Below are 144,179 nucleotides of genomic sequence, written 5' to 3'. Positions count from 1 at the left end.
GGGTGCTCAACCACTAAGCCATATTCCTAGCCCTTTTTATTTTTCATTTTGAGACAGGGCCTTGCTAAGGTACTGAGGCTGGACTCCAACTTGTTATCTTCCTACCTCAGCCTCCTGAGCTCCTGGGTTTACAGAAATGTGCCACCATATCATGCCAGCCCTCTTTTCATATTAAACTTCCTCATAAAAATTTATTTTCATACTTATAACCTTTTCTCTCTCTCCTTTGTTTCTGCTTTCTTTTTTTCCTTTACATTTTGAAGGAATCCTTACAAAATTTCTGAATTTAGACAAAATTACTTTTTTTCTCAATGAAATAATACATTTTATATTTTCTTATAGTTTTCTCATCAAAACACAGCTCATTTCTTCTTGTATTCTTTGTATATAGAATTATACATGTGTTTTAGTCAGCTTTTTTTTGTTGCTGTGACTAAAAGACATGACAAGAACAATTTTAGAGGATAAAAAGTTTATTTGGGGGCTCACAGTTTTAGAGGTCTCAGTCCATAGGCAGCTGGCTCCATTCCTCCATGCTTGAGGTGAGGCAGAACATCACAATGGAAGAGTGTGTGGTGGGAAGCAGCTCACATGATGATCAGACAGCAAAGAGAGACTCTGCTCATCAGATACAAAATATATACTCCAAAGGCACTCACCCAGAGACCCAGTCCTCCAACCACACCCCGCCCACCTACAGCTTCCACTCACTTAATCACATGGGGGGATCAATTCACTGATTGGGTTAAGACTCTAATAATCCAGTCATTTCTCTCCAAACCTTGCATTGTCTTACATGTGAGCTTTTGGGGGACACCTCTCATCCAAACCATAGCAACATGTAAACTTTTTTTACATACCAACAATTTATGAAAACACATTTATTAATAGACACGAATATATATTGTTTTTCCAAGAGTACTTGAGTTTATATTAAACAATTGATTTGTTTCAGTATTCTAATTTACTTAGAAATGACTCACAGGTTTTAACTCTAAAGTATAATTACAAACCCTTTATCCCATTTATATTTATCTAATGTGTTTTTATTATTTTCTTAAAATTTTTAGTTGTTGATTGACTTTTATTTATTTACTTATATGTGGTGCTGAGAATTGAACCCAGTGCCTCACACACACTAAGAACTCCACCAACTGAGCCACAACCCCAGCCCTAATATGTTAATTTTTAATGTTTATTCCTAGATAACTTATGAAAACTGAGATAGCAGACAAGTATAAGTCATTATTCCTTTGTTAAAGAACACCTCTAAAAGTTGCTATATTTGAAATACAAAGAAGTGGCAATTGTATTGTACTTTCTTTTATTTATTTTACTATTTTTAGTTGTAGATGGACATAATTCTTTTGTTTATTTATTTATTCTTATGTGGTGCTGAGGATCGAACCCAGTGCCTCAAGTGTGCTAGGCAAGCGTTTTACCACTGAGCCACAACCCCAGCCCCTGTACTTTCTTTCATATATTTGTTCTTAGCTCTTTAACATCTAACAGATAAAAATATGGTCTCAAAAGCCTGTAACCCTAGCAACTTGGGAAACTGAGGCAGGAAGAACACAAATTGGAGGCCAGCCTCAGCAATTTACTGAGGCCCTAAGCAACTGAATAAGACTCTTTCTCAAAAAAAAAAAAAAAAAAAAAAAAAAAGGTGTGTGTGTGGGGCTGGCTCAGTGGTTAAGCGTCCTTTGGTTTGTTCTGGTACTAACACCAACCTCCTAAACCCTCTCCCTGCCAATATAATCCTGACTGGCTAGAAACCCAGGCAAAAATGTATAATAATTCTAAGACACTTATTTTTATTTTGTCAATAAATTTAAATTAGCTCATTTGTGAATGAAAGACATCTGAGTTAATATAACAGTATTAATTTATATAGCCAATTTATAAAAAAGATTAGTTGAATCCAAATTATGTTTAAGGCTGCGGACCAAAAAATTTCAAGTGACGCAGTTAAATACTTTGATTTTTAAAAAGCCTGTTTTACTTCCCCATCCCCACCCTTCACTTTTCTGTCTCAAGTTGTAACAGTGATCCACTTCACCTTTTGAATATAGCCCTCACTGTTTATTTTAAAAGGGACATGTTTTTTTTTTTTTCTCTTCCTCTTCTCTTTCTCCTCCTCCCTAACTTGGAGGTGGGAAATAAGATTACCCTTTTCCATCCTAGACCAAGCTATCTGTTCTTTCCCACACACCCACCAGTGGAAGGAGATGTCACCAGAAGATCTAGGAGGTGACTATCTCCCAAATTAACCACATCAGGGCACACCTGGGACCCTACCCCCAGCCCCACCAAGGCAAAGCCCTTTGTTTTCCCTAATGGGCAGAAGCACACAGCCCCTGGAACTGGAGTCCCCTGTGCTTCTCCTTTACTAGCAAAGCAATAAACCTTTTTTTCCCTTTTTCTCAAAACCTTGTCCTCATTATTGGATTGGCATCGGGGATAAGGAAAGAGATTTTAGTAAGAAAATTGGTGACCCACAAAGGGACCCAAGAGTAGCCCCCCTCCAGCTTTCTTGGGCAGGCCTGGCTCTCCAAGCAACCCCACTTCCACGCTGAGGATATAAGTTGAACTTGTTGAAAGCTGACTGCTGGAGAGTTAGGAGACTGTGAATTTGCCTCAGGAGGGACTGAGGGATTGTCCCTGCAGCTGACGGAAGCCCCTTTTGCTTTGGGGAATTCCTGCCTTTCTTCTCTGAACTGTATCACTCTATCTTGATCTACTTCGAGAAAAAGGAAACTGAAGGCAGCAGAGTTGCGACACCCTGACCATTAGATAAGCTTATCCTGAGGCCCTTGATTTTACACAACTGGTTACCTTTGTGGGAACTTCTGGTTTGCCTTCATGGGGACCTCTGTGATGCTGCAGGCGTAGAAGTCATGGTTAAGCAGGAGTTGGAAACTTGGGATGAATTTCCCCCCATCTGGTCTATTTTAAAGCCTCTGTAATGCCAGATTCGTGGGACCCCAATAGACCTCCAGGAGCTGAATCTGATGCAATCACATAAGATTCTTTATTGCAAGCTCGAGCCTGGACTCACAACCGTTTTCAACGCAGTGGTCCAGAGGAATGAGTAGGGATGCGTCACAACATCACACAGTAAATCATTTCATACTGCGGGAAAATCAAACAACTCTTAACATTCATTAGCACATTCACTGGCAGGAACAGTGATTGGTTAGTTCAAGTGGTGGATACATTTGAACTGATTGGTTTAGGCTTTGAGGGGTTGCAAGAATGTATACGTTAAACTGCAGGGTGGCCTAATTATGTAATCACTGAAACTACTGTGAGAGTCACCTGGCATTTCAGATATTTTCCCTGTCTCACGCTGATTGGTGGTTGCTAGGAGTTTGCTATGGATCCTCACCTAGCAGTAACTGAGTCAGGGACTAGGAGCGGAACTGTGGGTTTTTCCAAGGACAAGGGTCACTCCCCCCTCCCTCTGGACAGGGCTTGAGGTAGAAGCTGGTTTCTCAAAAAATGGAGTCTCATCAGTTTCTCACCTCCTGTCCATCAGCAGTGGTTTTGGGGATCCTCTCTGTTTGTTTTTTTGTTTGTATCCATACTGGCCCTTTAAGTCATGGACAATACTGTGTCGATCCTATAGATTATTTCTTGGGAAAGATCTTGATTGTATGGGCCACCAAGAAAAGATGATGTTTTACTGTAACAATCCAGCCTTGGAATGTTTTTCTGAATTGTACAATCTTGCAGTTGGAGTTGGACTATCAGAGATAAAATAAGTGAAAGAAATTTTGTATGTATAGGCACATATGCAATTGCATAATAAGGAGTCTGAACAGACAAAAATGAATTTGAGGGTATAAAAGCATGCTGCCTCTAATGTGTGAGGATAGCAGGACACCAGAAGAAAGGGTTATTTTTTTAATCCTTTCAACTGAGTGCTGAGTGCTGATAGTCCCAGTATTGCCTCTCATCCTGGCCCCAGGCACCTGGAAATCATCCTGCTTTGGGTCTGGGACACCAGCCCTGGGCTAAAGGAAAAGAAAAAAAAATCCCAGAAAAGCTGTCTGGCTTTCCTGGCCGGGTAGGCCTGGCCTCTACCCTTCCTTCCAGCCACTCTTTGCCCATGGGAATAAAGTCAGAGTTTGAGAACTGGGCTTAGTTTGCTTCTTCTGCTGACAAATGAAATCTATGTGGGCTATAGGCCTCACTGATTTCTTTCTGGGTTCTTGTCTTATGGGTTCAAAGAATGAAATCCTTGGATGGTGGCAGAAGACAAAAATGAAGAAATAAAGTTTGTTTTGAGTGAGAGGAAAAAAAGATGAAATTCCCCGTGATGTGAGGGGGAAACAGGTGGAAAACTTTTCTACTTGAGTGTACCAGTCTGGGGATTTATGGCTTCTGGATAAAGGCACTGATCAGAGTTCATGCTGAACAAGCATTAAAAAACGTTGGGGCTAATTGTTGAGATCTATACTATAGAGGTGTTGTGAGGGTACCATGGCTATTGGCTTGGCCCACGACTTTCTAATTGGCTGTGTGCTTTTGGTCCTTAAATCTGAATTTTCCACTTCCATTTCCATTTTCCTGCCACTCTGGGACAAAGGAGTGGACTAAAATGCTGAACTTCACAGGATGGCCTTTACATTTGAAAAAAGAAAACAACACTTTAATTGGGGCCCATTATCCTCATTGTCTGTCTGATGATTAACTAGCCTATCTTATGGGGATAAGGGATAAAAGCTGCCAGTCACAAAGAACACGGCAATGGGTTCCAGTAATATTAAATTATAACCTGGGGACAAAACAGGTCCCCAGGACACTATAGATCTGATAGGATGCCCCATTTGGCGGGAGACACTTCTGGGTGCAGCCCTGCCTGTTGCCCTTAGAACTAACATACAGGGACCTCCCAGAGTCCCCATGTAAGTAGGCGAAGAGAGAATATATCTATATCTATATTTATCTACCTATCTATCTATCTAACTATATAGACAGAGACAATCTCTGGGTATAATTGGGAACAGTATTAACGATCTCTGGGTACAATTGACAGTGGGGAACTCCCTTAAAGTTTAATGCTTAAAGTTGATGGCATTGTGATGATAATAAGGGAGATTTGTCAAACAACAATATCCTGTGCTCCAACCCTTTGAATGCAAACTGGGGGTGGGGAGATTAGATCACAGTTTTTGTATATGCCAGACTGAAGATCCCTCTCCTGAGATAAAAGTTGTTATGTAAATTAAACATACAGATAACATTCTCCTCCCCAAAGCAACAACTTTATTTGCAAGTGCCTCTCAAGAAAAGAAAGCAGCCTGCTTTGCTGGAGATCTACTAAAAGTGAGTAAGGTCATTTCGGCCAAAGGGACCCTAAGAAATGTGATCAATGTTATCTTAACCATGATTTTGTTTAAGGAGGAAATGACTTGCCCTTGGGGGGAAAATAACCCTTAAGAGAGAGGCATTAATGAGGATCTGTTCTCTTCTGGACAAATGTTTAAAGCATGAATTGAATCAGCTTTGCCAGATACCCTACAATATGCCTATTCTGCCTGTTAAAAATAAACCCTCACACTGATAGAGTGCCAATTTGTGCAAGACTTGAGAGCTATTTATTTATTTATTAAAGTGTGATGTCCATTGTTTTAGGATTTTTCTTTGCCAGAGAACAGATGACTTAAATGTTGACCAGGCTTGGTTTTTCATGAGTAACCTAAATATATTTGTATACATCTGAAACTAAATACATTTGTTTGAGCCTTATCTAAATGTTCTGTAAAAGTTTATAAAATGAAAGTTCATATAGGTTTATCCAATAAGTGCTCTCTTTTATATATTGCATCTGGCATAAAAGGGCCACCCTGCCATTTGAAAAATGGGCTTATATTTGTTTGCTTTGACAAAGTCTATTTCTGCTCATGATACTGTTCCCTAAATGTGTAAGAGATTTAAGGCTATCCTTGATTTTTGCTAGTATTGCTAGACTCTGCAAACCTATAATTATCTGTGGATTCTGAATTTTATGTGAAAGTCAAACCTAGTTAATATAAGGACATCTGTATAACTGTGATGCTGTTAGTGGCTTCTTTGTTTAGTAAATATATTCACGTTCTTCTAGTATACAAGTTTTAAAATATAAAGCTTAGGAGAGCACTTTACCAAGCTGGTGTTCTCCAAATGCAAGTTGTCTGTAATGGTTATCTCTTTTAGACTTATTTAGAAAAAGCAAATTTAATTGGGGATTTGTTTATGTACTTAATGTTCTGTAACTGGTCAAAGGTAACTTGTTGTCATTAAAATATATATAACATTTTGTGTTACTTTTTACATTGGGGTGGAAATTTAAATGTATTTTTGAAAGTTAATGAGTCTGATCTGTTTAAAGGTTAACATTGTGAAACATGAAAACATTTTGCCATTTTCCCACAAAAAGGGGTTAGGAGCTCTCTTAGCTTTTGTTTGATTTGTGTTTCAGATGTAATGTTGTATTGTGATAACTGATATTCATATAGACTCAGAAAACAATATATGAGAACTTTGTAAAAGAGGAAAAGATCAGCTTCAGAAATAAAACACCACCTAAGAGTGATCAAGAGCCCCACCTTACCTGAGTTGACTCTGCCTCTCATCTTCATGTCAGAATGATTCCAAAGAGGCTAAACTTAAGCTCATTTAAAGTTAAGTTCAAAGGATAAATTTTTGTTGTAAAGATTACTGTGATCTCAAAATAACCAGGGGATATAATATAATTAAGTAAGATTTGGAATTATGAAAATTATGTTTTTGGATCATAGCTATTATAACTGAATGTGTTTTTGCTATTGTTAATTTTATTTTGTATTTTCCTTGTAAACTTTATAACTGTTGTCTGTTAGTGTTGGCCCTTGCCCTCTAGAATTAGCCAGCATCCAAGTAACTATAAGACCCCTTTCTGGACCCTGCAATTCTGGCGAGTCACCTGATCTGATCTACTGATCAGGGAGATCAAGGGTACCCTAGAGAACAGGAAGCTAATCTGCACATTTTGCAAAGAGGAGAGTCATTGGAGAGGGAAATGTCCTAATGCTTCCAAGGGAAGCCACCGGTAGTAGCAAGACCCTGACCAATTCTAGCAGATGGTACAATTGGTAGAGGAAGCCAAAATAAGTCAAATGGCTTCACACGTATTCCTAAGAGTGATCTCCAAGGGATTTCAGCTGACTCTTTTTTTTTTTTTTTAAGAGAGAGAGAGAGAGAGAGAGAGAGAGAGAATTTTTTAATATATATATATATATTTTTAGTTTTTGGCGGACACAACATCTTTGTTTGTATGTGGTGCTGAGGATCGAACCCGGGCCGCACGCATGCCAGGCGAGCGCGCTACCTCTTGAGCCACATCCCCAGCCCCTCAGCTGACTCTTAACAGCAGATAAGAACAAGGTCAATTTTGACCAAGTTGGTATTAAACACTTGGCAGGATATAGCCAAAGCACAACCATACATGGACATTTGAAATAAATATTTTTAAAAATGTAACTTAAGATGTACACTTGTGTCAGCCCTACAGAATAGCGGAAGACTGTAAAGAAAAGGTTATTATATGGGAGTGCCTAATATTTAAGTATCACAAAGGACTCTAGAGTCAAAAATTTGTCCTGCATTTCAGAGACTGACTGATATACTAATATACTAATTGCTATTGTATAATTGTTTACAAAAAAGTAATACTTTGTTGTCTTGTTTATTGTTATTTTAGCATGATCCATGCCTTATGTATGCCTTATTTAGTCACCTGTCAACTGCCACCATGGACCTCTGGATTCTCCTGATGCTGAATACCATTAACTGTCCATGTCCCAACTGATAGAGAACAAGGACTTCGGGTTACTTCCTCCAACTTCATCCTCTCTCAGTAGGAAGCAGCTTGGAGATGACATTGCCCATTTTTCCTTAGAAATAAAATTTTGAAATTGACAGTGAGGAAATGTAACAGTGGTCCATTTCACCTTTTGGATATAGCCCTCACTGCTTATTTTAAAAAGGACATGTTTTTTTCTTTTCCTCTTCTCCCTCTCCCCGTCCATAACCTGGGGGTGGGGAACAAGATTACCTTTTCCCATCCTAAACCAAGTTATCTGTCTTTGAGCACACATCCACCACAGGAAGGCAGTATCACCAGAAGATCTAGAGAGTGACTATCTTCCAAATTAACTGTGAACTTCAATACCTGGAATTAGATTCTGCCCAATCTCCCCACCACATGCACCCCCAGTTTAAACCTGGAAATGCAGCCTTTGAAGAGTTAATGGTCAGAACTACCATGGGCCTCTGAGACAGACTGGAGTCTCCTTTGCTTGCTTCTCCTTTGCTAGCAAAGCAATAACCTTTTCTTTTTTCTCAAAACCTTGTCCTTGTTATTGGATTGGCACTGGGGAGAAGGACAGAGATTTCAGTAACAAAATGAAGCTAAAAGCCTCTGCATGTTTTTAAATTAAGCATGCTGATTGAAAAATAAACTAAGCATGCAGAACCAAAAGTGAATTCACCAGGAAAAGTCCATAAGCTCCAAGGCCTCAATAAGGTTAAAAAGTGCAGGAGAAATCCCTGTTAAAAGAACAAAACCTAACCCCGTGCAGTGGCGTACTCCTGTAATCTCAGTGACTGGGGAGACTGAGGCAGGAAGATGGGAGAGTTCAAAGCTGGCCTCAGCAAAAGTGAGGTGCTAAGCAACTCGGTGAGACCCTGTCTCTCAATAAAATTCAGGGCTAAGGACATGGCTCAGTGGTCGAGTGCCTCTGAGTTCAATACCTGGTACCAAAACCAAAACAAAACAAAATAAAACAAAACAAAAAAAAAACCCCAAAACCAAAACCTAAATAACATAGAGAGGTCATAGGCAGCCCTGCCAAAGCTATTCCTGAGAGTTCTGGGACATTTTACCTGGGTGAGTTTGAATTAGATTCTGCCCAATCTTGTTTCCTGGATTCACTTAATCAACAGAAAATCATCTCTTTCTTAGACACAGAGGGTAACAAACTCAGACCATTTATCCAGAATGTGCCCAAGTGAGTTATTGGCCAGAACATGGAACAAACATGGAGTTTTCCTTCTGTGCTTTATGTACAAAGCACATGAAAACACATAACCTAAGGAACAGACACAAAACTGGGCACAAAGTCTAGCAACTATTGCATCTGTTTAACAGCATCAAGTTTCAAATGGCAAAAGCCTCAAATGGTGCAGAGAGGGATTTTGCTCATCATCCTTTCCAATTCCTGTGAAATGGGGACCTCCGGAATTTTTTTTTTTTTTTTAAGAGAGAGAGAGAAATTTTTAATATTTATTTTTTAGTTTTCGGCGGACACAACATCTTTGTTTGTATGTGGTGCTGAGGATCGAACACGCATGCCAGGCGAGCGTGCTACCACTTGAGCCACATCCCGAGCCCACCTCCGGATTCTTGTTATGAGGAAGTATAGAAATTGCAGGGGCAGACGCCTGGAGCAGGGAGGCAGGGCCGTCTACAGGGGGTACCAAATAATCTAGAGGGTCGGGAGTATGCTAGGAGAGCAGAAGATTCTCATCCCAGCTGAGCTAGGAAGGTTGTTTCTAGACCCCCACCCCCACCTTGTTCTTTATACGCTGGGGCTCTGAGAGAAGGAACTTGCCCACAATCAAACTGATGGGGCCCAAGTTAGATGCGGGGTGGGCAACCATAGGCCTCCTTGCAACCCTACCAAGTTATAATGGCCAGGCTTTTTCCCTTTGGAGGATGCCAGGGTGTAGGACAAATGTAGGCTCAATTTGGTGGCCTCATACTTTGAGGCTCCCAATATATCAGACTCTGCCACTTGCTCATTGTGAGTGTGATCTGGGATGGGGCCTGGTGCCTCAGTTTTTCTAGTTGTACAGGGAAGTTAACAGATTCTTGTTAGGCCCATGTTCTTTTGCTTCCCAGAACCACAGTGCACCAAAGTAGAGGGGGTGGTCCACAGCTCCATTCACAGATGAGAAAATGAGACCCAGAGGTGGGACACGAGTGCCTGGGGCCCAGGTCACTCCCAGCCTGATAATGTGGCCATGCAGCCAGAGAGGAGGCTTCAGAGGGTCACTGCCTGGGGAAAGGCCAGAACTTTTACATCTTCAGTTTTCTTTAACCTATCCTCCTGTCCTTCTTTGCCTTGGAGTCAGAACTCACCCCAGCTGAGGCAAGACCCCCTTCCCCCAACCCCCAATTATGGTTGGTCACAAAAGCTGGACCATGACCAGACAAAGGGACAGAGATGAAAGTGCTGGTTGTCATAGAAACCTGGCAGGGTTGCTGGGACTCAGGGGAGGGGCCTGGCTGTGTGCCTGAGCCCAGGCATCCTGATGACATCTGAGCATGAGCCAGGGTGGCCCAGGGCCCACAGGAATACTCCTCCTGCCCTAGGCCTATGAGACTGGGCATACAATGACAACCTACCCCCTCCATGAGCAGCACCTGCTCCTTGGGCCTTGCCTGGTGGCCCCATTATCCTGCACCTGCTGTCCCACCACCTGCTCCCTATTCTAGGAACCCTCCCCATTGGCTCTCCCTGTCTATTCCCAGGTCCAGCTGCCTGTCTGAGGGCCAACCAGGAAGGACTGTGGAACCAGGAGGGGTAACAGAAGGCCCCAGGCAGGGACAGAGTGTCCAGCTGCTAAGCCAGCTCTGTCTGACCAGCAGGGTGTGTGCTCACAGCAAATCTCTTGATCTGTGAAATGGGAGCAATCACTCTTGCCTTCAGGACCTCCACATATTCCTCTGATTGGAAGGAGATCTGAGGCCAGCATGTCTCCAGAGTTGGGTCATGGTGGACAGCCCAGTTAGGAAGAGAAGAGGAAGGGGGCAAGTCTTGGGTGACATTCTTGAGGGCCACCTTTGATAGGCTACAAGGAAATCTGAACCCCTTCCTATGCACTGAATGGTCACTGCTGGGTATAATGTTTCTCAGAGTCCCCTGAAGGATACAGGTGAACTGGAATTATAGGTATATGTTATAGAGAAATGGCAGCTCTGTTTCAGGACCTCTGTTGCAGGACTTTGTTTTATTTATTTTTTGGTACTGGGGATTGAACTCAGGGGCACTTTTCTTTTTTTTTTTTATATTTATTTTTTAGGTGTAGATGGACACAACACAATGCCTTTATTTTTTTTATGTGGTGCTGAGGATCGAACCCGGGTCCTGCCCTGCTAGGTGAGCGCTCTACCGCTGAGCCATAATCCCAGCCCCTCAGGGGCACTTTTCTACTAAGCTATGTTCCCAGCCATATATTATGTGTGTGTGTGTGTGTGTGTGTGTGTGTGTGTGTGTGTGTGTGTATTTAGTATGTATTTATATGTGTGTATATGTATATATGTGTGTGTGTGTGTGTGTGTGTATATATATATATATGTAATTTTTTTTTTTTTTGGTACTGGGGATTGAATCCAGGGCTGTGTGCATGCAAGGCAAACACTCTACCAACAGAGCTATATCCCCAGCTCCCTTTTTATATTTTGATGTAGGGTCTTGCTAAGTTGTTTAGGGTCTTGCTAAGTTCCCCAGGTTGGCTTCCAGTTTGCGCTCCTCCTGCCGAAGCCTCCTGAGTTGCTGGGATTGTTAGGCATGCACCATTATGCTTGGCTCTGTTGCAGAATTTTTCTTGGGGGGGAATATGGGGGATTGTACTCAGGGCACTTGATCACTGAGTCACATCCCTAGCCCTATTTTGAATTTTATTTAGAGGCGGGGTCTCACTGAGTTGCTTAGAGCATAGCTCATCATTTTGCTGAGTCTGGCTTTGAATTCTTGGTCCTCCTGCCTCAGCCTCCTGAGCTACTGGGATTACAGGTATGCACCACTGTGCCTGGATGTTGCAGGATTTTAATTAGCCAAATATTTTGATTAATATTGGAAGTAGCTGGGAAAATTTCACACTAGTTCATATTTATATTTTTCTGAGGCAGACATAGTGAAACATGTCTAGTATTTTTTCTAGCTAAAAAGAAAGAGCAATTCTGTCCAGTGACATACTGGAGTGAGATAATGGTGGTGTATAGGTGATGATAGTAATGATGCAAGTAACTGGTGGAGGTGGTGGTGATAATGATGAAGGTGGTGATGATAGTAGAGGTGGTGATAGAGGTGGTGAGAGTAATGGAGGTGGTGACATAGAGGAGATGGTGGTTATAGAGCTGGGGATTGTGGAGGAGGTGATGGTGGTGAAGGTGGTTGTGATGGAGATGGTGGTAGCAGTGGTGGAGGAGTAGGGGGTGGAGGTGGTAGTGATGGAGGAAGTGATGGTGGTAGAGGAGGTAAGGATGTTGGTAAAAGTGATGGTGATGGAGGAGATGGTGATGGTGATGGAGATGTTGTTGAAGGAGGTGGTGATGGAGTAGATGGGAATGGTGGTGATAGTGGAGGAGGAGATGGTGGTGGTGGTGGTGGTGGTGGTGGTGGAGGTGAGGATGGTGGAGGTAGGGATGGTAAAGTCAGTAGTGGAAGTGGTCATTGTAGTTGTGGGTGAGGTGTCAGGTTGTTTTGACAGCTGGTATGGATGGTGGTTATAATATTGTGAATATGGGAGTGGAGTTAGGGGAAGTGATAATGCTTGTCATGGTGGTGAGAATGAAGATGATAGTAGTTGTGAATGGGTATGGTCATGGTAATGATTATGGTGAAGGTGGTGCGGAATGTGGTATTGTTGATGGTCTTGGTGGTGGTAGTGGTGATGATGATGATGATGGCATTTGTGTGGAGGTGATGGTGGTGGTGGTGGTCGTAATGATAGTGCTGAATCTGATTCTGGTGATAATGGGTCAGCTTAATAAAGAAATGGTTCCCACCAGATAGCAAAGAGCCCAGAAAAGGGGGATCCTGTTATGCATCAGGTGCTGTTAAAGGTGATTTTTATACAATGGTTCACTTAATTTTTATAATATCAGTGGGAGGAACATACTGCAGCTGAAAAAACTAAGGCTCACCTAGGATGAGTGAATAATGCCCAAGGTCATACTTTGTCTTAGCCTGCATCTCTGAGAAACTAGAGCATGACACAAAGGCTTGGGTACAGTCATTTACTTTGGCAAGTGATCTCAGGGAACACAAAAGGAGAGAGGAAAAACCAATTCCTGGCTGGATTATTTGAACTGGATTATTGTGAGCAACAGGGCTTCCCACTTCTTTGTCCTGGAGTCTTCTGAGGAGCTGGGTAGAATGTTCCTCAGAATTGTTTGTCTGAGATACCAGGTTACACATTTGTTATGGGCTCTGGGTCCCTGTGGTTTACATTACTACAGGGGAGTGAATAGTTGGGTGTGAAGGAATAGTAGGTTCTCCCAGTAGTTTCAAGTTATCTCTGTCTTAGAGAGTCCTGGGGTCAGAAACCAGCAGGTACACAGGGAACTGAGGTGTGTTGCTGTCACTTCACAACTGCATGAAGCAGGAGAGGCAAGAGGTGTCCTATACACATGTCTTTTAGGTAACAAAGAAAGAATTTAAACCACATCTGACAAATTCCTAACTCTTTTTTTATTCTCTCAAGCAGTCAGGGAAGGCTATACAGAGAGTCTCATTTTTTTATTTATGACTTAAAAGAAAAACAAAACAAAAACAAACCCAAGTCAATAACTATTCCCAAAGTTCAGTTTCTTGCTGCAATCACTGCTTCTGTCTGGCCTCCCATGCACTCTGGATTCTTTTGCTTTGCACCCAATGTGTGCTCACGATGATGGCCTCTAGGTGGCACTAGCACACCTTCAGCTGCTCTGAGATTGCAAACGTGTGGACTGATAAATCAGAATGGAGGCTGCATTTTGGCAACCATCAAGCTCTTTATTAAAATAGCAAGTAATATTTACGAATCCGTAATACATAGAATTCTAAAATAATCTTTAGAACATCATGCTGAAGTAAATAGCATATTTTTATTCCCCATTGCTGTCTTTCTATAAAGATGCTCTCTGTCGATTTTTCAATTTAAATAACCTATAGTCATTTTGCAGCTTTTGCAGGTAGGGTAGATTTGGGAGTTTTTCTGCTGTGCAGGCCTCTAGAGAATGCTTTTTTGAAGTGTGCATCAGGGTCCACCTGCATGAGAGTCTCTGTATTTGATTGGGATGCAGATTCCTGTGCTTCTTCCCAAACCTGCTGTGTCAGCCTCTCTGGGAACCTGTGTTATTGATATTTTTTGTTTGTGTTTTGAGGGATACCAGGGATTGATCAGGGACACTCAACCACTGAGCCAATCCCCAGCCCAATTTTGTATTTTGAAAGGGTGTCACTGAGTTGCTTAGTGCCTCGCTGTTGCTGAGGCTGGCTTTGAACTTGCGATCCTTCTGTCTCAGCCTCCCGAGCTGCTGGGATTACAGGCGTGCGCCACTGCTTCACCAGGGTGTTTTTATGCAGTTTTACTTCTAACTCTAAATTTCCATTCTAGATTATATTCCTTATCATGCTCTAAAGGATTAGCTCATCAGGAATCTATCCTTAAATGGTTTACATTTAATTGGTTCAAAAATCCTCTGAATCAAGTTATATATGCCAACATTTACAAGGCTGGCATTTGAGCCCTGTTCCTCTTCTCCTTATTATCTGTTCTCACAGTTATCAGTAGCCAGGGTTGACCACCATATTGTCTCCCTGATTCTCATCCTTACAATCTCCCTGAGCTAGATGGAGTGAGAAAGATCACTTGCTCTCACGACAGTCCTGACTAAAGGCCACTCAGCTGGCTTGGTATTATAATTTATATTGAGTCAACTCATCCAAGTTGGGAGTACATTCTTCAGAATTCCCTTGCCTGTGTTGTCTAGTGTGGGCTTCATGAGACATTTTGTGTGACAACCAGAAGCCAGAAATAAGCTAGCATCTTTACACTTTGGAGGCGAATGTGGGGCACCAGTGGCTGTGGCTCATACTCATTGCTCATTGCTGGCTCATCTGGGAGAAGTGGGCAGCAGCAGAGTCCACCATCCCTTTGTTTCTGTTGAATCTGTCTCTGGCTTCTCTAACTCCTGGCCTTAGTGTGTGTTTGCCTCTACAACAAGGGGTACCAGCTTCACCCGTAGGTCACTTGCATCATGGAAGCCTGGGAGGTGGTGGGAGATGGATCCCATGCCATCTTCCCTCATGGATTCTGGCTCAGTCTCATATGGTCCAGCTTGTCCCTCTCTTTCCCCCTTCACATCCATCTTTCCTCCTCCATGGCCAGCCCCTGCTGATTTGTCCCTAGCACCAGATTCAGAGACTGTAGCTTTATATTAATGGTTTAATCAGTTCTCACAATCGTGAAAGTTCAAATCCCTTTAATAAAGCCTCTATTTTTATATTTCTCCTGGCAGCCCCTCTTCTCTGATCAAACCCTGAGTGACAGAGGTGTGGGAAAAAGCAACAAATTCAGGCAAATCTGATTTCTTCTGCCTAAAACAGCTTTCTGAGTCAACCATGGCCATCATAGTTTGCACGAGTTGTCAACAGTTACTTGTTAAATGACTTGCTTAATCCAATTAAGATTTCTTGAGTGCCTTTCATGCCCCAGGCACTGCATATGAGATGCTAAGTCTACCAAAAGGCATGTGACCTGGGTCTGAGTTGGCAGAAGAAACAGTGGGGTGAGGGCTTTGGAAGACATAATAGACTTTCCGGTTTTGGTTTTGCTCCTTCAGCTCCAGTATTTGTTTTTTGGTTCTAAAAGGAGATCCCAAGAAAAGCCCAAGCCCCAAACTGTAGCTGCTGAAACAGTGTGTTAGCCAAACATTGGTTCTGTGCAACCAGAGGATGCCCATATTTTTGAGCATGCTAGGGATAGTAAGGGAGAGTCTGACCAAACTGGGTACCAATTCCTCTGCACTACCTGCTTCCCTCTTCTCCTTCCTCCTTTTTGTGGTGGAAGGGATTGAACACATGGTCTCTCTATCACAAGTTACATGCCCATCCCTTTTATTTTGTATTTTGAGACAGGGTCTGGATAAGTTGCTCAGGTTGGCCTCGAACTTGAGATCCTTCCATTTCAGTCTCCTAAATCACTGGGATTATAGGTGTGTGCCACTGCATCTAGCACCCTTTTAATTTCTATTAATTTTTAATTTTTCAGTACAGTCAACTGAAACCAGGGGCACTTTGCCACTGAGCTATAATGCCAGGTCTTTATTTATTTATTTAAATTTTGAGACAGGGTCTCACTAAGTTCCTGAGGCTGGCTTTGAACTTATGATCCTCCTGCCTCAGCCTCTCCAGTTACTAGGATTTACAGACCTGTAGAAACAATGCCCGGCTCTGCTTCCCTTTTTCTGATGGGAGTAGTCTGCATTGAATTTGATTCCATTAACTCTTTCTCCTTTCCATATATTCTTGCCAACAAAAATAGGTAACACTGGTTTTGCTATTGTTAATTATTCCCTAAGGTTTTCTTAAGATTTTTTTTACCTGCTCCCCACTTTTATTTCCCTGTGAAGAGCTAAGTTAAGAAAATTTTGCCTTTCATCACAGTTATTAGAACTTACAATAAAGTAAAAGTAATATTTCTACAGAATCTCCAGTTGTAAATTTAGCTATCCTGAATTGAAAGTTGAATCAGTTATAGCTGGTTAGCATTGGAAGGTGTCTTCTAAGCATGGGAAACATTGCCCTCATTTGCCCTTCCCAGATTAAGGCTTAAATAAGTGGTGAGTAAAGTTTCGAATAGCTTTCTCCCTGGCAAAAGATATGTCAGTCCTGCTAATAAGCCTACAGTCCAGATTTTGTGAAGCCATAGGTCTTGGTGTTACCTTTATAATATAAGTGACCCCCCTAAATTTTGTCTTTCTTCTTCTAGGAATAATAGCTAACATAATTCAAACATCTATGATGTAGTAGGAACTTTACTAAAGTTTAAAATACATTATTCCAGCTCTTCAGTAAATAGTTCTTGGCAACAATCTTACAGATGAAGAAACTGAGACACAAAAAATGCTAAGTAACTGACCTACATTCAAATAGCTTGCACACAGTATGCTCTGTCCTCTGCCGTATCCTTTTCATACCATCAGCATCAGCATCACCTGTAACTTGTTAGAAATGCAGCTTCTAGGCCTCATCTTGAATGTACTGAATCAGAAACTCAGAATGGATACAAGCAATCTGTTTAAAGCCCTCCAGGGGATCCTGATGCACACTAATATTGTAGAACTTCTAGTCCTAGGCAATCAAATATTAAGTTGGACTATGACGCTCCTAAATACCATAGGCCTTTGAGGAAAAGAGAAGTATAACATGCAGGAACACTGCAGGAGGATTGCTATCATTTGGATAAGTGTCCCCCAAAGGCCCATGTGTCAAAGGCTTGGTCCTCAGCCATGGGAGGTGGTGGAACCCTTAGGAATAGGACTAGCAGAAGGAAGTTAGGTCACTGGAGTAATGCCCTTGTAGGGCAGGCCCTAGAAGGCTATAGTTAGGCTCCATTGCTGATGCTTCTGGAAGGCTATGTTTTAATATGTAGCCAAGGTCATGAACACTCTGATTCCATGATACTCAAGGTCATAAACATTTGCTTGTGAGCACATGCTCACTTATGTAACCTGTTAGCCATGTGCCTTCTTTGTCTGGCCTGCACATTAAAAAGGCCTATGGGAATGGCTCATGCTTCTGCCTCTGAATAAAGCATGTAAACTATCCCAGCTCTGCCTTGCATCATCTTCTTTCAACTACTGGAGCCCTGAACCCTGTTTCGTGGGCCTAAGCCTCTGCACAGCAGCCCTTGAATGGGACACGGAGAGACACCAGCCTTCTTTTTCCTGCTTTTTCTTTTTCTTTGGTACAGGGATTGAACTCGGCAGCACTTGACTACTGAGCCACATCCCTAGCCCTATTTTGTATTTTATTTAGAGACAGGTTCTCACTGAGTTGCTTAGCACCTCACTTTCACTGAGGCTGGTTTTGAACTCCTGATTCTCTTGCCTTAGCCTTCTGAACCTCTGGGATTACAGGTGAGCACCACTGCACCTGGCCTTCCTGCTCTTTTGCGTTTCAGTCTCAGTGAGATGAACAGGTTTGCTTCACCACATGCTGTCTGCCAGGATATACTGTCTTGCCAAAGGCCCAGGAGCCACAGGCCATAGAATGAAACTTCTGAAAATGGTAAGCTAAAATAAACCCTTTCTCCTTAAAAGTTGATTATCTCAGGTAGATCAGGGTATAGAATCAGAAAAGCGAACTAACATAAGGGTTCTTGGAAGAGCTGGAATTGGCCCAGAAGGAGTGGTAGAATTCAGAAACATGAAGAAGAGTGAAGAAAACATAATGTAGAAGAATAACACCCAAAAAGCATGGTAAGGAGATTGGTTTATGAAGAACCACCAGAGATTGGACTAAGTAAAGCAGAGAGGGAAAAAAAAGTTGAGAAAGTGAATGATATTTCATAATACTTTTCTTGTTAGTACTTGGTCATTTATTCATGGAATGTGTTTGACTCAGCGAACAGAGTGGAGCCAAAATAAATGAGCAGGTGAGAGATTCATTTAGCTTAAGAAACAAGGAAAGACTTTGCTAATATGGAACATTTATATTTCAGTAAAAAAAGTAGGGGTAAATTTCAGATGAAAATCATGTGGATATGCACATGTGTGTATGTGTGTGCATAAGTGTGTATAGTACTGGTGTATTGCCCTTAAAGAAAAGGGGGACAGTTAATCATCATGTTCCTGAATGCCCCCTTTCTTATCTCCCAAAACTAGCCAAGGGAACAATGAGAGAAAGCCTGGGCTGGAAGGTCCATGTATATATATATGTATGTATATATATGTATATGTATATATATATGTATATGTATATATATGTATATGTGTATGTATATATATGTATATATATATATTATCTTGAAAGTCTCTGTTTTTCTCTTAAATGTGCTGTGAACTAGAGAAAGCAAATATTATCTGTAGAAAGTTGCTTTTTTGCATGTATAACAGGATAGTTCCTTCTTGGAATGCTGTTTATACAAACTAAGCCAGCTAATGCTGATGATGTCACTGCTCCTGCAGTCCTGCATATAAAACCCCTCTTTTAGTGGCAACTGGAGCAGAACTGAGGGCACTGTGGAAAGGATATGTGTCACTTGTCTAGCCAGCTGCCAAAACCTATGAGAGAGGAGGCTGTGCTGGGCATCACCACCTGAACTCCCCTGTAAGCATTTCTCAGTTAAACCCCATGATTCCCACACCATCTCTGGGTATTTTCTTTGGTATCTCAGCAACCTATTCCCCTGACCTGGGAACTGGGTTGTGGACACAACAACTGGGTCAGGGCAGCCCTTCCATGGACAACTTATGAAGAATCAGGGAGTGGCTAAGCTATTAGCTGACTTTCTAAGATAAAACATTTTTTGCTTATCTCTGCTTGCCTGCATTTTTGGAACTGAAAGAGCCATTCCCGATTAGCATTAACTTTCATTCTTCTCAGCAATTCCAGCTGTCCTTTAACAATGGTGACAAGGGTAGAGATGAGAAAGAACTGTGCTGAGATTCAATTTCTGAGAATTTCTTAACAAGATACGCCAACTGATGCTTGTTCTATTCAGAGACTTCGAGTGTAATTTCCACTTCTAAGGAAATGTTCAGTGCAAATGTTAATCTCATAGTTTCTCTCCTTCAAAGACTTGTAAGGAATCATCTTTACATGTTACTTCTGACAGGAAACAACTATAATAAAATCTTGTGTTAGACAGTGGTTTGGAAATGCAGAGAGACTAGAGATTGCCAAATGAAAGCATGGAATTTTTTTTTTTAATTTTTAAGTTCTAATTTGTTATGTATAACAGCAGAATACATTACAATTCATATTACACATATAGAGCACAATTTTTCATATCTCTGGTTTTACTCAAAGTAGAGTCACACCATTCACATCTTTATACATGTACTTAGGGTAATGATGTCCATCTAATTTCACCAGCTTTCCTACCCCTATGATCCCTCCCTTGCCCTCCCTCCCCTTTGCTCTATCTAGAGTTCTTCTAATCCTCCCATGCTCCCCACCCCCACCCCACAACCCTTATGAATCAGCATTCTTTTTTTTTTTTTAATTGTAGTTGGAATCAATATCTTTATTTATTTTTATGTGGTGCTGATGATCGACCCAGGGCCTCACACGTGCAAGGCGAGCGCTCTACCGCTGAGCCACAACCTCAGTCCATGAATCAGCATTCTTATATCAGAGAAAACATTTGGCATTTGGTTTTTTGGGACTGACTAACTTCATTTAACATTATATTATCCAATTCCATCCATTTACCTGCAAATGCCATGATTTTATTCTCTTTTAATGCCGAGTAGTATTCCATTGTGTAATATTCCACATTTTCTTTTTCCATTCATCCACTGAAGGGCATCTAAGTGGGTTCCACAGTTTAGCTATTGTGAATTGTGCTGCTATAAACATTGATGTGGCTGTGTCCCTATAAAAAGCATGGAGTTTTTAAAATATAGTTTTGCTGCTATGAGCTAAAGATCAGGGTATAGAATCAGACAGGACTGACTTAGCTGCGTGGCCTTAGGAAGTCATATTTATCCAAACCTCCAGAGAAATAGAAACCATTAACCTTAGAAGATTGTAGAAAGAATTAGAAATAATGAGTGCAAAGCAGAGAGCATGCTGGGCACAGTGGAAAGCAGGTGATAACAGTTAGGGCTATCTAATATACTTAATATGTTTTTAGTCTTCTTAAATTGAGAAGATGCCCCTATCTTTTCTTAGTGGAAATTCTGGCCCTGCATCTGTATAACAATCCCAGAGGGTAGAAGATGATTGCAGTGATGGGTTGACCATATTTGTAGGATCAATTCCAAGAAGTAGAATTGCTCAGTCTAATAATAGTATGTGCATTTGAAATTTTGAGGAATATTTTCAGTTGGCCTCCATGGTACATTTTACTTTTTTGACAGCTGGGCATGAGTCAGACAGATGCTTTATGAAAAAGGGCAAATGACAGCTTCTTTGTGGAAGGTTTTATAACATGTCTGCAAATTCTTTGACACATCTTTCATTGAGAGGTGGGATCTGTGTTCCTTCCTTGGGAATCTGAGGATGTTGGCACATAATAGCTTTGAGTGATACAATATGATTACTTTCTTTTATTATTTTTGTGTATTTTTTGGTACTGGGGATTGAACCCAGGGGCACTCAGCCACCAAGCCACATCCCCAGCCCTTTTAAATATTTTATTTAAAGACAAGATCTTGTGAAGTTGCTGAGGCTGGCTTCGAACTCAAAATCCTCCTGCCTCAGCCTCCTGACTGCTGGGATTACAGGTGAGTGCCACCACGCCTGGCTGCTATATGATTTCTGAGGCAGAGCCAGAGGAGGCCATTAGCTTCCACCTGGTTCCTACGGGGTGGAAAGCAGCCACTACAAAAGAAGTCCCACTAGAGACCACCAACCTGGAAAGCTCACTGTGTGCTCTAGTCAGCAACACAGCTGAGCTCCCAGCCACAGAAAGGATTAACTGTACTCACCTTTCCTTTGCCTGGAACTCTCCCTTCACAATGCCTGACTTTAGGCAAGTCCTCAAATGCTACCTTATCAGAGAAATCTTCCCTGCCCCCAATGGAAATGGCAACCCCTACCTTGCTGGGCTGTTTTTCTCCACATCATTAATTGCCATCGGATGTGCTGAGTTTATTTGTCTTTGCTCTTCCTGATCTGGAATAGAAGTGTAGCTAATTGTAAATTGACAATTTATAATTGTATAAATGTATGAGCCACAGAATGATGTTAGAATTTATGAATACAATGTGGAATAATTAAGTCAAGCTAGTTAACATATCCATCATCTCAAATACTTAATGTTTTTTGTTATGAGAACATTTGAAACTTATTCTCTTAGAAATTTTGAAATGCACAATAGTCTGTTATTACCACATTGTGCAATAGAACTAAAAAACAATAGAACAGCAACAACAAAAAATATGGGCTGGGGACATAGCTTAGTTGGTAGAGTGCTTGCCTCACATGCACAAGGCCCTAGATTCAATAATCAGCACCAAAAAACAAAAAAAGAAAATCTCTTCCTAATTGAGACTCTGTACCAGTTGACCATTATCTCCCCCATTCCTACCATAACCACATTCTACCCTCTGCTTCCATGAGTTTGAATGTTTTAGATTCCACATATAAGTGAGAACAAGTTTTTGTCTTTCTATTTTACTTATTGTCCTCCAATTCTATACACATTGTCACAAATGACAGGATTGTCTTCTTTTTGAAGGGGGGCTGAAAAGTATTCTATTGTGTGTATATTCAATATTTTCTTCATTTGTAGATAATGATTCTTGAAGTGTGGCCCTTGGACCAGTAGCATCAATATCACCTGGGAACTTGATAGAAATCCCACTCCAGACCTAAGGAATGAGAAGCCCTGAAGATGGGATCCATTAACCTAAGATTTTTTAAAAACATATTTTTTTAGTTGTCAATGGACCTTTATTTTACTCATTTTTATGTGGTGCTGAGAATCAAACCCAGTGCCTTACACATGCTAGGCAAGCGCTGAACCATTGAGCCACAACCTCGGCCTCATTAAGTTTGAATAAGGCCTAAAGGTAATTCTGATGCACACTCAGGCTGGAGAAATGCTGGTCTAGGAAAAAGAAAGAGCTTTTTTTATTTGCTGCTGCATGCTCAGAACTTAGATGCCTAATACAAAACAGGAACTCAATAAATATTTGTTGAATGGGTTCTAAATGAATTTATTGTGTGCTTTCCAAGTACAGGGCAACCTTCTAAGGGCTTAACAAGTATTAACTCATTTACTCTTCAATCAGTGCTGTGAATTAATTATCTCATTTTACAGTTGAAGAACCTCAGTCAGAGAAACTAGGTGATGAGCTCAAGGTCACACACTTAGGAAATGATGGAACCAGGAACCAGGAGCTCATGTACTTACCCCACAGGTCATAAGCACTACCCCTGAACATGACTTCGGTTCCGATGGAAAATAAGGCTGCCCTAGGCTGCTAGGTAGGGGGGGAGTTTTTTTCCTCTTTGTACTGGAGATTGAACCCAGGGATGCTTTATCACTGAGTTATGCCCCCAGTGCTTATGATTTTTAATTTTGAGACAGAATCTCACTAAGTTTCCCAGATTGGCTAGAAATTGTGATCTTTCTGCTCCAGAAGTGCTCTACACTGAGCCACAACCTCATCCCCATTAAATGAAGTTTGAATAAGTTCTAAAGGTAATTCTGATGCACACTCAGGCTGGGGAAATGCTGGTCTAGGAAAAAGAAAGGGTTTTATTTATTTGCTGCTGCATGCTCAGAACTTAGATGTCTAATACAAACAGGAACTCAATAAACATTTGTTGAATGGGTTCTAATCCCATGTAGCTGGATTAGAGGTGTGCACCATTGTGTCTGGCAGGGGGAACTTTTTTTTTTTAAAAATTTTTATTTATTTATTTATTTTAGTCCTACATGACAGTAGAATGCATTTTAATATATAATACATACATGGAATGTATATACATCAATCATATTGTCTATTTTTTAATGTTGCATAATTATTGCAGTCTTTTTAAAATTTATTTTATTTTTTATTTTTTTATTTTTATTAGTTATACATGACAGCAGAATGTATTTGACATATAATTCATACATGGAATGTACATACATCAATCATATTGTCTTTTCTATTCTGCTGCCCTTCCTATCCCCACTACTCCTCCCCTCCTCGCTCATCCTTTCTCTCTATCCAATCTAATGTGACACACTTTTTTTTTTCTTTTTTCTCATTACAACATCATATATGTATTCGGTATAACAATTAGGTTCTCCTTCCATCTTCCGTGCAACTCCCCTGGGAATTTTTTAAAAAGATAAGAACAGAGCTCAGTGTACTTCTGTCATGAGTGAGGTTGGGGGGTTGAAGCAATATTGTACCAGGCCAGACAGGAGGAGATACAGGTTTAGTCTTTTTTTTTTTCCTACTTCTGTGGTGTAAGATTGGTAAGGCACTCAAACTCTGAGACTCAATTGCCCTGTCTGTGAAATGGGCCTGAAGCTGGGAATCTGGAAATTTGGAACAGGACAGGTCTTCAATCAGCTCATACTGGCAGAAGCAGGCAAGGTTGGTGTCTTACACTATATCTCCTGAGTCACTTCCACCAGCAGAGCCCAGACAACCTCATCCTGACAACCTGCCACAATTTAAGTTTGTGTCCTGTGCTTTTCTTTTGCTTACCTAGAGCTTTCCATGAGGTTAGGGGAATCCCCTGGGTCTTCTAATAAGCCTGATCTGAAATTGATGTCTTTAGGTGCAATCCACCATTGATGGGAACAGGAATCAGCAGATAGCTGTCTCAGCCTCCGGATCATTCTAGGAGGCATTCCATATGCTGCTTTGGAGGTTGTCATGGGATCAAGCTCTCTTTGCTCACAGCAGCAGCGATCTCAGTGCCACAGCTTCATGGCAACATTTCTTCCCTCCTGTCTCATACTCCCTGCTTTATGCTGGCTTCCTGGGATCATCTTCCAAATATATCACCTGCCTCCACATCCCTGTGTCTAAGTCTTTGCTTTAAAAAATTAACTGGGCTTTTCACAAAAAAGCCATCATCATCATCTTCATCATCATCATCATCACCATCATCATTATCAACAACAACAAAATTGCTCCGTGAGGATGCAGCGCCAGGAGTGCCCAGCGGACCGGCAGAGGGCGCGCCGAGTCTGTGTCCTTGGGCTGTAACCATGCCCAGCAGAATGAATTCTCGTTCAAGCGCTAATCAGAGAGACAAACAGCTTTTTGCTCTTTCCTCTGGTGATCAACTCTTCTACTCCAACTTTTGAATGAGCTCTGCAAAGGGGCTGACATCTTTTGTGTTCAGAGGCCTCAGCCAGAGGCTAGAATTTGCTGGAATTCAGCCTTTATCCTTTGGATTAAAAAAAGACCTGCCAAGAAAACCTTGCCTGTGGCCTGCACCATGTAGATCAGAGAGATGAGCTTAGTTGCTGATGGGTCACGTGGCCAACTCATCTCCTCATCTCTGCCCACTGGGCAGGAGTTCTTTCTCTCAGCGGCACCCAGCTCATCTTACCCTCCTCCCAAACACACAAGAAACAAAACAGCCTTCAAAGAACAAAGCGAGGAACACTTTCCATTTTAAAAGGGTTATTTCTGGGCCGTGGGGTTGTGGGTGATATTTCTCTTTTAGGCTTATCTGAATTGTTCAGATTTTCTATTAATATGAAATGTTTATTTTTTTGTGCAATGTAAAAGGTTAAAAATAAATCTAACTGCACAGATAATTTGTGAAATAAATGAATCATCAAAGCAGCTGAATATGGAGATAACTGAATATATATGTAACATAGGATTATATATAATCATATTCTTATTTTATTCCTCAGTTCTTTGTCAAATTCCTAGAACACTGCCTAGTTATTCAAATTCCTCTCCCAATACTGCCATTCCCCAATCACATAGCAACTTTACAAAAATGAGTTTTAATCTTAAAAACTCAACCCTCTGCCAAAGAACAAAGTCAGAAACCGAGGTGAAATGCCTTTGCCAATGGGGTAAAACTGCTTGTGAGGAAGTATTTCCTCAGTGAGACCTCTGAATGTAGCAGGTGTGATTTCCACTCCAGAGCATTTGAGTTTCAGAATCACAACAACAGAAAACACCTATGTAGCTGTTGACAAGTGCCAGGACTTGTCCTAATGCTTTGCCTTGGTCAACTCATCAAACTCCACAGTGACCTTATAAGATCGGGGCTATTACTCTTCTTATTTTAGAGATGAGAAAACTGAGCTACAGATTAAGTAACTGGCCCAAGGTCACAAGGTTAACAAAAGGCAGGGTTAGTATTTCAACCCAGAACAGTCTAGCCCCAGAGTCTCTGCTCTCAATAACTATTCTGGTTTTCTCTTGGTACTTTTTTTTTTTTTTTTCCCTTACCATGTGATAACTTCTTCTTAAATTCCCTCTACCTGGTTGACAGGGCATTTAGCCCCAGTGGATTGGGATTCTCTCCTCATCTCTTCATGATTAAGTAAGTCTTCTCAGCTAGAGCAAGGAGGGGGTCCTGGGCTGTGGCTCCATGGTTCCATAATGGTGGCCATGCTCAGAGGTGGTTTGTTCTACCGGGTTTCCAGCAAACTGGAGAAATGGTCCTCTGGCTGGATTGTACTGTGGAGTTGCCCTCCAAAGGCCCGGATCTACCAGGGCTTAGTATACACAGAGTGTAGGGTTATGTCCGCTCTAGGGATATTTGTTTCCTTTTTCAACCCCACATAATGAATGGCCTTTGTCACATTTTTTTTTTTTTTTATGAACAGCCAACTGAATTCTCCTCAATTGTTCTGAAACAGAATTTTTATTTAATTATTTTATTGACTAGAAGTGTGTGTGGGGGGATTTTAATGCTCCTGTCAGGGTGGGGGTTAGAGAAGGACATACTGAACTAACAACATGAATATGTTTGTAAATTCCTTATCCCATTGTAAATTCTCATGAACCAACCTGTGAAGGAAACGAATCATTTCCAGTCTAGAAGTTAGAAAAGGTAAGACCTAGAAGCACTTAGGGATGGTTGTTAAAAAAATACCCAAACTCCACTTCGAGGTCAGGGAATCCCAATTCCCGGGAGGATTCGATGCATGCTTGAGTTTGAGATTGGTTTACAGAGTTCAAAAATTTTTGCTTTAACTACAGACTGGCATTCTAGTATTGAAAACTAAAAAAAAAAAAAAAAACAAACAAACAAAAAACCAGCTAGACAATTTATGAAGTCCATCAGTCCATCAGGCTAGCCAGGAAAAACCTTGTGGATATTCCTCAGTGGCAAGGATATGGGATGTTTCTGGGTTTACCCAAGCAGTATCCTCTGAGAAAAAAGCAGAGGTTTGAGGTTTGGGGAAAAAAAAAAAAAGCTGTTAAGCCAAATTATGTAAAATTTGGGAGTGAAGTAAAAAGGTGATTGCCTGACATTTTAATGCCATGCTAGAGTGCTTTCTAATAAGCCTGCCTTAGGGCATTCTGACTCTTAGGGAATGTAATTTTCTGTGACTTACTATTCACAATTGATTAGAGCTCATTTGTTTTACAGCTCTGAAAAGTTAAGATTAAGTTGCATTAAACTGAAAAAGGAACTTTTTTTTTTTTTTTTTTTTTGTCCAGTAGAGAAGATAACCCCAAAGATTAAGGTATTGTTGCCTTGTAGGAAATTAATCAGTTTCGTACCTGGCTTAGCATTTTAACTTTGGTCAGATTCTTCTGCTGACCATATAAACCAGGTTTCTCATATTCTCATAGAGATGCTCTTCCCTGCATTGGGTTAAATCAAACTTTGACATGTGTTTATTATCTATTCATATGAGAATTATGATTGTTAATAATCTGAAAAGGATGCTTTCACAAAGTATAGGTCCAAGGAGAAAGCTGAGGCAAAAACTGGGGAACCCTTCAAGGGAACCAGAGTTAAACTGTCTAGGAACAGCTTGAGAGGTGGAGTTCTAGAAAAGTTGAGTGAGCAGTTCTTCATAAAGGTCACAAACACAATGGGGCTGTCAAGTCTCACTCTGGTGGGTATGGTCCCACTGAGGTGGACCAGGATGGTCCTGGTACCATCCTCACCTGGGGAGAGGAAGGAAATGCTTATCCCTTTTCTTCATGGTAACCTGCTGGTAACCTATTTCCCAAAGACCCTAAAGAGAGATTCTGAATCACAAACTATATTTATTGCATCATTCCTTATTTTGTCTTTTACACCCATGAAGGACTTGTGAGATGTGGCGGCTTGCCTCTGAGATTGTGTCACAGTCTGGTTTTGACACGGTTTTGATTAAACACATGCAGTTACAAACGTTTGACTAGTATTGCCTAATTCATTCTATTAGGTATGACTTTAATAGATCTTTAAGTCATAGAGTATTATAACTGTAACCAAATCTTAGGAACTCTTGAGTTTAGTACCAATGAGTTTAGTACCAAACCTTCTCTTTCTAGCCTTAATAATCGTTTCCCCTTTTGAAACATCTGAACTCGTGTATAAACTTCCAGGCTTTGATAGGTTGAATCATATTAATTCCTTGGTTAAATCACATTATCTCTGCCCATTTATTTCCTTTCTTCCTTCCCCAAGATCATCATTTCTTCATCTGCTATTCTCAGCCCTCCCATCAGTGAAGATGAGAATGAAGATGCTCTTATTCAAGGCAGTTTTCAGATAAAAGAAGAGAGAGAATATAAAGGGATAAAAGTGAGTAGATGTGACCAGTTAACCAAGAAAATGGCCAATTGTTTAATGTATTCCTTGGGCAAATCGCATCACCATTTGGAGAATAAGAGGGTTTGACTAGATATAATCTCTAAGGTTCCTTCCAGAGCTAAATTCTGTGAATATACAAATATTTTTGCAGCTGGGTATTGTTTTTGGCTTTAGGATTCCTGGCAGTAAAAGGAAATAGGAAAAGCTGTTTAATTACATGGTGTCTCTGGTCTGACAAAAGAAGTGCAGGCTTGCATCTTTAAAGATGGAATAAACATCAAGTAAAAAGCAAAATGTGGGACTCCGGAGAGACTGTGAAATTGTACCTATGCAAAAGTCATAGTGATGATTCTGGATTATGAGTGACCAAAATTTAAGTTGAATTAGTTTAAGCAGATGAGGTAATGTATCCACTCTCACAAATAACACTCCTCCAACAAAAACAGAAACAAAATAACACAAAGTGAAATTAAAAAAAAAAAAGTGGAAAGGGCAGGATTCAAGTAATTAAATGTCTTCAGGATGTCATCTCTGCTTTCTTCTGTATTTTGGGTTAGGCTGTCCCAATGAAACCATTTAAATACGAAACTTCAGCACACATCTATAAAGTTTCATAACCAGAAATGTTGTGGGGGGGGGAACCCTAAGGCAAGACTCTGATTGGCTGAGCTTGGGTCACATGACAAATCTTGGGTCAATTGTGATGTGTAGATGAATTCTGTGAAGCAGCTCTCAGTGGAGCCTAGGGTGGAGGTTTCCATTCAAGTAGAGTTGCCACTCAAGGCAGGCAAAGAGTAAATGACTTATCTGGTCATGGTTGCTCCCTTATTTTCTACTGTTTGTTCAGGTCTGCTACATAAATTTGCTCTTCTCAAAAGCTCATTATTTCTTAAAAGCCACCAGTTTTTTGTTTTGTTTTTAATTCTGACTTAGCTCCTTCCTGAAGTTTACCTGCCCAGCCTTTGGTGTCTATCTTTAAGTGCTTTTCATGGCAATGCCTAGCAACCTTCCTATAAATAATCTGTGCTGCACACAATTTGGCTAGAGGTGATAAAGTCCATTTGATTAAGACCATCAAGGATGGTTGCCATTCAACAAAGTTAGATTAACTTGTTGACTGAAGGGGACCTCACACTAGAGAGAGACTGTGGGCACCTCGCCAGACAAAGGAAGATGCAGGCTTGACATATTTAGTGAAGAGTGAGGTTTAGATAAAATTTGTGTGCCAAACAAAACCTCAAGACTCATAGACTCTTTTAAAAGCAGTGTGTGCCAGCTCAAAGCAGGGCTGTGTACAAAGGGATTGATATCAGGCCTGAGCTGAGATGAGAACACAGGGTCCTGTTTCCTTGGAAACTACAAGGTTAAGATAAATGTGGAATGCCATGTGCAAAACCCTTATCTGAAGTTCTCCACCTGGGGTGGAAATTGAGGCTGTTTCTATGTGTTAAAATGACTTGGATCCTCCAGGCAAGAATGAGGTGTTTCATTCTCACTAAATATGATTTCTAACAGTTGAAGTTTCTGATGGTATATGATTTTAGAAAACAAGTTTTCTCATGTCCTTTTGTTAATTAACGAAAGTTTTTCTTTTCTTTCTTTCTTTTCTTTTTCTTTCTTTCTAAAACAGCTTCAGAAGAGAAAAAAACAGAAGAAGAGAAAATTCATCTTCTACTCCTCGGATGTGCACTCCATCACCGTCTTCCCTGTTACAATGCATGGCTGTTTTAGTCTAATATCAATAAGTGATGTAAGGTGTAAATCTGTGCTGCACACAATTTGGCTAGAGGTGATAAAGTCTATTTGGTAAGACCATGAAGGTCACACTTGCCATTTAACAAAGTTAGATTAACTTGTTGACTGAAGTGGACCTCACACTAGAGAGACTGTGGAGTTGGAGGTCTTCTGGAGGTGATTCTTTGTTCATTTAGTCACTGTACAAACATTGGTTGAGATCCCACCATGTGCCAATCATCAGAAAGGAGATATCACTTCTAGAGCATTTCACACCCTATTAAGGGAAGCCTCTCTGAATGAAATAAGGCCAGTATACCTTAATGAGGCCACTAATGAATTTTGACGTAAATGTTTGCAAGAACGAAGGAGAAGGAGTCATAGACTCTGATCTGAGAAGTTTGGTTCCACACTCAGTAGCACAGGTTATGGGAGGTTGTGAGAAGAGCATGAGTGGGTACGTTTTTGAGCATGCACACAGGACCCCCCAAGTTCACCCCCCCACCCCTCCACCCCCACGCGCCAGTTCCAGTGCTTGCCCACAGCCTCACTTCCCCAGAGTCCAATCATCCAGCCTCTCAGCCTGAGATCTTTCCTTACTGAAAAGGAACTTACTTAACGGGCTCACAGGGCAGTTTAGAAGTGCCAGGGATTTATCCCCACCTGAGAGGCAATCCTCGACCACTAAGGGGTAGCAGTGTCTCTCAATGGGATGATTCTGAGGGTCTTTCTACAGTTTCTCAGATGATTCCTAGCAGGATTTCAGATACACCACTGACGCCCAAGTTCTTGTCTCAGGGTCAGCATTTGGAGGAAACAAAACTTTTAGACTTTACAGAAAATGGCAGGCTTCTCCCTGAGAGAATAGCATGCAGAGACTGGAAACGTGGTTGGAAGAGCAGGAGGGGAGACAGAGAAAAGTGGTGAATGCTCTGAAGAACTTGTGGAAGTGAGGACTCCGCTATTTAACCAGGGTCAGTGCTGGAGAGATCAAGACCTTGATCGTGAAGTCACCTGGGGATCCACACTGCTCCTGAGAGCCCTGGAAGAATAAAAGGGAGACTAGAGGAAGGGAATATTGTTGGGGAGTGAAATAGAGGGGAGAACGTGGCTCCCTGAGCAGAACTTTTTTGCTGAAGAATTTTGTGCATGATAACTTATTTCCCAGAAGGAATCAGAACATTTGGTAAGCAGTTATGTTTTTTGACTCTATGCTGAGTGACTCTACTTCCAAGCAGCATAAAAATTTTGCCCCTGTTATCTCCACATGCATGTAGGACAGAAAAGGTTGGACAACTGAGGAATTTTCAGGAAGTAGGTTTATTGACTGCAGGGTTCAGAGGACTACTACCTAAAATATTCTCTGGACCAAGAATCTGGAAATTCTTTGAACTTTATACCCAGTGGTAGTGGTGGTAGTGGTGTTTTACATTTTTTTTTAGACTTTACATAAGTCTACATAAAAGTAAATTTTTTTTTTTTCACGGAAAACTTGGCATTTACAGACGAAGAGGAAGCTACAAACCACAATGCCCTCTGCACACAATTTTGCTGGTAGCTGATATCCTGTGTAAAAAGCTTTCTGACAAGAAGAGGAACTTATATGTTACAAATATGGTGGGGGGTTTTTGCTTAGTTATGGTAAGGGTCTTCTGGGTGGGGGTCTCTAGGCTGCTTTAACATCATCAATAATTAAGGAACAATTGATAAAGAATGAACTAGCTTTTATCTATATCTATATCTACATATCTCATGGTGCTGGGGATTGAACCCAGGGCTTTGTGTATGTGAGGCAAGCACTCTACCAACTGAGCTACATCTCCAGCCCTACCCTATCATTTTGGGGTTATCGTCTGTGTAGGAGGCTCCTTAGATTTTTCTGTCAAATTTAACAAGTCTGGAAAATATGGGAAGCATGAATCCAACTCTGTTAATAATAGAATGTCTTTCTAGTGATAATTTATTTTGGGAAACTTTATTTGACCTCATTTCCTCAAGTATTTATGCCAGAAATGAAACAACACTGCATTCCAAATATGAACCCTCCAACCCTGAAGTAATAAACATGTATGCAAAATGAGGTGGTGATGGTAGCTGGAGTGGCAGAAATCCCATAGAGCACAGCAACTCAAGATGGCCACACAGAGAAGGGAACGAAGCACCTTGCCCCTACCACCGCATCTCCCCAAGTCAAGGTCAGTTTGGAACCAGGGCAGACCTCTCCAAAGGGAAAAAGTAAACAGGAGGCCCCAGTGGTCCCAATCACTGCACAGACACAGTCTTTTTCTGGAGAATCCTGCACTCCATACAGGCCTTGAACGCAGCCTGGGGGGCCACCTGGAGTTCCTGAGGTTGCACTACTCCAGGGAAAGAGTCTAAATTGCCTCCCACTGTGCATGAACCAAGCTCCTACTATGGTAACAGAAATGAGCTGAGCATATGACTGACTAGCTGGAAACCTAATCTCAAGTGCTCCTTGCAGCTGGTATGGCTAGTGACCAAACTCTGATTAACAGAACGTGAGCAGAAGTGACGTGACAACTTCAGCCCTTCCTTGCTTAGGAGGTTGTCGCTGGGCTTAACTTTCCACTGGCTGCCCTGTTGATAGTTGTAGGAATCTTATGCCGCAGTCTGGCTGGGCACAATTCAGGAGCCACTTGTCAAAAGAAACTAACTTTATTTTTAGAACCACAAACGCCAAACAAAACCGCTCCTCAGGAAAAACCCTCAGAGCCCAACTGCCACCACCGGTTTCCCACAAGCCACTCTCCCAACCACCAGCCTCTCCACCTCCCACAATCCTCCTGCTCTTGAGGCCGATTGGCTGGGTTGTGTGGGCGGAGCCAGAAAAGTCCCCCAATGAGCAGCTCCGTGGCCTGAAAGGGCAGGGAAACAGCCCAATGAGCATCACCACAGAGGAGCCAATCAGCTAGATGTTGCTGGGGCAGCTGTGAGCCAATCATCATGCTGGGGCCCCTTCGGCTGTGGCTCTCAACAATCTTAGATGCCCTGGGTTGGGTATGCATGTCTACATTAGCGGGTCCCTGAATGACTGTGCTAAGGAAAGCCTCCAGGTGACTGGGAATACCCACCTTAAATTGAATGATGTGAGAGAGAAACAATTCTCTTTTTCTAAACAAAATTATTGTTAGGTTTCTTGTTATCTTAACTCATGCATACACACATGTTAATACTAATATATTTCTTTTGAACTACATCCTGATTGCTAATCTGATGCATATGGTCCAGTTTAGAGCATCCAAGATGAATACTGACTTTTGCCTAAGTAAATGTTATGCACACAGGGATTGTTTGCCCTTGTGTAATTCATTTTATCTCTTATTTTGGTGGTGGTAGGGGTACCACCAGGGGCACTCAACCACTGAGCCATATCCCCAGCCCTATTTTTTATTTCATGTGATCCTCCTGCCTCAGCCTCACAAGCCACTGGGATTACAGGTGTGCACCACTGAGCCCAGCATTAATTTATCTCTGTAGGCATCCATCCATCCACCCATTGTGCATGTTGTGTTGAAACCCAATATATATAAGTCTCTTTGCTATTGGATATCTGGGGGACTCGAGTGACTAGAAGATGAATGATACCCAGTACCTGCTCTGGAGAAAATACAGTTTAGAAACTGTATGAAATGAAAAACAAAATATTGAGGGGCTAGGGTTGTGGCTCAATGGTAGAGCGCTCACCTAGCACATGCAAGGCCCTGGGTTCGATCCTCAGCACCACATTTTTAAAAAAAATAAATAAAACAAAGGAAAACAAAACTACAACAACAACAACCAAATATCCCCACAAAATATTGAAATAGGGATAGGGATAATTGTGATGAACTTTAATTCTTGGGAATTTTAATTAAAATTGAAAAGGTTGGTTTCATTTATGTTACTTCATTATTATGATTTTTTTAAGAATGTTCTTCCTGGTTTATGTTTTTGTATTCGTTTTTAAGACCGGTGTTTACAGAGTGAATGAGCATTTTTATTTAATGGCAATAAAGCATGGACGAGTGCAAGCAATGTTGTCAGTCACCATAAACACATCCTTTTCTCCTCCCCTTGCCCCCCTTCAGTGGCCCCAAGAGAGTATTAAATGCTAGAAAAGCTGATTTGTCATGGTGCCCTTGAGCCTTCCTGTACTCTAGGGAATTCCCAAAGCTCAAACAGCTTCTTAAGTGATGAAGACCAGAAGGAAAAATTGAAAGGACCAACCTCGAAGGTTTTGCCAGGTAGGAGGAATTTTCTTTTCTTAGGGATAGTTTTATGGATGGGCACTCTTTAGTTTGTTTCTATTTATTTTTACAAATGTATTTCATATTTTTCATTAACCTAATGAGAGAAACTGAGACAGGGATAAAGACACAGAGAAAAGAACCTAAAAGAATGTCTGTTAGATACACAAGAGAAAGAGTGTGACTTTTTACCCCTAAAATGAAAATTGTGGTAAAAAGGGATCTGAAACTCTCTGAACTTCTGCTGAACAAGAAGAAATGAAATATTTTGAGATGAACTCAGAATTTACCATTAAGGTGGAAAGGGGAACTCAATTTATGGGGATTCAATCATGTTTCATGAATTATTTCATTGAAACAAAGCTTTGGGAGATTCAAAAAATTGGAGATGAGTGTTAGAATGGTAAGGCCAAGGGAAGAAAAATGCGTTGAAAACTTAATGAATGAACAGGCTTAGTGGAGACATAAGACCCAGATAAAAAAATGACTCTCCTTTTCAGAGCATTCCCAAGAGTAATGGGGGCAATTTGAGTTAAAAGTAGAAGTGTTTTTCTTCTGTTGAGCTTACAAGGATTTGTGTGATTTGCCTATAGCTTCCCTTTCTACTTCACAGCTGTGTACATTTTTGATAAATAAGTTAAATGATAATTTAAGTTTTGTATGAAAAGTTCAAGTGTCACTTGGCTGAAATCTCAGCTATTTGGAAGGTAGAGGAGGAAGTTTGAGGTTGGATTGAGCAACTTAATGAGATCCTTTCTCAAAAAGAGTTGGGGGGTAGCCCAGTGGTAGAATGCTTGCCTAATATGTACAAGGGCCTAGGTTCAATCCCCAGCACTAAAAAAAAAAAAAAAAAAAAAAAAAAAAAAAAAAAAAAAAAAATTCAAATGTGCAGCAAAAGAGTTCATAGAGAATATTCACCATTCAGATTCTAACATTAGCACTTTCATGGAGGTGTTTTATCAGCACTCTATCTATGTACAATCCATTTTATTTTTCAATGCATTTTTCTCTTGAGATGGAGTCTCACTATGTTGCCTGGGTTGGTCTTGAATTCATTGGCTCAAATTAGCCTTTCTGTCTCAGCCTCCCATGCCTGACTTTTAATGGTTTTAAAATAAATGATACACACTAGTATATTTCTCTCTCAACATTTCAGCATATTTATAATTTACTAGCATTGAAGAAAATTTTACATGTGTGTGTGTTGTGTGTGTGTGTGTGTGTGTGTATATGTATATATATATATATATATATATATATATATATATATATATATATATATTTATTTTTTTGGTGATGGTACTGGGACTTGAACCCAGAGCCTGGGCATGTGAGGCAAACACTCTACCAACTGAGCTATATCCCCAGCCCCCAGAAAATGATATTTTTATAAAGAACTTTAAGAAAAGTTAATGTGAGGACTGGGATTGTGGCTCAGTGGTAGAGTGCTTGCCTAGCATGCATGAGACACTGGATTCCATCCCTAGCACCACATAAAAAAACTAAATAAGCATAATAAAGGTATTGTATCCATCTACAAATAAAAATATGTATTTGAAAAAAGAAAAAAGTTAATGTGAAATTGATCAGAATTGGATTTGTTTTTGGTGTGGCACCAGAGATTGAACTCAGGGGTGCTCTACTACTGAGCTACCTCCTCACTCCTTTTTTTTTTTTTTTTTTTTTTAATATTTTGAGACAAGGTCTTGCTAAGTTGTCCAGGCTGGCCTTGAACTTGTGCTCCTCCTGCCTCAGCCTCTTGAGTTGCTGAGATTGCATGTGTGTATCACTGTGCCTGGCTAGACTTAGATTTTATGTATAATTTTTAGGTGGTCAGCGCAGATTTGTTTACATTTAAATTCATTGAACAAACAGAGGCGGGGCAAAAGAATAAAATATTGGATGTTACTTATCTATAGACTCCATAGGAGAAAAAGTTATTACTCTTTTCTTCTATTTTGTATTGATCTTTAGAGGCTAAGAAATAAGCCCAAACTACAGAAAGGCCCTTTTAAAAATTTCAGGCTCTGAATATGTAGCCCAGTGACCTTTGGAAGCAGTTTGCCCTCATAGAGTTCTATCTGGTAATTTTGGACTCTCAGGAATGAATTTTCTGGAAAACCCTATGGAAGTATTTATTTTACTACTGGCCAAGAGTAATTGAGCCCTGTCAACATTTTGCAGAAACAGCAAATACAGCACATTACAGGGACATGAGAAGTGAAATGATGAAATCAGTCTGATATTTTGACTTAAATATTCAGAGCCCCAAATTGTAACTTCCTCTGAAAAGATCACACAGGAAATTGTTTTCCCAGACATTCCAAGTTAATCTTGTGGCTTATATTTGAACAACAACTCACTACCTAAATGAATATTTATGAATGTTTTAAAAGATTCATCATTACAGCCACATCTTGCCTCTTTGGACATGGGTTACAGTCACAGACTGAATCCACTTTAGATTTCTTTGTAGTCTTAAACCAAGTCCCCTTAAAATACTCTGCCTGTACTCTAGCTTACTAGTTTCACAGATCTACCAAGTGTTTTGTGCTATTTGTTCTGATTATATGTGTGTGTGTGTGTGTGTATATATTTTGTTTTTTTATTTGTAGGCAGACACAATACCTTTATTTTTATTTATTTATTTTTACGTGGTGCTGAGGATTGAACCCAGATCTCATATGTGCTAGGAAGTGCTCTACCACTGAGCTACAACTCAGGGGCACTCCACCACTAAGCTTTAGCTGAGGCTGGCTTTGAGCTTGTGATCCTCCTGCCTCAGCCTCCTGAGCAGATGGAATTACAAGCATGTGCCACTGTGCCCAGCCTTCTGATTATATTTTTAATACATAAATTAAAAATATAATTATAATTAAAGTGTAAAAGAGAACTCAATAGGATTTGATTGCTCTGCTTACCCAAAATAATGGTCTAGGGTAAACTGATCCTCCCCAAAGAACCTCTAAACCTTTGCTTAGAATATTTTATCTTACTGGGTTGGGGCTCAGTGGTAGAGCACTTATGGCATGTGTGAGGCACTGAGTTTGATTCTTAGCACCATGTATAAATAAGTAAAATTAAGGTCTACCAACAACTAAAAAAAATAAAAAAGAATATTTTATCTTAAGAAAAGGAAGTCTTTCTATTTTTCTCCAACAAACAAATTTATTCAACAGCTATTTGTTGAGCACCTATTATGTGCTAATCCCTGGAGATACTTTGTGGAAAACAAAAGGATTCATTTTGATACGTGTATTCTAGCTAGAGGTGAGGGCATGAGCATGGATTATTAATAATAATCATGATGAATATTATAGAGTACATTAGAAGGTGGTAGGGAGAAAGGAAGAGCAGAGCAGAGTAAGCGGGTGAGGTATATTGGGAGAATGAAGGTGGGTAGCAATTTTGGACAGAGTGGTCAGGGTGAACCTTACTATAAGGGTGCCATTTGAACAAAGACCTGAAAGGAGGAGAGGGAGTTGGTTGTGGAGTTATGGGGAGGAGATTCCAGGTAGAGGAAACAGCAAGTGCAAAGACCCCAATATAGGAGGTGTGTCCAGCTTGTTTGAACAATAGCCAATAGGCCAAAGTGATCAGTGAGAGACAAGTCAGAGAGAAAACTGAGGGCCAAGTCGCTTAGCATCTTGTAGGCTAAGTTGTCTTTTCCTCTGAGTAAAACAGGAATCCATCGGAAGTCTTTGAGTGGAGTGACTCAGATTTTAAAAGCATTTCCCAGGATGTATGCTGAGAATAGACTTCAAGGACAGAAGGTGGAACAGGAGATCCATGGAGATTTTGCAGTCATTAGGCAAGAAGGATCATGGTAGCTTGGCTGGGATGTTTGCAATAGAAGTGATAAGGGATTGTTAGTTTCTGGGTAAGTCTCTTTGAAGGTAGAGCCCACAAGATTCCTGACATGTGGATATTGGGTGTGTATGAGAAAGAAGTAATGTGAAGAATGAAGAGAGAACTGTTTCAGGCACTGCGTACATACCAGTTACTCATGGAAATAAGTGTGTACGATTCAGAGGAAGAACACAACAGGGAGTGATTTGCCATCAGGCTTGCATAAGGGAGGTGATGTGTGAGTGGGATTTCTAAAGATGAACAGAGGTGCCGTGTGTGTGTGTGTGTGTGTGTGTGTGTGTGAGACAGAGTATGCACATGTGCACAAGTATTGGAGCTGAGGAGTGATGTGCTGCATCTAGGGAGAAGGAGAGAATAGTGATGTTTTCAGAATCTGTAAGATCTGAATGAACTTGGCAGAACCTATCTTCTAACAATGGGACCTTCTCAAAATTTTGTAGCTTAGCCAATCCATTTTGCAATCTATAAAGAAATATTTAAAAAAAAATCTTCTTTAGGGGCAAAAAGGCTTGTGTTGTTGTATTTAGTGTTTTTTTTTAATTTGTCTTTTAAGAAATTATTGAATTATTTGCATACACATTTTATATGAATATGTATTTTAATTTATCTTGGGTGTGGAGAATTGCTAGGCTATATGGTAACTTAAGCTTAATATTTTAAGAAACTTTCAAACTTTTCTGAAGTGGCTACACTATTTTGCATTCCTACCAGCAATGTTTGCAAGACCCAGCTTCTCCACATCCTAACCAGTACTAATTAGTAACCATATTTTTAATTATAACCATCCTACTGGTTGTAGACTCATGTATCATTATTATTTTGGTTTATTTGCATTTTCCAAAATGCTAATGATGTTGAACATCTGGTTTTATTGATCTATGTGTCTTCTCTCCATCAAATAACATACTGTTTGGATTATGTAACTCCTTTGGAAGAAAGATTTCTCTATGTTATATGTTTTTGCTAAGATTGCTTTAGTTATATAGTCTGTGCTTTTTCACACATCCTGTTAAATAAACTTTTTCTATGTCTATAAAAAAAAGAAATTATTGAACATTATATAAGACACTAAAAAATGATGTAAAGAGTAGGTCAATGGTGCTTTATGCTGAGATTCTGGAGATAAAATGAAAGGTTCATTTCAACAATCACAGCTAATTTAAAGACCTTATTTCACTCGAGTGACTACACTGCCCACCAGCTTGGTGTCCCACCTGGCACCTGGATCCTTCGACATAGGGAAGCTCTCTCACTGCTGTCAAAAGTCTGCTGTAACTCAGAATCTCACTTTCACCTTAGTCTAGTTATTTCCTAGATGTACTGGAGCAAAAATGTGGTTGCTCTTTGATCAAGCAAAACATTTCTCTTGGAATTAAAAAAAGCTGAGGAAGGGGCTGGAGTTGTGGCTCAGTGGCTGAACTCTTGCCTAGCATTTGTGAGGCACTGGGTTCAATTTTCAGCACTACAATAAATAAATAAATAAATGAAGTAAAAAATTTCATCAACAACTAATAAAAATAGTTTACAAAAAGCTGAGGTTTTGTTCTGTCAGTGAGAAAGGACTACATTTTTGGGGTTTTTGTTTTGTAGATTTTACTTGACAAAGGCAGTGGTGACACCTCCAATTATGTGGCTTTTTAAAAAATCCTTCCTCCTCCATTAGCTCATGCTGTGCTCACAGTAACTCTGCCCTGTGTTGCTGGCCAAGTATTATTACCTCTGTTTTGTGGCAGGCAGAGCTGAGGCTTAGAGAGTTCAAGAAACTCTCTAAGAAACCACATAATAGAAATGTAGCAGGGCTGACACTGAGCCAGAAAATTTAAAAACAAGTTCTTTGTTATTTTCATTGTACCACACTGTAATCTCACTCCAGTTTCCTGAAAAATCTTCGCCTTTAAAAATTTTTTTTAATTCTTTTTTAAAATTATTTATTTTTTAGTTGTAGTTGGACACAATACCTTTATTTTATTTATTTATTCATTTGTGGTGCTGAGGATCAAACCCAGGGCTTCACATGTGTTAGGTAAGCACTCTACTGCTGAGCCACAACCCCAGCCCTTCTTTTTAAATTTTTATTTAGAGCATTATATTTATATACATAGTATCTGGGCTCCTTTTGACATAATTATACATATACATAATTTGATTTCAATCTCCATTCTCCTCCCTCTCTTTTCTCTTTTACTGGTCTTCCTTTCACACCTTTATTTATTTATTTTTTGGGTACTTGGGATTGAACCCAGTGGTGTTTTACCCAGCTATATCCTCAGCCCTACTTATTATTATTATTATTTTTTTGAAACAGACTCTTGCTAAGTTGCTGAGGGCCTTGCTAAATTGCTGAGGCCGGTCTCAAACTTACAATCTTCCTGCCTCAGCCTTCCAAATCACTGGGATTACAGGTGTGCATCTCTGCGCCTGGCTATTTATTATTTATTTCTATTTCTATGTACCAGGGATTGAACTCAGGGGCACTTGACCACTAAGTCACATCCCTAGCCCTATTTTGTATTTTTATTTAGAGACAGGGTCTCACTGAATTGCTTAGTGCCTCGCTTTTGCTGAGGCTGGCTTTGAACTTGTGATCCTCCTGCCTCCACCTCAAAGAGATGTTCCCTTTGGTACATTTATATATGTATACAACATGACTCTGTTATATTCATTCCATAGTTCTTTCCTTATCCCTTCCTTCTTCCCTTTCTTTCCTTCTCTTACTTCTACCCCACTGATCTTCTCTTTATCTTTATGATATCAGATTCCTTCCCTCACTGCCTTCTTTCCCTTAATTTTGCTTTAGATCCCACATATGAGAGAAAACATTTGACCCTTGATTTTCTGGGACTGAATTATTTCACTTAGCATGTTTTTCCATTTTCATCATTTTACTGACAAGTGCCTTACTTCATTCCTTTTTTGACTAAGTAAAACTCCATTGTGCATATATACCATATTTTCTTGATCCATTTATCTGTTGATGGGCATGTGAGTTGATTTCATTGTTTGGCTCTTGTGAATTGAGCTACTATAAACATGGAGGTGACTATCTTGCTGTAGCATGCTGATTTTAGATCTTTTGTGAAAATATTAAGGAGTGGGATAGCTGGGTCACATGGTGGTTCCATCCCTAGTTTTTTGAGGGCTCTCTACACTGCTTTTTAAAGTGGTTATACTAATTTGCTTTCCAAAGTGATTGTACAAATTTGATTTCCTGAGTCTGGATAGCATAGCCTTTATTATTATTCATATTCCTGATAATTGCCATTCTGACTGGAGTGAGATGAAATCTTAATGTAGTTTTGATTTACATTTGGAGAAATCTTCTTGAAGAATATACAGGAAATAAAGGATGGTGGACATTACCACACATTACACAACCTGGCTTTATCCTTCCTCATCCTATGACCTGCACTTTCTAAGATTTCTGGTGACAGAAAGTAGAGGGGGTGACAAGAGTGACCTGGCCTGCCCAAGGTTATTGGAGAAGGCTGATCTTCTTAGTGTTCATTCCTGAATGAACATGCCCTAGAAAGGTAGCCAGGCTCATGAAATGTGATGATGGAGTTTATAAACCATACAGAAATTGAGTTTGAGTATTCTTTTTTCCTTGGATTAAATCATTCAGTAGCTTATTCAATCATTTATATTTCCATCATAAAAAAGAGATAATGTACTGCCGTGTAGGTGTGTGAGCCTTCTGCAGGGTTGGCAGAGCCTTAGCGATGAGGGATGCAGTGGCTCTTAGACCCTGGAACAGGACACATTCTAGCACTGGCTCCAGTTACAAGATGGCGCCCAGCATAGTAGGAGCTTGGGTCATGCACGGTGGGGGGCAATTTAGACTCTTTCCCTGGAGTAGTGCACAAGGGAAGTGCAGGTGGCCCCCCAAGCTGGGTTCAAGGCCAGTATGGAGTGCAGGATTCTCCAGAAGTAAAGACTGTGTCTGTGCAGTGATTGGGGCCTCTGGGGCCTCCTGTTTACCTTTTCCCTTCAGAGAGGTCTGTCCTGGTTCCAAACTTGGGACCAGGATCTTGACTTGGGGAGATGGGTGGCAGAGGCAAGTTGCTTCGTTCCCTTCCCTGTGTGGTCATCTTGAGTTTCTGTGCTCTATGGGATTTCTGCCACTCCTGCTATACTCCAGCACTGTCTTTTAGTCACCCTTGCATAAATATAGTTGTTTATTCATTGTTTGGGTCCTTTCTGTGTGTGTGGGGGGGGGCTGAGCATTGGGCACCTCTAGTTGGCCAGCTTGCCGATGTTACTTTCAGCAAATGGCATAATTGATGGATGAGTCAGGCAATATGAGGAACCAGAGAAGTCAGGATATAAAGAGAGCCTTGGATAATTACAAACCGTGATTCTTTTTTGTTCCAAAATTTTAGACTTCTCACAAATTAATTGTGTGCCAATATTTTAATTACCACGACTGATTAGAATATCGTGGCCATTAGCACCATTTTATTGCTTTGCAAACAGCTATGCTAAACTCTGGCATTGCAATCCTTGTCCCTTGCTGGAGGAAAGCTCCAAGATCTGTGTGTCTTTTTCTTCTTCTTCTTTTTTTTTTTTTTAGCCTAATGAGACATTAATTGTCATTGAAATGTTTGACATAGCTTCCCTCAAATATTTTACAACAAAATTGTATATATATCCAAACCATCATAAGATTTATGAATGGGCACAGAAAACAAATGGTAATGTTTATAAAATAGGTTAAAGCTAAACTTTAGCCTTGTTCTTACTTTCAAGCATGCTGTTTGGATTTTGACATGATGTGTACAGAAAAGTCTGTTCATGTCCCCCGACTGTTTGCCTTCTGGAGCTTCCTGTCCAGATGTGGTACACTGCAAGTCTTTCTTATAAGAAATCTCAAAGTCCAGAGGAAAAAACCCTCAAAACACAAAAACTAAACAAACTTACAGATAATGAAATATGAATGGAAAGAAAATTGAAAAAAATCTATTAGAATTATTTTTTCACATTTTTGCATTGTTTATTTCATCCAAATATTTTGAAGCTTCTGATTACCTCAGCTGTGTATATCCAAAAAAAAAAAAAATTTAAAAATTAAGTTTTTCTTTCCTTTCTCCACTTACTTGATAATAGAACACTTCCCTTTCTCTGTGTGGAACTAGAGATGCCTTTGAAGGCACGTGCATAGAAGAATGTTTTAATAATATGGTCCCTTGGATCAGCTCATCATGAAAATTCTTGGGCTCCAACATAGACTTACTGAATCAGAAACTCTGGGTTCTGATTGCTTTTTTTTTCTTTTTCTTTTTTTCTTTTTTTTTTTTTTAATCTCTTTCCTCTGGTAATGGGGATTTAACCCAGAGGAACTTTACCTTTGAGCCATATCCCCAACTCTTTCATGACAGGGCCTCACTAAAGTTACTGAGGTTGGTCTTGGACTTGGTCTTCCCGCCTCCGCTTCCTGAGTCATTGGGATTACAGGTTTGCACCACCATGCCTGGTGAAACACTCAAGTTTAAAAGCCACTGACACAGAACATTAGAAGTGGAGGATTTTCATTGTATAGCTGAGTTCACAGACAGAGAACAAAAACCTTGAAGGTGTGTGGCATAAAAAAAACACAGTGCTGATTTAAATGAATGAAGTTAAGGTTTATGGTCGAAGACTGAAAAATTCTGCCTGGATTCCCTCTTCTAGGCTTAGGAATTATAGAAAACCAAAGGTCTCTTAGAGACTTACAATGCCCTAAGAGTTTAGATAGTACAGATGTGGGAGTGCTGATGATGGCATCACGAAGGTCCCACCTCTTCACAGCCTTAGGTACTGAGGCTGTAATTAAGCAGGCTCTCTCAGGGCCATCTAGTGTCTCTCTAGTGTCCTTGCACATGCTCTTCTTTGTCTGGAACTTCCTTTCTCTGCCTGCTCTCCAGCAAATTCCTTTTCTTTTTGTAGTGGTGCAGGGGATTGATCCCAGTGCTTCAGGCATGCTAGGCAAGCACTCTACCACATCCTTAGTTCTCACCTGCAAATTTCTGCTCATCCTTCAAATCTTACCTTCAGCATCATCTGCTCTGCGAATTCATCACTCAGGTGAAGAGAGACGCTCACACACCTTGTTTCTCTGCACCTTGCAAAGATTTCTCTATCATTCTGCTCCTCCCACAATATTGCAATTTATCTCTTTCTCCATTGGACTCTGAATTTGCTGAGGTTAAAAACATGGTTTCTTTTAATCGGTGCCTGACATATTGTGTGGCAAACAATAAACACTGAGTAAAAAAGTTGCAAGAATATTTCAATGCTGTATTTTTCTCTATGAATTATTATAAATTTTTCTATACATTTAGGAGTACATGGCTGGCATTGAAGCCCTTTGTCACGTAATGTACCAGAGTATCTCTCTCCCTCTTTTTTCTTTTTTTTTTTTTTTTTTGGTACCAGGGATTGAACCCAGGGGTGCTTAACCACTGAGCTATATCCTCAGTTCTTTTTAATTTTTTTTTTTTTAATTTTGAGATAGGCTCTTACTAAGTTGCCCAGGCTGGCCTTGAACTTGTGATCCTCCTGTTTCAGCCTCCTGAGTTGCTGGGATTATACGAGTGCACCTGGTTTATTTAACTTTATTATCCTGAGTTTTTCAAAAATTTATTACAATAAAAAAATAATGATGGTGCATGAATTTGTTTTGGATCACTTTTCTCGGCACTTTCAAACTACCAAGATCAGTACCCTCATACAGTCCTTAATTCACTAGAAAGTTTGTTATTCAAGAGACATATAATAATTTATTTACCATGAGGTGAAAATTTATTGGGGATTGAATATTTATTTATATTTGGTGCTGAACTATACCCCGAGTCCTTTTGATTCGTTTATTTTGAGACAAGGTTTCATTAAGTTGCTTAGGGCCTCATTAAATTGTCCAGGCTGGCCTTGAATTTGTGATCCTCCTTCCTCAGCATTCTGAGTTCCTGGGATCACATGTGTGTGCCACCATGTCAGGAGAGGACTGGATTTTTTTTTTTTTTTGGGGGGGGTACTGGGGATTGAACTCAGGGGCGCTCAACCACTGAGCCATATCCCCAGCCTTATTTTGTATTTTATTAAGAGACATGGTTTCACTGAATTGCTTAGAACTTCACTGTTGCTGAGGCTAGCTTTGAACTCCTGATCCTCCTGCCTCAGCCTCCTGAACTGCTGGAATTACAGGTGTGTGCCACTGCGCCTGGCCCAGGATTGAATATTTAAAGTTTTAAAATATCTTCCCTTAAATTACTTATCTGCCTTCCAGAGAAGGTATTAAGGGGAGGATTATGTCAAAAATGAGGAGCAGAAGCTGAGCACAGTGTCTACTTGCTTGTAATCCAGTTATTCAAGAGGTTGAGCTAGGATTGCAAATTTGAAGCTAGCTTGGTCAAATTTAGTGAGATCCTGTCTCAGAATTAAACAAAAACAAAATAAAACAAAACAAAACAACACAGATACACACACACACACACACAAAAAAAAAAAAAACAAAAAAACCCAAAAAAACAAAAAAACCACCAAAAGGACTGGGGATGTAGCTCAGAGGCAGAGTACTTGCCTTGAAAGTGGGAGGCCTTGGGTTCAATCTCCAAATACCTCAAACAAACACACACACAGACAAAACATTGAGGAACAGAGAAGTCTAACTGTATCATATTTGTTCATTGGAAAATCCCTGGACCAGCCCTTTGGGGGAATGTTTATAACATAGTAGTCAATAGAGTTGGTTGCTCAAATCAACTGTAAGACTTCAAGAGCCATCACATAAACCCTGAAAGATGAAATGGCTTGTTCAGATTTACAGAGCAAATGGCCAAGCTGAAACCAGAGCCAAAGCCTAAGGGCTGTCTTTGAAGTCAAATCTTTTCACTCTGTTTTTTTTTTTTTTTTTTTGGTGAGTGCTATAAAGCTATAAACAATGAAAAAGATGTGGTTGCCTCATCTCTTTGAATCATTCTTAAGGAGTAAATTGAGCATGAACAGTAGATCCGGGTCTTTAGGGAAGCAGGGCAGCCATACCACTTTGTGGAAAGTGGAACTCAGTTGTTGGATATCTGGTATTTCTGGGCACAGTGATGGTTATTTCCATATAATATTCCATCTGAAGAGCCCAAGACTGAAATGGATGTGAATACTATAGAGATTCTTGCTTAAACTCTTTGATATGTTTAAAGAAATGTTCTTTAACATTTACCAATTTTTAAAATTGTTTCTGGTATAGTAAAATTTTTCTCCCCAAATATATCATTCAGTGCTCTAAGCATAAACGAGCCATTTAGAATTCTATTCCCTGCAGTACCTAACACAGAGTTTGGATAAAAATGTTGCTCCTTTTAGATCTAACTGATAAAGGAACTTGGGTCTTCAGTTTACATTTTTACTCCAGGCTAAATTTCTCCCAGGTCTTTTTTTTTTTTAATATTTATTTTTTAGTTATCGGCGGACACAACATCTTTGTATGTGGTGCTGAGGATCGAATCCAGGCCACACACATGCCAGGCGAGCGCGCTACCGCTTGAGCCACATCTCCAGCCCTCTCCCAGGTCTTTATTTGACGTAAAGTAGACTCCAAAGTTGAATGACAAGTCTTGACTTGAAGATTTTCACTGAAGGGTCTGAAGCAGATGTTTGATGTCCATTCAGGCACTGGACCTGTAATCGAGTCACCTGGGGTGTGTGGGCAGGTCTTGACAGCCCATAGCTGTATAGTTCTGGTATGATCCTTAACCTTTCTTGCACCCAATTTCTTCTATTTCCATCAACAAAATGAGCACAGTAATGCCTGATCTGCTGGCTTCTTCCAGGTTTGAGGTGAGAAATATGAAGATATTAGCAGAGTAACTTACAAAACAGCAAACAACTGAGAGCAAAAAATTAAGTGAATGAATTAAATCAAATCATACAAATTATGCAAAAATTATTTCATTAATACTTAGGCAAATATCAGTTCCTCTATTTCTACAGACTCTTGAGTTTCAAGTTAGGGAAAATTCTTTTTAAATTTTATATCATGAAGTTCCAAGAAGATTATTATATTATTTAACAAACAAAAGAGTTCTTCCTCTTTTGTTTGTTAAACAAACAGGCCTGGGTTAAGTATTAATGAGCTCACTGAATCCTGATGATACTACGAGGTAGGTGTATTTGGGGAAACCGAGGCACAGAGAAGTGAAGCAATTTGCCCAAGAACCATTATTGAGTAGTGGACCTGAGGTTCAAATTCAGGTAGTTTCTCTCCAAGAGTTCTGTCTGTGCAACTGGATGGATAAGAATGAAAAGATGAAGTATCCCCTGCCCACTTGGACCCCTCGTTCAATGTGACTACTGTGTTTTTTTTTTTTTAAACAAAGGTACTTTTGTAGAGTGAAAAAGTAGAAATGGAATCGAGAACAGATGATTTTAATGTGTGCTTTGGATATGAATTCACTTAGGGGAAAGGGTGGTCATGTTCTGCTTCTGCTGGGAGTTTATAAAATGTTTTTGGGCTGTGCTAATTTAATCAGGCAGATGTGCTCCTGAGATATTTGAATATTTTTTGCATGCTACAAATGTTTATCGGGTCATCAAACTCTTGTATAAAAATGCAAGCAAAATCATTGAGACATGTTTATGTTCCACCAAGTGAATTCAGTGTGTGAAACAGAAGTTGTATCCCATGCCCTGTATGCTTTCTCCTTTTATAGCCACATCTGGACAACTTTCAATAGACAAGTCTGAGGTGTATACTGTGGGTGTTTACAGAATTCTTCCTGAGTCAGATCAACAAGACCTGTTTCCTTGCGCAACTGAAACAAAGTGGCAACATTTCCTTCTTATTTATTTATTTTTGGTACAAAGGATTGAACCCCAGGGCATTTTACCAGTGAGCTAATTTACAGTCCATCCTTTTTATATTTCATTTTAGTTTTTTTTGGGGGGTGGGAGTATACCAGAGATTGAATTCAGGGACACTCGACCACTGAGCCACGTCCCCAGCCCTTTTTAATATTTTGTTTAGAGATAGGGTTTTGCTGTCTTGCTATGTGCCTCACTAAGTTGCTGAGGCTGGTTTTGAACTCGTGATCCTCTTACCTCAGCCTCTCAAACCACTAGGATTATAGGCACGTGCCACTGTATCCAGCATCCTTTATTCTCAAAAAGCATCTGTTGGTTTGGGGTTTAATTGTTCTTCTTTTTCTTTTATTTATTCTAATTTGTTAAACATAATGGCAGAATGCAATTCATTTCATATTGCACATATAGAGCACAATTTTTCAAGACACTGGTTGTACACAAAGTATTTTCACACCATTCGTACTTAGGGTAATGATGTCTAACTCATTCCACCATCATGCCTACCTGCTTTTCCCTTCTTTCCCCTCTCTCCCTTTGACCTATCTAAAGTTCATCCATTCCTCCCATGCTCCCACCCACCAATCGCCATTATGAGTCAACATCTTCATATCAAAGAAAACATTCAGCCTTGGTTTAATTGTTCTTTTAGAAAATAATGTTATTGACATATAAATTTACATGCAATGTGAGGCACTCCTTTTAAGTGTATGAAGACACAATTTTAAATTACAGGGTTTCTTTTTCTTTCTAGGGTTGCATCTACAATGGAGACTTGGAAGATGTTTTTGGTCATCATCTTTCTTGCAGCTAGTTTTGACTTCATCAGAGCACAGAAGATTGGTAATGCATGAGATTCTTTAAGATCAAATGATTACCTTGCCAGGAACTTGGTGTTCCTGACAATCTTCATACTTAGAAAAGGGGATTCAATTCATTGAAGGAGAATTTAGTCAGAATCTGGGAGCTTTTGGTAAATGATGGGTACTTGGCTTTTTTTTTTCAATACTTAATCTCAAGTGACAAAAAAGGGATATTAAAAGTGCCATACTGCAGAATGTATTATCAGGCTCTGAAGTGCTTTTGTAAAAAGGGCCTGTTCTGCATTCTGCTTTGTTTTTATGGCAGAGCTGTTCCAAGGGGATAATTGTCATCATGAGATGGATAGCTTCACTGAATACTGGTGACACTGCTACAATTTTTTGTAGTCATTTTAACAGTGTTGAGACTTTCAAGATGAAAGTCATACCAAGAGAAGATTGTTTGAATAGCCTGAAGCCCCTGTGAGACACTATGAGGTTTAAATATTCAAATATAATTACATAGACTGTTATTTGTTGGGGAAAAAAAAAACAACAAGAAGCTCTCTAAATTTTCCCTTTGGCCCTGGCTCCCATCCCTGTGAACAGAAGTGGTAATAGTCGTCTTATAATGTTTCAAAATCCTAAAACTACAAAGAACTAATGGAGGGCTTAAGAAAATTATGAGGTATGAAAATGTAACCCTCCTGGTAGTTGCACACGATGGAACCAATACTTGTCTGAGAAATATTCCTACAGCTGGGAGATTTCTTCTGCTTGGAGAAGCCAGGGAAACACTTGATAGCCTGCATTTGACTGATCCTGAAAGAGTTGTTTCAGGGACAAACCAGTAAGCCAGCCCTAGAACAGTCACTGAGTTATTTTTTTCCCAACAAGATTGCAAAGGAATCTGATTGAAGGGTCAAAGCTTAATTCTCCAGAAGTGACAGGTGGATTATTGTCTCTGGATTGGATTAGACCAACTTCCTCCAGTCCTTCTCTGTCTAGGCTCTCACTTGGTCTTTACTTTTCTAAAACATGAATTCCCCCACCCCTGCTTTGGTTCTGAGGATAGAACCCAGGGCCTTGCAATTGCTAGGCAAATGCTCCACCACTGAGCTACATTCTCAGCCCTTTTCGTTTTATTTTCCCTAAGTTGCTGAGTCTGACCTTAAACTTTTGATCCTCTTGCCTCAGTCTCCCAATTCTCCCACATAGGCTGGGGTTGCAGGCGTGTGCCAACACTACTAGCTTGAAACGTGGATATTTTTTGATATATTTTAGATGGACACAATACCTTTATTTTATTTATTTATTTTTATGCCTAGATCATGTTTTAGGCAAGTGCTCTACCACTGAGCCACAACCCCAACTCCTGAAACATGGATTTTTAATTTAACTTTCAGGATATGGACTAGATGTTAGGAGACCTGGCTTCTATCTAGCTCTTTGGATTTACAGTTGAGTTTTTCCTTTTCAGGTCTTATTTTCCTTCTTTGTGACTTGGGAAAATTAGATTCCTTATTCTATGCTTGTGCTGTCCAATGCAGTGACTATTAGCTGCATTGACTGCTTAAATTAAAACAAATTAAAATGAAGTAAAATGTAAAATTTAGTTTCTTGCTCATACTAGCAGCATTTTAGGTGCTCAGTGGTCACATGTGCCTTGTGGCTGCAAACGTTGCATGGATAATCTCACGGGATTATTTTCAACTCTAAAATTTTGATTCCTGTGTTTTCATTGTTGTTCAAGATTTCCAGCCTTATAAGTGCTCTCCCTTCCCGCCCTCCCTCCTTCCTTTCTTCTCACGATGTGGGCAGTTAGCTGTAGCCCTGGAAGCAGCTGGGAGAATAGGTGTGCCAGCCAATAAAGAGGATCTAGGTGGGCACCAGCAGTGCCCACTACTCTTAGAAAGCTGTTATTTTTATTTTTATGTTTAATTTTTTTAAATTAAGTTCAAGGGATGTGTGGAGAGCCAGGAAAAGGAATCTGATTGAAGGGTCAAATGTCTGTCAGAAAGGAATGGAGGGTGGCAGGGGACTGGATGGGCAGCCACAAGAAATCAGAGGAGATGATTGTGTATCTCGGGTTGTATGCATACCGGCATCCATTGGACCTGTGGGGGGTAAGGCACTGCATTGGGAGAGATGGATTTCCAGCCACTAGATGTCAATCTATAATATTTTATCTCAAAGCATCTCTTTCTCAGTCTGCAGGAAGGCCTCTGTGGGAGATGTGGTATTTCTGGTGGACGCCAACATCAACCCCCAACATGCCCGCAGTGTGCAGAACTTCCTGAGCATCCTGGTTAACAGCTTTAATGTCAGCGGAGAGACCATCCGGGTGGGTCTGGCCCAGTACAGCGATGCACCCCACTCAGAGTTCCTGCTTTCCACCTATCACCGCAAAGTCGATGTGTTGAGACACATTCAGAGGCTTCAATTTAAGTCTGGGGGAAACAAGTTGGGCCTGGCTTTGCAGTTCATTCTGGATCACCACTTCCAGGAGGGAGCCGGGAGCCACGCAAGCCAAGGGGTGCCCCAGATCGCCATGGTTGTCAGCAGCAGCCAGCCTGAGGACCATATTCGTGAACCTGCTGAGGCATTTAGGAAGGCAGGCATCCTACTTTATGCAGTTGGCATTGGAAATTCAGTTCGGGCAGAGCTCAGGGAGATTGCAAGTAGTCCCAAGGAGAAGTTTACCTCCTTTGTTCCCAGAGTCTCTGGCCTGATCAGTCTTGCCCAGAAGCTGCGGCTTGAGCTGTGTGATACTTTGGCAAAGGCAGCTCAACCTGTTGACCCCGTATCTCCAGGTACACAAACTTCTCCCTCCTTTTTTTTTTTTTTTTTTTTTAATTTGAATGTCACAAAACTCAAAGCATTAGCTCTTATTCATCTCTCCTACTCTTCTTATTTTCCATATGTGTGCATGTTTAATTTTGAAATTAAAATTTCATTAAGTCATTAGTATATTGACATAAGGATGTAGTATTATTTGATTCTAGAATGATACTGTTATTCTTAGCTTAACGTACCCATATTGTTTGGATGTGAGTGCAGAACAGGAGAGTTTTCCCAGAAAGTGTGCATATTTCACTGCCAGTGTTTGGTATAATATACTGGTTAAGAGAAAAAAAATTAGGGAAAGGAAAGATCTGGGTTCAAATTCTAGTTCTCTGCATTCTACCTTTTTTTTTTTTTTTTTTTTTTTTTTTAGGTAGGAATTGAACCCAGGATGTTTTACCACTGAGTTATATCCTCAGTCCTTTTTATTTATTTGTATTTTAATTTTGAGACAGCATCTTATTGAGTTGCTGAGGCTGGACTTGAACTTGCAGTCCTCCTGCCTCAGTCTCCTGAGGTGTGCATCATCATGCCTGGCTAGTTCTCTACTTTCTAAGTGTGTTATCTTGGACTAGTAACTTAATCTCTCTGAATCTAAATTTTCTTTCTGGGATGAAACTTTCTGTCTTAGAGAGTTATTGAAAGCATTAAACAAAATTGTGCAAAAAAAGTGTTTATCACGGTGTATAGGCAACCAGAAGTGCCCATAAGCATTTCCTAGTACTACCTATCATACCTGTGTTGATGATGTACCTTTCATCTGCTTTGTACTTCTATTGGAGATGGGACATAAGCTGGCGAAAATTCTTTATAAGTTAATTACCAAGCTGTATAATAAAGCAAATTATACTTTATTAGGTTGTAGCTCCATAATAAAGCATACTTTGCTTTATTATACTTTGAGCAGAGAAAGAGAAAATTGCTTGTGTGTTCCATCAACACCCACAAGAGGATGGAGCCTTCCTTATTTATTCATTATTTTGGTATATTGTATAGAGTAGGTGACACTTTGGACCCTTTGATGCAGCAGTATGAGGTTGTAGCTCTGCATTTGCATGACCAAATAAATATTATATGTCTTACTTTTCTATAGCACTTTAAGGTTTACAAAGAGGTTTTGTAAACATATTAATAATAACTACCATTTGCTTGGTGCTCTTGTAGTTTTCAAAACTTGTTTATTTTGCTCATCTGACTGATCCATCATCCTAACTTTGTTGGATATGTAGGTAATGAGTATCATTATTTGCATTTTTCAAATGAGAAAACAGGCCAAAGGGTAGCACAAGACATGCAGGACAGAGCTAGGTCTTTTAATCAATCCCAGGTCTTTTACAGCAGGTGTGTGAGGTAGTGTTCTCAGAAGTAGAGCCTGAGACAAGGATTTGGATACATGTGGTGTGTCACAAGCAAGGATACTGGGTTTGGGGGAACAGAGAAATAGAAGAATGTAAGGAAGGGTGTGATCTCAGGCAAAAGTTTCATAAAGAGCAGTTTCAACCTGATACTGGAGGGGAACTCAAAAATGTAGATGATGCCTCAGAGGTGTATTGACCCTGAATCTGGGTCAAGCAAAGATCTGGCTTTTTTTTTTTTTAATTTAAATTGTGAATGAAGAAGTTCCAAAGGCTGGAGGGAACCTTCCAAAGAGTAATGTACAGAAATAGTAAAAGTAATCCAAAAGGAACTGGGAGGAGCACAGATATTGTCTACTATTGTAGACTATCTTATTCTATCCTCCAAACAATCCCATAAGAGTCTGAGGTCTACTATTAAAAATTTCAGAGTAGAAAATTAAGTCTTAGTGATAAACAGGTCACAAAATTGCTAGGTGGTAGCACAGCGATGATATGTATCAAGGAACATGGAACATGTTCCAGTTTTCTGCCCTGCTGATGCCAGCACCTTCCTTTTGTGACAGAATAGGAGGCTGATGGCTTATTCTGACCAGAAATTTCATTTTTCAGCCTGATGCTAAATTTACACAAGTGTTTTCCTTTTTAAATAAGATTCAAGGGATCATCCAAGTGGATTTCAATGTCGGAGGTTATCAGTAGAGCAGGTCTGAAGTACTGGAAGATTATGGAGTGGAGGAAAGTGATGTCGCTCTGAGCACGCTGAGGACCACTCAGTATCAGCTGGCTGCTATTGCAATTCCTTTCTGTGCACCACTTAGCACCATTGATTCTAAGTATTTTGAATAAAAACCCAGTGACCCCCATGCCTTTTTTTCTCTCTTTTGCAGCTTGCAGAGAAGTAGCCCTAGCAGACATTGTGTTCCTAGTGGACAGCTCTACTAGCATTGGACCCCAGAATTTCCAGAAAGTCAAGAACTTCCTGTACTCCATTGTCTTGGGGCTTGACATCCGCAGTGACCGGGTCCAGGTGGCACTCGCCCAATATAATGACAATATCTACCCAGCCTTTCAGCTGAACCAGTACCCTCTGAAGAGCGTGGTCCTGGAACATATCCAGAATCTTCCCTACCGCACAGGAGGCACAAACACAGGGAGTGCCTTGGAATTTATCCGGACTAACTACTTGACTGAGTCGGGTGGCAGCCGGGCCAAGGACAGGGTTCCTCAGATAGTTATCCTGGTGACAGATGGGGAGTCAAATGATGAGGTTCAGGATGCAGCTGACCAGTTGAAAGAAGATGGAGTTATTGTATATGTGGTAGGAGTCAATGTTCAGGATGTCCAGGAATTACGAAAAATAGCCAGTGAGCCATATGAGAAGTTTCTCTTCAATACTGAAAACTTCAACATCCTGCAGGAATTCTCAGGAAGCCTTCTTCAGACTCTGTGCTCAGCAGTGGAGGGTAAGATAAAAGGTGAGAAACTGTGTCAAAACCTAACATTACAACCAAACCGCTTAACTTTAATATGAGCCAACATATTCTGGGCATCATGGGAGGGCAGGAGAAGGAATGTCTATTATCTGTGAGGAATCTGGGGAGCCTTCCTAAAGGAAGGGATGTCTGGGTTGGATTTGAAAGATAGATGGAGTTCTCATAAGTAGAAAAGAAGAAAAGAACATTCTACCATGTTCAGAGGAAACAGCATGGGTTTTAGAGTCCAGAGTGGCTGCTTTTTAATCTTTCATTTACCATATTTCAGTTATGTGAGCATCAACAGCAGTTTCACCTCATCAGTTTCTTCACCTGCTCAACGAAGATAATAGTACTTGCCCAGAGAATGATCTCCAAGAACTAAAATCAATAGTATATAAAAAGCCTTAATACAGATTAACTATTTAGTAATGGTCAGTTTCCCATGCTTGCTCCATTGGTTGAAAAAGAACAATGGAAAGGTTCTAATAAAGCAGAAAATAGAGGCAGAAAATAGAGAGCCTTGTGACAAGATCCGTACAGAGAAGGGGGAAATGCACAATATATAAAAGCATTGTGTAGATGCAGCACCACTCCTTCTCACATGGGCCACACCAAACCATCCTTATATGAAATTTTCACAAGAGCTTGATTTGATTCACTTTCTCCTCTATGATTTCCCCTCCTCCTCCTTTCTTTACTTTCAGAATACACTAAGGCCTATGCAGATGTGGTCTTTCTTGTGGACACCTCCCAGGAAACATCAAGGGCCAGTTTCCAGTGGATGCGGAATTTCATCGCCAGAACGGTTAGCATGCTGGAGGTTGGCAGGGACAAGTACCAGATTGGACTGGCTCAGTATGGTGACCAAGGTCACACTGAGTTTTTGTTCAATACCTACAAGACCCAGAATGAGATGATGACTCACATCCGTGAGCGCTTTGTGCTCCGAGGTGGCTCCAGGAGGACGGGCAAAGCTCTGTGGTACCTTCATCAGACCTTCCTCCAGGAGGCAGCAGGAAGTCGGATTCTACAGGGCATCCCTCAATTCGCAGTGGTCATTACCTCCGGCAAATCTGAGGATGAGGCCTGGGATGCTGCGCAGACACTGAGGGAGAAGGGCGTGAAAGTCTTGTCTGTGGGTGTGCAGCAGGCTGACAGGGGAGAACTGGAGGGCATAGGGTCCCCAGCGCTTGTATATGATGTGCAGGGAGAAGATGGAATCAGACAGATATCACAGGATGTGAGTATGGTGATCCAAGGGACTGGACAGTCAGAGTTCAGGACTCAGGCTACGGAGGAAGCCATAGTAGGTAAGGCTTGGTTCCTGGCTATGTGAGCCACTGGGAGGTCTCACACTCTAAGAGGAAAATCTGTGGAAGGATCAGAGAAAGGGGGCATTCTGGATTCCTTAGTAGTGGGGTATTGACATCTGTGGATAGGAAAAGGAGGTCTGGGATGCCTCCAATACACATCTTGTATTAATTAACTCTGATGGCTACAACGACACGGCATAACAAACCATTTGAAAAGTCAGTGATTAAAAATAATAATTTATTCTCATGGATTTGGGCCAGTTGATCTTAACTGGGCCCAACTGATAACTTTGCTGATCTCACCTGGGCTCATTTGTAGACCTGGAATTTGGCTGAGGGTTGACTGATTTAAGCTTGGCTCTTCTCCGTGTATCTCTCATCATCTTCCTGGGCTCATCAGGCTAGTCTGAGCATATTCTTTCCATGGTAATTGCAGAGGTGCAAGAGAGAAACACAATCACATAAGTACTTTTCAGACTCCTTCTGCGTTTATGAACATTCCATTGGCCAAAGAAAGTCAGATGACTATGTTAACATCAGTGGAATAGGAAAGTATATTTTTCTCATGGAAATGAATATTTGTTTATTTATTTATTTATTTATGTACCAGGGATTGAACCTGGGGGTGCTTAACCACTGAGCCACATGTCCATCCCTTTTTATATTTTATATAGAGACAGGGTCTTGCTGAGTTGCTCAGGGGCTCACTAAGTTGCTGAGGCTCGCTCTGAACTCAGGATCCTCCTGTCTCAGCCTCTGGAGCTGCTGGGATTACAGGCGTGCACCACCAAGCCCCGTGGAATTGAATATTTCTGAACAATAATACAAGTTACCATATACATTTTCCAGGATTAAAAAGCATTCAGGCTTTTCCCAAGGGATTAAAAAAATCTTTCCTTAGGTTGGCATTTGAAGGAAGATGCTATGAGTGTTTTGGGTAGGACATTCCTAGTACAGGATTTTCCTGGGCATCATCTGAGGTGTTGCACCCCTGATTCCTGCAAGTAGCATCTCCGATTATTGTGCAATTCAAAACACCCTCATATAGTCTCAAAATGTCCACTATTGGTTGGAAACCACTGGGCCTTATCTCCTTCTAAGTCTTTTTACATATTCTACTCACTAGCCAAATTGAACTATTCATTATTTGCCATGTATATGTCTTGCTTTCCCACCTCTGTCTCTGTCTTTGAACATCCTACTATCCTCCTGGAATACCCACAGTCAAAATTTACCTTTCAGGCTGGGTGCAGTGGCACATGTCTGTAATCTCAGCAGTTTGGGAGGCTGAGACAAAAGGATCGTGAGTTCAAAGCCAGCCTCAGCAATGGTGAAGTGTTAAGCAGCTCAGTGAGATCCTGTCTCTAAATAAAATACAAAGATAGGGTTGGGGATGTGGCTCAGTGGCAGAGTGCCCTGTAGTTAATCAAGTACCAAAAAAAAAAAAAAAAAAAAAAAAGAAAAAAAAAAAAGAAAACAAAGGAAAGAAAAAATTTGCCTTTCAGTTCCTAAGTTATCTCTTAGTGAAGATCCTTTGATCTGCACATCAAAAGGGACCTAGATGTCCTTTTTCTGAAGTTGTTTATACCTCTCCCCTGACCTCCCAACATCTGGAGCTTGGGAGCTTTGCAGTTTTATGAACACATATGAGACAAGAAGAGCATACATCAGCACAGCAACAAGGAGCCAAGAACCTGATAGGTACTTCATTAAATAGAATTAGAGCACAGGGAGGCCTACTGGAGAATGTGAAAAGGAAGGAATCGCACTGGTCCTTTAGTAGGGTGTTATTTTGATATATGGGGAAAAGGGAAGGGGGCACTTTTGGTAAGGGGAAGAGTCAGGTGAGGGTTTCTCACTCCTGATAAGGATGTGAAAATGGAAATAGTCTGAATAAATGTGGAAGAAAGTGAAAACTACCAACTGGGAACAGAGGGAGGGTTTAAGAGCTTTAAGGGATGAGATTAGATTAGGTAGGATGTGCCCTGATTACAGGGTCCCAAGGCACTAGAAGTAATTGGAGGCTTTTAAGCAGGAAAAGTGGCACGATCAAGAGCAGTCCTGAAGAGAGCCTTTGGCGAGCATGCTGGGTTCTAGGTGGCATCTAAGACCCATAAAGTATTTAAAGTGGAAACGCCATCTGGTCACATGTGGAGAGTGTCTGGGCCCAGCCCAATCATGGCTCTGATAATCACGAAAGAGATGAATCCTGGAGACAACTTGAAAGGAGAATAATAGTACTTGGTACCATTAGGGGAAGGAAGGGAGAAGCCGAGACTTCTAGTTTCTAGAGAAAGTACTCAAGATTTGTCAAAACCAGGGACAACACCCTTTCTTAAAATCCAGGGTTGGTTGTTGATTCTTTATATATATATATATATAAAAGGACCATAAGGGAAATTAGAGGACACCCCAAAGAAAGTCAAAAGTTTACTCCGTGGCCCCGTTTTACCTTCTCTAGATCTTATTTCACAATATTCAGTTGTCCATACACCAATTTTAGCTTTTGGCATATATCATTTTGGTAGATTTCTTTTATCATGTATCAAAGCAGATGGACCCCATTGACATGTAAACATGGCGGGCTTACCTACATTGGGCATTGCCCTAAATAGGAAGGGCATTATCTGGATTCTGTGTGGCAGGTAATTTATGCTTCCTTCTTCCATTTGAGGCAGGCAGAAGGGAAGGTCCTTTTATACCAAAATAAAACAGTCAGCTAACTCAATATTTGGACAAGGATTTTTCACAGGACCCTATAATCTTTCATATCGCCTCTGTTGAAATAACATGAGAGTTATCAAGAGAAAGGTGTACAGATTAGTTATACTTTGCTATTTCCAACTTTCATTGAGAGAGGAAAAATATTATTAAATGGAGGAGGTTTCAGACCTATAAAAGAGAATTTGTCCCAAGACTTCTTGAAACTAGTAAAACAAAGGAAAAAAAAAAAAAACAACTAGTCTAGACTAATTCTTCTAAGACACTTAGATAAGTTGAAAAATGATCTTCAGTACTTTATTGTGGATATTCTTATCTTTACATAGTTTGCAAATGATGTGACTATTCTTTCTTGTGAGAATTTTGAGATAGTCATGGACCGTGTGATGTTCTTTGTCAAACAAAGACTTCCACTATATTCTAAAGTGCATGAAGTTGGGAAATGCAAATCAAAACTTGCTGATATTTCATTTCACTCCAGTTAGAATGGCAGCCTTCAAGAATACAAGCCATAATAAATGCTGGAGAGAATGTTGGCAGGATGGCAAATTAGTACAACCACTATGGAAATCAGTATGAAGGTTTTTCAAAAGACAGGACCAAATGACCCTGCAATATCATTCCTCATTATTTATCCTGAAGAATTAAAGTCATCACACTCTGGGGATATATACATACCCACTGGGGAACCAGCCTAGGTGTCTGTCAATGAATGAATGGATAAAGAAAATAGGGTATATATACACAATGGAGTTTTACTCAGCCATAAAGAAGATCAAAATTATGTCATTCACAGGAAAATGAATGGAACTTGAGAGCATTATGTTAAGTGAAATAAGCCAAACTCAGAAGGTCAAAAGTTGCATATATTCTTTTATAAGTGGAAGTTAGAGAGGAAAAAGGAAAAGAAGAGGGGATGTCTCATGAAAAGCAAAGGGAGACCATTAGAATAGAGGAAAGGGAGTGGGAAGGGAGGAAGGAAAGGAAAGAGGAAATACTGGGGAATGATATTGACCAAATCATATTGTTATATCATGTGTATGTATGAATGTAACAGTGAATCCCACTACTATATGTAATTATAATGCACCAATAAAAATTTGGGGAAAATAAAAACTTGAAGTGCAAAAATGAATGAAGTTCGGATATTATTATAATTCATAATAACCAAAATATTATTGTAGTAGACACATATAACTTTATATGTGAATATTGTCTTTATTTCTCTACTCTCATGCAAGTACACTTCTTTCTGTTTTGGTTGTTTACAGCATGTCCAACTGCTATCCCAGCTGACTTAGTATTCCTCATCGAGGAATTTAGCAGGGCTAGGCAATCCAACTTTCAACAAGTTGTCAATTTCCTAAAGACGACTGTCAACTCTCTAAGCATTCGTCCTGATGCCTTGAGAATTGCCTTGGTTTTCTACAGCGAGGAACCACGACTTGAATTTTCACTGGATACATTTCAGAGTTCAGCCAAAATCTTGGAGCATTTGGACAAATTAACTTACCAGGGAAGAAGAGGAAGGACAAAGACTGGTGCTGCTTTGGATTTCCTGAGGAATGAAGTTTTCATTCAGGAGAAGGGTGGCCGATCCCACCAAGGTGTGCGGCAGATAGCTGTGGTCATCACAGAAGGTTTCTCTCAGGACAGTGTGTCCAGACCCGCTTCTCACCTACGCAGGGCAGGGGTGACCATCTACGCAGTTGGTACCCAGCATGCCTCAGAGAGCAAGGACCTGGAGAAGATGGCCACATATCCTCCTTGGAAGCATGCCATCCCCCTTGAATCTTTTTTGCAGCTCTTCGTTGTGGGAAGCAAGCTTAAGAACCAGCTCTGCCCTGAGATTGTGGGCAAGAAGGCGTTCTTTCCTGGGATGGGCTATACCCTACAAGAAGGTAGGAAGGCCTTTTCCAAATTTGATTAATTTTTTTCTTTTCAAAGCTTTTACTTTGCTTGCTCTGTGTGCCTACCTCTCTACCTGACAGAAGAGAAAAAATTCCAGAGTCAATTTGTTAAAAGAGAGAAACCCAAAACAGAAATTTCTGTCTTTATTTTTTTTCTTTTTAAGAATATGAATAGTGAACATTCTTTTTTTTTTTTTTTGGTTCTGGAGATTGAACTCAGGGGAGCTCAACCACTGAGCCACATCCCCAGCCCTATTTTGTATTTTATTTAGAGATGGAAGCTCACTGAGTTGCTCAGTGCCTCGCCATTGCTGAGGCTGGCTTTGAGCTCATGATCCTCCTGGCTCAGCCTCCCCAGCTTCTGGGATTACAGGAGTGTGCCACCACACCCATTGCCAAGGCTTCTTTGAATATTGGATTTCTGTGTTTTTTTTTTTTTTTTTTCGTAAACCATAAAGTAGCATATTGCATGTAATTTCTGATTTCAGTTTCCTTTGAATGAGAAGAGAATTTAGCCATTTCTGAGATAATCCAAGTACAGAAATCCTTCCCAGTTTTCATGGTGTCAAACATCCTGTCTTTTGTAGTGCTACCTAGCATATTAACAATTTTTTGGAAACAACTTACCTTTATTATTTTTTAAGCATTTAACCTGGTTTTCATAGATACAGTACACCTCTTTATTCACAATTGTGTCTTATTGATTTGCACAATATCTTATTAATTGTGTAATTATAATAAAACTGCCATAAACTGGCTGGGAGCAAACCCACCTCTATCGTAGTTAGCTTATTTTCCACAGAGCAAAGCAGACTTTGGGCACTCAGTGTTTTGTGGGAGCAAATTCATGTTTTACAGAAGGAAAGGAGAGCAGCAATTTATCTGATGAGTTACTTAGGTGGAGGTTAGTTAGGTTAGTTAGAAGAGTTCCTACTCTATATGCAGCTAAAACAATAAAACAAAACAAAAAAACCGTGTATATGTTTGGGAGTAAAAATGCCTAAAGTTTGAATCTCCATTTGCCACTTCCTCGCTGTCATAAACATCCTTATTGCTATCTGCCTGCTTTTCTATTTTTGCTCACCTCTGCTGGTATTTCTTAAATTCAAATTAGAATCATAGACTTAAAAATGAGAATCATTGACATGTAGATATCTGACTTAAAAATTCAAGGCTGTGATTATATCTTCAGGGGAAAAAATTACTGAGTTTAAAAAAAATGCTGAATGATCTTGTAATTTCTTGATTACTTGTCCTGAGGTCTATAAATATGAAATATGTAAATAAGTTTCCATCTTTCTCTTTGACCTGCATTTTTAGTCTTTTTCTCTGGGAATGAGAAACAAAATTGTTAAAGATGAGTTTTATTTCCTTGTCCACTCCCTGTTTTTAGGAGTCTGAGTCATAAACAGTTATCAAGTGTTGAGAGCTGACTTCTTTTCTTCAGCTAAGAAGAAATCTGAAAATGGGAAAATTATCCCTGAGTCTAGAGGAGATATTGGTGGGGAAAGTTCAGAGATAAATAGAAGCATTGATGATTTCTACCAGAATTCCATACTGGATGATCATAATGATCATAATATCTACCATGTATTGGTCATTTGCTATTATTTATGTGACACCCTGCTAAGCACATGATGCGGGTAATAGCTCTGGATGCCCAGTGGTATCCAGATGGTAAGATAATCTCCCCCAACCCCCCAAACCCTTCATTTGCCAAGACTGAAAAGAATGTATATGCCAGGCAGTGCTCAGGGCCCCTGACTCCTCTGCACAGTGGGTTAGGGTGGAGCTGTTTTGGGCCACTGCTGCATGCTGCCTTTTAGAGAGAGATGCCTCTTCCTGCACAGTGGTTCTTTTCTCAGACTCCAGGCAACCATATAGCTGTCTCCAAGCAATATTCCAGTTTCTGCCCTATGTTCCCACAACTTCCCCACCTCCTAGTCTCCAGGATACAGCTAATACATACCACAGGGGCAGACTACTTTTCTCTCTACCCCTCTAAGCCACCCGCATTTCCAATGTGTGATCCTCTAAGGTAGGGTTGCCAGATGAAATACAGGGTGACTAATTAAATTTGAGTTTCATTAAGATGAAATTCATCTCTCTCATCTGTATGCTGTATGTCTATTTCTGTATGTCTATTTCTATCTCCTCTCTCTCTCTCTCTCTCTCTCTCTTTTAATGTAAGTTATGTCACACATATTGCATGAACCTAGGTCTTCCCAAATAAAGGCCTGAATAGGGGAGATCAACTCTGACCTCAGACCATTTCCCCTTTAGCTAGGGAACATGGAAAGGCCCTTAGTTCTCCTCTGGGTCAGGGGAATGCAGAGATGAATAACACGAGGCTGTCTGACTTCACTTAAAAAGGTGAGGAGAAAAGTGTTTCACTCTTTTTGAGGAACTTGCTAGATGACAAAAATATATAGAATGTTATAATATATATATATATATATATATATATATATACCAAAATACATTCTACTGCCATGTATAACTAAAAAGAGCAAATAAAAAAAACACTGGATAATTTTAATTATAAAAATTTTTAACACTCAGCTCTGTTGTGTTTACATGATTTTACTTATGCCTCACAATGAGTTTCTTGAGTAGGAGTTGAGATCCTGTTTGACAGATTAGGAAATTCAGCTGCGAAGGAGCCAAGCCTGCTGTCAAAATCTAGGAGCCTTTGCAATCTAGGTCTTAATACAAAGTGAGTGGTTTAAGTTAGGCTCATTTAAAACTGAAAGTTTTAAATTAGTTTGAATCAGATTAATTTAAATTAATTAAATTAAATTTCAGAAAGTTGCACTCTTGCCCATGCATTTAAAAAAAAAAAGTGACTTGGGTTTGATACAGGATGATGGAAATGGAGACGATTCATAGGTAATTTTTAACTTTTATTCTTAACTTTCCCATTTGTGAAATGTCAAGTTATATTTACTTCATGCATTCAGTGATTATGATCAAATAGACTCTGTGACAAGGATTGGGATGTGAGGAATTTATCTGGGGGTGACCTTAAGGGATATTGGTAAGGGGTGGGATATCAAGAATGGAAAGGGAGGAAAAAGAAAAAAAATATAGACTGGAAAGGGGAGACAGCCAACAGAGAGTGAAAAGTAAATTCTAGGCTATTGCTGTAGGGAATTGGTGCCCAGTTCTGGTAGGTCCTCAAGAGAAACAGTAGAATTCACTTTGGAGTTATCCCACCAGAGGACAAGGGAACTGGGGTATTTATCTAAACCCTTCCAGACATTGGTTGGAGGCTGTTTCTCTCCCAGGCACTCTGGTTTGCTCATATGTAGGTTGATCATGCTCTTGGCCAAGGAATACCCAGGGGACAATGAGTGGTAGGGGAACACGGTGGAAATCAGATCCATGGCTTTGACTATACCCCACCTCAGACTCTCTTCTAACAGGTTGTTTCCTCTTCTCATTGCCCAGGTTGCGTGAATATTGAGAAGGCAGATATTTACTTCCTTATGGATGGGTCTGGCAGCATCGGCCCAGAGGATTTTCTTGAAATGAAGGTGTTCATGAATGAGGTGATAAAGATGTTTCAGATCGGACCTGACAGAGTGAGATTTGGAGTCATTCAGTACTCAGACAAAATGAAAAGCAAATTTATCCTCAGCCAGTACACCAGCGTGGCAGAGCTAAAGGCAGCCATTGATGACATCCAGCAGGGAGGAGGTGGTACTGCGACTGGGGAGGCCCTGAGTAACATGACTCGGGTCTTTGCAGACACAGCCCGAATCAATGTGGCTCAATATCTTATAGTCATCACTGATGGCAAATCTTCAGACCCCGTGGCTGAGGCTGCGGAGAGATTGAGGGTAGACGGAATCGTCATTTATGCTATTGGAGTAAGAGATGCTGACGTTACTGAGCTTCAGGAAATAGCAAAAGACAAGGTGTTTTTTGTGTATGAATTTGATTCCTTGAAGGCCATCCAACAAGAAGTGGTACAGGACATCTGCTCCTCAGAGAGTAAGACTTTTTTTTTTTTTTTTTTTTTACTTCACTTTCTCTTTCTCAAGTTATATGTGTCTAATCTACTCGAATAGGCTTCATTCTCTAAGTGTGATTCACTGTCGACAAGTCAGTCATGAGCATGCTAAAGTGACACTGACCTGGAATAAACCAAGCTGGTCAAATTTTATAGCATTACCAAATAAATAGCTGTTTCTTATTTTGAGAATGGTCTGTGTTGAGTTACAGAAATTTAATTTTATTGACTTCCTCTTCCATTCCCTTTGAAATCTTTTCATGCTGTGTATGTTATCCCAGACTATCCCTGGGAACTTGGAATTAATTAGTTTCAGACTCTGAATGAATATTCTGTTCTGCTCTTTTTCCTCCCAGCCTGTAAGAATAGAAAAGCTGACATTATCTTCCTGATAGATGGTTCAGAATCTATCTCCCCAAAAGACTTTGAAAAGATGAAGGAATTCATGGAGAGGATGGTGAACCAATCCAATATCAGTGCTGATGAAATTCAGATTGGCCTTTTGCAGTTCAGCTCAACCCCTCAGGAAGAATTCAGGCTCAACCAGTATTCCTCAAAGGTGGACATTCGCAGAGCCATCTTGGCTGTCCAGCAAATGAATGATGGTACCCGCACGGGGAAAGCCTTGAACTTCACTCTGCCTTTTTTTGACAGTTCAAGAGGAGGGAGACCCAATATTCTTCAATATTTGATTGTGATCACGGATGGGGTCTCTCAGGATAATGTAGCCCTACCAGCCAAGGCTCTCAGGGACAGAAACATAATTATTTTTGCCATTGGGGTGGGAGAAGCCAAAAGTTCCCAGCTTTTTGAGATTACGAATGATAGGGATAACATATACTATGAAGAGAAATTTGAGTCCCTGCAGAACCTGGAGAAGCAAATTCTTTATAAAGTCTGCAATCCACAAGGTGAGTGACAGAGAAATTATTTGACTCACAAGTCATCATAGGTGTCAGGAACCCAGTTGGCTCTGTTAATGTAAAACTTGATCCTTCCAGGTAGACGGGGGGTGGATGGGAAGTTGACTTTTTAGGATCTAGGCACTTGACACTGTGGTTCACCTTCTCCTGGGGATTATTTTGATTATTTCCATAATCACTACTATGGTCTCTTTTTGTTTTTTTCAAAAATGTGTTTCTACTTATTTAGTTACAAGTGCCTACACAAAGCAGGAAGCACTGTTGTATATCTTTATTTGTGGTGCTAGGGATCAAACCCAGAGCTTCTTGCACCCCAGGCAGACACCCTACCACTGAGCTGCATCCCCAACTGAACCACTCTGGTCTTGAGAGGCCTGAACCTTCTCAGAACTCCATCCCCACAATTCCTCACAGCTCTTCCTCTTATTCCTTATAGCAAAGATAAACCAGACTGGAGTGTGTGAGCACAACCCTCTGAAGGGTTAGGCAACAGGAAAATAAAGCAGAAGACAATATCATTTAGGCAGTCTCTCCTATGAAACAGAGAACATGGTCTTCTTTTGGTGTGTGTTTGAACATGGTTTTTGAAAAATTGATGCATAAGAGTTATATATAATAGGGCTATTAGAAAACATCACCTTTGGTATGAGGTGCTCTACAAGGGTTCCTCTGCTTTGTTGCCAATCGGCTTTAGTACGGCAAGGTCATCTTTAATCCCTCCTCTCCTTTTCTGTGGTATTCAGGATTGGATCCACTGTGCTCTATTGCTGAGCTACATTTGCAGCATTTTATTTTTTATTTTGAAACAGGGTCTTTGTTAAGTTGTTGAGGCTGACCTAGAACTTGTGATCTTCCTGCCCCAGCCTCCCCGGTAGCTGGGATTACAGGAATGTGCCACCACATCCCACTTTCAATCCAGTTTTTTCCCCCTCAAACTTGCTTTCTTTTTCTTTTTACTTTGCTACCAGGGATTGAACTCAGGGGCACTCAACCACTAAGCCACATTCCCAGCCCTATTTTGTATTTTATTTAGAGACAAGGTCTCACTGAGTTGCTTAGTGCCTCACTTTTGCTGAGGCTGACTTTGAACTCGCAATCCTCCTGCCTCAGCTTCCTGAGCTGCTGGGATGACAGGCATGTGCTACTCAAGCTTTTTTCTAAAATAACAATGGCTAGAGACAGGTGTTTCTCCTCCTGACAGCCTGGCTCTATTCTTCTGCTCTTCTTTCCCAGGGAAGACAGACCTAGAAAATGTTTATAAGGAAAGCTCCAGCTCATACCCATATGCAGTGAGGTTTTACAGCAAGCCACGTTATCATCAGAATAGCTAGCCTTTAAATAGTGAGTGTGTGTGTGTGTGTGTGTGTGTGTGTGTGTGAGAGAGAGAGAGAGAGAGAGAGAGAGAGAGAGAGAGAGAGAGAGAGAGAGAGAGAGACTGCTTCAAGGGCTTTTATATATTAAAACATTTAATCTTTATATAGCTCTATGACATAGATACTATTTTAAAAAATGAGAAAGGAACTCAAGACATAGATCAATTGGGTTTTTTGACCCAAGTTAATAGCAGAGCTGAAGTTTGAGTCGAAGCAATCAGGTTCTAGAATTTATGTGCTAAAAATTGCATTCTGCTGCCTTTTGATTTGGTACACTAGAGCAGAGGGTAACAGGATCTTTCACACTTAAACATATTTTTGAGTCACCTAGATATCTTGTGAAAGTGCAGATTTTGATTCAGTAGGTCAGGGGTGGGAGCCTGCATTTCTAACAGGCCCTCACGTGGGTCCTCAGACCACTATTCAAGGAGGGGGAGACATATATGATAGGGTAGAGAAGCATCACAAGGATGGCGTGGTACAGCATAGAGTGTCTAGGATGCATATAGTATAGCATAGCATCGTGTGATAAGGTAGAGAACAGAATCATGTAGAACAAAGTATGTGGAACTTAGGAAGCTCAGCATTCCTAGAAAATATATAGAAGATCATTTTATAATTTTGTCTCTAAATATATATACACTATTAATTGGATTTAGAGGTTTTTATTGAATACTTTTAGGTTGAAAAAAGGGGAGGGAAGATGGCTCACCTCCGTGCTTCTACTTACGTGTCTCTTGACAAGGTTCTACCACCTTCCACCTGGAGGCAGAACATGGGCTTTTGACATTTACAAAGCACTTTCTCACCCTCTGTCTTACTGGATATTTCACAAGTATCAAAAAAAGATCTTCTTATCAATTAGGATGTTTTTACCTATAGAGGACACAACTTAAGCAATAATATATTATTTCATATAACTAGAGATCTCAAGGCAGGGCCATCTCCAGGTAGGGCACAATTGAGATTCTTAATGTGGCTCTTCCACTGTGTGCACAGCATGGTTTCTAACGTGTTGGACAGTACACAAACATCTACTAATCCCATCAACTCCATGTGAAACTTATGCTATTATTATGATGCCCAATTTACAGAGGAGAAAAACAAGGCAGAGAGAGAGAGAGAGAGAGAGAGAGAGAGAGAGAGAGAGAGAAGATAATAAACACAGTTGGAAAGTATTGGAGGCAGGGTTTGGATTCTCCAGTAGTTTGATGTCAAAAACCCAAGAACTAATCTTTATGTATGCATAGGGAGCCTTTTAATGAGAAGCTGGGGCCCAAAGTGCACCAGCATTTATTTTGGAGGTGGAGGCTTAATTTTGGAATACTAGGATGAGATCTCTGCATCCTATCAAAAAACAATTTTTTTTTTTTTGATACCAGGGATTGAACTCAGGGACACTGAACCACTGAACCACATCCCCAGACCTGTTTTGAATTTTATTTAGATACAGGGTATCACTGAGTTGCTTAGTGTCTTGCCATTGCTGAGGCTGGCTTTGAAATCGAGATCCTCCTGCCTCAGCCTCCCCAGCCTCTGGGATTATAGGCGTGTGCCACCACAGCCAATTCCTATAAAACCTTTAAAGTCCAATTTTATAGACCATTAAATAAATATCTTTGCTTACACTGTCTAAAGAAGATCATTTCTTCGCCGTAGTTGAGGTGAATTTGGAAATGATTTGAAAGGAATGCATGTGTATAATTATTTTCAAAATAAGCATGGATTATGGGCTATCCTGCATTAAGTAGTGCAAATTCTTCAGGCACCAAGGTCCTATTTTTGTTTATAAACAAGTAGACATTATCCTGGAGAGAAGAAATACAGGATTCCTGCTTTTCTTTTCAATTTATTTCACAAAATGCAGTAAATTAAGATTTATGTTTATCTTCAACTTTGTCTTTAACTTTCTGCATGAAATTGGCTAGACACTTTAATAATAGCTGGAATATAATTAATTACAGAATTCTGGAATCACAAAGCTGAAAAAGACCTAGACCTTAGAGATTATCTGCCAAGGTTCAACCTTCTCCATTAACAAGGGAAAGATATTGCTTCTTGCCTTTGTCAATTACAGAATAAAGCCAGCTGAAAATGTTCTAGGGAAAAAAATGTAAATTAGAAAATGTCAGAATAATATACCATTATGATAAAAGAAAATCCCTTTTTTCCCCTGAAAATAGGTCTAATATAGAAATGGGATTAAATCAGTAAAAGTTCTTTCTTATGAATTTGAACTAGAGATTTAAAAGACAAATTAAAACCAAGCTGTTTTTAATGAAAGGAGGAGAGGGACACATTTTCTGTCTTGGCAATTCCAGAAACATATCTGGCCAGCTAGTATGGAGTATGATATTTAGGGAATTAAAAATTCATGGCTCAGCCCTGGATCTCATGTCCTTAGGAAACTTTAAACTATTTCGTTCATGTCCTTTTTCATTGGTGAAGGGTCTCCCCCAGATCTGCAGTTTTGTTTTTATTGAATTAAATATTGCAGTATAAGAATGTTTAAGGAGAAAATGTCCACATCACCTATCTTGCTTTGCTTAGTCTTAAATTATGCTTTTGTTCACAAGTGGCCCTTTAATTGTTGATAATTTATATTTCAACTCATTCATGTAGATTCTAGCCCAGCTGTGACCACTAATGTTTGCATCCTCAGTGGAATTTTGTGAATGGTCTCATTATACACCTGAGAGTGTAGGTATAACCTGAAATATCCGGGTGCCTTCAAATTCTTGATAAAGCCTCCCCAGGAGGGTTTAACAATTTTCAGGCAGAGGAAGCAGAAAACTCAGGATAATATTTAGTCTTGACCTTTTCTAAGATCTCTCACACCCCTAAAAAAAGGTGTAAGTGTGATTGGTAGATGAGGAGGAAAACTTCCAGTGGAGGAAAAAATAGTTACAAATAACACTGAAAGAGACTTAAGGTTCATTTATAGCCCCTTCTGCACCCACTCATCAAACATTTAATGAGCGTCTGTGTTAGGCCACGGGAAAATAAGATGACATAGTACCTACCCTTAAGGAACCTTGTTTAGTCGGGGAGAAGGTCAAGTAAAATCACAATGGACATTTGGGGACACTTTATAACTTAATCTGAGGAGATGGGGTCAAGAATCAGAGATTGCTTGGGGGTGGGTGGAGCAGGCACTTGAACTTCTACTTGAAGGACTTGTATAAGTCAACCAAATCAGGACAGAGAATGAGAAAACACTTCAGGCAAGAGGGTACAGGATCTGCAGAGACGGAGGCATGAAGCAGTATGCATTGTGTCAGTTAGCTTTTACTGTGTAACAAACAATCCCAGGCTTAAACAACCACCATTCTTTAGCTTGTACTTCTTTTCAGGTGCTTCTTTTAAGACCAGCTTGAAGGATACTGTCTGTAACTGTAATTTTATTTCTTCTTCACCTTCAAAGGATGCAGCATGGATTTGTCTATAGGAATTGATATTTCAACTCCTGCAAAGCAAGTTCAGCAGAAACTTCCAGAGTTGATGCAGCAGCTGGCTTTGCTTTCCAACCTCAGCTGTGGTACTCCTGGTCAGATCAACCCAAGGTTCCGCTACTTGCTTCCTGGCTCAGACGGTCAGCTTATCTTTGACTCAGGCTTTGAGAAATACAGTGATGAGACCATCCAGAAGTTCTTGGCTCATCAGGTTGAGAAGAACAGCCATATGGATGTAGACTTTTTACAATCCTTGGGAGATAATGCTATCAACCTTTCTTCTGCTAAAGTAAAGGTAATTAATTCATGCTGAGAACCCATGCTATGGAGCCATTAGTCAGGATAGAATGAGGACCTTCTATCTTTTGTAACCCATGTCAGTGGAAATGTTCTTTATTGGAAAGTCTACATAAGAAGAAAACCATACTCTTGCCTATTGAGAATCAACTAAAGATATATTCTCCGTTCAATCAGTAAATATTTATTGAGCCCTAGAGGCTCTGTACTAAAAAATGCCTGTAGGGATGAAAGAATAAAGTCTGCCCTCAAATTGTCCAAAGTTTAGTGATCCTGATTTTTCTGTGGCATAAACTCATTCCAAAGTCAATTTGAAGTATATTTTAAGACCCCTTTGTTTCTTATGGTAACTCATTACTATTATTGACTATTATCAACTATTACGGAGTTGGTCCACTGTTTTTCCAGCCAGCACCTTGGACTGTCTTTAGTGACAGTTAATGGCTCTCTAGTGAAGCCCACTGCTCAGGCCCCTTCCTCCCTTCTGGCTGTGCCTAACTATATACTCCATAAGTCCTCATAGACACAAGATTTCATGTGACATTGATTAAGTGACATTCCCAAGCTTTGTAATTTACATTTGAGTTTTCCTTAGATCATGCATCCAATGGATTTCTTTCTTTCTTTTTTAATATATCTTTATTTTATTTATTTTTATGTGGTGCTGAGGATCAAACCCGGGGCCTCACACTTGCTAGGCGAGCACTGTATCACTGAGCCACAACCCCAGCCCCCATTCAATGGATTTCTTGACAAACATAATTTATTTTTTAAACTAAAATTTTCTATGAATAAAGTTGACACATTTTAATTGTGGAAAATGCATAGAAAACCAACAAAAATAACAATACCCCGCACTAAAAACAACAAAAAACACCCCCTCCCATCCTTCTTTTTGGAGTTTTTTTTTTTTTTTTTTTTTTTTTAAATACTGGGGATTGAACCCAGGGGTGCTTTACTATGAGCCACAGAACTACATGTCCAGCCTTTTTTTTTTTTTAAAAATTTAAGACTGGGTGTCGCTGTTGCTGAGCCTGGCCTTGAACTTGTATCCTCTTGCCTCAGCCTCCAGAGTTGGTGTGCATCACCTGGCCGGGTTTAAGAAAGCATTTTTTAGTGAAGAGTTTAAGCTGGCACACATCCCCTCCCCCCCTTTCTTCTCCAGGGGAAAGGGGAGGTTGACAAATATGAATGTGTAATAAAATAACAAATGAATAGGTGAAAAGTGAAGCCCAGTTAGAAAAGTTCAGTCTCATTTTTAAGAAATGTGCAATTTATAGCATCCATTTCCCCCCTTCCTTCCTCCTCATTTTGATCCCTTGGCTTCCCTCTCTCTCCCTTTCTCTTCCTTTCCTCCCTCCCCACCCCCACAGGTCCTTTTAGTGTTTACAGATGGACTGGACGATGATTTAGAGAGACTGAAGAGAGCTTCGGAGCTCCTCCGCAGCAGAGGTAAGGGGCGGAGTTGCCCTCCCTTGCTCGGGCTCCTCCCACCAGGCACTGAGGCTCTGCAACTCTCCAGAGGGTGTGTTAGCCCAAGTCGATGGAGCTCAGTCCCCAGAAGCTGATCCCCATTCTCCTCCTTTGTAAGAGCCAGGGGTATTTAGGACTGAGAGACACCTCTTGCTCTTAGCATCTTTGACTTCGGGATCTCTCTGGTTAAGACAGCTGGCCAGTTTACCAACCTGGCATCTGCTTCTGAGCGTGGGTTTTTTTTTCTTTTTTCTTTTTTCCCCCTAAACTCTGGTTTCAGCCTCAAACTGGGCCTTATTCTTTGCACTTCCATTTCCTCTAAACGCTCCCTACTTCTTACCCCCTTTCCACTTTTTCCTTCCTTTCCGTCTCCAAGGCTTGCTGCGCTTATCTATATGGCATATTTTGAAATTAGAAGGTGTCCAGTGAGTGCAACCCTGCGCTTGGGCTGCTGGAGTGCTGAGGGGCCGGGTGGCTGGATTTCGGTGCACGTTTGCTCCCTCTGCTGGACGTCCTTGTGCAGCACGATTTGTTCAACGGTATGCAGTGGCTCTGCCAGTTCCCATTTTTGAGTCACAAAGCTCTAAAGCAAATCCAGGATGAACACTCAGCCACTTGACTTGTTCAAGTTCCCTTCATCTTTTTTTTTTTTTTCCCTTGGTAGAGTATATTCAACATGTTCTGCTGGGGATGGTTAATGATATGATGGATATTTTCTGTGATAACTTGCCTCCAGCTTAATTTACCTGGTAGATTGCCCCTGGAGGTTTAAATTTTTGCAACTTTTCTGGAAGACATTTGGGAGGAGGTGACAAGAAACAGTAAACTTTGCCTCCTTGGTAGGTCAGCAATTCCATTTGCCAAGAATTTATTTCTAATGAATAATTAAGGTTGTGTACACAACTTTTAACTATGAGGTTTTCCGCAACTTATTTACAATAATAAAAAGTTGATTTGTATTTGTCCATAATATCAACAGTAATATTTGTTCTGACATTCAACAAACATGGTGAGTTCTAGCTGAATTTCTAAATTATTCTTGCCCCTTTGTTATCTGTTGTGTAGACAAATCCAGATAAGCTCTTAGTAAGTGCATTGGAAGAATAGGCTATGCAGTATTAATAAGCTATCTCCAAATCTCAGCTTAAATTGGTAAGAACATGTTCATTTCATGCTTCCTATTTGTCACTCAAAGACTCAGGGTGCAGGAGGATGTTTCCCAACAGATGCTTTTGTAATTGCTGGGGCAGGGGAAAGGAGATGGGGCTAATTATGCGCTACTCTTAAAACTTCTTCCCCAGGAGTGCCACATGTCACTTCTCACATTTCACTGGCAAGAGCAAGCCACATGATCACTTCTTACTTAAACTATTTTACTGGTAGGGAATTAAGTTTCACTGAGAGTTTATAATTTTCCCAAAGAAGTGTGGTCCTATTGTGCATCCTTAAGAAAGGGAACCAGAAAGTGCATAAGGAGTCACAATGATAACCACTATTTCTAAGAGTGAACCATAAGTTGATTTCAGGGATGGGTTTAGAAGGATGTAACAATACAGTAAGGGCAGAAAACTATCTATGATATGAAAAAAGTAGGAGGTATGAGAGAGCTGTGAGTGTATTTTTTGTTCCATTTTAACTGCTAACTTTCAACTGGTGGGAGTGAAAGGTATTGGAACAATTCTTCAAGAAGAATGCTGTGAACTAGTTTGTGTATTAACATGGCGGATTCAGGATATGGGAATGGTGGAATGACAGATGAATATGTGGGGCTGAGACAAAGGCCATTCAAAGGACATGCAAATAAATCTCCCATCTGTTGATCTTTCAAAGGATTCTCTGGGCTCCTAATCATTGCCCTGGAAGGTGTGCATAAATTAGAAGAGCTTCAGGAGCTAGAATTTGGCAGAGGATTTTCATATACACAGCCTCTGAGCATCACTCTACAATCCCTCCCAAGCGTCTTACTGAAGCAACTTGTAAGTTCTACTTTTTATACACCATCTTTCACTAGGTCCTAATAATTATGATAATTTGTAAAACCTTGAGGGAATTTTGTCTGTTTTATTGTATAATGTGATACAGGTCAGTATGGATGGAAAAAAAATCATATGTGATATGGATTCTGTTTTTCAGGACACAATTGTGGAAAGAACCTGCTGCAATATGTATGCCAAGTGTTTTGGAGAAGATGGGTACAGAGGTGATCATGGGTTTCCTGGGAGGAAGGTAAGAATTTTTTTGGGTGTGGATGGGGAAGGGAAGAGAGATGACAGTCCACTATTCACCATGCACTAGGTTCTACACTACGTATTTTATAAACCCTTCCTAATTTTTTCCTCTTAACAAACTTTCAAGGTTGCTGTTATTTTATATAAGTGAAATTGAGGCTCAGAGAGGGGAAGTTGCTTTCCCAAACTTGCAGTCATGAGGTTTAAACCCCACTTGTCTACCCGACTCCAAGTTTCCTGTTCTTTCTGCTATATTGTGCTGCCTACTTAATAACTGACAAATAATGTCACGAATTCTGCCATGGCAGAGAAATTTTCACTTACCTACCAGATTTTTACTTGTCCATTAGCTGCTGTTTTTATTGTAGTAAATGCCTTTCCCCTTTTTATCTAACATTATTTTTTATAGCATTAACATTGAGAAAAGATGCAATTGCTGGTTTCATGTAGCAGTTAATCTACATCTCTGTTAATTCTAAGCAAATTGATAGGGAAATAAGTATGCAACACTTGTAAGGCGGGGGAGTAAGTCATCAAAAATGGTCCCCAGGTATCCAGGGCAGGCAAGGTTCCTTCTCGCAGGGACTATAGCTTTATGATGTGGACACAGTCACAGATCCACATGTAAGGTTGAGTGAGACTTGTTGATTCTCTTTGGAAGATTTTTCCATGAACTTCTTGGAGTGAGCTCTTACTGGCTTTTCAGGTTAATCTTGTTAACTTAGTATAATAAAGAGAGTATAACTACCTTTTAAAAATAAATTATAGTTATGTCTTAGCATTAGCTCCCCCACTCCTGTTCTTTCATATCAGAATTGAGAATCCGAAAATCAAGTTTGGGAACTTCTTGACCTGTGTTCTTGGCAACTCAGAAAATGTTTTGAAATTTGATTGCTGTGCTCTTTCTGTTTAGAGTTCAGTGATTGTGTCACTGGATAGGAGTCTCAAGAGGTTCCTCCAGAAGGGAAAGGAGACCTGCGTTCAGCCCTGGCAGGTTTTTGACTTGGGCTGCAGGAAGGAATTTCAGGACACATGGAAAGAAGTGCAGAGGTTTATTTAGGAAAGCAGAGCCGGGCATGCTCTCAAAGGCAGGGGGAGTGTGGGTGCTGAGTGAGATGTGCTTTTGGGGTCCTGGACTGCTCTTGCAAATAGTGAACATGGGGTGCTTGCAGGGGTGGCGTCAGCCTAATGAGCTTGATCCCTTTGATTGCGGAGCATGGAGCAGGTCCCTCCCCCGCCTTTTTTTTTCTCAGAATCTTTAGGTTGATGTTAATCTGGTGAATAAACAGCTCTTGGACTCTATCCGAGTCATAGTTTTTAAACATTATCTCTCTAGGCTTCTTTTAATCCATCTAAAAGTACATTCTGTAAAACAATGAAATATGTAGGGACTAAATAATCGGACTTATAGTACTCTAAGATTTATTGGACCTCCTAAGAATTCAGGCCTGGAGGAGAACATGCCTGGGGAGAGAAGGTGAGGGCGTTCGTGTATTTTTAGATATTTTAAAATTACAGTCCCTCTTTCCTTCGCTGTTTGTCTCCTTTCTGCCTGTCCTGGCTCAGCTAGTTGTACTGACTTTCATGTCTTTGTGGATCACAAAAGGGCTTCCCCCAGTCCCACCCACTCCTGTTGCCTCAAACAGAAGACCATTCATCCAGAATTTTGTTGTACTCAAGGCCTAAAAATTTGTTACAGGAGATGATGACTACTGATCCGATTCTGATGCTAAAAATCAGGTGGAAATGGAGGAAAAAACACAACTTATTAATCAAGTGTTAGAACTTCAACACACACATACCTTCAAGATCTCCCTGCAAGAGTAGATGCAGTTAAGAAAGAAAAATAAAAAACCAAGTTCTTGGACAATATATAGGAAACCTCCTGTCTGCTTCTAGTGTTTTTCAAATAACTGACACAAAAAGCAAGAGAAAGTTGGGGGTTGATCCCCCGCCCCCTCTTTTTTTCCAGACTGCTAATTTTCTTTTTTCCTTTGAAACTTGGATAGATTCCAAAAGTTACAGTATCTTCGTGGCCTCATTGAGTTCTTGTGAAGATGATATTTGCTTTGATGTATAAGTTTAGCACTGTCTTTTCTTATAGGTTTAGTAAGATGTACAAGAAAGTAACTACCACATTGTGAAAAAGTGACCCAAATCATATACTGGGTATACAGATTTCTGTATCCTCTCTACCCTCTGGAGTCTCTTCTCCATTTGCCTCTTCCTCCCTGTTTCCCTTCCCCTAAGGGGAGGGGAAGATTTCACACTGGAAAAAAGTAATTTTAATAGTAAATCACTTTGGAGAGTATCCTGAACTCTTAATTGTTGAAATGTAAGCAAAATAAGATGCTTTCTTAGCCAGGGCTTGCCATTTGTGATATTTACCAATAAGACAGGATGGTTGATTGAGATTATAAAAGAAGATTTTTCTGTGAAACTGAATCCTCATATTGGAAAGATTTGTTAAAAACTTCCTTTTGCACAAAATAGCCCACTTAGTATCTGAAAAGGTACAAGTTCTGGGCATGTGTGAGTGTGTGTGAAATATAGACAATCTTGAGGAAAAATAGAAATTGGGTGGAAGAGAACTTGGTAAGTAGTAGTGACCAATTCCAAATATTTTTTTTTTCCTCCAGATTCGTGTTATCTCTGGCAGAGTCTACCTTTTGGGAGAATATATATGAAAGTGGATTTAGTTTGAATTACGTTATGTAAGCCACATATTAGGGAGACTCATTACAGAATTTGATCTCAAGGTTTATTTGTAGTACCCAGTAGATCAACTTTTGCAAAATTCCTTAAGAGCTTGAATTAGTATCAGAACCATGAATAAATGTATTTATTCATGTATAATTATTGGTAATCCTCATCTCAGTATTTTATCTCACTTGTTTTCCTAGAATTATCTGTAAATTGAACTACTTGGTTGGCAGAGTTTTAGTTATTCTTGAACAATTTAAAAATATTTAGTTTGAGGATTCCACTTAATAAGGGACTTATTATCAGAAATAATAATAAAATTTTATGATAGGAAAAGAGATCCACTAATATAGCTTATGGTTATTAGATTTGGATGGCTTTTAATCATGGACTGATTTTAGAGATTAGTATAAGATTTGATGAATGACTTTAGCTGTATGAATATATAATAGATTGCAACCATTTTGCATCACTTTTGTGATCTAATTTACAAATATTTAAAATGTGTGTTGCAGTTCTGCTTTGTTGTTTAATAAAAAGCTGTTTTTAAAAAAATAAGGTTTGCAGTTTTAGACTAAATAAACATTTTAAGCTATAAAAGGTAAGCCAGACTTCCTTGAGAGGATATAGTTTGTGTTTAGGTATGTAAAAAGAAGTAAAAAAAAAAAAAAAAAGACTAAACAGTTGAGTCATTCAGAAATAAACAACCTTTTTCATGAGTCAGATGATTGGTAACCCTTTTACTTACTGCTCTTTTCTAAAACAAGGTCAATAATGATTTTCCTTAATCTTTTAACTAGATATTGGCCTTTGAATTTTCAGAATAGAATGGCTTAAAAAAGCATTTTAGAAAAATAATAATAGTTTTATTTTCTAATTATTAAAACAAACAGGTATTCACATTTTCCTGGAACACAAGCTCAAAATACTTGTTTTTATATATCTTGGCATATGGTTTCCAGTATCTAGTAGATTTTCAATAAAATGTCAAATCAGTAAAACAAGGATATTTATTATTAACGATTTTTATTTCACCTAAATTTTTTTTTTCTTTTCTTTTTTGGTACTGGGGATTTAACTCAGGGGCACTTTATCACTGTATTTTACCTAAATTTGAGAAATGAAGAACTTAAGAGTCCAACTTACTTGTATTTTAATTTTTTAATCTTTTTTTCAGGGAGAGAAGGGTTTTTCTGGGTTTCCTGGTCATCCTGGTAAAGAAGGTGAATATGTAAGTACTAAATTTTCTTTTTTTTTTTATAGGTTAGGCTATTTTTATTTTATTTTATTTTTGATTAACATGTTTTAATTGTACATATTAATGGGGATCAGTGTGATAGTTCAATACATGCATATGATGTGCACTGATCAAATCCAGCCTCCTTTTATGTACCATGCATCTTATTTCTTTCCTTTCAAAGAATATGGCAAAATGGGTCAAATATTAGCAATACTTAGCTGGCATTTAAGTCATGAAAGTTTTTCTCATCTGTCATTTAAGTGGGTTTAAAATATCTAAAATTACAATTTATTATAACCAATGTCATGCTTACAAGTTTTTAAAGATGTAGTCTCTGGAAGGTGTTTAATGATGAATGGTGGTCATTTTGTTTTTTGTTCAGGGAATTTGATCTGAGAATGTGGTCCCAAATGCATATAAGAGCAGTTGCTCACCAATGATCTAAATTGCAGATAATTTGTTATTATTATTGAGCTACATATGTAAGTGGTTAAACAAACAAAAAAAATTGAAGAAAATCCAAGCCCATTCTTTTTTTTTTTTTAAGGATTGAAAAAAAATTTTTTTAAGTTGTAGATGGACACAATACCTTTATTTTTATTTATTTATTCTTATGTGCTGCTGAGGATCCAACCCAGAGCCTCACATATGCAAGGCAAGTGCTCTACCATTGAGCTGCAAACCCAGTCCCCAAGCCCATTCTTATGGCAAGGTCAATTCTGATACCTTCCTGGGTAGCCAAGAAGGTGGTGGAATTACAGCTGATCACTGATGGTTGGCATGTAACCCTGGATACACCGCTGGGAACATTTTAGACAAGTGAAGTTATTTATCATGTGATCACTGGTGGAGGAAAAAAAAAAGTATGTTATAGGGAAAATTCTGAGCTAGGAGACTGGAATGTAGTAGAGATGATTTTTATTCCATCATATAAATACCATATGAGGCTGTGATGTCACTTGCTGTGTGGCTTCTTAAAAACCCTGCCATACACTTGGGGAAGGGTAAGCATTAAAAAAACCCATGTTTTTCACTTAATTTTCAATAATGAAAAACTAGATTGTCACAGATGCCTATTTCAATTTTGTATGTATACCATGGTTCTCACATTTTTGGTTTCAAAATATCTTTGCACTTATTTCCTATGCAGATTTATTGAAATATAATTGACAAGTGAAGTTGTACAACTCAGTGTGTAATGGGATGATTTGATGTACTATGTATCGTGAAGGGATTACCAGAATCAAGTTAGTTAACACATCCATCACCTCACATGGTTACCTTTGTTTCCTATGGTGAGAATATTTAGGATATACCCTCTTTCCAAATTCCAAGTATATAATACTTAAATGCCATATATAATTCTTGGGATTTGGTAAGTGTAAAGTCACCATGCTGTATATTAGCTCCTCAGAAATTACTTGTGACTGAAAGTCTATTCTGTCTGACCAACATCTCTGCACGTCCCTGTGCCTTGATCCTCATACTTAAAAATTATTGAGGATCTTGAAGAATTTTTGTTCTTGTGGTTTCTATCTATTGATAGAAATTAAAGCTGAGACAACTCTTGAATTATTTACTTATTATCTTATTTCAAAATGGCAAAGGCATGTTAGCGTAATGGTCACTTTCCTTTGTGAAAAATAATCATGTTTGACAAAAAAATTAGTGAGAAGAGTGACATCGTTTGATGTATTTAGCTGATTGGAAGAAGGCTGGATTTGCACGTCGGTTTCTGTATTTGGTCTGCTGTGATGACACTTGCTGTGTGGCTTCTTAAAACCCTGCCATACACTTGGGGAAGAGTAAGAGTAAAAAAAAAGGAAAATAACACTTGAGTGTTTTTAATAATTTAAACTTTGGACCCTGGTAAGTGGGTTCTGGGGACAGAAGGAATTCTCAGCACACTTTGTGAGCCCCTGGGACATGTACACTCACAGTTTCCTTGCTCCACATGGATTAGCACATTGTTTTTATTATTCTGAATGTTTGGGCATTCTGAACTACCCCTGAGCCCTAGCCCCAGCCCCTGATCCTCTTCTTAAACTAGGTTTATGGGATAATTGCTCAGCTTTTCTCTGTTTTCTCACTAAGCAGAGCCTTAAATGTTAGAAATACAGACAGGAATGGAAGGTGTCATATTTTTGCTATTTCATTTTGAAGTGGTGAAAATATTCATTCTCACTTTTATGATGATTTAAAATGTCCTTTAGATGTTACTTAATTTTTTTTTCTGCTGGACTGGTAATTCAATGAGCTTGACTCAAGTTGGAAGAAATTACTTAAAGTCTGTCCAGCCCACTGGACTAGTGATTCCGATTTCAGACAAAACAGGACTAATAAGGCCTTGTCCATCCAGAGGAGATGATTTTTGTTCCCTTTCTCTGCTGTTATAACATTGTAAAACCAAGATATATGCAAGGGACATATATAATTTTAAATTTTATAGTAGCCACTTTAAAGTAAAAGGAAACAGGTAGAGTTGATTTTAATAATTCATTTTGTTAAGCCCAACATATCTAAAATATCATTTTAACATGTAATTAATATAAAATTAATGAGATATCTTAAAATAAGTTGTCTTCAAGATCTGGTACTGTACATTTGTAGCACATCCCACTTTAGATTAGACACGTTTTGAAAGCTCAGTGGACACTCTTGCTGTGGCTATTGTATTTGCCAGAGCAGTTCTAGCCAGTCTCATTTTTTTTTTTTTTAATGCCATTCTCTAAACAGAAGGTGACGTTGCCAGGCATTTTCCTCTGAATGACTCTTACTGTCTTTTTCTCCCGAACAGGTCACACTGGCCTGAGCAGTGGCAGGCAGAGACCTCTCTGTGCAGATGGAATGGTTTCAGAATGGGGCTCTGAAATCCCATTTGTAGGATCAAGTTGAAGATTTATAAGTGCAAACAGCTCATTGTTCTGGTTATCTCTTACTAACTGATTTCCTTTCTCCTGAAACCCCTTCCAACTTTGTGGCATTAAGTAATAATTTTATTATGTTCATGGAATCTGTGGGTGGGGAAGCCAAAAAGGGAACAGAAGTAGGATGGCTCTTTTCTCTATATCTGGGGTCTCAGCTGAGTTGATAAGAACTTCTTGGGCTGTAGAAGCTGGGACCAGAGGACCCAATGCCAAGGTGGCATTTTCTGTCACTTGTCTGGACCCTTTGCTGGGATGGTGGAAGGACAGGCTGAGCATGAACCTCAGGGCTCCTGGGTCTGAGAGGGAGCATTCCCTACAGGGAAGGTCCCCCTGTGAGTGACCATTCCCAGAGACCAAGGCTGAAACCACGAGGCTGCTGACAGAGTCTCAGAAAGTAGCCTCACAATGTCTCTCTCATCCTGCTGGTTGGAAGCCAATCACTGAGCCCAGACCATATTCAAGGGGAGGGAATCAGACTCCTCTTAGATGGAGGAGTGGCAGGTCACAGAGTGTGGGATGGGAGATATTGATGTCCAGCTTTGGAAAAATACAATGTGCCAGACTCACGAATTCTATAAATTCAAAAAATTTATCAATCTTGAGTGAGTGGCTTAGTATGGTAGAAACATTAAGATTAACTTTTCCAGATGAAACTTAAACACCATACACTTAGAAATGCAGGTAGACTAGGGAGAAGGGAAGAGAACAGACAGTATTTAGTATCAAGCCTTGCTTTAGGCATTTTGTGAATGTTATTACATTTGATTTTTGTCACAACCTTCATGTATATATGAATAGTTTCATTTTATAGATGGGGTGGTAGGAATGTGCAGAGAGTGACCTGCTAAGATCACATAAAGAATGTTATAGGGGCTGGGATTGTGGCTTAGTGGTAGAGCGCTCGTCTAGCATATGCGAGGCCCTGGGCTTGATCCTCAGCACCACATAAAATAAATAAATAAATAAAGGTATTGTGTCCAGCTACTTTTAAAAAATAAATATTAAAAAAAGAATGTTTTAGATGTGTCCAAACCTGTTTGATGCCAGTACCTGTGTTTTTAAATTATCTCTTGCTACCTTTATTTTTATTTTTAATTATTATTACTATTATTTTTTGGCACCAGGGATTGAACCTAGGGGTGCTTAACCACTGAGCCACATTCCCAGCCCTCTCGCCGAGTTGCTTAGGTCCTTGCTAAATTGCTGAGGCTGGCTTTGAACTTGTGATCCTCCTGCCTCAGCCTCCCAAGCAGCTGGGATTATGGGCCACCCTGCCTGCCTGCTACCTTTAAATATAGAGCACCTCATTTGTCCAGTCACATGGTTTGTGAAATATTTCCTATATGGTATCTCCTGTAGTCAATGTAGCAATCCTGTGAAATCATTAGAATCAGTGTTTTCTGGATCCACATTCATAAATGGGGACAATTGTGATTCGTGGAATCATGTAACAGTCCAAGATCACCAAACAAGTTGGAAGCAGAACTCAGACCTGAATTCAGGTTCTTAATAAAAGGATCCAGAGTGCTTCTCACTTTATCATGTGCCTATTTATAGTCCCAAGCAGCTTCTGTATTTTCTGACCTTATTAAGTCTAAATTAGATGTTACAAATGTAGATTTTCTTTTGATTGAAGCTCATGGGTTGTGTGAGACTTTCTAATTCATATTTAATCAATTTGGCAAAAGGCATGATTTCCTTCCTTATTCAATGCTTAGATGAAAAGCTTCTGTTCGCTAATATAATTCAGTGAGTCATTCTCCAAATTCTGATTGATGTCTGCTGTATGTCAGGCAAGAGGTTTGGGGCAGGGAACTGAGCGATAAATAAATGAGACATTGTGAAGCTCACAACATGGCAGGAGATTCTAATACATAAAAGACAAACAAACAACAACAATAACAACAACAACAACAAAACCCCACAAACCCCCACTGTCATAAGTGCTAAGTTGAATTCGAATCAGTGTTATCTGGATCATTGTCATAAGTACTTCAGAGACCTGATCAGATTGCCTGCAAGGCAGTCAGATTGTTAAGGACACTGTGGTTTGAACTGGTTTGAACTGGCTGGGTGGTCGCAGTTTCTTGATGGTCTCCACGCTATCTGTCTTCACAGGGAGAAAGAGGCCCCCGGGGTCTTCCTGGACCTCGAGGTGAGGAAGGATGCATGGGTGTGAGGGGACCTAAGGTGAGTGTGACCTCAAGCTGCGGGATTCTTTCCCTTTCTTTGTTTCAACCTTTGAGTTCAAGAAAAATCTTCATTCTTCAGTATAATTATGGAGGCTTAGCTTCTCTTTAGACTGAAGGCTTCCCAGAAGTAAAGCCTCAGAAAAGGAATCAACTGCACACAGCTTACTGGGAAATGATCCTAGCAAACAGTAGCAGAGGAGTAAGGAAGTGAATAAGATATGGAGGGAATGTGACCCCAAACGATGCATTAGCAGATCACTGCTGTGGGCAGATGCGGATCACTCCTCCCTAGGGACTCTGGCAGCCAGTGTTGAACATGCACCTCGATGTTTTCCCATTTGAGGGGTGAAGTCGCTGAGTGTTTGTATACCACATCCTATCAGGCATTATCGAGGGCTGATGCTCGGAGGCCTTAATTCCCCAGCTCTTTTGGCCTATCCTGCATGTTGGCAAAGCAGGCTTTAAGTCCCAGGAAAAAAACCTCAGCAAAAGAGCCAAGAATGCTTGTAATTGGAAGGTAGGTTCAAGAATACTGAGATTTTAAAGGCTAAGGGGATACAGGTGGGGCACCTTTTTGAGTGATTGCATTCCAGGTGCCTCAACCTTTCATTACTGGAGAATCTCTTTTGATAAGGTAAGAAAAAAAAAATTTCTACAACGTAAAGTCTTTTGAAAAATTTTATTTGTTCTTTTTTTGCTTATACACGACAGTAGAATGTATTCAACATAAAAGTCTTAGGGTTTTCTTGATCACAATGACCATGACCTGTATATTCTAACAAGTTACCTTTCTAGTTACTTTGCCCTGTTGTTCCTTGAAGTCTTCCCACTCTTGCTAACCAGTGTATTCTCACTTTCATTTGAAAAAAAAAAAAAAAATCTTTACAAAAACAAGTGGCAGGTTGCTGCTATTTTGCCTACTTTGTGAGGAGTAGCAAGGTGGTTTTCTCCAGGTCACAGGAAAAGGAGGGTTGTAGTAATCAGAGAGCTGTGAAACCCATCACATTTGCCGGACAAGGAAAGCCTTGTCATTTTGATCTAATACATATATTTTCTTCAAATCAGGCAACATGGCTTCCTAAATGAAACAAAATTTCAAAAACCTCATTCAAGCCAAATTCTTCTACCAACTGAGCTATATCCCCAGCCCCATCAAGCCAAATTATTTTTATTTTATTTTGCAGTATAGGGGATTGACCAGCTCTCTGCCACTGAGTTATGTCCTCAGCCCTATTTTATTTTTGATTAACGTGTATTAAATGTATCTGTTAGTGGGGTTCAGTGTGATTTTTCCATATGTACATACTCTGTGCACTAATCAAATCCAGCCTCCCCCATTTTCCATTTCCCCACCCCTGCTGCCTTCCCAACCTCTAGTAATCACTTTTCTACATTCAGGTCAATTTTTTTTTAAAACATCCACATATAAGAGAAAACATATGGTACTTGCCTTTCTATGTCTGGCTTATTTTACTTAATGCCCTCCCGTTCCATTCACTTTGCTGCAAATGACAGGATTTCTTTCTTATTTATGGCTCAATAATATTGCATTGTATATATTCACCACATTTTCTTTATCAATTGATGGGCACCTAGGTTGATTCCATATCTTAGCTATTTGAATAATGCTGCAATAAACATGGGCATGCAGGTATTTCTTTGGCATGCTGATTTAATTTCCTTTGGAGACACACACACACACACGTATCTCCAAAGGAAATTTATTCTTATTTCTTCAGCTCAATTATTCTTATTTCTTCTTAATTTTAGGGAGCAAGAGGATTTTCGGGAGAGAAGGTAAGGTAGACTGGATAGCAGTCTCTTTGGGAAACACAATACTGATTCCAAGCCCTTTTCCTTTGCTTGATGGGGTGAGGCTTTTAAATCTTAGACAAGGGAGTGGGCCAGATCTTATTAATATCTGAACCGCCATGCTAATATGTGACTATTGACTGTTTGTAAGACAAGTATTTCAGTTTTGAGGCAATGACATACCATGCTAATATGTGACTATTGACTGTTTGTAAGACAAGTATTTCAGTTTTGAGGCAATGACATATATTATTGTGTTCAAGCCTTGCTGACTATTTTTTTTTTTAGTTGTTGATGGACCTTTATTTTATTTATTTATTTATATGCCGTACTGAGAATTGAACCCTGTGCCTCACACAGGTGAGGCAAGTGCTCTACCACTGAGCCACAACCCCAGCCCATAATCACCTTTTAATAATTGCATGTTCTATGTAGCTGTTGTTTCTAGAAGGTCTAGATTCTTCTATCAACTGGAAAATAAGTTATTAAGGAAGCTAACATCAAAGAAATATCCATGTACCCCTATTTCTCTTGTCTCTAACTCTTCCTTTGCTCCACAGGGTGACGCTGGTGAGGAAGGTGTTGATGGCTTGAATGGAGAACAGGTATGGAAGTATTTCATTTTGTTTTCCCCTTGACTAGTCTGGCATTTATACTCTTATAGTGAGCATAGCTTTTCCTGATTGTCTAGAGATTTTGACGTGTATACTCAACAGTGGTTAAGTTCACATGTTATTTACTCTTATCTCCAATATACAAGGATCCAAAAACCTAACTTTACCCTCCTCTGATATCACATATTAATTATTTGGTATTTTATTTCTTAAATTATTTGGTATTTTCTTTGGTATTTTATTTCTGAGTAGTTATGTCTTAGAAAATCCTTAGAAGATCATCACATTTTATTTTTGTCAGATCCTGTCGATTAGCATTGTTATTATTATGATTCTATATAGCCAGTGCTTATCTAGCTTTATCCTCATATTTGCTAGTTTCATCAAAGCCTTTCTGTCGGTATGTTGATGCCTTCAAAAGAACATGAAAACACCATGATTCTTTTGCCTAAGGTAGAACTCCTAGAATTTCTTTTAATGAAGGGTGATTCATTGTAAACTCCCTTGGTTTTTATTTTTCCTGGAAATCTTTTTATTTTACTCTTTTTCTTGAAAGATAGCTCATTGGGTAAATAATTCAGTGTTCTTAGTTATCTTCTTTCAGCCCTTTGAAAATATAACTTTCTAGACTCCTGGCTTTTATTGTCTTGTATCTTCCATTATTGCTGTTAAGAAGTTATATTTCAAAGTAATTATTCCTTTGTAAGCAGTGTATAAAAATATGTATCAGGCTGCTTTAAAAATTTCACTTTGTTTTTCCTTTTTGACAGTTTCAGTATGATGTGTCTAGGTGTGGATTTCCTTTTATTTATTCTGCTTGGGACTTGTTCGGCTGTTGAATCTGAGTATTTATGTCTTAGAAAATCCTTAGAAGATCATCATATGGAAATCTTTATCTTCCCTATTGTGTTAACAAACTTTTCATCATTATAAAAATATCTGAGATAATTAATTTATAAAGATTAAAGGTTAATTTTGGCTTTTGGCTCTAGAGATTCAGTCTATGATTGGGTGGACCCATTAATTTTAGGCCCCTGGTGTGGGTGCTGGAAAGTAATGGTGAGGAACATGTGGTGGAGCATGGCCAGGAAGCAAAAGGAAAAGAAGAAGAGGAAGGATCCAGGATCCCACAATTTCATTCAGTGACCTAACCACCTCCCACTAGGCTCCACCTCTTAAAGGTCCATAGCTTTTCACAACACTGCTACCCTGGCACCAAACCTAAACACGGTCTTTCGGGGGATACTCAACATCCAAAGTAGAGCACCTGTTTTCTCTATTATCTTTTTATAGAAGTCTAATTAGAAGTTTGAGTATACTTATTTTATATTCTGTTATATGATAATTCCAATATCTGTAGTCAACATGGGTCTGATTCTATTATGTGTTGTTTCTGCTGGTTTCTCCGTCATGGTGTGTCCGTCCTGTGTGTTGTGACTTTTGATTAACATCCAGTTTTGATGGAACTTTCTCTTTAAGAAGTCATTAAAACCTGAGTTGAGGTTGTTTGCTTCAGCCACATTCCTAGTGGTACTAGTTCCTGGGACCAGTAACATAAATTGTCAGCCTGAGGTCTTTACACACACACACACACACACACACACACACACACATATCACACTCCAGTACAGCCAAGAGCTCTTCTCTCTCTGGATCCTGCTTTGTCTTTATTCTGAACAAAGGATTTCTCTTTTTCCTTTATTGTCTTATTAATGTATCTAAAATATATTTTAATTTATCTGGAATTAGCAGTTGTTTTTTTGGGGGGAAGGTTATTCAAAGGATCTAGTCTGTCACTCTGTTGTGATAAAGTGATTTCCTGTTCTTGGTTAAAAATGTGAAACTACCCAAAAGAATTTTCTGGAATGACTAATAGAATACAGATTCTTTTTTTTTTTTTAATAGTTTAGTTTTCGGTGGACACAACATCTTTATTTTATTTTTATGTGGTGCTGAGGATCGAACCCAGCACCCCGTGCATGCCAGGTGAGCATGCTACTACTTGAGCCACATCCCCAGCCCAAGATTCTTTATATATTTCTTTTTCTTTTCCTAGGGTGATCGTGGAGTCTCAGGATCATCTGGAGAAAAAGGAAATAGGGGAAATTGGGTAATGTATGAAGGCATTCTGTTCTCATTTCTACTGGGTAAACTGACATCAACAATTTATTTTTAAGCTGTGGGAAAGAATCATTTAGTGGTTTAGAGACTAGATTGAGAGTTAAAGGACAATGAATGTTAGATGACTGTTTGGAATGTTTACTTAGGACCTGACTCTGCTGATAGTGAAATGGGGAATCTAAATCCAGGGACTTCACTTTTTGTGCTTTAGAGATATAATTGTGTCACTGTCTAGCTCACAAGTTTTTCATGGCTCCCTGTCACTGATGATTTAGCCTTACATCCAAGGCAGTTCAACCACTTTCTTCATTAATCCCAATTAAGTCAGATTGTGTTACTCCTGCTCCCCTGAATGTTCCTTTTGCATGCCTACTCTGAAAACATCATTCTCTTTCTCCTTTTATTTATTTTTTTCCCCATGAGGTCTTACTCTATTAATCCTGCCTGCATCCATGATGGAGAAAACTCCCCCTTCCCCTTTTTTTATGTGTGTTTCTGCAGAGAGAATCAGGAATTGGTGAAAAAAATCAAGAAATTTGATATTAGGGAGTTATGAGTCCAGCTTCCCAGAGCCTCAAGTCCTTCATATGCAAGTGGGTTAATTTCTAAGAAGTAAGGTGAAGCACACCTAAGGCTAATCATATGGAAGGGTTCCAAGAAAACATCTTTCCTACTGCTTGACCTTGCCTTTTCCACAGTGAATGCTTTCAAGTTCAAGTACTAAGTTGCTCTTTGAGCTTGATTTTTCTTTTTCCTCTTAGAGTTCCTTTCTTTTTAGGCAACAAGAGATTTTGAAAAGTGACACATTTTTTTTTTTCTTTGTGATTTAAGGGCTTGACAGGACTACCAGGACAACCTGGAGAGCATGGAGAGCCTGGGTTAAGAGGAGATCCTGTGAGTAAAGATTGGGGGATTTCTTCTGCTTTAATTCCAGGGACTTGAGAAATGTTTGCATGTGGCACAAGGTGAAGAGCCATTTATTATTCATTAATGAGGCATCTGTTCAGCCTGTCTTTATTGCACTGCAACAAACGAGAGATTTGAGAGTAAAACCCGTGTCACAGAACATTTGGGTTCATAAATAGGTTGGAATTTTAATTGTACCAGGTATCTGGGATTACTGGATGGGTCTGGACAATAAAAAGGGTCCACTTTGGTTGTGTGTGTGTGTGTGTGTGTGTGTGTGTGTGTGTGTATGTTTGTTGTTGTTCTTTTTAAGGAACTTTTCCTATAATAACTTTTTTCTTTTTTTTTTTTAAATTTAGTTATTGTCCATTTGAATAAGTGACATTTTATTTTCTCAGGGGGATCCTGGAACTGATAGTCACATTCAAGGACCTAAGGGGGAAAAAGGAAGGCGTGGGCATCAGGTAAGATGACCTCTGTTTATTTTGGGGGACTGGTATGCATGGGAACAGATGCTTCTGGTGTAGAAATTTGGGCATTCTACTGAGCAAGCCAGGGAACAAACCTGTGGGATTCCATTGTCCATGGACACAGGAGTCCTGACTGGTCATCTCTGCTTACATCTTTTCCTTGCGTTCTTGTCTTAGAATTTGCACAGGAAAAAAAAAAAAAAACTATCTCCCACAACATTAGTAATACTTTACAAGTTATTTTACCTCTTTTGTTCTTGGTTTCCTCATTAGCAAATGAAAGCATCTGACTCAAGGATGCCTAGGATTCTTCCACTTTAAAAAATTTTCCAATTATAAAATTTAAAAGATGCTTGCAATTATCATGTCACCGGCTTGCTTTTCTTTGTAGTCAGAGCTGATTGATGTGTATTGGGAACTAGCCATTTTTGAAAAGAGGAGATCTTTGTCTAGCTCTAAAGACTAGAAGCACTATGATAGAAGACATCACAGAAGAAAAAAGACTTGTTAACTTGACAGATGCTAATTTCTTGGAAGCCAATTTTAGATTTTTATGTCCCAGACATTAAAATGCATGATTCTGAAGAATGACTAAAATAAATCCAAGTGCTTCAGTCCTCACATTTCACCATTCCTAATTTCCAGGAATGAGGTCTGCATAGCACAATATTTGCAACTAGAAAAGAGCCTAGGAACCTCTATTTTCTTCCAATCCCAGTTCTGCATCCTTTAACAAAACTGTAGGACATTGAATCTCCTTCCTAGATTGTGGCTAGATAGCATCCAGGTTATATATGTCCAGATCCTAAGTTAAATTCAGTTTGTAACAAGGTCATTATTATGTAGCTATGTGAGAAAACCGCCGGGAGTTGGCTATAAGAATATTTCATCCTGTCATTATTTACAGTTGTTTTGAACAGACCCTATTGGTGTTGTGACCAGAGAGCTCTGTGAAGGGACACTCAATTATCGACAGGATTGGGTTAAGGAGACAGTAGGGAAGCAACCCATCTGGTGCCCATCTGTAAGATGGGAAGAATGGAGATTGATTTCCATGAGTTAGAGGTTGTCATGGGAAGAAAGATTGTGATCTGAGCATAAAATGAACTTGTTCTATGGTTGGCTCAAGATTTACTGCTGGGGAGAAACCCAGGCCTATAGACAAACTGTGTCACAGTACTATCGCTACACATGCTTACAGCTTTCAGATGCCTCCCTTTCTGATTTTAGCCAAGGGTTAACTTTGAACATCAACCCTGAATTGTGTGTGTACATGGAAATTGTAATCCTCTGAGGCAATGCCATATTGAGTTTGTATCTCATGGCTTCTGCTCCCATGCTGTGCTCAAAGAAGGGTGCTAACTAACTCCTTTGAATAGACTTGGAGAGTTACTTCACTCTCACCAGTTACATAAGCCTGCAGCTGTGGATACTGATATTCTAGCCTAAGTACTATCAGAAGATGGACCTCTAGGGGGCAGTCTTCCCTTGGAATTATTTCTGAGATGAACCTAAGAACAGATTCAATGTTACAATTTGGATGGGTAAAGCAGTCATTCCAACAAGGAGAAACTTTATTATATATTTAGTATCAGGGAATCAGTCATGTCAGTCAGGAGTGTGAAATAAACACTTCTGGGGAGAATGAAAACCAGCTTAGCCTTGGGAAAGGAAATAGGCAAATAAATCAGTTAGCATTGCTGTTTAAAAAATATACACATACATATATATGTATAATACATATTATATATATACATATAAATAAATAAATATATATATATTTATTATATGTCTCTTAGAAAATTTGTCTAATAGTGATAAGTAGTAAATATGTTTGAAACCCAAGTTTAGGTGATTTCGGATTTGACATACCATCTCAATGATATCATTGAGACTCAGTGATTTGTCAGGGACATAGTCCCTTTCTTTTTTTTTTTTTTTCTTTTTTCTTTTTTCTTTTTTTTTATATTCAAAACATTACAAAGATTTCAGAATCACATCGGTTACACATCCACATTTTTACATAATACCATAATAGTAACTGTTGTATTCTGCTACCTTTCCTATCCTCTACTATCCCCCCTCCCCTCCCCTCCCATCTTCTCTCTCTACCCCATTTACTGTAATTCATTTCTCTTCTTATTTTTTTCCCATTCCCCTCACAAACTCTTATATGTAATTTTGTATAACAATGAGGGTCTCCTTCCATTTCCAAGCAATTTCCCTTTTCTCTCCCTTTCCCTCCCACTTCATGACTCTGCTTAATGTTAATCTTTTCCTCCTGCTCTTCCTCCCTGCTCTGTTCTTGGTTGCTCTCATTATATCAAAGAAGACATTTGGCATTTGTTTTTTAGGGATTGGCTAGCTTCACTTAGCATAATCTGCTCTAGTGCCATCCATTTCCCTGCAAATTCCATGATTTTGTCATTTCTTAGTGCTGTGTAGTACTCCATTGTGTATAAATGCCAGATTTTTTTTATCCATTCATCTATTGAGGGACATCGGGGTTGGTTCCACAGTCTAGCTATTGTGAATTGTGCTGGACATAGTCCCTTTCTTTCCATACTCCCTCCTCAGTGTGTCAGCATTTGGTCTGTAGGCCTGGCAGCTTTGAGCATTTTGTTTTTACTTTTATATAAAATGCCAGGAGGAAAGGGACTTTCCTTTCATCTGGTGTTTTCTTTTTTCTTTTTCTTTTTTTTTTAAAGAGGGGGGGGGAGAGAGAGAGAGAGAGAGAGAGAGAGAGAGAGAGAGAGAGAGAGAGAGAGAGAGAATTTTTAAATATTTATTCTTTAGTTATCGGTGGACACAACATCTTTGTACGTGGTGCTGAGGATCGAACCCGGGCAGCACGCATGCCAGGCGAGTGCGCTACCGCTTGAGCCACATCCCCAGCCCTCATCTGGTGTTTTCAACAATATTGTTTTCTAAGCTCATTAGAAAATTGAGCATAACTGCCCAATTTCAAGGGATCCAGAGAAAGCAAATCTCTGAATAAAGGAAATGTGATCACCATGATTGGCTTAGATCTATTCTCATTCACCCATTGGAGGTTTTTTTTTTTTTTTTTTTTTTCCTGGGGATTGAACTCAGGGCCTCATGCATGGTAGGTAAGTGCTTTACTACTGAACTGTATCTACAGCCCTGAAGTTGGGTATATTGTTGTTCTAAACACAACAGATTTTTCATATTTAGGGGGAAAAGGGAGAGACTATTGTGTAGGCCACCACTGTGTCTGCCATAGCTTAATTTCTAGTCTTTCTAAGCCTGGCACTTTACCCAGAAGCTAATCATGGACCAACACAGATTTAGCAGCAAGGGTGATCACTGTGGTGATTTTTAAAATAGTAAAAATTGAAAATACTCAAATGTCTAATAATATGCTTATATCCATCCTGCTGCTTCTGCACAATGGAATATTTCTAGGCAATGAAAAATAATATAGAAGACTATTTCTTGACATGGAAAACACCATTTTGCAACATTAAATAAAAACAGTAGATTTATAAAACACTATTCAATGTGAGTTCAAATTTGTAGAAAACTTCCATATCATTAGAAATTATGCATTTCTTTTTACCCTAACTTCTAACTTTGAAAAATTTCAAACCTATGAAAAATAAATTTTAGTTGCAAGAATGAACCCCATCATTACTATATTTGCTTTATATCTCTTTATACAAATGCATGTATGTGTATGTCTGTATGCTCAAGTGTATTCTTAGAAAAAGGATATCATTCTATATTAGGACAATATAATTATCACACTCGAGAAACAATATTTGTACAATATTATTTTCTAATACACAGTCTGTATCCAAATTTCTATACTTGTTCCATGTCTTAGTTTGGGTCACTATAACAGAATACAATAGACTGGGTACCCTAAATAGCATGCATTTTTCACAGTTCTGGAGGTTGGGAATTCTAAGACCCAGGCACTGAAGATTTGGCATCTGGTGAAGGCCCATTTCCTGGTTCTTAAATAAGTATTTTGGCTATGGTCTCACATGGAGGAAAGACAGGGTACTCCTTCAGGCCTCTTTTGTAAGGGCACTAATCCCATTCAGGAGGGCTCCACCCTTATGACTGACTGGCATTCCTTTCCTACTGTTTTTACTTTGGGGGTCAAGATTTCAGAATGAGTTTTTTTGAGAAGAGACATAAATACTCGATCCATAACACCCAGTGATGTTCTTCATGCCTGTTTTTTTTTTTTTTTTTTTTTTTTTTGTTGTTGTTCCAGCGTGTAGCTGAGGATTCAGCAGTTGTTTCAGGTGTCTTGCCTCTTTGGTATCTTTCAATCACATCAGTGGCCCAGTTATTTGTGACATTGACATTCCAGACTAGTTATTTGGCTAAATTTACCTCAATTAGGATTCATCTGACGGTTTCTCCATAACTACAGTCAGGCTAAGCATTTTTGACAGAGACTTAGTGCTGCTGTACATTTATTAATGATGGGCAGGGATACTGTGTTGATTTGGGTCATATTGGTGACATTAAGTTCGAACACTGGATTACGTTCACCAGATTTCTCCACGGCAAGCATGCTTTTCCTTTCTTCGAATGGGAATGATAACTCTGAGACTATAAATTTCCTATTTCCCAGCAATCTTTTACCCAATGGCTCCAGCATCTGCCCAGATAATTCTTTTACTATGTTGGCTGCAAAATGCTATTTACTGCTGAAGTGAGAAAATGATTAATCTTTTAAGAAAGAATCTTTATTACATCCAGATCTATTGTGAGAAGGCTTTATTTATAGCCTCCTCTCATCTACTTCCTACTTTAGGAAAAAAAAGCCCATAAAAGTAACGTTTACTACAGAAATTTGGGAATATAAAGTAAAATGTAGAGGAAAAATGATCCATAGTTCCAGTAGCCAAGGAAACCATTATTTTATTGAACTTTTCTAACATACGATGGCAATCTCTCTTCTAGAGAAAGTCAGAAAAGTGTCCCATGGGCTTGTTACAAAATGTTCTAGTGTAATATTTTTTTTTTTAAAGAGAGAGAGAGGGAGAGAATTTTTTAATATTTATTTTTTAGTTTTTGGTGGACACAACATCTTTGTTTGTATGTGGTGCTGAGGATCGAACATGGGCCGCACGTATGCCAGGCAAGTGCGCTACCACTTGAGCCACATCCCTAGCCCCTAGTGTAATATTTTTAAAAATGGGGACTTATCATTTTTTTCTTTTTCCATATTTGGGACAAATTATTCTCCCACATAATTTTGCAAATTTTAGAAGAACAACATCATAGCACAAACTTTTTACTTTATATACTTTTTTTTTACTTTATATACTTTTTTTAAAAAAAGTCAGATACACCTATTTCTGCTGATCTTAAAGATCTTCAAGAAAAAAAACTGAGTAAAGTATAAAAATGTATGACAGTGTTTATAGTATGCTCCTGCTTGAGTTTATAAAACAATATATTTATGTCTACTTGTAAGTACAGAATTTTTTTTTTTTTTGGAATTTTATGAGAAGCATTCTTTTCTCAGGCTGCCTTGGGAGAAGGAAGATTTGCTTTTTAATTTTGTGCTTTTTCATTTGCATGCCTTGTGCATTTTTGTGCATCATGACATATTTAATTTTTTTCTACAAACACAGTATTTCAAGATTAACATTAGAATTCTAACAAGTACAATGACAAGAAGTCAGCTGTCTTAGAAATGCAACTCTGAATTGAAGAGCTATACAGATAAATCCTGCAACCCAGAGCCCATAATATGGCTGAGTAGACAAGTGAGCACTGTGGTTAATCATTCAGATGTTTTTCTCTTCACGATGCTATAATCTGAACTTTTGGAAACCCTTGTAATGTGCATATCAGCATGTCATCTTAAATTAAAATCAATACTTTTTTAAATCTTAAAAAATATATCATGATATATCCAAGACCCTGGAAAAGATTGTAGTGAATACTATCATAAACACAAGCTATTACCAACCCATCACTGAGTTTAAGTAAAATTTGACCTATATAACTGGTCTATTCAGATATACCCTCTGATTCCTATTAGAAGCAGCCTCCGTGTTGAATCCCCCACCCTTTTCCTTTGTGTTTGCATTGTATGTGTGTGTGTGTGTGTGTGTGTGTGTGTGTATGTATGTATATCTATCTATCTATCTATCTATCTATATATATATATTCTTTAAAAACTTCAGGTGAAAAGTGTTTCTGTCATGACTTGATTAGCATTTCCCTCATATTGGGGAATATTTAAATTATCTCAGAATTAATATGCGATAAGTGACAGTTGGAATGAACGCATTTTTACAAGACATTTTTTATTTCTGTATTTCACATTCTTTCCCCACTTATGTATTCCACTTGACTTAGCATGTAGCCTCAGTGAATAATTATCTGAAATATCCCTTCTTGGGATCCCATGGGATTTCCATTTCTCCTGAAAGAGGGATCATTCCTTCTGGATACTACTCATTCCCCACTTCTACTCCACAGAGGTTTCCTCATCCTGACTGTGAAACCTTGCTTTCTTTCTTCACCTATACACTGATCTCTCCACGTGCAGAGACATACCCTTCTACCTTCTGCTTCCATCTGCCACTCAAGACATGCCCGATAAGACATGGGTAGAAAGGGATGGGCCAGTATTTTCCTATACTAAGCATGTTGAAGAATGTGTATGACTGCTGTCCCAGCATGGTGAACCATGAGGAGTCATTAAAGGAAGAGTCTGTGGGGAAAGACTACTAATCTTTGGGGAATTTGTCCACAACACTGATGTTTGAAACATGAGAACTTAATGTCATTGGCTTCTTGAGGAGTGAAGGTCAATGGAACTTTCTGAGATCATGGAAATATTCTCTATCTGTGTGATCCAATATGGTAGCCTGGCTACATGAAGTTACTGAGCACTTGGAATGTGGCCAGTGTTGAATGCGGAGCTAAATTTTTTTTTTAATTTCATTTTTGTTCACTTAATTTGAACACTAGCCTACAGCTAGTGGCTTCTGTATTGGATGGTACAGATATAGAGAAGAAAACCAGAAGTGTGTGGCATTTAAACTGATCTTCCCTTTATCTTTTACTTTCTAGGGTCTGTCCAGTTTCAATGGACCTCAAGGGAAAACTGGAAGTGTTGGTCCTCAGGTAGGTGTAGTATATTTCTCCTGCCTTTGTGGAAGAGGAAGGTGTGTCTGGGTGAGAAATGGTTTATTTCTTTCTCTGAGGTCTCTGCTTTCCTTCTTCTCTTAGGGGTCACGAGGAAGACGAGGTCTGCCGGGGTTGAAGGTCAGTGCTTTCTGGAGGGAGATGTTCTTTGTTCCATGTACATTGCAGCTTTAATAGTTCTCTCTGAGGTCTAGGGGAATGCCATTGGGCTGGGAGGTTGCATGGGAATTCCTGGGAGATGACCACGGAGATCTTTTTCATGAAGAAGGGAAGTTTTATATGGTTCTCTGCCTCCTCCTCAAATTGCTCTACTTTATTTAGATTGAGAAGAAGCCAATCCCTTAGAGAAGGACTTTCAATTCTGATATGATGGTTTTTTTCCATGGGTGCAAACAGCTGATGGACTGTGTCTAGATGATGGAGAAGGGTTGAGCTCTTGCCATTTCCAAAGGCCAGATGGTGTGGTTTGATGGTGGAATAGAGAATATCCCTGCGAGAAACCTACTTCACTAAGCATTTATCTAGTACCTGGTATACATTAGAATATTATTTATATTATCTCGTGTAAACCTTTCCAGGAGTTTTCATGGGTAAGAGAGGGAATACAGGATTAGCAAAGAAAAGTAACTTTATCACAGGCACCACAGCTAATAATTGTTGGAGATAGGATTCAAATCTAATATCTGACCCCAAAGACCATGATGAAACTTCTGTACAAAAGAAGTTATTTTATGTAGACATCTCCCTGACATAATCTGATGATGCTCTGCTTGTATTTTTCCAGTATTCTCGTGATTTAGGAATGGAGAAGAAATGATATTGACTCGTATGACTTTTATTTCGATTTCTCACCATGAGGGGTGAAGATTTAATTTTCTTACTCTATCCATCTCCTTCTCTGCACACCCTCACCATCCTTGCAATACATTTCTTTTCTCCATTCTTCATTAAATCAATTTATTGTTCACATGATAATTAGGTGAACATGATTTACAGCTTTATACTTTCGTATCTTGTAATCTTTTTTTTTTTTTGGTGCTATAAATTGAACCCAGAGGTATTTAACAATTGAGTCATATCCCTATCCCCCATGCCACCCCTTTTTATTTATTTTGGGATAGGGTCTCACTAAGTTGCTGAGGCTAGCCTCAAATTTGCAATCCTCCTGCCTCAGCCTCAAATTATAGTATGTACCACATGCCTGGCTTCATACATTATAATTTTTATGTGTTCCTATAGTGGTTTGCTTTTATTCCTATTTAAGTTTTTATTTTTAAATAAGAGATAGAAATATAACTATTTTCAGGCTTCAGGATGAACTGGGTTTATCCAACATGTCAGTGGCTTACTAGTTGGCCCAATGTTGAAGCACTGGTCTTATAGACCCATTTATGTTCCTTGGATGTAATTTGTTAAAGACAAGCCAATCCTACAGATTGGTATTGAATTCCAAATAATAGTACTCTATAATATATAGGAAAATATGGCTCATTACTGTCTATAAAATTAGATCTGGTTTTCACCAGATGCATAATAAAATAGAATTCTAAATGAAATTTTATTTATGGAAAAGATTATGTTTATGGCAAATAAATTGATGCATAGATTTCTTTTGGCAATAAAACAAAACTTTACATTTGTTGTTATGATACAATTAAGAATATCATTAATTTTTAAAAATATCTACAAACCCACTACCCTTCAGCAATTATTTTTATGTTTGTGTGTTCCCTTTACTTGTATAAATAATAAAGGGTTATCATAATGTCTATACTATTTTATATTCTGATTTTCCATGTTTCTGAATTTTCCTAATTTCACTTTTTAAATTAATTTTTTATTTGTTTTAATTAGTTGACATGACATGACAGCAGAATGCACTTATGCACTTTGATATACATAGATGGGATATAATTTCTCATTGTTCTGAGTGTACCTGTTATAGAATCATATTGGTGATGCAGTCACATATATACATAAAGTAATGAGTGCCAATGTCTGTTTCATTCTACTATTTTTTCTATCCCCATATCCCCTTCCTTCATTTCCATCTACCTAATCTAAGGTAACACTATTCTTCTCTAGTGCCCCCAATCCCCGCCTTATTGTGAATTAACATCCAGATATTAGAAAAACATTCCTTATACATTACATTTTACTCTATTGAAGTAGCACAGTTTATTGCTAAACTATTCCTATTTTGGGCATTTAGGTAATTTCTATTTCGTTAGCTATCATGGTCAGTAATATAACAAAAACTGTAAGTTTTTTATTTTGTTTTTGATTTTGATTTGCTGCAATTATTTCCTTAATATAACTATATGAGTGACATTATAATGAGTCTGAACTGTACCATATTGAGCCATGTTATTTTCACAAACATGACACTATGAAAGTTACTAATGTGACATGCAAATTAGATTGCAGCCTGGTTCAAACTTTCTAGCTATCTTCCTTTTAAAACTTGGTTTATACTTATAAATCTAGAAATCTGCTCTAGAAAAGCTGAACAGTATAACAATAATGATGAATAGAAGTGCCAGATAGTTTTTAAAAACTTAAGAAGTGCAAGTAATTTGATCCACATATTGATGAATTCTGGGTTTGAGGTTTTTGGGCTCCTTTGTTCATCTGTCAGTGAGCCAGTCTTTCTGTGAGTAGCATGAAAAAAGAAGGCAGAATAATTCACAAAATTGGAATTATTCCCAATCTTGGAAAAATATCTTTTCTGTAGAAATGAAAATCATAATTGGGGGGAATAACTTAGGGGAGTTATCAAATGAATCATTTTAGCAATTCACCCTTGGCCTTGGGAGCTAGCTAAATGCTCCAAGGGCCCATAGAGTTTTCAAGCCAATATTCTATTATTTTACCATGTGTTTTGTGTGCCTTTGTCCCAGAGTGTCATGCTTGATCAACATTCTACTTCTTTGCATGGAATAAGTGTTCTTGATACCAGTGAACATTTAATCCAGATACCTTAAAGAGAGGGCTGGGCTTTTAGGAATCAATTTTTATACAAAACAGGAATTTGGATAATTTAAAGGAAGTATTTTTGCTTCTCTTACTAGCTGAAATTTTGAAAAGAGATGTGCAAAGACCAGGAACGGCAGTGAGAATGTGGTCTTGCATTTTCTCAGCATGAATGGAAACCCTTTATGTGTCGTCTCCATCTCCATTCTCGAGGAGGATTGATCACAACCCGTCTAATATTTTTTTCAGTCTTTCCCTTGGGGCTCTCAAGTGACATCTTTTAGGAAGGCTGCCTTCAACAGGAGCACTGATGATGCCTTTTTATTTTTATTTTTTGACAGGGTGTGCGTGGAGAATCTGGTGAACAGGGCTACCAAGGAGAGCTTGGAAATCCAGGTTCACAGGTTAAATTGGAGAACTTTTTTAAAAAAATTATGTTTATTATCACATAGTTATTGTATAAAATGATGAGTTTTGTCGTGACAACTGTGTATCTCCGTATAGCCATATTTAACTTGGTTTTAATGCTAAAGGACTTGGTATGAAATGTTAATTTCATTGTTTGATAGGAAATTAAATCAGAATGGCCTTGAATGCCTTCCTTGGAAAGCCTCCCAAAGGAAATCATATAGCCCCTCTTATGAGAAGGGTAAACCACGATAGCTAATATTTATGGACCTCTATGTTCTGGGTACTGCAATAGGCTCTTGAATTTAACTCACTTGATCCTTCACTGGGGGTTAGGCAGGTTTCTTATTATCCCTGTTTTATAGGGAAGAAGTGGAAAAGGGGGTGGGGAAGTTAGGTCAACTGGCCAAGCTGCACAGCTAATAAGTTATAAAGTTGGGATTCAAACTCAGACAATCTGGTTATAAAATTGATGTTCTTAATGACTGCCTTTGAAGCTGTGCGTTCCGATTACTCAAATAATATTTAATTTTTAACCTATTTAATTTTCACTATTAACTCAAGTAATAGTGATATTCATTTAAACTGTACTCAATTTGGCAGGAAAAATCAACAGAGTGAATTGAGTGTCTGTCATGCACACAGTACTCTGCCAATAGACAGAAAATGGGGCATTTAGACCATTAAGGCAAAAAGTCTTGCCCTCAAAGACTTCAGTCTCCTGGGAGACTGTAAATTATCCAGTGATAAGTGGAAATTTGAACTTCCAACTAGTTCCTTTGAATCTTCTAATCATAAACTAAATCTATCATCTGTAGATCCTTCTGGAACACTTTGTATATCTTTCTTTTAAAAGCCAGATTATTTCCAAGTATCCTCAATGGAAGGAGTTTAAAACAAACCAATTTCATTTATCTTGACTCACTCTCCATAAGTACAAATCCTTTCAGTGTCAGATGACCATTTTAGAAGTTTCTGCTAATTTAAAACTTGACGAAAGAACTAAGGAATGAAATGGGTAATCAAAGTCCAATTAGAGATTGTGTTTACTTTATGATCGAAAAATAGTATGTGAAATACAGAGGGAAACAACTAATATATATATATATATATATTTTTTTTTCATTTTCTTTTTGATCACTGGATCAATTCATATTTGGACCCCCTGCCACGGTTGCTTCCTTGCTTTCTCCTCTATACCCACTTGATTGTGTTTCTGGGTGAAAGGGATGCATGTCATGCTGGGAGCTATGAGCAAGAAAATCGATAAAACCTCTCCTTAATTCTCACCTTCCCAGTAGCATGTGGCTATGATGGTCTATTTAAATAGATGATGGTCAATACCTCACTTCAGAGAAAGGAAGCCATGATCAATGCTTCTATTGAGAAAGTAGTTCTCACAAAAACTGGAGAAAAAGTCAAGTGTCAAAAATCAGTAAAGTAAAATAGATGGGAGAAAAAAATGAGCAACTCCTCAGTGATGTAGGCAATGAGATTAATGTGCCTTTGGTTCTTGATAAAATTTTAAAAAATCTCTCATTTTTAGACCTTGTGTTTATCAAGAAAAGGTTATTTTTTTTCCCAAAGGAATCAATACCCTATCTGCTCCCCCAATCCCCTTTTAGGATTTAAAGTTAGTTGGGTCAATTAAAATATGGAAGCAGTGTTTCAAACTGTAGCGCTCAATGGATTCAGAAGAGATTGCTGAAAACATAGATGCTAAGGACTCACATCCCGTATTGCACACTGAGTGGGCTGGGAGTGAATGTGCTGTGGGTGCTGCAGTTTACAGACACCACCCGCTTCAATTTGATAAATGAGATGGTGATGGGTGAGGGCACCCAGATTTGTGCTTCCATAGGTATCCGAGGTGATTTTGTGGCTTTGCAGAATATAAATGTTTCTGTAAAATTGGTTCAATTTTAATATCACCTTTGGTTTAGGGGCCAAGAGGAAGACAAGGACCCCCGGGAACTTTTGGACAAAAAGGGTTACCCGGTGCCCAGGTAGGTTTGAAAACTGAACAATTTCAGTACAACTGCTAATTAACAATGATTGATTTATAACCCTGAGGGTTCCTGGATGACCAGGAACTATATTGTGTGTTCTGGGGTCTGTGGGTATCAGGAATTTCTAGAAAAGCTAATTTGATGTAGTGGGTATTGATCATCAGCTATGTACCCCCCTCTATTATGGATATATTGTGGGAATGTAGTAACCCATAAGGCATGGGTGTGAGCTTTAAAGGTATCTGACACAAGCTGGTATTTATCTATAGGGTAAGACAAAAATCATAGTACCATAAGAGAGGTATAAATAAACTAATCTGCTCCTTGTAAATACATAAGGAAGCATCCACTTTTATAGATAAGAAAACTGAGTCCCAGGGAGATTAAATGATTTTCCATCCAGACCCTGGGTGGCTGAACGGCCTTCTGATTTGAGTCTTTCTAGTGCCTTTTCTGCTTCCCACCTTGTTTCCTAATGGTTCATGGAAAGGCTCAGACAGACTGAGACAGATAATCAAAGCGGCTCCCCGAGGAAGAGAGCATTTGAGATTGCCTAGAAACCTGAGCAGCAGGATTGGAGTCAGGAATGAGAGCCTCTAACTAGAGACTCAAAAATAGCAGCTCCAGGATGGTGCAAGCCACGGTTCTGTCCTTGTTCTCTCCCTTGGTGTTTTAGTCAGCTTTTTTTTGCTGCTGAGAACAAAATACCAGACAAGAACAGTTTTAGGAGAGGAAACGTTTATTTGGTGCTCAGGGTTTCAGAGGTCTCCATAGACAGTTTCGTCACTCTGGGCCTGAAGCGAGGTAGAACATTCTGGTGGAAGAATGTGGTGGAGGAAAGCAGCTCAGGACATGGCACCAGGAAGCAGAGAGAGAGTTCCTCACCAGGGACAAAATATATACCCCAAAGGCACATCCCCAGGGACCCACCTCCTCCACTCACACCCTACCTGACTGCAGGTATCACCCAGTTAATCCCTATCAGTGGACTAACACATTGACTAGATTAAAGCTCCCAGAACCCAATCATTTCACCTCTAAACTTTCTTGCGTTCTCTCACAGATGAGATTTGGGAGACACCGAATATCCAAATCACAACACTCTTGTCAGGAAAAATCTAGCCCTGTAACTTTTTGTCTTATTTTAAATGTCATTTGAAAGTATTTTATTTTTGGATCAGGTTCAAGTCTAGGTTTTTTTTCATCCTGATCTTTTAATTGAATCATGTTTCCCCTTTGGTTCAGATAGCTTTTTGTTGTTGTGACCAAAATACTTAACAAGATAGTGACCCACCTCCTCTAGCTATGCCTCACCTGTCTACTCTTACCACCCGGTAGGTCCATTCAAACTAGGATGGGCTGATTTAGGTTACATCTTTCACAATCCAATCAGTTCACCTCTAAATATTCCTTCACTAACAGGAGTTTTGGTGGAGACACTTCATATCCAAACCATAATGCATCTCTAGTATACAGATAATTCCTCCAATTTTTTAAAAAAAATTTGTGGTGCTTGTGAACTCAAAGCCTTGTGCATGCAAGGCAAGCACTCTACCAACTGACCTATATCCCCAGCCTTTCCAATTCTTAATTATGTGGTACATGTGTATACCTTACTCCTGTCTCCCAAACCCCCAGTCCAGAGCTTAAATGTTTATATTGTGTATTTTTGTATGTTGGAAGATAAAATTGACTAATTGTACTGAATATTGAAGGCTAAGCTCCATGATGGCTTAAGAGCACATTGTCAGTTCCAGACCATTTCAATAAAACAGATGTTCCTTGACTTACGACAGGGCCACATCCCCATGAACCCATTGGAAGGTGAAAATATCATTAAGTGAAAAAATGCATTTAATAGATCTAATCTGCCAAGCACCATAACTTGGTGACACAGCACACTGTAGAAGATCAATTGTTTACCTTCACGATTACATGACTGACTGGAAGCCATGGCTTCCTGCTGCTCTTCAGCATCACAAGACAGTATTGTACCACACGTCTCCAGACCTGGAATGGTTCAAAATTTGAAATTTGAAGTATAGATTTTACTGAATGCACCATTATAAAGTAAAAAAAAAAAAATTAAATCAGGGAATATCTGTCCCTAGTGGTGATTTTGGCCATGCTGTTGTTGCAGGGGAATCCTGGGCCTCCAGGGCCAAATGGTTCCAAAGGAAAAGCTGGGCCAAGAGGAATGAAGGTAAATGTCAGAGAACACTCTTCTTGATTGCAACTTGGGGAAGCCCCTGTTTTTTTTAAATACTAATCTTTCCTTACATGATCATTTTCAGCATATGTCTCTGATGTGGTTGGTGAAGCTATTGATTGATCTTTACCTTATAGCTGGATAGCTGGATAAAAGGGAAAGACATATAGACAAATAGGAAGGGTATGTGTGTCACGTTCATCAACAAACAGACATTAACAGAGAGAAATACATATTTACTGCAAACCCAGGTTCACACACCTATGTCTAGAAAAAGCCAAAGGAATAAAAAAATTCTGCAATTTATGCTATGTATAAATTGGTTTTGTTAATAAGCAGTAGCAGGGTCATTGCTATATTTGGAAGTATCTGTATTTAACAAAGCCAGAGAAAACCTTTAACAAAGCCTTTAGACTGTATTGTGATGCTAAAAGGACTTGAAAAGAGTAACAATAATTTCTGAGGAAAATAGTACAAAATTACATAAACTTGTGGGAGAAAATTAATCTCATCTTTTCTCTTTGTTATTAAAGGGAGAGCTTGGTGATGCAGGAGAGAAAGGCTCACGGGGTCAACAAGGACCAAGAGGGCAGCCTGTGAGTTTAGTTTCTCTGTTTTGAACTCTTGATTGAATTTCTTGTTTGGTATTTGTTCTTGTTTCACATAAAAATCTAATATTCTTGATATATTGAACTTGAGTTACAAATATGACATGATCACCATAGCTGCTGAGAATTGTAATAGTCAAAGATTCTCAAACTCCTGTAAAAATAAAGAATCCAAAGATGCCCTGGGATTTATTTTGCCTCCTTACGTGTTGTTGAAGAGGGAAGTGTCAATGAACCTCTTCTGTTGGACAAAGATGTTTTATAAGTATCTGAGTCTTTTGGGAATGCGGAGCTGCCCAGTGAAACATTTTTCCAGGGCAGCCAACAAGACAGCCAATCAGAGTTGTGAACATTTAAGAGAATGTCTTCGAACATCCAGAGTGTAGAAATAATGTTTGCAGACCAAAGATCATAAAAGACTTAGTTCTACAAATAACACTGGCAAGGCAGGTCTATGTATTTTTACCTCAGTTCTTACTCTGAACATAAGAATAAACTATCATATTTCACTGCATAATTGTTGCAGACTTTTCCCATGTTTTTTTAATGTGCATTATAATTATACATAATGGTAGGATTCGTTGTTACATATTTGTACATGTCATTGCAGATTTTATGTCAAATTTTCTTGCAAAAACATGGGGTGCAACTATTATGTGGGTTTTTTTTTTTAAATTGTGCTGGTGGTAGTCTTTAAAAATCGTTTATTATTAAACTGTTTTGAGCCCAAGGTTAGGATGCATGGAATACTCCTGAAGATACATTAATGTGGTGGCAATGATTAGGCAGTGAAATAGGGTGGTTATTTTGTGGCTATTTTCAATTCACCACCTGATGGAAATCAGCTTTTATCATAAAGAGTAATGCTACCTTCCAGCTCATATTTCTGAGATTTCTTTCACCAGTGGCTAGGAAGGGTCTTTAGGTCTTTTTTTTTTTTTTTTTAATCACCCCCTCTTCCCCCTTCCTTTCTTTACACTGAAATAGTAGCATGGAAAGGAAGCAAAAACAGGCCCAGGAGACTTAAACTTAAATGTGAAAAGGGGAAGAACAGAATAGGATTACTGTCAATTGAAATTTGAGGTAAATAATGGTCAGCTTCTGTACTCTGAAAATTCAGCTGGTGAAACTAACATTTTGTTTGACTTCATTAAAATTTCCTGGTTAAAAGTAGCCCAAAGCTTGTGCCACCATCTCTACTGCTGCCACCCACAGCAGCAGCAACAGTGGCAGCAGCAACAAAAACAACAACAACATATTTACCATTCATTAAGTACTTTCTACAGAGAAGGTACTAGCATCGTGCTAGGGATTTTCCATGCATATTCTCAGTCTTCCCAATAACCATACCATGGAGATGATATTATTATCTATATTTTACAGATAAGGAAACTAAAATTTAGAGAAGTTGAGCAACTTTCCCAGTGTCACTCATACAACCATATTGGCACTGAAATAAACATTTAGGTCTGGGGCTGGGAATGTGGCTCAGTGGTGGAGCATGTGCCTGGCACGCATGAGGCTCTGGGTTCCATCCCTAGCACCAGGAAAAATATTTAGGTCTCATTCTACCATCTTTTCTACCCCCATCCTCCTTCCCTTCCTCTCCCTCACCTTTGTCCAATCCAAAGTTCCTCCACTCATCCTATCCCCTAACCCCCATTTTGGATTAGCATCCACTTATCAGAGAGGACATTCAGCCTTTGGTTTTTTGGGATTGGTTTACTTCACTTAGCATGATATTCTCCAACTCCATCCATTTACCTGAAAATGCCATAATTTTGTTCTCTTTTAATGCTGAGTAATATTCCATTGTGTATATATACACCACAGATTCTTTATCCATTCATCTATTGAAGGATGTCTAGGTTAGTTCCACAGTTTGGCTATTGTGAATTGAGCTGCTATAAACATTGATGTGGCTGTGTCACTGTAGTATGCTGTTTTTAAGTCCTTTGGGTCCAATGAATGGGATAGCTGGGATAGATAGCTATCTATCTAATGGTGGTTCCATTCCATTTTTTTTAAAGGAATCTCCATACTACTTTCCAGATTGTTTGTACCAATTTGCAGTTCCATCAGCAATGTATGAATGTGCCTTTCCCCCCACATCCTCACCAACACTAATTGTTGCTTGTATTCTTGACAGTTGCCATTCTGACTGAAGTGAGATGAAATGTCAGAGTAGTTTTGATCTGCATTTCTCTAATTACTAGAAACGTTGAATATTTTTTCATATATTTGTTGATCAATTGTATACCTTTTTCTGAGAAGTGTCTGTTCAGTTCCTTAGCCTATTATTACCCTAGATACATGTATGACTGCATGAATGGTGTGCTTCTACTTCCTGTACAACCAGAGAAGTAAAAAATTGTGCTCCATTTGTGTACAATGAATCAAAGAGCATTCTGCTGCCATGTATAATTGATTAGAACAAATATAAAAATATTTAGGCCTGTCTGGGTGATAAGCCTGTGCAAGTAACCATTACATTGCCTCTATTTCCAATATTATTCTCTAAAGTACGCCTTTATCCCTGGAACTTTATCAGTTCTGGAGCTTCTTTCTTTGTTTTTCTTGCCCTACAAAGAAAACGAGTTTAGTCCAATGGCTCAGTGACATGGCTCCCACAACTCTGCCATCATCTTGCTGATGTTGCACCTTATTGCAGCTTTTACAAATCAGCAAGATGATACCTAAAACAACTGCTAAACTTCCTTCCAGGTGTGGTGGTGCATGCCTGTATCCCAGCAGCTCAGAAGCCTGGGGCAGGAGGATCGCAAGTTCAAAGCCAGCCTCAGCAATTTAACGATGCTCTAAGCAACTCAGAGAGACCCGGTCTCTAAATAAAATACAAAAAGGGGCTAGGGAGGTGGCTCAGAGGTTAATTACTCCTTGGTTTAATCTCCAGTACCAAATACAAAATAACAATTAAACCCAAACCTCCAAACTTCCTTCTGTCATGGTCTTTTTAAGTTATAAACCTTTATCCCCTCCTAGGCCCTCCCTCTTCCCCACCCCATTGCATTGTTGAATTATTCAAGGTTCAGATGTTGTCATCAACCATGTGTTGATCTGGAGGACAATGGATCTTGTGTCATTTTCTTAGGGTCTTCTTGGTCCAGATGGATATGGACGTCCAGGAAGAAAAGGAACAAAGGTGAGGGTTAACTTACAGGGTATCCTGACTTGAAAAATATAGCTTTCGTAGCCCCCTGTTCCTGCTGATGGGCAGAATACAGCCTCTGGGACAGGAGTCCCCTGTGTTTCTCTTTTGCTAGCAAAGCAACAAACCTTCTTTTTCCTTTTTCTCAATAGGTAGGTATGTTGTGTGTGTGTGTGTGTGTGTATAAAATTTTATTTTAGTAGACTAAGACAATTTTCTAAGTAGTGTGCCAGGAATGATTTCTACATGCTGCTTATGGTGTGCTGTAGCTGACAGAATTCCCTCCTAAAAAGTAAAAGTAGATTTTGTCCCATTCTTATTTAAAAATCAAACTCCTTACCTCACCTGCCACCTTATAAACACTTCTTGCCTTGTAAAAACCCTTGTCTCTATTTAATATGCCCTTCTCTATCTCCCTCCCTTGATGATTTTCTAAAACCAACTCAAATATCAAATTCTCCTGGTGGAAACCTTTTCAACTTCTCCAGACAGAATTTGTTGTCCTATGCTCTGTGTTCCTAAAGCACATTGTGTGTATTTCTGCAGTAGCACCTTTCCAGGTAGGTCATATTATAATTTCTCTGTATTTATGTCTACCCACCTAATCTATGAACTGGCAACATGATTGCCCCTTATTCATCTTTGCATTGCTGAAACGGAGCCTGGAACAGGGAAGGTGCTTAATAAATAAGTATTAATTAAAGAGTGCCACTACCATAAGAAGCTGGTATTTTCATAGTTCATGGGTCACACTGATGTGTCTTGAAACATGGAGGTCACATGAAGCTTGTTGAACAACTCGTATTCTGAATGCTTTAGTCTCCAAATTACTATCTCTATCACCATCATTTATTGCCTCACAAAGTAAGAAATCACTGGGATGTTTAGTGATGCTCAGCTACTTCATGATGTCAGGACTCTGGGCTGGCTTCTCTGCAGTTCTCACGCTTCCTCTGTGGCTACAAGATGACACTGCGGCCATGTTGTTGAGGAAAAAAAAAATGTCCAACACAGTAAGTTCCTAGTGAATGTCCATGGAATGACAGAGATAGAAAGAGCCTTCGTGACCATCTAGTTCAGCCTCGTTGAGTTACAGTCAAGAAAACGGAGGCTCAGAGAGGTGAAGTAAGTTGCCTGTGGTCATATGGCTGGTCAGAGACAGAGCAAAGTGTAGAAGCTAGACTCCTGGAGCCCCATCCAGCAAACTAAGTCTTTCTTCTCTAGGGAAGTGTTTGCATGTGAAGAACATTCTGGGTAGTATGTGCTCAGCTCAGAGCTAAGCACAAGGACCGTCTATGTGTGTTGTTAACATAATGCAACACATAGATTCAGTCAACGTTTGTGTGAATTTTCCTTGGCAAGGTCTAGTGGTCTCACTTTAAACGGGCTTTATTGCTGCTTGTCAGTTCAGCTACATTTTCCTAGTCTAATCACTATCCTCCTCTAGATAACTATTTCATTCCCTCTCCACTCTCCTCAAACCTCCAAGGCTCTTTCTATTTTGCTTTCTCTTCTACACTTAAAGCAGACAGTCGAGCTTCCGACTTCATTAACAGAAGCAATGAGATGAGAACGTGTGCATATGTCCACCACCAAGTGGGCCTATCCACTTACCTCTGGACCCAAATATCCTGCCTTCGTCTTCTGCTCTGGATGAACATTCATGTTTCTATCCAACATTAGTTCCTCATCTCCTAGACTGAACTCTACTCCTTTTGTTTACTCAGAGCTCTGTCCTCTGAATATGCCACTTTGATCTTTTGCATCGTGCAGTGTCAGTTATTTCCATTTGTGTACAAAAATACAAATATTTCTCATCTTAAGAAAAACAAGTACCCCAAATTCCTTACTTGGATATACACTACTCCCATTGCCTCACTTATTTTTAGCAACACTCATTGAAGGAGTCGTCTATATCTAGTTGAGAACTAGGGATGATATTATCTTCTAGGGGATGTTTAGCAACATCTGGAGATGCTGGTTGTCACAATGGGAGAGGGAAGGGGATGCTACTGGCATCTACTGTGTAGAGACCAGAGGTGCTGATTTAACCTCTGCATCACACAGGATGGCCCTCACGACAAAGGACTACCAGATCTAAAATATGCATAGTGCAAGGGTGAGAAGTTCCACTTTCTAACTGATGATAGTTGAGCCTTTACTCCCTGACTTGGTCTGCTTTAGACAAAGTTAACCTCATGTTACTAAATCCAGTGGTTTCTGCACTCTGCCCTGTCACATTCCATCTTTCAGCAGCTTTGACAAAGGTGACCATGGGCTTCTTCTTGACACCTTTCCTTACTTAGTTTCCAGTACATCCCACTTTTTTTTTTTCTACATGCTGGTTCTCAACCTTTTTTTGTTGGATCTTCAGAATATTCTTGATTCTAAGTATTGCAAGACTCAGGGCTCTATTTTCATAATTATCTCCCCATCACTCACCCCTTGGGAGACTGTCCTCAGCAAAATCCAGTTTCCTGGCCTTAAGTACCATCTCTCCCATGAGCTCCAGTTTAGTCTCAAGTTTGGAGCAATATCCTAACTTTGGAAATGCTTTGCTTTGATCATCTAATAGGCATCTTAAAATTGGCATGTTCCCAAACAAGTTTCTTCTTTTTAAATTGATCTTTTATTCTTTTTATTATAGAAACATTTAAACATATATGAAGAGATTAGTTTGACTTAGTAACTAACCTTAGTTACTAAGATTAGTAATGATCCCTGCCCATGTACTTATCACCTAGTTCAAACAATGAAAAAACCCCTGGCCAATTTTGTTTTATTTATATTCCCACTTACTTATATCCCCTTCCTGCCAATTACTTAAAAAAAAAACCCAAACATCTCATAGTTCATATACAAATAATTCAGGTTGCATCTTTAAAAGGTTGTTTAAAAATATGAACATCAAAGAATTTGCAATAATCTCTTAATATTATCAAATACCCCACTGGTCAAACTGATTCCCTTGATAACCTGCCCCTCACCTGAGCCTTCTCATCCCAAGGTATAGAGTTTCTCCAAGTGCTCAGGATAAATGATGTTTCTTCCTCTCACCCCTTATATTTAATCCATCAATGAATAATGGTGAGTCTGTCTTCCAGATATATCCATCCAGCATTTGATAATTTCTCAGTGCTACATCTCCTCTCTGAACCACACCAACATGGTTTTCTACCTGGATTATTGCAGTAGTCTCATTCCTGGTCTCTCTGCTTTCAGCTCTGTCCTCAGAGCATTCTACAGGAAGCAGCCAGAGCCATTCTTAAAAACAAAGCCCTGCTGTGACTCCCCGTGTCACTCAGAATAAGTTATCGTGGCCTCTGTGAATTCTTCAGCCTCATCTCCTCCTGCTGTCTTCCTGCCCTCCATTGGCTTCAGTGTTCCTTAAACATGGCAGCATACTTTTATTCTCTTGCCTTGGGGTTTCTCCTGCCTGGAACACTCTTGTCCCAGATATCTGTTTGGCTTGCTTCCTCAATTCATGTTGGTCTTTGCCCAAATGCCACCTTTACAAATAAGCTTTGCCTGGTCACCTTATATAAAATAGCCCTCTATCCCACCCAAGAACACATATTCACATGCACAAATCTAATCAACTGCAGATAGAAGATGTTTGAAAAAAATTGTGTCTGTACTGAGCATGTACCAGCTTTTTTTTTTAAATGTTATTGTTCCCTAAACAATAAGTATAGCAACTGTTTACATAGCATTTGCATTGTATTAGGTATTATAAGTAATCTATATATGACTTAAAGCCTATGGGAGGATATGCATAGGTTATGTGCAAATACTATCCTGAACCATTTTACCCAAGGGACTTGAATATCCACAGATGTTTGTCTCTACAGGATGCTAGAACTAATTCTTCCAAGAATACTAGAACAGTATTCTTCCATGAATACTGAAGGACAATTATAATATTCTACTTCTTGATCCCTTTCCAGGAATAGCATTTCTCTTTCCCGGACACGCTATATGTTTGTTTGCTTGCTTCCTCAATGGCATTTAAATTCTATGGGGTCTTTGTTCTGTTCACCGCTGAGTTCCCAGGGCCTAGAGAAGTGCTTGGCACATGGTAGATGCTAAATAAATACTTGTTGAAAGAAAGATTGCTTTGCAGCATGCCTTTGTTTCTGACAATGAATGCTTGCTTCCTAACATTCAATTTGGTGCTCCCCTCTTGGTTTCCATTGGGTCAAACGTAGGGTTATTTAAAAGGAGAGAGAAAAATGCTGAAGAAGGAAGTATCATTATACAGTATGCCAAGGAGAGGGAGAAAAATTTGTAAAAATCGTTTACAAGTTGTTTCATGTTGAATTAGAGAAATGGAGTAGGGCCCCTTGAGAGCAGCTCAAGATAATAACAATTTATATAGTTGTTTTTCCTGGCACCGGTTTTGAATCTCTTTCCTCAAAATTACAATGTCTTCTTTAAGTGAGGAATGTCAAGGAAATACTTCATCACGTGACATTAAACATGACCTTATCTCATTTCCAACACTAGGGTGAACCTGGATTCCCTGGCTATCCTGGTGAACAAGTAAGAAGATGTCTTTCTGGCCTGGAAACTGGTAGGCAGCATGTGTCATTCGTTTGTATTTATTTTTCTTTACGTTCACTGTTCTGCTTTTGATTTTATTAAGGGAGAAGATGGTGACCCTGGCCACCAAGGAGAGAAGGGAGCAAAGGGAATCAGAGGGAAGAGGGTAAGACCAAAGAACCCTCTCCCAAACTACGGAAGCCCCGCTCATCACAAGAGCACACTTCCATTGCATTAATGGACTTCGTGGCAGAAAGCCCATTCCTTCTTAAAGCACTTTCCATCCTTTCTCTGATCTACCACACTCTCCACTTAATCCCCCCTCGTTTATCTTCTGAATGCAGTGCAGTTTACCAAACCATAACAACAGAAAATACAAGTTAGAGTTTTAGTTATACAAGATCAACCTTTTAAAAACATGCTGGGACCCCTCTGTCTTTGGTAAGTCTGGATGAGTTTTAGCTATAGATCAATCATTGCTGTTTCTTCGGGATTCTTCCAAGCCTTAACTTTCTTTTAGCTATTTTATTTATGTATTATTTCTCAGGAATTCTATCTTGGTGAAATTTCAGTCCATTGTGCTTCATGGAGTCACCCATTAAAAAATCTATTCCTTCAGGTTCTGAAGATTCAGTCTTGAAGAGCCACAATCACTGGCAACTCTTTTTTGAAAAGATTAATCCTGTGGATATTAACACAGTGGTAGTGTTTAGCTGATAGATATCAAAGCGCCAAGGCTAGCCAGGGAAAGGACAGAAAGTGCAGAAAAAGAGGAAGGAAAAGAGAATATATGTTTTCTTTTTTGGTACTGGGGCTGGCATGGAACTTGCAATCCTTCTGCCTCAGCCTCCCAAGTAGTGGGATTATAAGTATGTGCCCCAACACCTGGCTGATAATTTGTATTTTCCATGTATTCAGTAATTGGAATCTTCACTCATTGGCAATGACTGAAAGAAAAATCTGATCTAGGCTTAACTTGGCTTACTGCTGGCTATGGTTACCCTAATCAGCTAACTTATCTCTCTAGTTTCAAATAAAAAAGGGTGAAAGCATCAGTGAAATCCAAATAATGCTGTGTCATTTCAAGTACCTGGAATACAAGCAGTGAGCCCATGAACATCATGTGCCTTTTCTGAGATACTGAGAACCTGACAGTGGTGTGGGAATTTTTCCTTTTCCTTGATGTCAGGACCTCAACATAGACTTCATGTATTCCTTTTTGCTATATGACCTTGAGACTCAACTCTTTGAAGGCTTGTCTGGAAGTGTGTGTGATTCACACATGGGCAAGTCTGGAGTTAGGTATATGGGGCAGGAGGGCTGGATGGTTAATGAAAAGGTACTCCTTCTCTTTCTAGTCTCCATTTCTCTCCTCATGGATTTACTGTTCATAAACCAACTGGACAGTAGCAGACCCATTGGCCTTATGTATAATGACAACTTGATATCTCATAGCGGGTCTCTATTAGTTGTAATCAGTGGGGAAGCTTATTCTTTGCTTTGGTCATTTTTAGGGTAATGCTGGCTTTCCTGGATTTATTGGAACTCCAGGTGACCAAGGCCCGCCAGGCAAAATGGTAACATGTGTCTGTTCCTTTCTTTTATTTTCAACCGTTGTATAAAAATGCATAAAGATTTGATAAAAGGTGTCTATAAAGAGGAAGTGAACTTTTGAGACAAACAAAAGAATCTAGGGAATAAGCCAAATTTGCCTCAGAGAACATTAGCTTCAAATCATTACTCAGTGTGTGTACTTATTAAAAAAATAAATACATATATATATACACACACATACATATATATTTTTTTCTTGAGCATGGGGAATATATTGGAGTGACTAGAGATTTATGAATCTGCCTAAATACATAAGATAATGAATAAAACTCACTGGAGAGTGAGTTTATCAATGCAAACAAGATGAACAACAATGTATATGCAGAAACCAGAAGGAAATACTAACAAAATAATAATTTTTATAATCCTAACTGAATTAATAGTGTTCTAAGCCTATAAATATCTTTTAAAATTCTGTAAAAAGTAATTTGGTTTGAAAGGAAAGACTTCAAAGCTATGATTCTGTCCGCTGCCTCCTCTTAGGGCATGGAATGGCATCTAAAGTCAGCCGGGCATTAAACCTGGTGGTTTCACTGAGCTTTAGGGTTTACTGGAGAGGTGAGACAAAGCCAGAAAAGCAAAAGTCATAGAGATGGAGGACTATTCACATCATTGTACAGAGACTGAGAAGATTATGGTGACCAGCCCAAGGTTACAAATTGCTAATTTGTGCAGCATAAAAAACAAAGATCTCTAGACTCCCAGAGTGACTGGAGCCAGGCTGCAGCTACAATCTGCATAAATATTTGGCTCATCTTGTTTGCACTGATAGACTCACTCTCCAGGATTTCCTTAGCACCAAACATGTAGTAGGGAAAAGACAGGGTAGTGATGGGTGGATGGAGAGAAGGGATAGGGGAGGGACTCGGATTTACTTTAGAACAGTGTACAAACAGACCTGGGATGTTGAATGAACTTTTCCTGAATTTGATCCTAAACTATAGCTTGGTTGCAAAATTCTAAGAGTCTTTATGTCCCATCTGTGTGGACTTCCCATACTCTGAAGTCTGGGACATACTTTTTAGGCACTCTGGCCTGCTTTAAGGAGTCAGACAGAATCCTAGGGCTAGGAGTGAATGGCTATCTATGTATGGTGGTGAACTTTCATAGAAAAATATTTTTATTATATTTTAAAAATATAATAGCTGATATTTTGTCAGTTCTGGAGAAGAATGTGTTAGATATCAGAATTTTTGTTTTAAATCCAAGTGTCTGTTCTTTTCAGGGCATCAAGGGACCCAAAGGTTTGGTGAACATGATGGTAGGTGAAGATTTTTAATTATAAACTTTAATTTTTTCAGAACATAAAGATTTTCAGTTTCCCCAAATGGCAATCAATTAATCTTAAAGATTATTTAGATTATTTTTTAAAAATTCTGCAAGTAGTTTGTTTATAGATTTTGCAATGTTATAACTGAATAAAAAAAAAAGAATAATATTTAAATTCAGCAAGGAGTCTAGATGTTTTTTGAGTAACATCAGTTGATGTGAAAGGAAAAACTCTGAGGCTACTAACTTTGTGCAGTATGCCTTTCTATGAAGCTCAAACATTGCTTACCAACTGTTTGTAAGTTATCACACAGTATGGTACAGGCTGTTGTGCCTCCTGGTACACTTCAAACAATCTCAAAAGTTATGATTTTTCATCTCCTAAGTACACAAAAACTAATAGGTAGGGAGTGGGGCTATGGAGACAACTGAGGACAGGAAGTGATGGGATCTGGGGTTGAGGGTAGAACAGGGCAAAGAACAAGGGTTCATGGGGCGAGGGTTGTGGCTCAGTGGTAGAGCGCTTGTCTAGCATGCACAAGGCACTGGGTTGGATCCTCAGCACCACATAAATGTAAAATAAAGATATTGTGTTCACCTAAAGCTAAAAAATAAACATTTTTTTTTAAAAAAGAACAAGGGTTCAAAGGAAGAAGCAGAATTACTAGGAGAGATAGTAGGGTACTTATCTTGTCAATCATTCTAGAGAAGTATCACAGGAATTGCTAATACAGAGATCCAAGCGCTGAAAGCATTTCTCTGTAATCTCCGCTGAGATTTCTGAATTTCAACTTCAAAATCAGGTTTGATTCCATTGTTTGTGTTGTGGATTTTTTTAAAAAAACAGCATGGCTTATCTATCTATCTCATTACATTGTATATAAAATCTTTTAAATGTTTTAAATTATCTTACTGGATCCAGAAATAGAATTGTTGGATAGTTTCATTGGCTCTAATAATTTTTGAGTTTTCTATTGTAGATTAAAGAGCTTCAGGTATGCTCTGATAACATCCACATGACATTTCTAAGTCACAGGAGTGAAGAAAAATATGCTTTCAAATTAAATTCTTATTTCCTTTCCCTGTCTCTTTCCATCTTTCTAACAGCCTTGTGAAATTGTTGATTTCATTCGAGAAAACTGCCGTAAGTTATCTGGAAAACACTCAAAAGGAGCCAGTATGTGAAGTGGGAATAGGTCAAGGATTGGGGGCTAATGTCCCCTGAGGATTTGACTGAGGCTTGGAAGGTGGCTTTTCTATCATGAAAAGTTCTTACAAATTAACACGTTGGGTTCAGTCCCCCTTTGGGTAAATAATCTTTTCCAGCATGATCTCAGAAGTGAAGTGGTTTGAAAGACATACCAATTCAACTAAGAAGGAGCTATTGGCCAAAGAATTTATGGGGCAGCTATATAGTAGAATAGATGATATGGTTCTAAATGTAGTGATGAAAAAAATCATCATGTACTAAGTGAAAGATGATTCAGAATGGGACATATACTAAGCTCCAAGTTTTAGGAAATAAAAAAGAATAATTATTTACACATTATCATTTATACACACACATATATTTACATGTATGATGGATTAAGGATAATTTGAAAAATTTCCATGAGAATATATTACTTGTATATGTACCTTGGTATATAATATGTGGAGTTTATATTTTATATATTACATATAAATTATATATACATGTGTATATATACATATCTGTAGTTTAAGAATGGCTCAATGTATAAGATTTAATTTCACTTGAATGAGACTATTGTTATCCTCAGTAACACTAGACGAATATATTTCTCAAATCAAAGCCCGGAAATTGTCAGTGTGGGTTGCCTGTGGAGCCCCATGGTATTGAGGGATGCAGTCTCTGTATTCCTCCCCCCACCTCGCTCTCTCCTCTTTCTTTCTTAAACTGAAGATTGAACCCATGGGTGCTCTAAACTGAGCACCCCAGTATACATCCCCAGCCCATTTTGTATTTTATTTTGAGACAGGGTCTTGTTAAGTTGCCAGTTGAGGCTGGTATCCAACTTGCAATTATCTTGCCTCAGTCTCTTGAATCTCTGGGATTACCAGTGTGCACCCCCATGCCTGACCCCTTATATTTTCTTATTCTGTTATTGTATTGTGTGTGTGTGTGTGTGTGTGTGTGTGTGTGTGTTTACACCCTATCCCCCAAACCACCCCATGGTCCAAGCAGATTGTGAGGCTCTAGCCATCATATCTATATTTCAATCAGTGGGGAAGGAAGGGAAAGGAGCAGGATACTTGGTACATATTAATTTTCTTACCCTGTTATGCAGAATTTAATAAGAGGGTTACCCCACTGGAAAATGTGGTCTTTGTTCCAGGCAGCCATATGCCCAGTCAGAAAGTGGGGAGAATTCTTAGATAAAAGGGAGAATAGATGCTGGGAAATATACTCAGCAGGAGTCTAGAAGGTACTGCTTGAATTGCTGGGAGGGGAGGTTTTTCATATTGAAACACATGGAAAAGATGCCGCTATCTGTATAAACTAATAATCTTCTTGTCTCTCCAAAATTAATTGCCTTCCAGCTTGCTCAACAGGTAAATTTTACTCTTTATTTACTTAAATCCTCACCTGTTTGGAGGTGTTACACAATATCTTAAATCTGTGTCTCCCTTGTGTCAAGGTGTTCATAAATGCCCAGTGTTCCCGACTGAAGTGGCCTTTGCCTTGGACATGTCAAATGATACCTCCCAGCTGGATTTTGAGAGGATGAGAGACATTTTATTATCTTTGTTGATGAAGTTGGAAATAAGTGAGAGCCACTGCCCGACGGGTGCCCGAGTGGCCATTGTTTCCTACAATGTCAGAACAGATTATCTGGTTCGATTCTCAGACTACAAGGGGAAGCCTGCCCTTCTGCAGGCTGTTAGGAAAATCCCTCTGATACAGTCATCTGGCCACAGGAACCTGGGGGCTGCCATGAGGTTTGTGGCAAGACATGTATTCAAACGTGTGCGCCCTGGCATCCTGTTGAGGAAGGTGGCTGTGTTCTTCCAGGCGGGCAGGGCCTATGACAGAGCGGCTGTCAGCACAGCCATGCTGGAGCTCAGTGCAGTGGACGTCACACCTGTGATCATCGCCTTCACAGAGGAGCACAACCTTCCAGATGCTCTACTGGTAAGTGGGTGGGGGATTGATGATGGGTAGGGTTCACGGAGTTGGCCCCTGGTTCTTACCCCTCCACCAAGGATCACTTGAGGAATGAGAGTTGTTCAGGGGAAGAATTTCCAAGAGATTGCTGTGGAGGCAAGGAGTGAGGGGTCTCGGTATGGACCCTATTGCCAGGGCTACTCCTAGCACTAACTGGCGGTTCCTGAGCACCTGTCCTGTGCTATGTGTCTCATAGATATTATCTTCCTCAGTGACCCCCAAAGCTCTAGAGGGTGGGTGTTATTATTTATCTCCATGTTGGAGATAATAAATCTGAGGCTTAGAGAGGTTCAGTATATCATCGATGGTCAGATATCTAGCTCGTGGAAGGACCAATATTGTCTACTTTCAGAGGTGTTCTTAACCACTATGCTAAACTGTGTCATTGGGGTCACAGACTGTAACTTTCTTCCTTTTTTTTTTTTTTCCTTAAACTGGTGTTTTAGTCATATTTTTGTTGCTGGGACCAAAAGACCTGACAAGAACAACATAGAGAAGGAAAAGTTTATTTTGGGGCTCATGGTTTCAGAGGTCTCAGTCTGCAGATGGCCGACTCCATTCCTTGGGGCTTAAGGTGTGGGAGAACATCATAATGGAAGGAAAGCAGCTCAGGACATTACCAGGAAGCAGAGAGAGAGAGAGAGAGAGAGAGAGAGAGAGAGAGAGAGAGAGAGAGAGAGAGAGAGAATATGGTCACCTTTCCAAATATATATCCCAAAGGCACACCCTCTGATGACCCACCTCCTCCAGCCATATATTACCAGCCTACAGTCACCACTCCATCAATCCATATCAGTGGATTAACACACTAATTAGGTTAAGGCTCTTATAACCCAATAATTTCACCTCTAAGCCTTCTTTTATTGTCTCACATTTGAGCTTTTGGGGGACACTTCACATGTAAGGCATAACAACTAGGATATAACATATGTATTTTATTAAAAAAGTAGAAAAGGTGCAGTGATTTTATGCACACACACACAGAGATGGATTTTTATATGTTTATTCTCCTGTTACCAAGATGTGGTATCAGATAGAGGACCCTCACACCCCAGGGTAACTACTCTTCTGATTTCTATCACAGTCAGATAGTTGTTTTTAACCTGTTCTAGACCTGCATATAAATTGAAATGCGCAGCACATACTCTTTTGTTCCTGACTTCTTCCAATAAACATAACGTTTGTTTTCCTTGTTCATCCATGCTGTGTATATGGAGTAATTTGTTCTTTGTTATTCCTGTGCAGTATTTCTACATATGTATGTTCCACAACTTACTCATTTATCTAGTCTGTAAAATTCACCTTTTCTAACGTGAATTCCCCAGAGATTGCTGTGTATGCAGGGAGGAGGGGGTCTTAGTAGGGACCCTATTGCCGTATATTCTTCTGGAATATCTGGGATGATTAATCAAAATGAAGGGTGTTTGTCTTCTTAAGAGATTTCAGGCTGCTTTAAACCAGGTGACATTGCCAATATTTGACTGTTTTCAACCTGAGAAAATGAAAATGTCATATGGTTCAACTTAAGAGCTAATGAATTCAGCTGTGCCAGACCATTTAATTTTCTCTTAAGATGGAGTGTGTGCAGCACAAGTGATAGGTGAGAGATTTTGTTGACACAGCTGTGAATATGCTTCTAAGAATCAATAGATAAACTTGTGACAGCTTGCAAACTGCCAGGAAAGATGGATGAAATATCTTGGATTGAGAAACAAAGTTAAAATCAGATTAAGTTTCTTGTTCACTGTTATAGCCCTCTTGTTATAGCCCTTCCCCTGATTTCCTTTCTCTACTCAGTTGGTCTTCTATTTCTTTATTTTTAAAAATTGGTTATATATAATATTGGAAGGCATTGTGATATAGTCACAAGTTCTCCTTTTTTCTATGTTCTGCATATGAGAAAAAACAATCAACCTTTGACTTTCTGAGTCCAACTTATTTCCCTTAGCACGATGTTCTCCAGTTCCACCCATTTGCCAATAAATGACATAATTTCATTCTTCTTTATGGATGAATAGAACTCCATTGTGTGTGTATACACCGTATTTTCTTTATCCATTCATCTGCTGATGGGCACTTAGACTGGTTCCATAACTTGACTATTGTGGATGGTGCTGCTATAAACATTGGTGTGCACTTGTCCCTAGAGTAGGCTGATTTTAGTTCTTTCGGATAAATATCCAGGCTTTTCTTGGTTTATTTAATCCTCACAACAATCCAATGAGATAAGTGGTATTATGAGCCTATTTTTCAGAGAACAAAACAGGGACACAGAGCAGTTAAATAGTTGTTCAAAGTCTGGAATTTCCTTTAGCAATGAGATTTTGAATTCAAAAGTCAAAAAACAGGAGGAAAAAAAGAGACTTTAGATGTTCTAAGTTCTTTTGCCATGTTAATGCATGTTATCTTTACAATAACACCATGAGCTAGGAACTGGCCCTATTATTATTCCTGTGTATCTCTCTTAACAAATCCAAGGAGTGGGATGCTGGCTATCATAGGAGACTTAAAAAAAAAAAGCTTTAAAGTTTGAAAATGAAAGCCAAAAGATGAAAACATTAAAAGGAAGGCCAAAGAAAAATTTTGGTTTAATATTTAAAATTTTGGTATAAATTTCAGAATTTAGAAAAGTTGACACTTACCTATGGCTGCTACATTCTCCATTAGATTCTTTTTTTTTTTTTTTTAAAAGATTCTTAATACCCTAAAGCCTGGATCAGTGACATGGGGAAGGAAATAGGCAATAAGACTTTAAACCCTAGCTTTTTCGCTTATGTAATCTGAGTATGTTATTTGGCCCCAGAACCTCAATTTATTCCCCTGTAAAATAGGCATAAACTCATAGATTTGTTGTAAGGATTATGAGAGTTATTGCCTATAGGGGCACCTGACACTTCCTGTGTGTATGCTCAACGTAGGTCATTATATTACCATGTTGAGGTCCTTAAGAGTGCCCTTTGCTCAGGATTTATTAAATCAAATAGCTTCCGTTTGATGAGCACCTTTGAATTTCCAGCTACTGTGCTGCTTGCTTCTTGATTTCCATGCCTTGTCGTCTGAGCTCCTTACTACTCAGACTGTGGTCTGTGGACCAGTAACAGTAGCATCACCCATGTGAAAAATGTTAAGTTTCAAGCTTTGCCTACAGTCTAATCAATCACAATCTGTGTTTATATCAAGATCCTTAGAGGGTTTGCATGAATATTAAGATTTGAGGACTGTTGTTGGTCTAACACACTTATAATTGTCCTGCAAGTTAATAATGATAATTTGCATTTCCCAGATGAGGTAAGTGAAGGTCAGGGGGCAAGTGACTTGTTCTAAGCTATGCAGTTCTGGAATTTGCATTCTGCTATGGCTTATTCCTAAGCCCCACTTTTCCACCCAACACCCCCAACCCAGTGCTGATCCTAATGCTTGCTGGGGAGTCCAGGAAGAGTTGGCTTCTTCGTGGTAGTCTTTGGTGGCACCATACCAACTGGCAGGAACCCAAACTGCTGTACTCATTCTCCTTGGGTCAGGCACAGGTTATGTGGCTATATTCTTTTCTCTCTGTTTCCTTCTCCTTACTTTTTCCAGGGTTCTCTCCTTGTTTTCCAAGCCCTTACTTCAATTTCATGTTAGTTCTAACTCCTTAGGGTCTGGCTAGTTTATCCTCTGTCCAAGGCAAATACTCCTCCCTAGCATTTTCTTCCTCCCCTTTATTTCCATCTTTCCAAGCCAAGAGCTTCGCCCAACTCAGTCCCAGGAATGGTCTCTGGCAGCTTAGTATAGCAGCTGAAGCATCGAGCTAATAAGCCCTGGGTCTCTCTAGGTCAGGGCTCATAGGGAGTCCTTTAATCTTGGGGGTTGAGGTTGGAGGATTGTCCTTGTATCCTTTGAGAAAATGCCTGCCTATTAAACAAAGTGTTTGTTAATGCAAACCCCTGTGCCCTATCCTCATTGCTCAAGATACTCACGTCTTTAGTATAACAACTGGTCCCAACAAGCCACAGTCAGACATTTAGGAATGAACTTGGTTGTGGGAATTACCATGGTGCTGGTTAAATGATAGTAAAGCTTTGAGCTTCAAGCAGATCTCTTGGATTGTGTTTTAGGTACTCTGTTTTCGAGATTTCCTTCTCTGATGCTGATGCGAGTTTGAAGTAGGAATCACAGGGCCAGTTTTCTCCTCTCCTCATACTGGAATTCCTTCCCACACTGTTTCTTTGCTTGAGCTTTCTCAGGAAGTATCTTGTCTCAATTATCAGTGACAGACTGTGTTGGCAAGTCCAAAGTCTGAGTAATTATATGGTTATTAATGACAACTTGGTACAGATGCATCTATTACTGAATCAGTTTCCTTGTGGATTTCCACTGGGTTTTTGTGTAGTCATGCCTGCAATTCTTTTGCAAGAACAGTTCAAAATGTTAATCATGATTATAAAATTAATGTTCCTAAGAAAAGTTAAAAAATGAAAGTTCTTCCAGGTGTGGTGGTCCATGCCTGTCATCCCAGAGGCTTGGGAGGCTGAGGCAAGGCAGGATGAGGATCATGAGTTCAAAGCCAGCCTCGGCAACTTAGTGAGGCACAAGCCACTTAGCAAGACCCTGTTTCAAAATAAAAAGAGCTAGGGATGTGGCTCAGTTAAGCACCCCTGGGTTCGATCCCCAGTACTGAAAAAAATAAAGTTCTCTATCTATTCAAATTCAGTTTAATTTAGCAGTTTTCCAGCAAGCAGAGCAATAGAAAGGTTATGTGCTCTGAGTTGCTCAGAATAGAAAAGATGCTCTGTCCTGAAGAAGAGGCCAATATAGAATCAGTAACTGAGGACCAGCCTGTGTTGGGGCAGGAAGAGAACTCAGTGGCATTGACTCCTACCCTAAAACTCTGTCACGAGAAACCTGAAGCCAGAAGCTTCTCCAAGGTCAAATATGGCACATAAGGACTAGGACTCCATTTCCTGATACCTAATCCATTAGTGCTGCCAATAACTTCTCCCATGAATTTCCTCAAAGAAAGAGAAGTATGAATTTGTACAGACTAGGAAGGCATGTTTGAATTTGCTTGCAGTCTCATACTATTTTAAAGTTCATCCACATTTTGCATTTTATAAACTACTTTGCCCATGTTTCCTGTGATTTTAAAATAATATATCTTTTAAAATTATTTATACTAATTAGTTATACATGACAGCAGAATGCATTTTGACTCATTGTACACAAATGGAGCACAACTTTTCATTTCTCTAGTTGTACACAATGCAGAGTCACACCATTTGTGCAATCATACATGTACATAGGGTAATAATGTCTGTCTCATTCCACCATCTTTTCCACCCCCATGACCCCTTCCCTCCCCTCACTCCCCTCTGCCCCAAGTTCCTTCATTCTTCCCTTGCTCCCCCCTGCCATTGTGGATCAGCATCCACATATCAGAGAAAGCATTTGGCCTTTGATTTTTTGGGATTGGCTTATTTCACTTTGCATGATATTCTCCAACTCTATCCATTCACCTACAAATGCCATAAGTTCATTCTTCTTTAAGGCTGAGTAATATTCCACTGCGTATATATACCACAGTTTATTTATCCATTCATCTGTTGAAGAGCGTCTAGGTTTTTCCACAGTTTAGCTGTTGTGACTTGAGCTCCATAAACATTGATGTGGCTATGTCACTGTAGTATGCTGATTTTAAGAACTTTGGGTATAGACCAAGGAGTGGAATAGCTGGGTCAAATGGTGGTTCCATCCCAAGTTTTCTAAGGAATCTCCATACTGCTTTCCAGAGTGGTTGCAGTCCTACAAGCAATGTATCTTTTCACCCACATCCTCACCAACACTTATTGTTGCTTGTATTCTTTTTTTAAAATACTTTTTTAGTTGTAGGTGGACACAATGCCTTTATTTTTATTTATTTTTATGTGGTGCTGAGGATTGAACCCAGTTGCTCACTCACGATAGACAAGCACTCTACCACTGAGCCACAACCCCAGCCCCTGTTGCTTGTATTCTTGACAATTGTCATTCTGACTGGTGTGAGATGAAATCTTAGTTTGGATTTGCATTTCTCTAATTGCTAGAGATGTTGAACATTTTTTCATATATTTGTCGATCTGTTGTATTTCTTCTTCTGTGAAGTGTCTGCTCAGTTCCTTAGCTCGTTTATTGATTGGGTTATTTATTTATTTTTGGTGTGAATTCAGCATTTTTCACAACTTCTGGGAAAAAAATTGAAGCTCTTAGGGTGATCTGAGCCTCCTCATTTCTCCTGGCACATGGCCATAGATCCTGGTTTCAGAAGCCTTCCAAATTGCTTCCTGTGATTTCCAGTAAAGCTAGCAAATGTCATAACCCTGTGTACAATGTTTAGTCCTTGGGTAATTAATTAAGTCCATTTGGTTTAGTCCATACTTGGATCTGAGATCATGTGGAATAGGTCTGATTATTGAATGTTGGCACCTGTGCACTCCCTCTTTCTGCCAGCTTCCTCCTTGTATCCATGACTTGCAGGTTTCAAATGTGCTCTGCGGATGCACATTGGAAGAGGATGTTCTGAAATATATGAGAAGTGGAGGCATTGAGCAGAACTGGAGAGATAACCACTGTCCCCTTCTGGGTCTTTGTACGTGCCATTCCTTCACACTGGAATGCTTTTTCCTGCTTCTTTTTTTCAGCTCAGTACCCTACTCATGCTCTCAAAAGTCCCAGATGCCATTATCCTCATAAAAAGTAATAGGGTCTCCTCTAGCCCTGGCCTTAAAATGAATTTCTTCTTTCTGTTTTCTTAAAACATATTCTTAGATCTTTTTTCTTCTTGAAAGTCCTTTGTGTGCCTTTCCCTTAGGGTTTAAGCCCTTCAAATGTGTGGTCACGTCACTGTCGTATCTCTGCAGCTTGTTAGGACTTTTATGTCCTAGCTGTTTGGTTGATTTCAATGTCTAAGTCAGGGAAAAAGCAGAATTTAAGTTTACTTTTGCCTTTTTTCTTGGGGAACTAGCAATGATCCTATGGATTTTGGTGTTCCATTAGATAAATACATGTTCAGCTCTTCTTATTTCTTTCCCTACTAGGACATTTCCTTCAAGTAAGCTCACTCTGAAAGACAATGTTTGGGATATGCTGCAGCCATGAACAGAGAGAGGGAAGTGCTCTGTAATGAGTATATATTACAGAATATTCTTTTCTAAAGTAACTCTTGACTGTTAATCTCCTTGAGGCCTAGCGCAATATCTTCAACTCCTCAGCACCTTGCTATCCAGAGGAGGGCCCAGAACCTGCTTGTTCTTGACCAAGGATGAAGGAGGAGGAGGAGCAAACCCTCAGTGGTGCGCCATCCTATGTGCTTTGATAGGGAGTAGATTAAAAGATGGACACGGCTAAGTGTAGGTGGTTACCTCTTTGCAATCCACGCCTCAGGTCCTAACAGAAAGAATCTGAAAGCATTTCTAGTTTTGTCATGAGGTGAAAGTCTTACATTAATCCCCTAGTCTTAAAACCATAAAATATTTTTTTTTCTGCCATCTTTACAAGCAGATATGACCCTTATGAATGAATGAATGTGTGGGTGTCATGGCAGAGAGCTGTTTTGCTGCTTATAGCTGTCTAAGGATCTGAGATCTTTCAATCAGTGGTCTCATTATAGCCTAGGGCCTCAAAATCTTTTTATGGATCCTCTGTCTGCCTGCAGATGAGGATACAGGGAGCAATGGACTATCGTGCATCGGAAATGGCATACATCACTTCCACCTACATTCCATTGGCTAGACTGCAGCCAAGTAACAGTGATTTGCAAAGGAGGCTGGGAAATGAAGTCTGGTTGTGGCCCAAGGAAGAAAAAAAGAATTGTTATCCCATGGATCCTGTTGAATTTATTATTATTATTATTATATTTTGTTTTTAAGCCTTGATATTGGTTGTTAAATTAATCATACTTAGAAAGGTGAAGTAAAAGAGAGAAACAGATTTGCCATCTCTATTTCTTCTAACACTGAACACCAGGAATACTCTAGCTCTGAAGACCAGAAATATTCTAGAGGGGCCTCTCTAACAGTATCAACCTCTTTCTATTCTAGTGGTATATGACTACCTCTTTTTCAATAGCTCCTACCACACTGCATCCTACATACTGTGAACAGTTAACAAAGATTGATGGAATTTTTAAATGATTGAACCCTCATATTCTGACATGACATGACATTGGGCTGAGCTTTATGCATACGGGCAGTCTGAAGACTCATAGTTCATATATACTTACACTGATAGTCAAATCTCCAGGTTAGAACTAGGGTATTATTTTAGTACCTAACTAGCTGTAATATATAAACATTATATTTTAACATGTGATATTAAATATTAGTATTATGGTATATAACATTAAACACTATGAGTAGCTATAATATATAACGCCCAATTATGTGTATATATTTATATAACTATATATTCTTTTAAAATGTCATTTGAATGGCGGAAAATGCCATGAAGAACTTGGTCTGAAATTTAATCCAGCTAATCATAAACATGTTTATGTGTGTTTGGATTAGATGGATGGAGCCAGCAGGTTTCATTTGTTTGTGTGGGAGACTGAGCACCAGCAGGATGTGGAGTACATGGCCCACTGTACTCTCTGCTATGGTAAGCCAGGGCAGCCTTCTGATCCAACTGATGTATTTTAGAACAGAGGGAATTAACTGGTGGCCACAGGCCAGATCTGCTGTGCAGATGTGTATTTACTCAGCATTCTCAGTGTCCTAAAATCTGGGAATTTCTTCTGATGTTTGGATTTCCAGTTTTTCTTAGGAAGTCAGAATTGTCTTTAAGAGGCACAAACACTGCATTCCTGTGTGGTCACAGGCATCAGGGCTGGGTTGTGCTTGACCCCTTTTGATGGCCAGTCATTCATTCTCTCTTGCTTCCCAGCCTCTGTCACTGCATCTCACACCCTTGCTTGTGCTAGAGAGAATGTTTTGTTGAAACCCATGTATGTCTTTAAGTACAGAGCTCCAATCCTATCCACTGTGTCCAGGGGCAGAGTAGGTGAACTCCAAAGGGGATTTCATTGCTCCTTCTACCTGATCCACGGGAAGACCTAGCACTGCCATGAGAGATTTGGCTCTGATAAGTTGGTTAACTTAAGTGCAGTAAGTGCCATTTGTAGAGTATGGCACAGTTAATGAAATGCTCTCACATCCATCATTTCATTGACAAATCACCTCTCTGGGTTTCAGTTCCCTCTCTTGTAGAAACATCAACCTAGATGGGGTTGATTGAGCTCTTCCTATGGCTTGTTCTGAGCACATACATATATATTGACTCAATTTTTCATTTGAACCTCACAAACAGCCTCATAAAATAGGCACTATTATCATCATTATTTCTATTTGACAGATAAGAAAACAGGCTTCTGGGGAAACTAAGTAATTTGCCCAAGGTCACATGCGGGGTTAGAAGCAGATTGAACCAGACAGTCTGGTTCATTTTTAGAATCTGCATATAAGTGAGATCTTGTGGTATTTGTTTCTGTGTCTGGCTTATTTCACTTAGAGTAATGTCCTCTAAATTCATCCATGTTGTCACAAATAACAGAATTTCCGTTTTTTTTAAATGGATGAATAGTATTCTATTAAAATATTACATTTTAAGTATATTTTTAATGTGTTTCTTTATTAGCATATTAGGTGGCAAGACCTAGCAGAAGTTCTAATCACTGTTATTTCAAGGTAGTGATGAGTTTATATAATATTGAACTTTTCCAACATATGGTGTGGGAATATCAGTGGTTTCTATTGGTGTCCAAATTCCTAGTATTATAGCACTATGCTACCTTCATGAATAATGAAAGGGAATGCTAAATTTAGTTTCAATAGAGGTAGTCAAATACAGATGTAATTTTTCCCCATCCTGGTTTACAGACCCCTTGGGAGACCGTAGCCCCCAGGTTAAGAATGCCTGCTGCACACTAGATCTAAATGAAAGAGTTTACCCCATCAGTGGGTCTCTAACAACATTGTTCATCAGAGTACCCGAGGTAATATCAGTTACCTATTCTGAGCTTCATCCCAGCCCTACCAAACCAGAATCTTGGTGGGGATAGAATCTCAGAATCTATATTAAAAAAGAAAAAAATTCTATATACTATTATGCTGCTGAACCAGCTTGAGAACTCTGATCATGTCATTTAAAATTGCCTATATTTGATTTTTTTTAACATGTAAAAATGGCAATCTCATAGAGCTGTTCAGGCTACTCCCAGCTCTAGTAATTAGTGTTTTGCAGGTAGTTTCTCAAACATCATTACTGCTGATTAAGTCAATAAACAATTCACCTATAATTCTTTTTTATATAGGGGAAAAGGGGAATGATATCTGTGAGCCCAGAGATTAAGAAGCAAGAGGGCCTACTGGTTGAACACACTAAATATGCAACCAGCCCCCATTCTTTCTTCTGAATAATGGGTCATACGGTTGCCATGTCAGTCCAATGTGTGGCTAATAGCTCAGCAGCAGATGTCCTTGTTAAGGATACAACAAGGTATGCATTGGAAAAGAAAAGGGTGCATGGTTTAACTTCAGCCTTTCCCTGCATTTCCTTCCCAGACAAGTGCCAGCCAGTCCCAGAATGTGGGCCAGGAGGGCCTGGGCCCCAGGCAGTGGACGTGGACTTGGTGTTCGTGGTGGACAGCTCCCAAGACGTGGAAATTGACATATACCGAGGGGCTTTGCATCTCGTGGACGCTGTGCTTGAAGATCTGGAGGTGGCTGCTCAGCCGAGTGTGTCCCTTCAGGGGGCACGTGTGGCTCTAGTGACACACACTACTCCAGGCTTCAGGCCTGGCATGGGTCGATCCCCTGTGCTTGAGGGCTTCCACCTGACCTCCTATGGCCACCGGACACAGATGCAGAAGCAGGTCCGGGAGGCCGCAGGCCGCTTGCTGCAGGGACTCCCTGCCTTGGGCCACGCTCTAGAATGGACGCTGGAGAAAGTGCTCCTGGTGGCCCCGCTGCCGCGGAGGGCGCGTGTCCTCTTCACCATTGTGGCCAGCGAGACAAGCAGCTGGGACAGGGAGAAGCTAAGGACTTTGTCCCAAGAAGCCAAGTGCATGGGCATCACCCTGTTTGTGTTGGCCTTGGGCCCTGGTGTGGGGGCTCATGAGCTGGTGGAGCTGTCCCATGTGGTCAGCGCCCCCTCTGAGCAGCACCTGCTGCGCTTGGAGGGAGTTTCAGAACCAGAGGCAGCCTACGCCAGGGGATTCACACGGGCCTTCCTGAACCTCCTAAAAAGTGAGCATTCCCTGAATCCTGGATATATTAGGTGGGTGGGGTAGAGGTACTTACAAAGCCTGGCATTTGGGCAGGTGGATGCCCATGGCACCTTCCTGACTGTTGGGTTATGTGCAGCCCAGCAGTCCTGGTCATATTTCCAGGTGTTTTTTGTTCTTGGTCTTCCAGTGCATGATTCAAAACAACTCATGTGCAGGTGTTTCATTGTAAAATGTGAGGACTTCTTGCCCCACTTCTTGGGAGACGTGAGTTTCTCACGTCTTTATAAGCAAGTGTGACGTCTCACTGGGGGCTGTAAGGGACATCAGCTCCTTCATCACTAAAGGAATAAAGGGAGTTTGATGGACATTTTAGAAGTACAGACATGGCATTTGTGCCTCTCCAATTTGAGAGGTGCAAAAAAAAAAAAAAAATCAATGAATTAGTTCTAGTCCTAGCTCTGCCATTAGTTGAGTTCTGTGATCCTAGAAAAGTCAATGAACCACTCTTCTGTCTGCACCTTAGATTCCTTATCTTTGCAGGGAGTGGTGGAGAGAATGTTAACAGTTGGCTTATGGTTTAGTGATTCTTTGAGGGAGAAGCAGGCTGAAAGAATCATTTTTCTCATCTTGTTTTAATTTCATTTTATCTTATTTTTTATGTTTTATTATATTAGATTGTATTCTTTTATGTTGTGATCTTATATTATTTATGAGATTGGAGGCATTCTATGCTTTTATTTTGTTTGCTTTGTATTTTATTTTTATTGTTTTATTTCTGTTTACTTTTATATTTGTCTCATGCTTCATTTGAATCCCTCTTACATCTTTTTGACTTTATGTCTTCATGGATTTTATTTTGTTCTAAATGTTCGATTTGCTTTTGTTTTTATACCTATTTTATTTTGTTCCACTTTATATTTTACTTTATGCTTCATTTGATTTTATCTTTGGAGTTTTATGTTTTGATAGAGAATTTTTTATATTTATTTTCTTTTTAAAGTTTATATAATTCTATGTTTTATTTTTTTAATTTTACTTTCAGGTGGAACAAACCAGTATCCACCCCCAGAGCTCACTGAAGAATGCAGGGGCCCAAACCGTGGGGACACTCTGCTGTAAGCAGTTAGGCCTGTCAAGAGGTAGGTCAATGCTGGGCAAGGTGATGCATGCCTATCATCCCAGTGGTTTGGGAGGTTGAGGCAGAAAGATCATGGCTTCAAACCAGTGTTGGCAACATAGAGAAACCCTAAGCAACTTAGTGAGACCCTGTCTCAAAATAAAATATAAAAAGGGCTGGAGATATGGCTCAATGGTTGAGCGCCCCTGAGTTCAATTCCTAGTACCAAAAAAAAAAAAAAAAAAAAAAAAGGTAGATTTAAGGCCAAGTTATGGTTGTCCCCTACATCTGCCCCAGACAGGAGACTGTCTCCCTAGAGAAAGGTCATAGGCAATACCAGTCCTTGATTTGACCCAAACCACTGACATTGGGATGCTCCTGGGCTTGACAGCCCTGATACAGTTTAGATTTTCTTTTCTGATGTTCAGTCTTTCAGTCAGAAGACTGATTGAGGACCAACATAAAAAAATTCAAAGAGCACATGAGTGTTGGGAAGCAAAAAATAAAAAAAAAATTTCTGTTCCACCATATCATCGCATCATCTAATTCCATGACTCAGAGGTGAAATTAAAAATGCTAGACACATCATTTTGATGCTTGTCCAAACATGTCTATAAACCTAAGAAAACAGTGAATACAATAATGAAATTACTCAGGAAATGCCCAAACCTAAAGTTTGTTGAGTGTGGCCACATCATTTGCTACACAAGAACCTCTCAGTTCTTGTGGCTGGCTGTGCAATTTGACAAGGATTGTTTCTGTACAGGGGGTCCAAGCGCCACTTTGGCATGTCTGGCTTTGCTTATGATTTAGAAGCACTTGAAGCAACAGACTTTTTTTTTTCCTAGAAGAAAAGAGAAAAGGCATGATCTCATCTATAACTCAGCTAGAGGCTCTTGAAAATTGTGAAAATAACAAATTTGACACTGAAGAAAATGAACAGGAAACACCAGCACAACCAGAAACTAGAAAAGAAATAAATTCAGGCACTGCCTACAGTAAAAAACAAGCTACCTTCTTGTTCCCTGAATTGGCTTCACTTTTTTCAATCTTTATTTCTTAAAACATCCTTGTGTATTATGTTAGCATGCAAGTGTTGACTTTTTATAACATCTTCCGTACAAATGCAAAAATTCATGTATGCAGGCTAAAGGGATTACTTTAAGTAAACAGAAAAAGGCTAAATTTCACTGAGCTGTAGAGCTGGAGTTGAAAGAAAGCCATTTCAGCGCATGTTATGGAGGCACACCCACCAAGTGTCTGCCCTGCGTGGCAGAGATGCAAATATCTATTGCAGAAGTGAGAAGTGAAGAATAACTACTGCTTATAGACAGGCTGCTTTGTAAGTGACCAGATGTCCCATGTGTTCTGACCAAGCTTAAGGAACATTTTGGATCCATCTAAAACAGATGTAGCATCAGTTTTGAATTGCAGTCTGTAGCTATGCAGATAACAAGTTCTTTCTTATATGTGATCAACAAGATACTGGAGAACTTGACTGTGATGTTTTTGAATGTCATCTAAGACAGCTGAAAGAGTTTATTAGTGAGTGGTGTGGTTGGTCCTGCTTAGATAAAGTAAATATACTTTCCTTAGAGGTTTTGAATGTACCCACATGATTCCCCATCTGAGGGCTTTTGGCTGGGTGGCTATGGGAACTATTTAATTTCACTGTGGCTCAGTTTTCTGTTCTGTAAAGCAGGAATTATATGAGTATCTATGTCCTAGGGTTGTTTTGAGAGTGAAACTTGATAATCTGTGTTTGCCAGATAGTAAGTATACAAGTTAGCTATTAAGATGCCCATGATATATACTACCACTTAGAATCTAAAGCAGCTGGGTGCAGTGGTGCATGCCTATAATCCTAATGACTCAGGAGACTGAGGCGGAGGATTGCAAGTTCGAGACCAGCCTTAGCAACTTAGCGAGGTCCTAAGCAACTTAGCAAATCTTGTCTCAAAATAAAAATATAGGACTGGAAATGTGGCTTAGTAATTAAGTACCTCTAGGTCAATCCCAGATACCAAAACAAAGCAAATAGCAAATACACATCCAAAGGAAATAACAAAACCATAGGCCCTCTTGGAAGGTACAGTAACATTCCCTTCCTTAGGCTAAAAATTAAGCATAGGGCAACTTGTTGATTATCATGTTTTCAGTACAGAATATCCTCAGTTGATTTTATAACAGCAGTGCTTTTCAGCCTTGACTATACAGTAGAATTGTTGTGGGGCAGGTCGCTCAGAAAACACACCAAGTCCCAGTTAGTCTTTGTTTAGCTGGCCAGCTGGCAACTGCTTCCCACAGGACCCATACTGTTTCTGCAAGGAACAGCCCCAAGCCTGAGCATTTTAGGGTTTTTAAAGGCAAAAACTACATTTGGGTTTGATGTAGCTGTAAGCAGCCAGGTACAGAAGCTGAATTGGGCAGTTAGCGAGACAACGCAATGGGTTCATTGGTATTTCCCCCAGGATTTTCCAGATTGGCATAGCAGCAAGCAAGCAGAAGGGAAGTGGGTCAAAATGACCCTAGTTGAGTACAAGTTAGAGAATGGTTACTAATGTCTAGACAACCTCTGACAAGGTACATTGCCCAAGAAAAATGGAAAGCAAAGAGAACAATTTTACATTGCATAAGAATTGCTATTTTGTGTTGCCAAGTATGTTACGCTAGGTAACTATTAATGGGTACAGAGGTGGGGCTTATGGAGTCTCAGGGTAAAAATGGAGTCTGTTTGGTTTGGTCATTGTCCATATTGCCTGACCCGTAACAGAATCACGTGTGAATCTTCAAAAAGTCACCCCAACCAATCCAATCAGAGTCTTTGGTGGGGTGTGGTCCTTAACAGTGATTCCACTGAGCAATTGAGACTGAGAACCACTGTTCTAAGGAACTCTTTACCACAAAATCAAGGTCAAAGAGATGGAGGAGAGGTTAATGACCACGGAATCCAGTCCCAATCACAGCTTTGAAGGTCTCCAGTACATCTCAGCCACTACCTCACTAGGCTGTGTGCCGTTTTGCCACCCTCCCCCGCCCCCCACAGTACTCCAAGGCCATCCTAAGCCTTCATCACCTCCCTAAGCTCCTTCTTCCACACCTCTTCCTTCAACAGTTGCCTTTTTCTTTTCTTTTCAAAAGAAAAAAAGGGAGTCAAATGCAACCTCCTGCAGCTTCCTGTACACCCTTCTGTACACTCTCCCTTCCTGCCCTCAGTTGAAGAAATGAGCTCGCCCTTGTCTAGTCTGAACTGTCAAGAAGGACTCCGGGGCTGTTTCAGACCTCAATGCCTTGAGCAGCTTGGGACTTGGCCACTGTTGGCCACTACCTTCTTCCTCTTTAAGCCTTCTTCCCTCTCGGCTTTATGGACAATATCATCATTTTGCTGTAGACAAAAGTAAACTCCTTTGTGTTCATTGGAATGCACCATCCTTGGACTAGGAATGGAAAGCCACAACCCGACTTCATTCCTTTTGCTCACACCTCTGGTTCTCTAAAAGTCTTGTTTCTTCCAATTTTCTTCCTTTCAACTCCATTCTCAATACCTGATTAAAATTTCCAAGGAAAATCTGGGCATGCCATTGCTCTTCTATGGTTCCCCATTGTCTTTGGCACAAAGTTCAGGTGCCTGGATAAGACACACAGGCCTCCAAGACTAGACTCTGCACTGGCTCTTTGGGCCTTACTGGATGCCACTTTAGACTTTGCATGACTCCCTATTGCCCCTGTGCCCTCCGTTTTGTTCTAAGGCTCGATTGCTGCTCACACTCGCTTGCCTGTCTGTATCCCCTCCACAGTGTCCACTTGGATCACATCTACTCATCTTGTACTACCAGGCTCAAGTTATACCTTTCCTGAGAATCCTTTCTGGTCTCCCAAGTAGTGTTAAGCCACTTTTGTGATCCTGTGTCTTAAGCCAAATTCTGCCATAGCACCTGCACCTACTTGTGGAGAATTAACCAGTGTTATCTCTCTTCACAGAAGTCAGAATGAACTCGATTGTGTGTTTTCAATTTCAGTGTTATCTTCAAAATACACAGATCTATTTTTTGGTTTTCCCTTTTGAGTAGGGCTATATTGTAAGAAATATGTACTGGGACAGAATAAGCCCAGGCAAAACTAGTTTCATTCATACCTGCCCAATTCTCTTCCTCCACTTTTTCTTTCCCTTATTCCTGGATTCCACCAATATGTTTGAATAAAATTGTGACCACTGCTGCATGATTCAAGAAGGCAAAAGTTAATATTTGTGGTAAAAAATAATGTCAATTATAAAATTAGAGGCCATCAATAATTGCTTAAGGCAAAGCTTATTGGCCCCCTAATGCCATATCATATAAGTAAAAGAAAACTTAAAACTCTAAGGAATACAAAGAGTTAAGCTAATTAGAAATAATTAGTGTGAAGGATTGAGGACTCATTTCTAATTGTGCTGACCAATATGGTGACCACTGGCCATAATGACTGCTTAAATTTGAATAATTTGAAATTAAATAAAATTTCAATTCCTTGGTTGCATTAGCCACATTTCAAAGGCTTTGTAGCCACATCCACATGGGAGGGCGCTGGTGGCTAATGTATTGAACAGGACAGGTTTCCCATCATTTCCAAAATTTTCATTACTGTAGAAGGTTGGGCAGTCTTACTCCATTTGTTTAATCTAGGAAAAGCAGTCCCTATCCAGTAGTTTCCAATGCCAAAAAGAAGAGTGAGTCTTTTAAAGAAAAAGGGTACAGAGCCTCATTGGAAAAGGGACCGATCTGTTGCAATGAGTTCTTGATTTGTTCGGTCAGCTGGTGGGTGGGCCCCAGTCTATAAGATGGTGGAAAGAGCACAGGCCATAGTTTACCACTGCTGTGTTTTTCAGTTGATTTCAAAAAGTTTTTGGAGAGGTATTTGCTCTTCTTTCTCCTGGGTCCTCACAGCTTGTTATTTTTTACCCTCTAGAGTCAGGGTCCTGCAGTGGCAAATTCAAGTGTGCTTGTTGGCATAGGATGGTTCTGTGATCAATTCTCAGACTCTAAGAGTGTGTCTCATCCCTATGAGTCCAGCAGATCTCGTTGTTCTTCCTAGAAGGCTAATCAGTATTGACCATACTAATGGGAGGTTAGTGGGTAGGTTTCAGGAATACAGCCTGTGCATTTTAACTCCTGCTTCCTAAAGACAGTGCCTTCTTTTTTCAGGGATATTTGAAAGACCTAGCAAGAAGTTTTTGTAGGATGCCAGCATTCTGTGCTTTAGTTGATCTAGGATAAGAACATTTCTTTTTTTAAAATTTATATATTCATTTATTCTAATTAGGTATATGACAGCAGAATGCATTTTGATTCATTGGACACAATTGCAACACAACTTTTCATTTCTCTGGTTGTACATGATATAGCATTGCACCATATGTGCAGTCATACATGTACCTAAGGTAATGATGTCCATCTTCATTCCACCATCTTTCCTGCTCCCATGCCCCCTCCCTCCTCCCTCCCATTTGCTCAGTCATAGTTCCTCCATTTTTCCCATGCCCCGCCACCCCGCAATTATGGATCAGCATCTACTTATCAGAGAGAACATTTGACCTTTGGTTTTTGGGGATTGGCTTACTTAACTTAGCATGATATTCTCCAACTCCATCCATTTACCTGAAAATGCCATAATTTTATTCTCTTTTAATCCTAAGTAATATTTCATTGTGTATATATACCACAGTTTCTTTATCCATTCATCTATTGAAGGGCATCTAGGTTGGGTCTACAGTTCAGCTATTGTGAATTGAGCTGCTATAAACATTGATGTGCTGTGTCACTATATTATGCTGATTTTAATTCTTTTTGGTATAGATCAAGGAGTGGGATAGCTGGATCAAATGGTGGTTCCATTCCAATTTTTCAAAGGACTCTCTATACTGCTTTCTAGATTGGTTGCACGGATTTGCAGTGTATGAGTGTGTCTTTTCCCCCACATCCTCACCAAGATTTATTGTTGTTTGTATTCTTGATAACTGCCATTCTGACTAGAGTGAGATGAAATCTTAGAGTAGTTTTGATTTGCATTTATCTAATTACCATGTATTTGTTGGTATATTGTATGTCTTCTTTTGAGAAGTGTCTGTTCAGCTCCTTAGCCCATTTATTGATTGGATTTTTTGGGGGGTGTTAAGTTGGGACAAGTAAATTTCTATATGATATAAAGTGTACCCAAAGAAATATCTTTTCCCTAGAAGGCAGGGGATATATACTTGGAAAAATCAGTGCCTGATTTAAAATTCAGAGAATATCAGATCTTGCTTCTTGTGATTTGTTAATTCCCAATCATGTTTTTCATTTTCCACGACCATCATGTTTTTCTTTTAATATCTTAACTTCTGGGTAAGAGTTAGAGCACTATAAATAATAAATAAGCTGGATTTGTGTAGGTCATTTGAAGGTCAGACAGGTTTGGGATTAGGCAAGGAACTGACATGGTTGAAAAATGAGAAAAAGAAGCAAGTGAGGAGTTCTTAGTATTAGAAAACTTTCACCCACTAATTTATACATTGTCTGTGGTATATCTGCCATATACCAGGTACTATGCAAAACAATATCTCTAACTTTAGTATATCTTTCACATGTTATGTGATAACAACATACTTGTGATGTGTTTTTAAATAAATATTACTTTTATGGTTGAGGAAAGCAAGGCTCAGAGATCCAAGGTCACATAGCCAGTTGGCAGTAAGGCTAGGATCCATTTCTGGATCTGACACCATTGTTCTTTTCCTGACATGCTGAAGCAGGAAATCCAACTCTATGTTTATTTTGTTTCAGGTCCTCGTTCCATGGATCAGATGGAAGTTGAGTGCCAGGATTACATCCGGAAATGGTACTACAGTGAGAAGCAGGAGGCTTGCCAAAAGTTCTGGTATGGCAGCTGCGGAAGCAACGCCAGATGGTTTGAAACCAAGGAAGAATGTGAAGCTTGGTGTCTCTCCAGTTAGGCAGAGTCTATGGCTATTGCTCCTCTACCCTTACTGAGCCAGTATCATGACACTTTTAAGTGATAAAGACCACTTTATGGCCACAGATATCACATTTCTTGCTCCCTGAATTTTTTTTGTTCTTGCCAGTGAGGTCTTGGGGCCAGATGATTTGTGACTTGAGAAGGGCTGAATTCTAAGAGTTAAAAAGAATAATTGAAACTTTTCTGAAAGTCATTTAAATGAATTAGAACCACATGAAAGAGAAACTTGAACTTAACCTCTAAAATTATTTTGAAGTTTGGGGGACTAGGTAGCAAAATAGATATCAATGGAAGTAGTGCGCAAAACCTAATTCAGAAAGGAGTTGAGAATTGCTTTGTCTTTTGACTACCAGAGAATAGAGAAGTCAAAGAGGGGGATGTCGAATGTGAAGTTCATCATCACTACCTAATATAAATAAATAAAGGCATTCTTTATGAAATCTTTCGGGGTGAGACTGCATGTGATTCCTGTTGACTGCAACCTGTGATGTACTTTGTGACCTAGCAGTTGATAGAGTGGAGATGGCAATGACTTTTCCATGGGACCAGTTCCTTTGGCATCAATTGGCCTAAAATATGGTGACTTCTGTCCTTGGAAACATGGTGACTCAACAATTACAGCTGTCATTGTCTATGCAAAGATGAAATGAAAGGTTTTGATTCATCATGGACAATGTAATTTTGCAATGTAAGAAGTGAGGATGAGAGAGAGAGAGAGAGAATGTGTGTGTGTGTGTGTGTGTGTGTGTGTGTGTGTGTGTGTTTTGCAAGATCTTCTTTTGCCTGGCAACTTGATTCTCCTGGCCTCTGAATTTTTACTCAGTTTCAGATTTGGGGACGAGATAGAAGGGGGCTGCTGGGTATTGGTAATTAATTCATTGCTGTAAGATGAATTAATCAGCTTGGGCTTCCTTAACAAATTATCATAGCCTGGGTGCCTTAAACAACAGACATTTATTTCTCACAGTCTTGGAAGCTAGAAATTCAAGATCAGCGTGTTAGCCTATTTTGTTCCTGTTGAGGTAATTCCTTCCTGGCTTGCTGATGGTCACCTTCTTGCTGTGTCACACAGTGGGCCTTTCCTTGGCACATGCTCATGGTGGGAGGAAGCGAGGGAGACAGAAGAAGAGGGAGAGAGAGAGAGAGAGAGAGAGAGAGAGAGAGAGAGAGAGAGATAGAGAGAGAGAGAGAGAGAACAAACTGGTATCTCTTCTTGGGAGCATACCAATCCCACTGTATTAGAGCCCCACCCTTATCTAATCTAAAGGCCCTATATTCAAAGATAGTCACATTCATAAAAGATCCCAAGCAGCTGGTGGCTGTCTCTAGGGATGCAGAGTGGAGTTGCTCTCTGGCAAGTTCGGTGACTGATTTCTAGAATACTCTTTGTTCCTTCACACAGATGACAGTGCAGAGGAGATGGGAACCAGTTTTATACGGAATGTTCAAAGAAATGTTAAAATATTTATTCTATTTTTGTGACAATTATTTTCATCTGATCACGAAAGAATGACTATGTGTTCATTGTAGCCAGTCTGTACAACACAGAAACACACATGAAAGAAAGAAAGATCAGGGCTGTTGCAGCTCAGTGGTAGAGTGCTCGCCTCACATGTGGAAGGCATTGGGTTCAATCCTCAGCATCACATAAAAATAAAATAAAAGTATTGTGTCCATCTATGACTAAAATATTTAAAAAATCATAAATAAAGATCACCTATAATCTTCATCTGAAGGTAACCATTTTTTTTTAATGCCTGGATATACTATCTATTTTTTTTTCTTCCATAAAGTACTGATTTTGGAGACAGCATTTTGGGAATGAAATGGCAACTCTTCCATCTTGCTTGACAGAGCTGCTCATGGTGTGAGTGTGTGTGACCATTATTTAAGGCAGAATTCCAACTACCTGGGCATAAGGGGGCCACACTGGTTATCCAGAGGATGAATTTGATTCGAGTTGTGATTATTTTCCACTTCTGACTCTTTATCTGCCCTTTCCTTGCCCAGGAGTTCAGAATGCCAAGGCAAAGTTTCCGTAACTAGAGGACCATTGGGAGGAGGTATTCAAGTGTGTTGGTTATTCCATCATTGGAACATTTGTGAGGTCCCACTGCAGTTCTCCCTGCGTTTCCTAGGTGGTGGTATAACCCTTCCATGCAGCTCCTCTGACTCCCAGCAAAAACTACTTCATAAATCCCGAGGTACCCAGATACTGGAACCAAGAGGCAGAAGTAATTGTCTATCATTTTAGACGCTCTTCATCCCCACTCACAAACACAATTTATGAAGCACTTTCCCGCATTATCTTATATATTTGCCCACTCCCACCACTAACTCCCAGATGTCTGCCTTGTTCTTATTTCTGGAATGAGGAAACTATCTCAGAGACGTGACCTGCCCTTGATATAACAGAAACTGGTTTTGAGATCCTTTGGATTCTGAGACCAAACTCCCTTCGTGGTACTCCACAAAGGGAACCATGGAGCCACCCCCTGAGAATTTTGAAGGCTAGAACTGTAGATGCCCAAGATGTTGGAGGATGGGAAGGGAGAAAGGCTTGACCTTTTGACCTTGCAGGCAGCCTCCCTCTTTTCACCGGAAAGAAGCAGGAATGGATTGAAGAGAAGTTGAATTGCAATGCAGGCCAATCCTAACTGCCTGAACTGACCCCACAGGGAGCTCTGGAACCCAAAGGGCTTTTTGGAGTGGCCCAGGGTGGGCCGAAATGGCTGGGCCAGTATCCCCTGCCTCCATTAGCTGCTGGATGTGGGAACCCAGGGCAGGGTATACTGGTGGACGAGGCAGCTCTGCAACTGTGGCAGACCTGAATGGGGCCCGGATGCAGGGTCTCTGTCAAGAGCTCTCCTAGCTCTTGCAGCTAGGGCAACAAACAGGTCCTGCTTGAAGGTGGGTCTGGGTGGCCCACACTGCGTCTATGACAGTCCATCCATGTCCTTTTGCATGCTGTTTTCAAGTCCCCCCAGCTTCCTAAACCCAACAGGACATACTCAAAAAGCTTGTGTGGCATTCAAGGCCTCAGAGATCTGTTTTTGTCCCAGCAGCTCAAAAGGCCGAGGCAGGAGGATTGTGAGTTCAAAGCCAGCCTCACCAACTTAGTGAGACCCTTTCTCTAAATAAAATATAAAAAAAGGGCTGGGGATGTGGCTCAGTGGTAAAGCACTCCTGGATACCACAAACAAACAAACAAACAAATGAACAAACAAACAAAAAAACCCAATCTGGTCTTTGCATCCATCTCTAACCTTACCAATGGTGGCTGTTGCTCTGTCCCTCTAACTGAGCAGTACCAAATAAATTACTCATGTTTTTCTGGGAATGCCATGTTCCATCCGTCTGTGCTATTGACACACCTGTTGGAAATATCTTTATTTCATTTATTTAAATATACCTAAGAGGTACCTGCTGTTAGACATGTCCCTCAATTATCTTTGATATTTGCTTTCCTTCCCCATCTCTTGCTCTACCAAAATCTTTGTTTTACAGATTATGGATTTGTTTTTATTCTGCATTTATTTCAGATATCAAGGTTTCTATTTCCCATCAGCCAATCTGTGTCAAAACCCAGCTCTGTTCTCATCGTCTCTGTGAAAGTGTCCCCCAAGCCTCCTACAGGCTGTTTTGTGCACTCCTCTCTTTTGCTCTTTCCCGACCATTCACACCATGTCCCCATTAGTCTCCACATTAGACCATGAGCCTTTTCACCTGAGAATCCCCCTGCCCAGTACAGGGCCCGATGCCTGTCCTTTTAGTTCTGATTTGCTTCTCTTTCAGTCCTATAGTTTGGGTTTGGAATGCCCCCAAAGGCCCGTGTGTTTAAAGGCTTCGTCACCAACCTGTGGCACTGTCGGGAGGTGGCCGAACATTTAGGAGGTGGGGTCCACTGGAAGGAAGTTGGTCCCTGGGGGTGTGTCCTTGGAGGGAATATTGCCTCCCAGCTCCTGAGAGGTGAGCAGCTTCCTCAGCATGAGCTCCCAAAGCAATAGCCAACTGACCATGGATGGAAACATCAAAAACCATGAGCCAAAGTAAAACTTTCCTCCTTATAAATGGATTTATCTCAGGTATTTTGCCAGTGTTCAAAGACTGTTAGACATGTCCCTTGACTATCTTTGATATTTGCTTTCCTTCCCCATCTCTTGCTCTACCAGACTCTTTGTTTTATAGATTATGTTTTTATTCCGCATTTATTTCAGACATCAAGGCATCTCTTTCCCATCAGGGAAATAGATCAGCCATCCCAGGGTCACTTCAAGGCATCTCTTTCCCATCAGCCAAGTGGAAAGAGTTTCATGTGTTTGAAAAGTCTCCTTCAGATCTGTTACCTCGTTATCACTTTGCATTGCTTTGGGGATATTAATTTTTTCTGATGAAGGTATTAAGACCCAGAAAGGTCAAGTGACATGGAGTCTCATGCAGTAAATCAGTTGGTAGTCTAAAATTTGAAGCAAAACGTGTTTTGAGTGGATTTGGCATCTGTTGGCGCCAAATTGGCCTGAATTGCAATGCAGGCCAATTCTAACTGCTTGTTTGGTTTACTCTGCAAAGTTTAAGGGTTTTATTCATTATGTGAACTGACCACTTTGCACTTTTGAACATGTAGTAGATTTCATTGATCCTAGCAGCCTTAGGGCTGCTAGGCTCAGAACTTGGTTCCTAGCTATGTATCAAAGTGTAGAAATAAATCTGAGGATTTTTCTTGTACTCCCTTGAGTGGAGGTCTTGCTGACTAGGTACTATTCAGGATTTTTTTCTTATTTTCTTTCTTTTTTTTTTTTTTTGCCATTTTGGGATCTCTTGTGGTAGATCATTCCTTTTCATTTTTTTAATGACCTCAAAGGTCTACTTTTTTTTTTTTTTTTAACTCAGTGGCATGCAATCACTGAGCCACATCCCCAGCCTATTTTGTATTTTATTAGAGACAGGGTCTCACTGAGCTATTAGTGCCTCACTCTTGCTGAGGCTGGCTTTGAACTCATGATCCTCCTGCCTCAGCCTCCAGAGCCTCTGGGATTACAGGCATGCGCCACCGTGTTCAGCTACAAAGGTACACTTTTAATCCTGCTGTGGATCCGCTATTTGGGTTATAATATCATGGTACATTCTAAGACTGGGGCACCTCCTTCAGCATTAGTTCCCTCCCTGGGACTTCACATAAGATACTCCATTTTTTTCTGGCTTTTGGTTTTTTTTCTGGTATAGGTGCCTGGAGATGAGAGAGAAATCTTTCTTGCCCATTTATATTCTAAGTTCTGCATGCAAATAAAACAGTTCTTTCTGTAGCCCATCTTTCAGGAAGATAAAAGTAGCAAGTTCAGCTGAGGACAAAAGAACCATCCAGCTGAACTCAATCCCAAATTATAAACCCCCAGAACAATGTGGTAAATAAATGGCTATTTAAAACACTAAGTTTGGGGCTGATTATTATTTGGCATGAATTTTGGCTAATACAACTCATGTGTCCACAATCAGCTATCAGTCTGTTGGCCACTTGGCCAGCCCAGGGTCACTTCCCAGTGATAAATAAATAAAAAGTATATATTTATCTGTACCTTGGAAAGAAAGAAGTCATACAGTTTGTATTTGTAGATTATATGAGTGTCTATCTGGAGGAGTAAAAAACCCTAGGAGAACAGCAATGTGACAGGTAGAACATGTTCCATCAGCCCTGAGCCTGCAGTGATCATGCAACAGCTGGCTGTAATGGATAGAAAATTAGGGGGCTGTCACTCAGCATTACCAAACCTGTCCCCAGTGACGCAAATAGAGGGCAATGGGAATCCCAAATATGGCTGTGAAAATTAGAAAACATTTTGGTGTTTTCTAGTAAAATTGAAAATTTAAATATCCTGAACCAGCAATTCCACTCCCAAGCACATACCCTAAATAAACTTGATTGATCGCGAAGGCACACATACATTCCTGTGCAGTGTTCACAGTGGCAATTAAAAAAAAAATTCTTAGGTTGTCAACAAGACAGATGTCTATTAAGAATGAAAGGAGAAAATACACTGTATTAAAACAAGGTGTACAGTAGCAAGCATAAATGAATGAAACTTAATTAAGAATCAGCTGCACAGCTGAAGCTTTTTTTTTTTTTTTTTTTTAGTGGTACTAGGCATTAATCTCAGGGGTACTTTACCACTAAGCTACATTTGCAGCCTTTTCTATTTTTTATTTTGAGACAGAGTCTCACTAAGTTGCAGAGGCTGGCCTTGAATTTGTGAACCTCTTGCCTCAGCCTCCTGAATAGCTGGGATGATAGGTACGCACCACCATTCCTTGTTACGTGACTGAATCTTAAAAGATATATTTTTAAGAGAAAGAGAAAGGCACAGAAGGATATATACAGTATATATTGAGTGTCTTGTAGCAACAAAGGTTTCTTACCCCTTTCTCATCAGCTCAGGGATGATGGAGCAGGCTCTATAGTAACATTGCTGTTTTCCTAATTTTTTTTTTTTTACTTCTCTAGATATATATTTATATCATCTACAAATACAGATTATATTATTTTTTCCTTTCCAATTCTTCTGCTTCTAAATGGTTATCTAAGCTTCAAAACCAGGCAAAATTAAATTATATTGTTATCTATTATGTGAGATAAAACTAGACAAA

The 144,179-nt window shown here is 39.6% G+C and overlaps 1 protein-coding gene across 1 annotated transcript; it reads left to right on the top strand.

Moving 5' to 3' along the window:
* The first annotated feature begins 48,657 nt into the window (after positions 1 to 48,657).
* On the top strand, positions 48,658 to 130,549 carry LOC143408187 (collagen alpha-4(VI) chain-like). Its single transcript, XM_076867632.2, has 35 exons — positions 48,658 to 48,733; positions 50,901 to 51,503; positions 53,780 to 54,367; positions 55,072 to 55,677; positions 59,673 to 60,302; positions 63,762 to 64,307; positions 64,683 to 65,237; positions 70,047 to 70,369; positions 71,745 to 71,823; positions 73,675 to 73,820; positions 73,978 to 74,070; positions 77,953 to 78,006; positions 83,061 to 83,132; positions 84,905 to 84,931; positions 85,507 to 85,551; positions 87,617 to 87,670; positions 88,513 to 88,575; positions 88,986 to 89,051; positions 96,132 to 96,185; positions 96,291 to 96,326; positions 99,521 to 99,583; positions 101,531 to 101,593; positions 103,737 to 103,799; positions 104,339 to 104,401; positions 107,523 to 107,573; positions 112,086 to 112,121; positions 112,225 to 112,287; positions 113,636 to 113,698; positions 114,961 to 114,996; positions 116,112 to 116,148; positions 117,567 to 117,578; positions 117,665 to 118,158; positions 126,714 to 126,804; positions 128,766 to 129,449; positions 130,473 to 130,549. Exons 1-35 carry the CDS (start codon positions 48,658 to 48,660, stop codon positions 130,547 to 130,549), a joined length of 6,612 nt encoding a protein of 2,203 aa, XP_076723747.2.
* Positions 130,550 to 144,179: the final 13,630 nt, after the last annotated feature.

This window comes from Callospermophilus lateralis, chromosome 10 (assembly GCF_048772815.1).
Source record: "Callospermophilus lateralis isolate mCalLat2 chromosome 10, mCalLat2.hap1, whole genome shotgun sequence".
Lineage (NCBI taxonomy): Eukaryota > Metazoa > Chordata > Mammalia > Rodentia > Sciuridae > Callospermophilus > Callospermophilus lateralis.
Note: the sequence above shows the minus strand (reverse complement) of the source record. Positions and strands in the feature narration are given on the sequence as shown.

What these genes read in the sequence shown, in the direction of transcription:
- LOC143408187 (XM_076867632.2), top strand. Translation starts at nt 48,658, where the DNA reads ATGGAGACTTGGAAGATGTTTTTGGTCATCATCTTTCTTGCAGCTAGT. An exon ending in TTGGAAATCCAGGTTCACAG is followed by an intron (nt 99,584 to 101,530) that starts GTTAAATTGGAG and finishes CCTTTGGTTTAG; the next exon opens with GGGCCAAGAGGAAGACAAGG. An exon ending in AAGGCCCGCCAGGCAAAATG is followed by an intron (nt 113,699 to 114,960) that starts GTAACATGTGTC and finishes TGTTCTTTTCAG; the next exon opens with GGCATCAAGGGACCCAAAGG.